This window comes from Drosophila subobscura, chromosome A (assembly GCF_008121235.1).
Source record: "Drosophila subobscura isolate 14011-0131.10 chromosome A, UCBerk_Dsub_1.0, whole genome shotgun sequence".
Classification (NCBI taxonomy): Eukaryota; Metazoa; Arthropoda; class Insecta; order Diptera; family Drosophilidae; genus Drosophila; species Drosophila subobscura.
Window position 1 is genome coordinate 2,066,236 of NC_048530.1, and position 110,591 is coordinate 2,176,826.

General features: G+C 43.3%; 11 protein-coding genes and 1 non-coding gene across 16 annotated transcripts; 4 read left to right on the forward strand and 8 right to left on the reverse strand.

Annotated features, from left to right (window-relative positions):
* Nucleotides 1–6,359: 6,359 nt before the first annotated feature.
* LOC117897219 (TPR-containing protein DDB_G0280363) lies at nt 6,360–15,971 on the reverse strand. Of its 4 annotated transcripts, none has more exons than XM_034805972.1 (4): nt 15,774–15,971; nt 10,703–13,483; nt 9,584–10,623; nt 6,360–9,512 (listed from the first exon to the last, which is right to left on the reverse strand). In XM_034805972.1, exons 2-4 carry the CDS (start codon nt 12,844–12,846, stop codon nt 8,524–8,526), a joined length of 4,173 nt encoding a protein of 1,390 aa, XP_034661863.1. In that variant the 5' UTR covers nt 12,847–13,483; nt 15,774–15,971; the 3' UTR covers nt 6,360–8,523. The 4 variants fall into 4 exon arrangements, with proteins under 4 accessions (XP_034661863.1, XP_034661945.1, XP_034662027.1 ...); XM_034806054.1 differs by lacking the exon at nt 15,774–15,971 and adding an exon at nt 14,233–14,385; XM_034806136.1 differs by lacking the exon at nt 15,774–15,971 and adding an exon at nt 13,920–14,155.
* A 3,117-nt stretch (nt 15,972–19,088) lies between these two features.
* Nucleotides 19,089–27,254, reverse strand: LOC117896423 (innexin inx1). Of its 2 annotated transcripts, none has more exons than XM_034804753.1 (7): nt 27,157–27,254; nt 26,323–26,857; nt 22,582–23,028; nt 21,327–21,434; nt 20,464–20,619; nt 20,040–20,392; nt 19,089–19,971 (listed from the first exon to the last, which is right to left on the reverse strand). In XM_034804753.1, the coding sequence occupies exons 3-7, from the start codon at nt 22,828–22,830 to the stop codon at nt 19,749–19,751; spliced, it is 1,089 nt and encodes a 362-aa protein (XP_034660644.1). In that variant the 5' UTR covers nt 22,831–23,028; nt 26,323–26,857; nt 27,157–27,254; the 3' UTR covers nt 19,089–19,748. The 2 variants fall into 2 exon arrangements, with proteins under 2 accessions (XP_034660644.1, XP_034660635.1); XM_034804744.1 differs by having other exon boundaries at nt 27,114–27,227.
* A 6,061-nt stretch (nt 27,255–33,315) lies between these two features.
* On the forward strand, nt 33,316–34,158 carry LOC117901738. Its single transcript, XM_034812629.1, has one exon. It carries the CDS (start codon nt 33,533–33,535, stop codon nt 33,986–33,988), a length of 456 nt encoding a protein of 151 aa, XP_034668520.1. The 5' UTR covers nt 33,316–33,532; the 3' UTR covers nt 33,989–34,158.
* Nucleotides 34,159–40,264: 6,106 nt separating this feature from the next.
* Nucleotides 40,265–42,000, reverse strand: LOC117895356 (innexin inx7). Its single transcript, XM_034802983.1, is given in 4 exon segments — nt 40,265–40,667; nt 40,728–41,050; nt 41,052–41,441; nt 41,569–42,000. Coding segments are annotated over 4 exon segments (1,299 nt in total). The 5' UTR covers nt 41,803–42,000; the 3' UTR covers nt 40,265–40,315.
* An 8,299-nt stretch (nt 42,001–50,299) lies between these two features.
* LOC117895424 (innexin inx2) lies at nt 50,300–55,626 on the forward strand. Its single transcript, XM_034803109.1, has 2 exons — nt 50,300–51,553; nt 54,496–55,626. The coding sequence occupies exon 1, from the start codon at nt 50,330–50,332 to the stop codon at nt 51,431–51,433; it is 1,104 nt and encodes a 367-aa protein (XP_034659000.1). The 5' UTR covers nt 50,300–50,329; the 3' UTR covers nt 51,434–51,553; nt 54,496–55,626.
* Nucleotides 55,627–62,452: 6,826 nt separating this feature from the next.
* LOC117893958 (AP-3 complex subunit mu-2) lies at nt 62,453–64,407 on the reverse strand. The gene is made up of 6 exons (XM_034800756.1): nt 64,296–64,407; nt 64,146–64,233; nt 63,752–64,077; nt 63,516–63,675; nt 63,004–63,456; nt 62,453–62,938 (listed from the first exon to the last, which is right to left on the reverse strand). Exons 1-6 carry the CDS (start codon nt 64,328–64,330, stop codon nt 62,753–62,755), a joined length of 1,248 nt encoding a protein of 415 aa, XP_034656647.1. The 5' UTR covers nt 64,331–64,407; the 3' UTR covers nt 62,453–62,752.
* Nucleotides 64,408–64,485: 78 nt separating this feature from the next.
* Nucleotides 64,486–65,067, forward strand: LOC117893965 (small integral membrane protein 4). The gene is made up of 2 exons (XM_034800769.1): nt 64,486–64,859; nt 64,927–65,067. The coding sequence occupies exons 1-2, from the start codon at nt 64,706–64,708 to the stop codon at nt 65,019–65,021; spliced, it is 249 nt and encodes an 82-aa protein (XP_034656660.1). The 5' UTR covers nt 64,486–64,705; the 3' UTR covers nt 65,022–65,067.
* LOC117893974 (uncharacterized protein C12orf73 homolog) lies at nt 65,000–65,281 on the forward strand. The gene has a single exon (XM_034800782.1). It carries the CDS (start codon nt 65,031–65,033, stop codon nt 65,199–65,201), a length of 171 nt encoding a protein of 56 aa, XP_034656673.1. The 5' UTR covers nt 65,000–65,030; the 3' UTR covers nt 65,202–65,281.
* LOC117893951 (zinc finger protein 782) lies at nt 65,256–66,675 on the reverse strand. The gene has a single exon (XM_034800744.1). It carries the CDS (start codon nt 66,612–66,614, stop codon nt 65,271–65,273), a length of 1,344 nt encoding a protein of 447 aa, XP_034656635.1. The 5' UTR covers nt 66,615–66,675; the 3' UTR covers nt 65,256–65,270.
* A 998-nt stretch (nt 66,676–67,673) lies between these two features.
* Nucleotides 67,674–70,239, reverse strand: LOC117899032 (protein a6). The gene is made up of 2 exons (XM_034808794.1): nt 69,838–70,239; nt 67,674–69,765 (listed from the first exon to the last, which is right to left on the reverse strand). Exon 2 carries the CDS (start codon nt 69,761–69,763, stop codon nt 68,345–68,347), a length of 1,419 nt encoding a protein of 472 aa, XP_034664685.1. The 5' UTR covers nt 69,764–69,765; nt 69,838–70,239; the 3' UTR covers nt 67,674–68,344.
* Nucleotides 70,240–78,367: 8,128 nt separating this feature from the next.
* On the reverse strand, nt 78,368–78,438 carry Trnag-gcc. The gene has a single exon. It is a non-coding gene; the product is annotated as a tRNA-Gly (tRNA).
* A 17,338-nt stretch (nt 78,439–95,776) lies between these two features.
* LOC117892385 (trypsin-3) lies at nt 95,777–96,911 on the reverse strand. Its single transcript, XM_034798600.1, has 3 exons — nt 96,565–96,911; nt 96,208–96,478; nt 95,777–96,142 (listed from the first exon to the last, which is right to left on the reverse strand). The coding sequence occupies exons 1-3, from the start codon at nt 96,894–96,896 to the stop codon at nt 95,777–95,779; spliced, it is 969 nt and encodes a 322-aa protein (XP_034654491.1). The 5' UTR covers nt 96,897–96,911.
* Nucleotides 96,912–110,591: the final 13,680 nt, after the last annotated feature.

Sequence of the window (110,591 nt, forward strand, 5' to 3'; positions counted from 1 at the left end):
TAGAAAACTTTCACACACACATACATACATTTATACATATATCCGATGAGCACAAACACACACACACATTCAGATATATACATAAATATATCTATTTAGTTTAGTTCAAACAAAATATTTTATTTTTTTATTTCTACGAATTTGTTTATGCCTCACAGAAGAAGGAAAAACGCAAACCTTAAATCGGAATAACTGTATTTATCGTATGCATTACGATATATGATATATATCTTGGAAATTTGATCGATCGAAAAATTTGAATTAGTTGATAAATAAAGAAATGTTTTTTTTTAACAATCATTTATGTATACTATATAAAGATTATGAGAATCGAACTAATTAATAAACATGGAATATTATAATAAAATGCATTTTCCACTCAAGGGAGAGATCAATGTACACAGGATTTGGGTGTTATACAGTTCCTATGTTCCCAATTTATATTCGTCCCAATGTCCTTTTAAAAAGCTGATAAATGCATCTAAACACTTTGTGGTTTTAGATTACTGCACAGAAGGAAACGTTTCCGACCACATAGTGTATGTATATTCTTCATCAGTAGCCAAGTCTATGTCTGCCTGTCTGTCCGTCTTGAGCGCCTGGATATCGGAGATAGAGTCAGCAAATTTTGTGAAGGCTCATGTGATATCACACTGTTACAAGTGTATTTTAAAATTTTGCCCTGCCTCCATCCGACCCCACATATGGGCAAAAATCTCCCACAGCCACAATTTTTAAAAATAAGTTTAAAAACGCTGTTCCGTAGATAATTGCCATATCTATCACCGAATAAGGATCAGATTGGATCATTATTATAGCCAAAATGACGAAATTCATTTGAATTGGCTAGCCCCCACCCCTTCCTCATTCCACAATCTGCCTCATGCAGTGCACTATGGGGCATTTGACCACTTTTCCTGGCCGAAACTCATTTACTAAAAGTAAAAAAAAGGACGAGGCTCAATCGGATTGGCTATTGATGCTGATCAAGAATATATATAATTTGCGGGGTCAGAAACGCTTCCTTCTCTGCATTACATACATCCACTTTTCCCCACAAATACAATATACCCTATTTACTCTTCGAGTACCGGGTATAAAAACAATAAGGTATAAATATGTATACATTGACTGAGTACCGTGTAAAAAAGTTGTGTGAAAAGGGTTCGTGTGGGAGTCCATTTTCCATGTCACAAGTATTAGACATGTTATTCTAGCGTTTTCTCGTTCTTTAGTGTGATCTTCTATCGCTCTTGTAAAAATGTAATCTTATTCAAACTCTTCTCCTCCTCTGTCTGCTGTGGCATATTCGATGAATTCCTTGAGACCTGGTAGAGTAGATGATGGAATAAAGAGATTTCCGCCTGTAAATCCACCGATTGCATATGTGCAGTTTCGTTGTCGCCTGACACCAGAGGCATGAAACCTGCCCGAACACCCCTCTTCTCTGGGCACTAAAATATACAGATCTGGTTTCAGGAGATCTTCACACCTTCAAGCTTAACCTTTGCGCGGTATGGCAGAAACGCAAAGCGGTCGAGGGGAGCTGCTGCATGACGCGTCACTCGCATAACAGAGCCGATTGATGACATGCGGCAATGGCTTTCCATTGATTTCCACAATAGTGGAAACATCAAAGGTCACGATAAAAGCCCATCGAAATGTAATCAAAAACGTATCCACGCTTATCTTTTTTTTCTTGGTTTATTTTCAAATATTTTGTATTTTATTTATTTCGCTAGTTTCTTTATGTTTTGTCCTTCTTCTTTTTGGGTTTTCTTTTGTGTTCTTTTTTTTTGGGTTTTTTTCGTTAGGATTTTTCATTTTTTTTGTAAGGGTTTTTTCCATTTTTTGGTTTTTTGTTGTTGTTGTCGCTCTTTTTATTATTGTAAGACTTTGTTTTTCACATTAATTACTGAAATACACACACAGACACGGAATTACAATAAAAACTAGATTGTTTTTGGGTTCATTTTAGTTGTTCATTTTTTGTTTTCTTTTTGTCATTATCATGAATCTGAATATATGTATTTGTTTAATTAATTTCCATTTAGAAAGTTCTTACGTTTTCTCTTCTTGTTTTTTCATCTTCTTCTACATTGTTTTTTATTTCATTAGTTGAACTAAATTCTTTAAAATTTCCACTATTAAAAAAATAAAAAAAAACGCACATAGTGAACTAAGGAATACAAGGAAAGGAAAATTATTTATTTTTTTGTTTAAGAGAATTAACTTTTTCTTCGATTTAATATGTTTGAGCAAATTGCGCCAATTTTAATTTCCATTCCATTTTTTTATTTTTTGTTTTGTTTGTTTCTTAACAAATACAATTTACATTTATATAGATGATGACACAGATACACACATAGATATATATATAGATATACATATTTTTTAAGTTGATATGAACCTTCACTCTTCAGGGACCGAAACAAGACGAAAAAGAAAAGAAACACAGATTTTATTCTGACAAAAAATATATGTATATTTTTGCTGTTGTTATGGTTAAACTATGAAAGTAAAATAGATTCAAATGAGAAATCATAATGGTAGTGTTAAATATATTTAGATATGTTTAAAAACTAAAGTCGTTTTAGCAAAGTATTAATTTTAATTCACAAAAAAAGTATGCACAAAAATTAAAATTAATAAAGTATATAATTATATATGTAGATATGCATACAGCTCGACTATATACACATATACATTTGTATGCATATAAGAAGATATTCTTTTTTTTTTTTTTTTTCGTTTAAAGCCAACACATCTGTCCCACATTCTCTCCACCTCTCTCTGTTTAAATATATGTTTATATATGTACATATATCTATATATATAGCTACATATATATTCATATATCTCTTATGTATCTGTTTACAAACATTGATTTAGTAGTTTTTAATGATTTTTCTGGATGTATGTATATAATATATATATCTATGTATATATATGATTTGTTTGTTATGTTTTATTGTGGGTTTTTTCTTACATCGAATCTAACACTAAAAACAGACACATTTCGTTTAAATTTTTCTCCTCCCTCTGCCACTTGCATTATATACATATACATATATATAGGTGTATATTTATATATACATATACGTTACTTTCGATATTTTTGTAAACATTTATTTTAGGTTTTGTATGTGTTAAAAATGCTTCTAAAAATTGTTTACCATATTGTTTTTCCTTCCTCCTCCCTTTCACATTTTTCCACCATTCTTTTTATTTTGTTTTTTTTTTCTTTCATTTTTTGTTGTTATATTTTATTGTACACACTACACACATATTTTTTTTTTTAGTTTTTTTATTTTTCATTTCAAAAATTTGTTTTAATGTTTGTTCACATTCATTTAGCTTAGCTTTCTAGATATATTGTTTGTTTTTGTTTTTTATTTTTTAATAGTTTTTACTGTGTGTTTTCCTGGAGTATGGTTTCGTGGGGGACAGGGAGTGGGATCGGGGTAGGTTTACATAATACTGAAAATACGACTAGACATTCATAGTATATAAATACGATTTGTTTAATTTACTTTACCATTTTGTTACACATAATATATTTAAATATATATATATATTTTATTTAATTTTATTTTTATTAATATATATATATAATTTCGTGGGCTTTATGTTGTTGTTCAGATTGAAATTGTTCGGTTTCGGTTTTATTCCTTTACTCCTCAATATTTCTCGAAAATGCTTTAAAAAGTCGTGTTTTTCATTGGGTTTCTTATTTTGTATATCTTGTTTTTGTTTTGAAATTTTTGCTTTTTTTTAACAAATTCGTAAATCAAACAAAAAAATCGGCTCTTCTGCTAAATTTTGTGGCTAACAAATTCATTTCTTCCATTAAAAATAATTCTTTCCTATTATAACATTTTCTTGGGTTAATTCTCATTTGCTGTTTTCCCTTTGTTTTCTAAGAATTTCGAGTTTGCAAAATTACACACAGGGAGGGGGACGACACATAGAAATATATAAATAAATATATGCGGCTATATATTCACATATATTGTATGTGGATATATCTTCGATCTATATAAAGTTGCCAAAAATTTCTATTCCATTTTGAATCGAAAAATCATTTTTTAAATTGGAATTATTCTTGATTTGTTTTCCCAATTCTTTTTAACTATTTTTATCTTTGCTTTTGTTTGCTTTTTAGGTACATTTATGTTTAAAAAAAGAACAAAATCGATGACATTTAATGTGTTTATGTGTGTGGACCAGGACCGCCTCAAGCGACGAGAGGAATAAGTGTTTGGGCCCAGGCCTGGTGCTACTTTTCCCTCCTCCTTTTAGGGCCATAATATATAGACATATCTATTCATGCATTAAAATACATCTATATACTCGTATCTATGTGCAAGTGTGTTTAATTACCAACAATTTTTCGCCTACAAAAAATATAAATTGTTTCACAAAGAAAAAGAATCGTACGTTCTTTGCCAGATCTCTGAGGAAGTTCTGCGAATACGTATACAAATATATATATACGGTTTTATTTGTGTGATTGGACTGTTGAAGCTGTCTCCTCCTCCTCTACTCCTGGCCTAACTTCTACCCAAAACTCTCCATACTTTTTCTGTCCTACAGCTGCTGTTAAACGATACCTCTTCCACCGATGAATAAATCATTTTCATTCTGGCTATTGTTTGTCACAAAACTCGCTCTCACACATGCATTCACACATTCGTGAACATCTTAAAGACCCGCAAATCACAACGGGCCAAAACCGGCCTAAGTGTGTCGGTATTGTGAAATCCCGAAAACCGCCTCAACCTAACCTAAAGACCCATTTTCTATTTCGCAGTTGGAAGTGGAAGGCAGCGATTCTCTAAGAAATCTAGGTTATATTTAATCGGTGAGATGCTCTTGCCAATGCTGTCGGTGGAAAATGTATCATGTAACAGCAGCTTAACAATAAGTTCAGTGTGGCGTATGTTTATTTGTGTTAGTTTGTGTGTTTTGTGTATATATGCCTATAAAGTTTACAATATTTGCCTTTTTTTGTATATTTTCTTTTCATTTTTTGTTTGTTTGTTTTTATTGCAGAAAATTTGGCGCCCAAGCCGTGTAACGGGCCTGGTTTACACTTAAAAAAATATTTCACTTTATTTGCTTTCCCTCTTACCCATCGCCTCTTCTCTTCTGAATTTTCGCCTACGATTTTTCTCTCGTTTTTCTTATTTTTAGGTAAGGTTTTCTCACCTTCACGTTTTCTTTTCAATATAATACAAAAAATTTGTTTTGTTGCTGTGTGCGCAGTCGTTGAGATTTTAAATGTTAAAAGTTTACATCATTTGTTGTTGTTTTCTTGTTTTTTTTTTGTTGTTGTTGTTGTGGTGCAAAGTTTGTTTGCTGTTTCCTTTGTTTAGGTGTTTTTCAAACGTGTTTTTCATTTTGTTGTTTGGTATATAAAATAGTTTTTATTTTGTTTTGTAACTCTATTTCAGTTTTCAAATGTACAAAAATGTATAACTTTTATTTTAATTTAAATTGCTTCTGTTTCATTAGTTCAACTGAGATTTTGTTACGGGTGTTAGGAGGGGGGTTTGGGTCTGGGAGGACTCCCTAACACTTTTTCTTTCTAACTTCTTCTCTGGTTTTCTTCAATTTTCTATTCCGAGACCTGGCGTCAATAAGTTGGTGAAAAGGGGCTTAGGCGGGGGCAGTGGTCACATTTCTTACGCATTTTACTGTCACTTTTTTCATGTCTCGTTCTGCTTTCTGGCTGGCAATCTCTCAGCAAATGCAATGCAATGTAAACGGGGAGGGGGACATGGTTGCGGTTGGGTTTGGCCTTTATCGGTTAATATCGTCAATCGCCTTTCGGATCGATATCATAACGACTGGCAAATTTGTACATACATCGAACAACTGTTTGAACGTGCGTGCGGAAGACAAATCCATAAAGTTAGGTTTAAAAATGTAAAACGTATTAATTTTTGCGCGTGTTTTTCCCCTTTTTTCTTTAAGCTTTTCTCTACACGAAGATGTGTATGTGTGTTTGTGTGTATGTGTGTGTACTTAATGTACTCGTTAATATATTTCTTTTAGTAACAAACAAAATGTCAAGCAACAACAATTACCAATAATAAACATTTTTGCTTATATGATGCGCAAAAAAAAGCAGCAGCTTAAAATGCACGAAATCATCGAATGGGGGGGAGTGGGGAGTTCAATTTGTATCTTCAAATAAAAAAAAAAACCAACTCGAATTTCAAACAAAAATATATATATAATTCTTCAGCTACATTTTAAAATTGTTGGCTAATTTTTTCATTAGATTTGTATACTTTATATATTTGTAATTAATTTATATCGATTTATTATGAATTTTTTGTTTGTTTTCTTTACTTTTTGTTAACATTAAATGCTTTTGACAGAAGTTTATGTTTAATGTACTTCTCTTATTGCATCCTCATCTTCCGATCCGATCCGATCCCATTTACATTGCTCAATATATTTAAATATATGCATGTTTTGCGTCCTGTTTGATCTTCTTTCTATTTTTGCTTAAATTATTTGTAATTGCTTGTCTCTCGGCAAACGAAGGAGGAAGAATACAAAAGAGTACACAAAAAAAATATAAATGTAAATGCAAATTAAAATTGTTAACGCTAAAGTTCTATCTATGTATATTATATGTAGAGTGTGTGGTCTGTTGTGTGTCTGTTTTCTTTTGTTTAAAAGTTTTTACAAGCAGTGTCGTGTGTTAAGGTAAAGCTAGGGCTAAAAGAATGTTCTTCCAGCTTATGAGACTACACACAAATGGGTAGAGGGACAGGGGCAGACGCTTGCGCTTAGCTAAAGTTTATCTGTAAGCATATGTATAATCCAAATCATACATGCAAGATTATAGATCAATTTATGCATATATTTATTTGTGTGAATCTGAAGATCTTAGCAACTAGTTAAGGGTTCGTGTCAGATGGGGGCGTGGGGGTTTTGCGGGTAAGAGGGGGCAAGCGAGAGATTGCACATTAAAACAGTTTTTAAGGTAGCGGCGCTGTTATACAAGCAGCGGCACAAATCGAGCACTGAGTTCTTAAACAAATTATACAACAAAAAAAATACAAAAAAAAGAGTATCTAATTACATTAAAATCTAAAAGTTATATATTAGGATGTGTGTGCGTTTATGTTGTAAAACAAAAAAATATTAATGGATTCTCTAATACAAGGACCAAACAAATACTGCGCTTTAGGTAAGTCAAATAACCAAAAATCGAATCGAAAATGAATTAAAGCATATCAGAGTGCACGCACATTCGATATATGTACATGTATATAGCGACTATATACATCATTTTGCTTTCAGTTTCGATTGTTTTGTTGTTGTTTTTTTTTTTTTTTTTGATCAAAATACTGAACAATCTTTTTCGAAGTGACACAAAGAGAATGAGAGTTATTTCCATATAGAGCAGGCCAGCACAACCCAATTATATATACATATGTATGTACGTACAATCAATATGTTTTATATGTATAATAATAACCATACGATTTCCTCAAGTTTCTTTGCCATTAAACAGGAACTACATTTCTTTCGTTTTGGGTTGCAAATATTGTAGCCAAATTAAAGTGGAAGTTAGAGATCAAATGCAAAAAATTATCAAACTTAGGATTTAATCGTATACAAAATTATATATAGTACATATTACTCCATCTTGCTTTTATCAGAGTGCTGAATGCTGGCAATATATAAAGGTTTCTCAAACAAACAAAAAACGAAGAAAAAAGAAACCTTAAAATAATTAAAATGATTGTTTTATCTTTGTTCTTAGCAGATGTCAGAAGGAGAAGGAAGTTGGTGAAGGGGAAGGATCAGGTCTCGTTTACACTACACATCATTGTAGAAAGAAGAGCAGTGGATTTATTTCATTTGTGGGGTTTCCTGGGTGGAGTAGAGTACTCTATACTCAAAACATCAGATAATGAGACAGCGACAGCAGAGACAGACAGTGACAGACAGAGACGGAAAAATATATCGGGAGCGATTTAGAGTGAGAGGTCAATATGCACAATAAAAACTACAACAGAGAGAGAGAGAAAGAGAGAGAGAGCGAGAGAGTTATTGCAAAAATTACGACACACATAGAATTAGAGCGACACACAATAAAGAGGGTGGTTGGGGCGGTCGAAAATAAAGTTAAAACAGAGAGAAATAGAGAGAGATATAAAAATTCTACACTCTACACATATTTAGACTTAAGATCACGTTAAGATCATCACGAGCGCAACACAGAGATAGCAAATTATCTAGAGGTGTGTGTGGCATGTACTATATATATATATAGATATATATATCTATACATGTATATCTCCTATGTCGTTTGTGTGTGTGTGATTGATTTCGTTTAAAAGGTGTCCAGGGTTAGAGAGAGATATATGTATATATATCCAAGCAATTGTCTTGCCAAAATGTGCGTATGCATTTCCATATCCTGTACCTTTCCTTTCGTTTTCCTTTCCTGTCGCTCCTTCTCTGGCCAGCCGAACAACGTTCGAGACAACGTTCTCAATTGTATATGAAATTAGCGGCATCGCATAGGGCATCGCTGTCATCATCGAATTTGCCATTCATGGCATAGGAACTGGTGCCGGTGCCATAGACCCATTCCTTTTTGATAAAGTCCCCATCGGTTGTCGATGACGATGTATTATGCAGTCCACCCAGCGAGCTGTGGTCCAGCCGAAAGTCATCATCATCATCCGGATAGAGTTGCACGGGTATGCTATCGGGTATTGAGTGCGGCTCAAAGAGGTTCCCATACGGCGGTAGCGAGTGATTCAAATCGACATGATGATCGACCAGATCGCTATCAAAGTTCGAGATGCGAAACTTTGAGCTTGGCGGCGATTGTGGTGAGTGTGGGGCTGCCGAGTCCTCGAACATCACCTCCTCTTTGATGAACATATCGTTGGAGTTGTCGCCGGAGCCGGAGGAGTAGAGATTCGGTTCCACCTTGATGGCCGCTGTGGCCAGGGACGGTGATGATTTCTCATCATCATCATCATCATCGAAATGATGATTGTGATGATGATGATGCAGCTGCGGATGCTGTTGATGATGTGAATGATGATGCTGCTGTTGCTGGTTGTGATGGGGGCTGACGGGGGACATTGACGTATGTTGGCCATGGCGCTGCAACTGCAATTGAGCGGCTGCTGAGGCTGCATCCTCGTCCTCATCGTCATCGTCATCATCATCCATGTCAGCAAGATGACGACGTCGGTGGTGGTTTCGGTGGTTACTGCGCTGCTGCGTGCCAGCTGCTGATCCACGCTGCTGCTGCTGACTCTGGCTGTTGCTATGCTGCTGCTGTTGCTGCTGTATATGGTGATGATTGCGTGTGCTACGTATGATGGTGGAACCGGCCAGTGCAGCCGCCGCCGCTGCCGAAGATGCTATCGAGAGGGGCACACCCGTGGCCTTTGATACCAGCACAGTGGTGGAGGAGCAAGACGTTGACGATGATGACTGTGGCGATTGAGCGGGCGAACCAACTGTGAAAATTTAAATGGAAATTTATTAACGCCCCTTTAAAAGCCTCCACGATGGGGCTAACCCAACTCACCTCCGACTGCTGTATTAAGTTGTTGCTGTACCACGCTGGTCAGAGCAGAGCAGATCGTGCCACTGGCACTCGTTGAGTGATGAATGATGGGCGTCTTGCGTATCAATTGCTGTGCACCATTGCTAACGATGGCGTTCCCGCTGCCATTGCTGCTGCTACTGCTGCTGTTGCTGCTGCTGGTGCCTGCACCGCTCTGGATGACCTGTGTATGGAGTACCGCACCCTGATCGGATGCGTTCTGTTGATGTTGCTGTCCCTGACCCGCTGCAGCATGTTGCTGCTGCATGTAGTTCTTGATGACAATCGTCCGTGAAGGCGTGGACATGAGATACTGCGATGATGCAGCTGGTGTCAGCTGTTGCTGCTGCAGCATAGATGGCGAATGCGAGGAGCTGATGCTGGCTGCGGATGAGGAGGAGTGCGGCTGATTGTGTAGCGAGGCATTCGAGGACTCATTGGATGAGTCCTCACCGGTGGTCAAGCGATTGGTGGTTGAGTTGACAATATGCGAGGAAGAGTTCACATCCTCGTCCCCACTGAGGCCAGAATGGTCGTCCAATTCCATTTGCTGCTGCTGCTGCTGCTGTTGTTGCTGTTGGTGGTGAGAGTGGTGCTGCTGCTGTTGCAGCTGATGGCTATTGCTTGTGCTAGTGCTGGGCATATCCAGATCGCTTGGCGGCTCCAATTTGACAATCGTTGTGGCCGTGGCGGATGTCGCACTGTTGCTGTTGCTCGAGTTGCTGCTGATGCTGGTGGTGGTGTGGGTGGTGCTCGCGGTGGTGGTATTGGTATTGATGATAGTATTGGTGGTGCTTGCCCCGTTCTGGCTGTTGGCACTGGCACTGCTTGCCTTTGCCTGCTGCGTGGCTACGGCCGTCGGCTGATCCCTGAGATGGACCTGCATGTGCGTTTGCAGCGAGGATTGCGTGTGCAGCTTCTTCTTGCATATTTTGCACTCAAAGGGGAAGTCGCCCGTGTGGGTGCGGGCATGGATCTTCAGGTTGTAGCGCTGGCCAAAGCCCTTGCCGCAGACATCGCATCTAAAAGGAAGCGGAGAGGGCACAAAAAGCATGTTAGAAATCGATCAAAATGAGTACACAAAACAAAAAGGATACTCACTTGTGCAGCTTGACACCCGAATGGAGTTTCGAGTGTCCGCGTAGCGAGGCCAGGGCACTGAACACCTTGCCACAGATCTCGCAGGTGAGGTTCACATTCTCGTTGTGGATCTTCTTGTGAACCTTGAAGTACTCGAAGCTCATGAACTCCTTGTGGCACACCTCGCACTTGTACTTGTGCCGCTCCGACTGCTGGCCCGTGTGCACCCGCATATGCTTGATAAAGTTGGGCCGGAAGCGCACCACCCGACCGCAGATTTGGCATTCGTACGGCTTGCAGCGCAGGCAATGCTTCTCATAGTTCTTGAGCGACTTGAGCACCATGTTGCAGATTGCGCACTTCATGTTGTTGGCATGCCCGCTGCGATGGATGTCAAACAGTTCTTTCGATTCGAATTTCTCTACGCATTCCATGCACTGGTAGCTGCTCGATGAGCTGGCGGTGGCCCCCGTACTGCTGGCCCCGCTGCTACCGCTACTGCTACATGGGGAAGAGCTGGATGCTGGCGATGATTGTTGATGTTTCACGGGATGGGATGATAGCTGTAGCTGCTGCTGTTGCTGTTGCGGCTGCTGTGATTGCGATTGTGTCTGTGGCTGCTGCTGCTGTTGGTTCATGGCCATCTGCTGCTGCTGCTGGTGCTCTGGTTGGGGCTGCTGCTGCTGCTGATGTTGTTGCTGTTGCTGAGGCGTTGGGCTCTGGGCCTGCAGTATTAATTGGGTGGCGGGCAGTGACGCCGCCTGTTGCACCACATTCAGCACCGTCATTGGACTCCGGCTGATCACGGCCGATCCCGGCATCCGTACGTAGGTGGCGCCGGCGGACAGGCCGCCCACAGCATTGCTGATATACACGGGACGGCGCTGAAGCTGGACAAGTGCCGCCTCGGTGACGGGCACAGCAGTCATAGTGCGGGTGTTCGAGGTGCTCATTAGACTGCCGGCGGGCAGTTGCACCAATTGCTGTGCACCTGCCCCGCCCGCTTGAGTCGATTGCAGTTGATAATCCAATTGGGCCTGAATCTGGGCCTGTGCCTGCGCCAGTTGCTGCCGCTGGAGATGGGCCACCGACATGTTCTCGTCTTCGTCCTCCTCTTCATCGTCATCGTCTTCGGGCATATCGTCGTCCTCCACCTCGATCTTGACGCGAGTCTGAAGATGCGGATGCTGCTGTGCTGTCGTCTCTGGCTCCTCGTCGGCTTCGGCCGCCTGGGCCTCCTCCTCGATATCCTGCAGATTCTCATCGTTCAGCTCGGGATCCTCTTCCTCCTCGTCCAGCTCCTCCTCCTTGATGTCGCTGGCGTCCAGTACTGTGGCCGTGCTGCTGTTGCCAGTAGACTGGATGATAACGCGCCGGCCATTTAGCAGATGCTGCTGCTGCTGCTGTTGGATTATCAGGTGGTGATGCTCCTCCAGGTGATTGTTGTTGCTGTTGTTGCTATTGTTGCTGGTGCTGCTGCTAGTGGTGTAGGTGGAGACGGAAGCGCTGTTGGTTGCCGTTGCGGTTGCTGCAGTTGTTGTTGTTGTCGGTGGGTGGTTATTCTCGAGCTTGGACGCTGTTCCACCTCCAGATCCAGCTCCTACTACCAGCTGATGATGTGGTTGCAGATGCTGTTGTTGATGCTGCGGCTGGTGGTGCTGCTGCTGCGCCTGCGGCTGATGGTGTTGATGTTGATTGTGTTGGTGGTGATGGTGGTGCCGGTGGTGGTGGTGGTGCTGTTGATGGTCATCATCCTGCTCCATGGGAGCATCTTGTAGTATAAATTCGATTTGTTGCGATAATGCGCTATCATTAATGGCAATCAGTCCGTCCATGTCCTTTGAGGTGGCTGCTGCAGCGGCGGCGGAGGCAGAGGAGAATAGTGATGGCAGAGCAGTGGTTCTGCTGTTTGTGCTTGTGCGGATGCTGCTTGATGCATTTGTTGCACTGCTTGCCATGGTATTGTCCCCCCGTCCTCCTGCTATAAGAGTGGGCGGTGGAGCTGCTGCTGTTGGTTGGGTGCTACGAGTGTGTGTGTGAGATGATGTGGGTGTGGGTGAGGGAGGGAGGGGGCGCAACCTGCCGGTTCTCCTGCTTCTTCTTCCTACCTCCGCTCCTTTTTGCACTGCACCTCGACCTGCACTTTTTCTTATATTCCTATTCATGCACTGCTTTGTTAGTCTCACTCCTTTGGTTGCACTGCTTTATTTCTTCTGCTCCACTGCCGATTCGTATTCTTCTGCTTCTTCTTTAGTTTCTTTCGCTGATTCTTTGTTGTTGTTACTGGTGCGGCGCCTGACTGGTGCTTATTATTTAGTTGCTCTATTTCTGTGATTTACTTTGAATTCTTGTTAATTTTTGATTCTCGTTTTTGGTTCGCTCTTCCAAAGAATTTTCAACAAAATTTTCCATTTCCTTGTCATGCGGTTTTCGGTGCTTCCCATGCGTCGGCGGCATCGGCGGCTGCTACGTCGTCGTCGACGTTGGACGCGGCTGCTGCTGCTTCTGCTGCTTGATTTTGCTCATTTGCTTTCATTATGTTTTCTTGTTGTATGTTGTTGTTGGCCGCCTTTCGTTTTGTTTGTTACAACAATACTACATGCTACATGCAAACACGCACACACATGCACAGATCCGGCCGCTGCGCTACGGCTCCCACTTCTGCTGTTCTTTTTTCTGTTATTTACTGCCTTATTGTTATTATTTTTATTGATTTCCTCTCGTTTTTATTTTTTCTTCTTCTTTGTGCTGCTGCTGCTTCTCCTTTCCTTTCTTTTACACTTGTTTGTGCAATTGAATCTACTGCAATTTTGGATAAAAAGAAAACACAATCAAATTAATTGATAAATTTGGAATAGATAGTAAATGCGTTTTACAAAATATTCCTCACATACTAACACACAAATGCATATCCCTCTGTCTTCACACACACACACACACAAGCGCGAATGTAACAAAAACAAAAAATTAATTTTAGCTTCTCCCCCCACCGCACACACATACGCACACATGCTAGTTTTCCCACTTTTAATCCACATTTTGTTCGGCTCTTTCCGTTGTCTTTCACACATTTTTTGTTTGACCTTTTTGTTCGTTTTTAATAGTTTTCCTTTCGCCTTCACATTCTGCTCTTTCGCTTCGTTTCGGTCTTCCTCTTCTCCTTTGCGCCTTTTAGCGCCTTTCACACAAACCAGCACACACACACACACACACACATGTACGAGAACAGAGAACGAACCCGTGAAAACTTGTGGAAAAAAGTAACTTTTTGATTCTCTTTTCGAATTTTCCTTTGGGGGAAAATGATTCTTTTTTTGCGACGCAGCACACGAACACTGGGAACAGCAACAACAACTACGACAACAGCGGCGCGACAATTAGCGGCGGCTGCGCTGCTTTTGATTCCGCTGCGACTGTGGCTGCTGCGGTGCTACTGCTTCTTTTTGCCTTTTTGCTCCCCCGCGAGAGAATTTTTTGTTCGGTTTTGCCTAGTGGGCCGCTGCCGCTCTTATTGAGAGCAATTTCACAGCAATTTACACTTTTTAACCAACCTCGCGCGTTTGCACCCAGCTTCGGAAGCTGTCTTTTATTACTCTTTTTTTTTTGCGATGTTCTTTCTGTTCAATAATAACAAAAATCGCTCCCCCGTGTTCGGGCGGTCTGTTTGTGTGAGTGTAAGTTTCCGTCACCCTTCTTTCACACTGCGCGTGCAGGGTTGCATGCGGTTAGTGTTGAAAAACGTTCGCCGTTGGGCAACAGACGCGCCAATTTGCGCAATTTAAAAAAATTGTTGAAGTGTTATTCCCGAGAAGCCGACGCCAACAGCCGCCTCAATTATATTCCCCCTTCTCTTTCGTTAATTTCTTTTCTAGCAACAATTCCAGGCACTGACTGTCCCAAAGTCCTCTTTATATTTCGCCTTACTTATGCGCATTCCGACCCTCACTCACACCAACATCATACACCCACACAGAGTCAGGCAGGATTGCGCGAGCTTGAAGCCCAAAAGTTTAATAGGACCCAAAAGGGGGGAAAGCAGTGGTGAGAGCGGGAAGCAGAGCAGAGCTGACCTAACAAGCGGCAGCGGAAATAGGCACAAAAGAAAGAGACCAGAGAGAGCATGAGCGAGAGAGGCAAAGTGGTTGAACAAGCAGGAGAGCACACGAGTGGGCACAGGGGGGGGACGCGAAAGTAGAGAAGGAAGCCGTTTTATTTCGACAGTTTTTGAATTACGGCTCCCTTCTCCCGATGCCTTTTGGCTTCACGGTAATTCCACTGCTTTATCCCGCAGCAGCAACAACAAAGAGCTGGAGCTGATGGCAGCAGAAGCGGCAGAAGCAGAGTCAGAGGGCACATAAGACGAATAAGAAGAGCAGGGAGAGTGAGAGCATCCAGTAAGAAATTTCCAGTGCGAAATGTCGACGCTTGGGGGGAGAGTGGGCGTCTGGCTGAATGGGTGGGTGGTTATTGCTCAGTGATTTGCCTGGACAGTGGGGTGGGGCAATTTTGGGGGTTGAATATTTAACTCCCGGGCAATGGGGACGCTCACACACACACGCGCGCATAGAGCGCAAAAAAGAAAAGGAATAACAAAACAAGGGTTGGGACGGACCGACCAACGGACGGACGGATGGATGGTAAGCTCAAAATTTTGCGGTTAAAATTCTCCTCCAACAACCTGGAAACTGGTCAGAGCGTTTTCTCGTTCACTCCCACACACGCCAGATAGGGATAGGGATAGGGATAGGGATAAGCTGTTTGCAGGGTGTGGGGCTTGGAGCACCCATAGAATCCCAAATTGTTTCTTGTTTCATGCATTTGTTCGCCTTGCAAAACTCCTACGTTTTATTGTCGTGTTCACATTGCGCGAAACTAAAAACTAATTTTGGAAATTGATAGTTGTTTATTTATTTGGCAACTTCATTCTGCGGCATTTGTTCTTTGCTTTGCTGCTTCTTGATTTCGTTTGCACATCACACACATATACACGCATGCAAGCACGAACGAACGAGCGAGCGAGCACGAACGCACACACTCACACCATGGCGTTTTAATGGATTTCCATTCTTATTTTTTTTTGGGAAACACTCACACTTAACATCACATTTGATTTGCTGCTTCTTGACAGGGGGATCGGGCGAGGGTCTGAGTGTACAGAGGTGCAGGAGAAATTATCACGAATATTTGTGTGACGCTGAATGAATTTGCTGGCGTTTTTAATGATTGCAGATGGATTTTTGGTTTTTGTTGGATTATTTATTTTTCTCGCTTGTGTTTGTGCCAGTGTGACCGCGGAGTTATCGATAAAATATATCGTGAGGCCCTCGAAAATATACCAAAATATACTTTTTCATTTTCAAAATATACCGTGAATCTAAAATCATTTTCCTCGATTTTGATGTTCAATTTAATATTACCAGCCGGTTAGGACTCTCAGCTTTAAAATGTAATTTTACTCAAATCATCTTTCAATTCTCCGCAGGATTTTCTGATTTTATGATACATCTTTCCTGAATTGATTGCATAATAAGGTTTAAACTAAAAAGGACAACCAAAAATATATATTTGCCATAGTTAATATTATAAATCCATTTAATCAACTGCTTTTAATAATTAAACATTTCATATGTTTCGTGTGTACTATATACCGATCTTGGATACATTCTCGGTCTCTATAATCTGCAAATTTTTAAAGATATTTATTGAGATTGTGACTGTTTCGAAGGATACCACTCTTCCATCATCAGCGATCTTTCCTTTCTACCGAATTTCTGTCCCTAAGACTATTATTTGCCTGCAACGCTTGATCTCGGATCCTAATCAATTGCACTTGAGAAGAACATAATTCGCTTAGATTATTGCAATCAATATTCTGAGATTTATTTTCAAAGTCTCTATTAATATTTTGCAATCTGTTTCAATATTAATAATAGGTCCCATAGCAGTTGATCATTCTCCAAGATCAATGGGTCAACTACATATACTGTAATTTCGGCAACTTTATGTTTAGGAAATGATACAGAATTTTGTTACCATTTGCTGAACGAAAGATCATGAAATGAAAAGGAAAATACAATTAGTAAATTAAATTTGGAGAATATTTTGGGTCAAAGACCATAAGCTACACTACCCGTCACGATTTTCCCTCAAGGAAACAAGCCAACTTAAGCCTAGTACCACTAAGCAAACAACACATAGAGTGGTCAGAGTGACCTAAAACTGGCTGCCTAATCAGTATAGTGGATCGGCTCCCATTGGCTTCGGCTCTTGGTGAGAGAGCCTTCGGCTGAGAGAATTTGGCGTTGGCTCTCTTGAACATTGAACCCAAAGCGACTCTCGCAAAAACAAAGTTTTGTTTCCTCTTGAAGTCTGCTTCGCAATTTCATGTGTGCGGTGACACATACATATGTACATACATACATGATGGCAATGCGTGTATCCATTCTCGACTTCAATTTTTAGTGCAATTTCATGTGTGCGGTGACACATACATATGTACATACATACATGATGGCAATGCGTGTATCCATTCTCGACTTCAATTTTTAGCGCAATTTCATGTGTGCGGTGACACATACATATGTACATACATACATGATGGCAATGCGTGTATCCATTCTCGACTTCAATTTTTAGCGTTTGAGCAGACGTTTGGCATTTTTCTGTTGTTCTGAGATCACATACCCTTTCTTTCAAACTTGCGACTTTATGAAGCAGCTTGCCCCAAATAAAAATAAATTGATTTTTTTTGTGTATCCCCTCTATGCTCATATATTTCTTAAGTACATTTAGGACGAAAGGGATAAACGGTTATAAACATCTAAAAATGCATACATTGCTAGCAAAATTTGCAATATGTTTTGCTAGCTGCAGAGTGTGACCAGAGGTGAAAACCTCTGAAAACAGTAAATAAGAAATGAATCGAAGCAAGAAAATACTTATAGTAGGATGTGTGGCTCTTTTAATAGCGCAAGAGGAGGAAAATCAACGTAGGAAGCGCCGACAACATTGGGTAAACCCATATCTGAAGGAACGAAATAAGAAGGGTCGATTCTATATGGACGTGAGTCTACTTAATCATATAAATATGTATGAAAACTCATCTATACTCAATACCCTTTAAACATTCCGTAGTTTGAAGGGACTGTTCAAACTTAACACACTGAACGCCCCTGTGCCTTTTAAATAGGTAAACACTTTGTCCAAACAGGGGAAATAAAACTGCTTGTAAATGTTTATTGTAGACACCCATCTCCGTGTTTACGAATAAATTTGAATGGGCTCCGTTTCATTCAGCTAAACTGAGCTAATAATATTTAAGTTTCATTAATTTCTTAGTTTGCACTTAAACACCCATTGGTCAACAGAAGGTTAATCGGTCTCGGTCAATGACATATTTACTCGGTTTTTATATTCTGCTTAATATTGCCATCCAACTAAGACTCTCAGCAGTGGAACTACAATTTTCTACGATTGTAAAATACATTCGCCACAAGGTTGACCTACTCTTTTGGACATATTTTATTGAATTGTTTACAAAATTAACGATTTAAAAACGAGCAAAATAAACGGTACGTTTTTGAATGTTTTGTTACGTTATTTGACAATTTGTTGCCGTCCACCCAGTAGTATGTTCCTTTGTGTACCCTGTTTCCATTATTTAAGATAAACATTTCGTTTTCAAAGCTGCTCTTGAACATAATAATGGATTAATATTTCTACATTGTGCTTTAAACCCTTAATATGTAATTAAATCAGATAGATGAATCAATTTCCTACAAGAAGGGCTAATTTTCAAGACTCTTTTATCTGATTTTGGTTAAAGGGAATGATATGTTGAATCATTTCACCTCTTGTTGGTACGATGAACATTGTAATTTGGGAATCGGAAAAAATAATTTTACGAATGCATGGATTTTGAGACAATAAATAATGGTGCAGCTGAGTTGCAATTGTTGAGCTTTTTGAATGAATTATTTTTCTCGCCTATCTTGGTGCGTTTTTGGACATAGGAGCTGCCAACGCTGAGAAAGATGGTTAGGAAACATCGATAAATTGTCAGGGCTGGCAAATCTAATAGCAGCAAAAATCTTTTGTCAGCGATGTTTTGTTTATGTTACTGTCGCCAGAGGACGCCAGGATATTCAGCTGGTCGCGCGCCCCTAACGAAATTTTAATTTCACATTTTGTTTTTTTTTGTTTTTTTTTCGCCAGTTATAAAAAGTGTTTTATTTCATATTATATCTGCATATATGTATGTATATAAGACCTTTGCAATTTTCGCCTAAAACTACACAATAAACTTAACATAGCGCATTGTATTCTTCCTCACAAAAGAATTTGTAAAAAAAAGAAACAGCAAAAATATAATAATTTCTGTTTGCTGTACTTTTTTTGTTTGCTTTTAATTGTTAAAACGCTTCCGTGAAAACTAAAATCTATTATTATGAAAGACTCAAAAGCAATATTTATGTATTGGCTGCGAAGCGTTTGAACAATTTCACAAATTTCATGCAAAAATATCGAATTTTTGACTGATTTTGTTCATTTTTTGTTTTGTATGATTTCTATTTATAAATAAAAGCTAGTTATTAAATACGTTTCTTTTAAACATTAGGAAAAAAAAATTGATTTTTCATGCACATTTCCGTGGGAAAATCTCTTTTTTTTGTTGTTGTGGAAATTGCAAAAAAAATAATAATGAAGCAAAACAAAAAAAAAGATTTTTCTTCTTGTTTTGTTTTCTGCCAAGCGATTCGATTCGAGTTGTGATCATTGATTATAAGACGTAATATGATAGTTCCCCTCAGTGGGGCGGAAAGTAGGGCGGGGGCGTGAGGAGCCTGGGTCGGGGGATCACAGAACTAGAGAGAATTGTGTGGTGGATAGGTTTTTCCGTTCGGTTCGGTTCGTTTAGGTTCTCTTGGGTTTCAACTAATTAAAATGATTTGCGCTAAATAAAATTAATAGTCCAAAGGGGGTAGTCGGAGGCGGATTCTGCTGGATGATTCCGCGGATAGGGTGTCCAGGCGTAAGAGAAGAGGCGGCTGCTGTTGCTGCTGTTTATTTACTTGGCACGATCGTGCTTGGCCGGCTCCACCTGCTTGGCAAACTCGCTCATCACATCCTTGTAGATGACGGGATCCAGATTGCGGCCCAGCATGTAGATGAGCCACCAGTCGCCAATGTCCAGCTTGCGGGACAGCGAACGACAAATCTCCATGGGTATCATCCGGTTGCGGGCATTCAGCAGGCGCGGCCTGAACTTGGGCATAAAGATGATGCAGGCGCTGTTGCAATTCAAAACGGAAATGTAAGAAAACGAATTCGAAAATCAGTTTCTGGCCCGAGTACATACCGGAATACCATCAGGCCGAGCAGCAGGACGAGCAGAATCCAGAACCAGAACCAAATAAACACATATGTCTTCTCGTTGACAATATTCAGGGGAAGGATGCAGAGGGAGTCGTGCTTCTGCAGCGATCCGGAGGCACCATATTTGTGGAATGTGCACTTGGTCACACGGGGGAACACATAGACCATCGGATCGATGCGCTGCTCCTGCGGCACATCTGACAGCTGCATAATGTTCGTGCCGTACGAGAGGAATTCGCCATCAAAGAAGCGATTCATCAGATACATCTGCACTATGATGTTCACGCAGCAAAGCACCTCGCAGGCCCAATATCTGATTGCATACAGCTTGTGGCGCTACAAAAGAAAACAGAGATCTGTGTGATACGAGCCGTACGAGAGGGGAGACGAGCATTCAATTCACTTACCTTCACATGCTTAATCAGATAATCGAGCAGGGCATCCCGCTTGGCCTCCTTCTCCTCCCGGGTGCAGATCGTTATGTTCAGGCCCATGACAATCATGCGCATCAGGCCGCCCTCGAATTTATTCCACAGAAATTTGGGCGTATAACAGGCCATGGCCTACAAAACGATACAAATTGTACATGAATCAAAGTTAAATGTTCTCCACTTTGGAGAGTTTTAATGGCTGATTGATTAGCTTCTAAACTTCATTAACTTGTTTGGAGATGTTTGAAGACTTTTTCTATCCCAGTAATTTAATTTTTGCATTGCTTTTAATAATAATTCATTTGAATACAAATAACTGACAACTATTGCAAGTATTTTCATACCAATTTACATATTTGCTAATTTGCAAGAGCTTCTCCCTACAGCTGTGGAATTTGTGTGTTTTTTTTACAAACACATTTTATTGAAATCTGTCGAAGCAATTGACACATTGATGCTACTGTCGTTGTGGCTGTTCTGTTGCTATTTAGCAAGTCATTAATTACATTCGGTATTTCACAAGTTGGAATACTTTTGCTGCTCTGCCCTGAACATGGCACAACGCGCGCTCAAACATCTCTCCGCGTTTTGTGCAATACTTTGACCCAAGAGCCCCAGTCCCAGCTCCAACCCCAGCATAAAGCCCAGCACTCCTCTATATCTTTTTTTCACGCATGGCACGCATTCAATTGAACTTAATTGGAGCGATTGCTCGCTCGAGTTGTGTTGAGTTTGGAGAAACGAGACCACGACGACACACACACAAACGCGTTCGACGACGCGTCGGCCATTGATGATGATTACGAGTACGTCTGGCTTTGACTTGCAACTTTACTCACCTGAAAGAAGAGCACAAAGCACACCCACTGGTAGTAGGTGTAGTATTTCTTGGCATCCTCATCTCCAAAATCATTGGCCACACCGGGATGGGCCACCTCGCGACCAACCTGTAGCAAAAAAAAAACAAAACAAAAAATTGCATATTTATTTAAAAGTAAAAAAGGAAAAGGAAATCTGCACTATAAATCACTCATAGAGCTTGGGATCGATCTGATATTATTTCTGCTTACAACTTTCCCCCCAGATCGTTAGAGAATTCTGCACTTCAACTGATCTGAAAGGGACTTCGTGGTCTTAGCTTGAACTGCAACTGATTTAATTAGACAACACTCAGGACTATCACTTAGTTTTGTTAAACTTTTTCGGGTAATTTGAGTCGCCGCCTTAATTTAAGGCACTCGAATGAGAGTCGAGTCTGTGCAATGTTTTCCACGAAATTCGACAAAATTTTGTTTTGCACGAGTTGAAGCCGCTTCCTGCCCTGACATGAAATATGAGCCAAGTCTCCAAATGAGAGGCAAGAGCCGGAGAGCTCCCTGCGGGAATTCAATTTTGGTTTTTGTTTTTGTTCCCCCCCGATCGAATGTAGAAATCGGTGCGTGGCCCAAGGCATCCGAAGACGGCGAGACTACGCCCAGTTTATAATTGCTTTATAGGCTGGGCATAAATTATGTGTGTGAGTATGTCCATTTCATATTCGTACCTCCAGCCAAGGGTCGGGTCGAACGTGTCCCGCGTACAGAAAATACAACGGGAAGATCGACAGACAAACAGACAGACGGACCACAGCCAAGGCAAGCTCACTTCCATGACAGTTAGAGACGGATACTAGAGGTAAAGACTGAACAGAACTTTTGTCAGCCATCGAGGAAGACTTCCAGCCTCCCATCTATTGTGCTGAAAGCGCAAAGTGCCACTAGGGATTCAAATCAGGGATGAAGCGGCACTTGAGAACCTTCTGAAGCTTTCCAAAATTTGAAGCTACTCTTTTTATTCAGATTTAACCAACGAAGTTTTAAGGCAGCAATTAAAAAAAACGAGTATGAACGTTTGTGAGACGCTTCGTACGCGTCACCACTTTTATGCTTCCGACCTTTTATGCTTTAAGAGTTTACATACATAACTGTGACGCTTTATCCCTGTGCTTCAGGAACAATTGGAATTTTAAAAGTACGCATCGGGGTGTTAAGTGTGGGGTGTAGACTTATTTTGGAGAGTTCTAGGATATTTTTGAGTTCATGTTTGAACACCTACCTGTCTGCGAAACGCATCCGGCATGGTGAACGTGCTGTGGATCCAGCAGAACGTGTTCACCACATGCGGGGGCACACCGTTCACGATGCAGCTGATCGGCTGTCCCACATACTGGGTGGCGGTGATTATCAGGCTGCAGGTGAGCAGGAGCACCGTGGTGAATGAGTTGTGCAGCCGGAAGACGGCGTTGTCTGTCTGAATGTCCTGCCATTTGAGGTAGCTCTTCAGGCTACCCAATAGCTTATACATCTTGGCACAGTTTTTAGCTCAAAATATGTAGAGGGAGTAGGTGGTAATGTCCTTGTTGCTTATGTTTGCTGTATTCCCCGTTTTGGGGCTAGGGGCAGTGTTGGCAAGTGCGCAAAATAAAAGAGTGTTACGCAAGTGCTTCTTTCAATCGGTTCTTGTTTCTTTTCTTGTAAGTGCTCAACGTTCGATGCATATCAACTGAAAGTAGATAAACAAACAGAGTAAATATTTGTTAGTGTACGGTACGTGTGAATGTGACGGTATCTGTGAAGTACATTCCCCTGATTGAAAAAAAAAAACAGTTGCAATCTCCGATTGAAGTTTTGCCGAAATACGAGTACTCCTACTTCGAGGCAAAGCCCACGAATGTGTTCCCATGTGTACTCGTATTTTGGCATAAATCAACATCAACTAATAGAATCTTCAGACAGTTTCAATTTCAATTAAAGACATCTCCCTCACTCTCTCTTTGTTTGTCTTCGTTTCTCTGGAAATTGATGCGCCATTTAAGTAACAACAATTGCCATATGCTCCACTTGCCACTTGCCACTGGGACCGCTCCGCTCTGCTCCACTGTGGTCCGCTTCGGTCTGGTACTGTTGGGTTTCTACACTCGGGTCCTACTCTATCACGGGGGCATTGCACCTCGAGGCATGTTGGAGATTCCACCCATGTGATCTTTGTGCAACGCATTTGACCCAGGCGCCACTTCGAGACCCTCAATTATGCTAAATCGTTTCAAATTCTGTCACTTTGGCCATCGATTCTTTTGCTCCAATAAGAAACCGATCAATTTGAATGGTAAATACATATGTATATCCATATGTTCTCATCAATTTTCTGCATTTTTCCATTTATTCCTTAGTATTTACTGTGACAGGATTGCTCAGAGCTAAGAAAAGCTTTCAACAGTGTTGATGAGCCCGCAGGAGTGTTGAGCAATGGCGGAATTCTGCTGTCAGCCAGTGTAGCAGTGTTGCTCTTCAAAACGCTGCAATTTATGGTATTTCACTCGTATTTGCATTATAAAACATTCTTTATGAATCTCGAATGCATGTCGTTGCACCACCCCGTTACCCTCTCCAGCTCTTGACCACTTCCACGTTTATCGCACTTACATACTTCCCACATAAATTGCCTCATTCCCAGCCCCTGACATCCTCTCTCTCTGTTGCACCACGCTTCGCTGGCTATGGAAGCCCGCCTACAACCCCCCGTTGCCCGCTGGTAATTTTGCCTATATAATATTTCTATGCACACTACAAAATTTTCATTGCCAAGGCCATGGGGAGACCATCAACCGTTGATCGCTGCAGATTTTCTCCCTAAATTCCCTAATTTTTCGGGTTGGTCAGGCTCGGCAATTGTTTATGTGAATATTATTTACGTGCCTCAAATGAGTTTCATTTGCTTACCACTCGGTATTAATAGAGTGTACAGGGGTATATCAAACTAGGATAAATTAATACTGTATGACTGGCACAGGCACGGGTAAAACATTTGGACTGGTTCCAGAGTTTCGAAACAATATCCAAGTCGTTTCTTGATGTATTTAAGTAGCTAATTTTCCGTGTGATTTTTTTTGTAGCGGGTATTCTATAGTCGTAATACCTAACCCCACACATTCTTCTCAATTGTAGTTGCTGCTTTTTTCGGTTTTGCCAATAAAGTTTTCTGTGTGCCGCAGTCGCAGTTGCAGTCACTGTTTGAGTGTTTGAAAGCCATAACATGCTTAACCTTAACATGAATTCTCGTCAGAAAACAAATAACAGCGAACAAAAAAAAACAAAGCAAACAAGTACAGAAACACTGCAATAGTAATTGCAATTGCAATCAGAATCCAACTCTCAGTGGGAGAGTGTTTCGGACTCCGGCTTTCGGAGCAGCAGAGGCAGAAGCAGGCAGAGGCCATAATTGCATCTGACTGTACACTCGTTTTTGGTTTTTGGCTTGATTCAGTTCTGTTCGGTTGGGTTTTGGTTAGCCAAAGAGCAGCTGTTGGGCCGCAGAAAGCGGAAGTTGCCCTCTGAATGTGTGTGGTGCGCCTGTGCGACATGCTAGAGATGACAATGTGATGACCACCATCAAGAGGGGCACATGCATGTCTCGATGCACTCTAAAAAGAAGTTGATTCGCTGTTCAAACTTCGCATAAGCAAACATACACGTGTTTCTTTTTGTGATTCATCAGGTAAAACTGAATCATCGGATTCTGGTGTAGTTTAATTCAAGAATTTAAAGTTCATTGGGGTCATAATTTCATAGACAACTTTTTCTATTTTGCAGAATGATTGATAGAAGTTATAAAATCTTCTGATTTATGCCACTTACTTTAAATACTTCAGTCCCTAGTTTCTTTCAATTTTAATCTTTTTTGTTGAGTCTAGAACTACGTTAAATATTTCTGGATTCCGTCTCACGGTTCCATCTCTAGCTGTCTAGCCACAAACGTGGCAGCTGGCCAACTACGATTTCCTCTGCTGCTTTCGGCCACCAACTTTGCATGCAGGTTGAACAGGAGGAGGCCTTGTTGGTGGAGGATCGTTTGAATTGGAAAACCAAAGAATAGCGTGCACATAATAGGGTATACCATAGAGAGATATGTTTGCAGGGAGAGAGGCTTGGGTTCGGGTTCGGGTTCGGGTCTCTTCTGATTGGAGACACATGCTCAAACAATGAGCCGCCTCTGTGCCACATAAATTGACCATTTCCGTTGCAGGGGATGGGGCAGTAAGGAGGATGAGGATGATGGAGAGGGGATCAACGTGCCATAGATGTCGCCGAACCCGTTCAGGTGAAGACTTCCAACAAGACATCTAAAGGCAGGCCGATAGACGACCGGAATAAAGGCTTGAAACTGAACGAAATGATGGCATGACAAAGACGAATAAACGCATTTGAGGAGATGAACGAATGAAGGTGGAAAACTGATTAGCAGAAGGAGAAGAATAGGAGATGAGAGAAATGGGAAAATAATTACTGGAAAACAATAACGAAATATTTGACTGAAGGGAGACACTAGTAAGGAAAAAACATGGGAAAATAATGCGAGAAGGAAAGAACGAAAGAACAATTTGAGAAAAACGACAAGAAAAATATCGTATGATGAATCTATTTTGAAGAAACCTCGATAGAAAGCTTTAAGTGCACAGAACTAACACAGATATTAGTGATAGAAATCCCCGATAGAAGGTCAGGCGACCGATGGATCCGATTGAATGGCTTAATCTGGTAACCCCCTGTACACCTGAGTACCACCCCACCCCTGCTCTTGGTAGATCGCTGTTCGAGTGCAGATTACACAACAGCTTGGAGAGCTAGTAAGCTAGCTATCTCTTTCAAGCGCGTGTGTGTCGTACCGCCTAATATCTTTGGGCTTAATCGAGCTTAAGCTTTAGCTCAGCTCGAAAGCTTTGGCGAAATAATCAAGAGAACATTGTATTAAGTTGCTCTCTGGTTGCCTTGGTGTATGTGTGAAAGTGACGAAACTTACACAGAATTCCGTTGATTAATTGTGAGTGTCTCTCCACGCTCCTTCTTCTGTTGTTGCTCCTCCTTCGGCTGCTCTCGATCTCATCTATTGATTCAGTGATGCTTTGCCAACTGGTTTCTGGGTTGTATTATCTCACTGCTTGCTGTTTTTGTCACCAGCAGCTGTACTTGCATGAATGGGCTCTGTACTTTGTGTGTGTATGTGTTGTGTTGCGTTGCGTTGGATTCCTTATGGCAAAGGCAAAATCAGCTGCCAGGTGGCAGCGGCGTCGACGTCGGCGTGTCAGAAATTTGCATACGGACCAACACACACAGGCTCAATCACAGTGATGACACACACACACAAACGTATGCACGCACGCACAGTGGGCAACTTAGAACAGGTTTTGGCAGAGCAGCATCACAAAATAAAAACTTTGCAGCTCTCCTTCTTTCTCCTTGGTGTGGTTTTTGTTGTTGTTGTTGTTGTTGGCGGTGTAGTTTGGTGGTGCGTTTTGGGGCGGTTTAAAGCGCGCGTCACGTTGCAGCCGCTGCAACTAAAAAATCAGAAAGAAACGAAACTTGAAAATGCCGCGCACATAAAAACTAAAACAAAAAACTGCAGCAGCAGCGGCGGCAGAACGAACAGCAGCTGCCGCAGAGGAGTTGCAGCAGAAAGTTCTTGCTCTCGCTCTATCCTCTCTCTCTCTGTCTTTTACACTGTCACCCAAAAAACTGGAGACAGTCTAGGCCAAACAAACGCAAAATCAAACAAAATATTCAGCAACAAAAGAACAAAAAATAAAAACGTACGTAGAACAAAAAATATATGGGAAACAACGTCTCAAACACAGACCAGAATGGCAGGGCGGACGAAACAGATGCGATGCAAACGCCGCAGAAGTGAAAATGATTTTGAGTGGTGTTGTTTGGGCCGCTGCTCGGGAATGGCTTTTGTAGCAGCTGCTCGCTCTCCGTGCTGTCGAAGCGCGTGCACTTAGGGTATCAAGAGAGGGTATCAAGGTTTCCTCTATGAATTCAACCGAAATCTGTTGAGCGAGAGAGCCGAGAGAGATATGATATAAAACGAGCTGGACTCAAAATCGCGCGCGAACCGCTCAGCGCTCTCGCTCAACGCTCGAGCGCTCTCAGCAGCTCAAAAGTATAAAGCCGCGCTCTCTCGAGTGCGCTTTCACTCGCTCATCTCATCAGTTTGAGCGTGGTGCGTGTGGATTTTGAGAGAGAGAGAGAGAGCGAGTGAGCGTGAGGAGTGCGTGTACATAAACATATTGGTTTATTTAAACGAATTAAGCCTTAAATTAAAGTGATCGCTTGGAATGGGCTAAAATTGGAGCAGCAATTGACGAGGAGATACTGTATTCATCCCGCTACACCAGTGTTTGAGTTCGTACCAAAGATGTGTTTTGTCCGCTTACATTATCTTCTTCTTTTGTTTCTTTGGCTTCTTTTTCTTTTTCGTTTTCGATTACTTGACTTTTTTTCTTGCTTGGCAGCTTTTAAAAGGGCTGGCGGCATGCAGCGTTGGGAGGGGATCGTGTGGGGTTTCTTCTTTTTTGAATGCTTCGAATTTCATTTTGTTCATTTACTCATTCTTCTTGCTTTTTACTTCTCGCTTTTCTTCTGTTTTCTTTATTGTTCCAAAATTAAAACACACATTTCCTACATACATATGTAAATATGTATGTGTGTGTGTGTACGTTTTTTGTTTTTTAAGGTAAGGTTTTCGCCTTACCTCTTTCTCCCATGCTTCTACCTTGATTATTCCCATATAAGAATGCGGTAAGAGGCGGAAAAAACATGAAATTATTCTTGGGTTCTTTTGGTTAGGGGGGGGAGTCGCTCAAGAAATGCTCTCTCTCACTCTACTATGCGGGTTCTTGTAGGAGTGATCTCGTTTTGTACATATGTATGTATATGAAATAGGACCACATTATAGAAAGTCAATCAAGTTTTACCAAAATTATGATTTGGGGGAAAAAAATAAACCCACTTCAATTTCTCATGACCTTTCGGTTGCTAAATAAGTCATTGAAATATTCAAAAACTTTGTTGAAAAGAATTGTAAGATTTGAGTAAATTTTGAAATTTTTAGTAAATATCAAAAAAACTTTGAAAATGAAAAAAACACAATCGTTTGAGTCTTATCATAATTATATTTACATAAGTATTTATATTTTTTTATACATACGAAAAATTGAAAGATGAATAGAGGCACAAGATTGTCTGATATCTGATAAATGCTTGCTGTTGCAATATTCAAGATCATCCCATTGGATAAATGCCCCAGAAACGTGATTTGTCAAACCGTCCGACTGATATCGGATATGTTGCTTCTTGGCTCGTGGAGCGTGTCAGTTAGCCAGTCTGCCAGTTAGCCACTGAGTCAGTTCGTCAATCGAGTGCCAGAATTGCCACCCAATATGGCCAGGCTCTCGAATTACAATGACAGTGTCAGATGTGAGCGCTGCGCTGTCTTGCTTATTTTTTTGTTGTTTATCTTTTTACCAGTGCAACCGCATTTGAGCGGCAGCAAGCTTTGTCTTACGATTCGGGGCCCTTGTGAAATTATTCGTGGACTCCCCTCCCCACCATTTCAATAGCCATTCCCAAAATATCATGTGGTGACTTCGTGCTGCTTTTTAATGTACACACAAAAAAACGTCTTGAATTTTTCTGGATTTCGGTCTCGACTTGGCCATAAGCGAACAGCGCACTTTCGGACTTTAATCAAAAAGGCACCGAAAAAAAAGAAACAAAAATAATGTGAAAGAAGTAAGAGGAAAAAATGTTAAGTGCGTTGTCACTGCCGACATGAGAAACGCGTAAATGGGGTCCGGTCCCCGATCCAGAGCTCTGCTCGAAACCAGACTTGGCTTCTTTTGGATGGTATCGAATATGGGCCTCAAACATATGTACACAAACACGGCTTCGAGTGCGCACAAAACATGCGCATAGATACAGATAGATACAGATAGAGATACATAAACTCATGTATCACGCTTACGATCGTACAGTGAATGATCTAGGAGACAAACGAAGAAATACATACATACATATGTACATATGTATGTTCATACATAAAGGTTGATGGGCGTGATCGGAGTGAAGTCAAGAATTCTCCACAAGTGACCGCGTATCTTCGTTGTACATACATTAAATATTTAATAAATTCAATAACATATTTCGTGGTATTCTAGTATTTTGAATTTGTTCCTAAATTTCTGCCAAAAACTGGTACTGGGGTTGAGTGCATTTTTTTAGTTGTTCAGATTATGGACAGACCACTGTAGGAAATATTTTGTGTGTATGTACATATGTACATATGTATGTATCCAAAGGCATGTACATACATACAGTACGTATCTTACACACCTTTCACTCGTTAAATGTCACGTCTGTCAGATACAGTCCGTTCCCATTCTACATCATTGCCAAGACAGCCCGGTATCGGTCGGCGGTATCGATAGCCTCTCCTCTCCTCCTACCCCGTGTGGATGGGGTACGTGAGCAGTTGCACGAACTCCAGGCGTGCATTTATCTGCATTTGTGTGTGCGTGTATCTTCACCTTTTGCCATGAGCATCGCATCCTCTCATCCGCCATCTGCAGTTCAGAGAAGATTCCACTCAAAACGGCACACTCAAGGCTCGCTCTCGCTCTCTTTAACTCGCTCCTCTCACTCTCTGCAGCAGCAGCAGCTGCTCCTGTTTTGCAACTTCCTTTTTTGTCTGCTTCCTTGTTGGGTGAGGAGCAGCGAGTCGGGGGTGGGAAGTAGTACACAGCAGAGAGTGGGGGAAGTTGGTTGCAGCTTCCTTTTATGTACATAAATATGTATGTACATATGTATGTATGTACATACATATGCTTTTTGCCACCGTCAAAAAATATGGAAGCGCTTTAGAAAGAATCGAGATCAAAAGGAGACGAATATGGGGTGTACTTGAACCATAGGACCCCATCCATTGCCCCGTACAGCATCCGCCAAGTGCTAAATATAGACGATATTCACATTTGAGAGAGTTCCAACATCTGTTCTGTACGTTGAGGATCGTCAATGTCCGTCCGCAGTACTCGTCACGTAGGCAGAAGGGGCACCGATCTTGATGCTCGTTTCTAAAAATAATGCTCCCTTTCAGTGGCTCAACGGCAATTAGATCTTCAGGGATATACTATCTACATATGTACATATGGAGGGCAATTTTGAAATAATCCAAACGGATTTCTTCTTATGGACTAAAATTTAGTAAAGAACGTATTGCTGTATAGGTGAGAGAATTCGTTTATGAATCCTTCACGAAATATGCAAACACATTGTACATACATACATAAACACATATTTATGTACATACATACATACATATGTACATATGTACAATGTATCTTCATAGCTCACTTTCAACGAAAATAATCTTAATCCAGCCGCCATCACCTTCATCGGTGGTTTTGCGGTTGTAAGACGACTGGACCTTCGTCTAGAGTACATACATATGTACATAGGTTATTTAACCGATGCTCATTACACTCGAATGTGATCATTTACTACTAATTGTAAAAAATGTCTTGCCTTTGTCAAAACAGTGTTGGTAAACAGTAACGTGCCTACCCAGAAGCAAGAAACTATTGACGTTGATGAAGTCGACGATCTTCTGGACAACAAAATGCTGCAGAAACCATTGAAAACAGAAACAGGTCTGTGGTCCTGTGCATAAACTGGGACTTTGGCTTTATGCATGCTGGGGGTGTCTCTCTCAGCTTCTGCAGCTCAGCATTCTTCTGGCTTTGCTCGATTGGAATCTGGAACTATAGTCGTATAAATCAGTGGGTTAGACTGAATAATACTCCGCTTTAAATCAACCTTCATTTATTCATGTTTGGAAATTTGTTTTTTACAATATTAAAAGTCAGGAAAGTAGGCGATTCTTAATATTTTTGTTCTACTTTATACGGGCATCCATTATAGAGCTCAGTTCCAGCTAGTCTATCGGTAAGATCGGTAATCGGTAAGATTGTAACAATTTTTATTATTATTTGTATTCTATTTTTTTTTTTTTGAAAGTTACCAAAAATGGGTGTCATCAGCCAAATTGTCGATTATTTTAGTCCCCCGCCAGAACCGGAGCTCACCTATTACGAATTAATTCTGGAAATGGTAAAACAGCCATGGGACTATCTACAAACTTTATCAGCAGCATATCCGTATGGCTCGATGGCAATGCTGTGCGCTTGCACAGGTCTTATATTGTACGCTAAGGATGTAATGTGTGCCACAACTGGTGCAGAACGAGGAGGAGCACAGGGAGGAGGAGCACGGTGAGGAGGGGCACGGGGAGGAGGACGGTCAGGAGGACGAGGAGTTCGAGGATTATCAGGAGGAGTTCGAAGAGTCTGACGAGGAGTTCGAGGATTAGGAGGCGGAAGGAACCTCAGAAGATGAAGCAGATCATATTAATGAACTGGCGAATGTGTTCAACGAACTCGCTCCAATCCTTTAAATATTTATATTTTTTAGTTGTATTTTGTTCGAATTTAACAGTCGTCCAATTTTGGCAATTATATATTTACGAGAATCTTTTTGGCCAATCGAAGAATACTTTGTTCCTTTTAAACCGCTTATTTCTAGCTGATCTTTGGTTAAATTTTTAAGTGGTCGATGCTCCTTCAGATTTTTTTAAAAACTATCTTGAGAGGTCCCGCACGTACTCGACTTACCCCCTGCCTTCACTCTGCCACTTTATGGGTATTTATGGGGTGAAAACGAGCGGTTTTCTGATCACTAATCGATCCGTTACGATCACGTTCAGAGAAATATCTATGGGGTGGAAACACGGATGCACAAGTGGCCATTGCATAGCTATGACTCCACTTGAGATGGTCATAGCAGACGCTGGCATTGTGCATTCGCATTGGAATTGTGAAATGTAGTGACCAGTCCCCTGGTCACTTTGATCCAATCCCCAAGGGTCCCAGTAGCAACCTGGCTTTTAAAAGGCGTGGGCTGTCCTTTGGGTCCGATCGGTTGACAATGGCAGTGGCACTCGCTGTCGAAGAAGTTAATGGGGAACCGCGGCTATACATACATATGTATAGTAAGTTGAATGCCCTCGTTTGGGGGGCTCCATCAAAACAAGTAACGAAGAATACCGAAATTCCAATAAAGAACAAGTATGGCATGGCACAGGCTATGGCTCACATTCCGACTAGAAGATACCACGCTACCATAATGCGTCTCGAATGTCATGCCGCAGTGGCACTCGGTCCATTGCGTTACAGTTTATGGGTTTTGCCTGGGATTAAAGAATGTGACGGTGATTTAATTCTGATTATATGAATGTATTTATTTCTTCTACAATATACTCTTGTACTCCTCGAGTGCTGGGTATACAGAAAAACAGCAGCAGTGGAAAACAAAGAACCAAAAATGTTGGTCTCCCCAATGGTTCGCCTTCTCTCCTCTCTTTTTATGTGTTTTCTTCTTTTTATTCGTTTTCATTGTGTGGCATTGGATTTATTATACCTGTTGCTGGCTGCACAACAAGTTTCTGTGGGGCTGGTCACACCGATAACCAGGGGGCCAGGAAAGGACACAAGAATGAATGCCCTAGCCTTAACCCTTCATAGCCCCAACCCTAGGACTGCTTTTTCGAGCTGGATTTGGTTGTTGCTGCTTGGCAACCGGTTTTGCCCTCAAAACAAAAACCAAACAAACAAAGCAGCTCAAGCAGTGGGAGAGAGGCAGCACTGGGAGAGAGCGGCCAACCCACCATAATCCCACGGTGTGCTGACACAAGGTGCGGCACTTCCAGAGTGCCCTGCTCTGGATAGTTTCCCATATTTTGGCTAACACTAAGACCTGGAGAGAGGGAATGATGGAGTGCGGCTGGAATATATGCAAGTCCGTGCAGGTAATGCCTCACCTTGTGTGCAATACACCTTGCCAAAGCCAGCTCTCTCGCTCATTCTCTTTCAGAGCTGAGGTAGGCACGTGAAACGAACGGAAATGAAGTTGAAACAGCGCTTCAGTACACAGTTCAAACCTGGCATTTGCTGACGACGCTGACTACATTTGATTCTCCAAAAAAACGAGCGCTGCCGACTTTGTTGTTGTTGTCTCCGTCACGTCACGCCAAGCAACCCAGCGCAGCGCAGCGCACTCCCCCACCCTGCCCTGCTCAGCCACTGCCCATAGTATTGTGAAATCGAAGGCAATCGAGAATGTCATCGCTGTCCCAGTGGTGGATCGCATCGCTGCTCTGTCTCTGTCTGTGCCTGTGCCTGGTGCCCTTTGGCGAGGCCATCGAGTGTTATGTGTGCGACACGAGCGACACGGAGCATCCCTTCCAGTGCGGCGAGTGGTTCGAGCGGTACGATCAGCCGGACATCCAGCCGCAAAACTGCTCCAGCGTCCATGGGGCCCAGTTCTGTGTGAAGCATGTCGGCCGCTTCGAGGGCGGCATTGGTGCGAAGCGCTTCTGCAGCTCCAAGGATCTGGGCAACTACTGTGACTACGTGCGGAACAAGGGTGACCGCATGGACTATCGTAGCTGCATTTATACCTGCGACTCTGATGGGTGTAATGGCGCCGTTTCACAGCTGACGAGGCCCTTTGGCAACGGTAAATGGGGTGTGGCCGGCCTGATGCTTGCGCTCTGGCTCATCTGGCAACGCTGAAGCTGCGGAGAGGCGAGAGAGAGTCTCTACCAAACTGAAAGAAACAGAGAGCTAGAGAGAGAGGAGATCGCGAACAAAGAAGCTACTCTGTTTCCGCTTCTTCTACACGTTGTGCATCGTTTAGTTTTTTTTTTTTCGTAGTAGTTAAGCATGTAAATTGTAAGTTGTAATGAAGTAAAGTCGAGAGACAAACACACACAAAACATATACATAGAGAAACCCCCACAAATGTGTATTTAATTGGTTTTGGGGAACGTTTCGGCAGTGGAACACACACTTTGAGCGCAACTCAAACTTGACCAAAGCGAGAGAGAGAGAGCGAGGAACGCCTGAACTGAAAAACAACAATCGATCGATCGATGGATGAGCTCGCTTTCTATGTATGTATGTATTTATTTTCTCTTTCTCTTTTGATGCCAGCTTTAGGGACACGCTTGCGCAACTCAAAAATCACAAAATTCTGTAAGCCTTCCGCTGTTCATACCCTACTCCATACCCTCTTAAATCCATTGCCTTGGATCAAGAAGCTTCCTTTTCTTATTAAATTCTTGAAGTAAATGCACCATCAAGTGCAATTCTTTAATTTTTTTTGCAAGATACGCACAAATTCAGCATCAATTTGAAACCTTAGGTTAATCCCCTCTCAGAGGTATGTACATACATATAGAGAAGATTACCTTGGCTATTGTGACACATTTCACAAAGACTTATCGGCTTGTCTTTGAGAGATTCTGTCTGTCAATCGATTGACTGACCTCGGCAATCATCAATCGGAATTGGATTTGACATTCTTCCATTCGGCAATTGAGCTAGAGATCATTTAAGCCAGCGCAATTTGTGGCCGGTCGATTAAAAGCACAAAGAATGCAACCTGAGGCACCGTTCTGCTCCGCCCACACATACATAATCCCCATAGGCTCCATAAGGCCCCATAATTTGGATGAAAACTGCCGTGCCGGACAAACAGCCGAGCCGGACTGTTGCGTAATTGTATAAATTGAAAGCGCCTTGAGGCGCTATCATTGAGCACGCGGCATGGCCACCGATCTCTGTGACATCCACACCCAACCAACACCAGAGAAGAGAGGCAGCGAACACACAGAAAGAGGTCCAAAGATCTAGGCGATCGACAACGTAAATACTCGCATTCTAATCGCTACGCTAAGTCGATTATTTATCAGCATTTCCACTGACACAAATGCCCTCTCTCCCGCCCTCTCCTCTCCCACTGCTTCCTTATCTCGATCTGCCGTTCCCAAAGGTTTGAAAATGTGTAATGGAAACATCGGAAAAATAGTATGTGTTTATTGTTTAGCAAATATTTAAATCAATTCGAAGGTTAGTACGTACAAATTATTGAAAAGTGACATGACATATCGCTGGCAGAGTGGATAATGATAGAATTTCATGTTAAGTTTTGTCAGGGAAGTGCCTTCCACTTTTCCTATCACATGATGCAGCACTGATTTGAATACTCCAACAGATTGATCGAAATCAATGGATTAAAATTAATCAAATATATCAAAAAAATCACTGATTTAATCTATCTAATACATACATTCTGAGTTTAAAATAATATATTAAATATCGGCTTATTACATTATTACGTATTCAATTTTTTGTAGTCCAAAAAGTACATTCTCCCGATTGTGATTGTGCAATATGTGTCCATACATCGGTATATAAAAATCTATGAAGCGAAAGGTTAACAACATTTTAGCTGATGGACACAAGATGTGTAAACATCATTTTGTTGGATCGGTTTAGAGGGCATTGAGATGAGATTTGCTGATGCTGGAAACCTAGGGGGTGGAAGAGACAGACATTCATCTGTGTAATGAAATTGAAGACAGCAGAGATCTGTCAGCAGGCGGCAACTCAGGCGATGCTGAATGCTCAAGGTCACTGCCAAGCGCAACCAAAATAGCCATAAACAAAATGCAGACGAGACACAAACTCCAGACGTATGTGTACATAGACAACAGACACAGACAAGAAGCATTTGGAAAATTCTCGTAAATTTCCAACATTCGAAACGTGCCACACAGAACACACACACACACACACACACACCAGGGGAGAGTCCCATGTGAGAGAGAGAGACCCGTGCTCGTGTGGTACAACCAACCCCCGAGAAGGGACAACGACAACCCCGAAGCATAAACATTTGAACCTGAACCTGAATCTGAATTTGAATCTGAGTATTTGGAATTTCGGATGATGGGATGATGTTGGGTGTTTGTGGGTTCAGTTTTTATGAGGCTGCTGCGTCATTAGTCCGGGGGTTGATCTACTCTCAGTGCACAGAGAGCCAGAGAGACATAAACAGAGAGAGAGAGAGAGAGAGAGGGAAAATGAGAGTTTATCCTTTGTTCATGCTTCCTACTTCCTGTTCCTGCTTCCAACTTTCACTCAACTGAGTCCACGTCCAAATTCCACTCGACTCGCACTGACCTATGCTTTTTGTGGATGAAAGTTGTTGGCGTCATTTGCGGAAGCAAGGACACAAAAGTGTGACGACACAAAGGACACAAAGAACCAAAATGAAAACGACGCAGTGAAGGTTATTCACACGCAATTGTTTTTGGGGGAGTGTTGAGGGCGCTGGTAAATCCCCAAAAAAACTTGTCCAAAGGTTTGTGTCGGGGGCCGTAGCCACGGCGATCAAAGGCAACGCAATCAGAAGGATTTATTTGCCATTAACCACAGAAACATAATCGTCTCATACATCTCTGGAGAGCATAAAGAGTTTCAAAACTGGGGGCATCTTTCATCCTATCCCATTCCCTGAAACGCCATAAACCCTCTCCGCCAGAGCAATTAGTATCTGTAATTCGTCGAATCACGTGGAAGGAAGCTGCAACAAAAAAAATGTGTCAAAATTCGAATAGCAAATGAGGCGGGCCCCAGTTGAATGTTTCTAAATTGCTAATAAATCGTTATAAATTGTTACTCGTAATTGGGATGCTGTAGAGCCAGTCTGGAGGCACCTCCCACCTCCCACATACCTCCACTGCCCCGCACCTTGTGCCTTGGTGGTGTCTGCTAATCCGCACAAATTAAATGCAATTGAAATAAATTTGCATGCCAAGATTGGGATGGCTAAATGTATGCAACAAGTGTCCCAATTGCATGCAATTTATTGGCAACAAATTCCCAATCTCCCAACCCCTCCCACAGGTCAGACTCCCTCCAATATTACTCGACGTGAGGCAGCCAGCCAAAAGATCAAAAGTGTTAATTGTCGCATCAATTTGTATAATTGAAGGTAGTCCCGCTGTCTTCGCCGCTTTAATTAAATTGCCTTGGGGAATCGATCTCTATCTTTCCCTCTCCCCCTAGTGCAGATACACCCTAATCCAATCGAAAAGAGCTCAAAGTCTGCTACAAAAGACAACTTAATAGAACAAAAGACAGAACGCAATCTTGACCGATGCCCAAAAACGAGAAATCGAGGAAAAAGAACCACTTCGATCTCCAGATTCGATCTCATAAATGTGAACGGTCATTCACCAGCAGCAACAACAATCGAAAAAGCAGAAAAGAAAAAGAAAACAACTAACAAAAACAGTTTGAAGAATGCCATAGGTGAATACTCTATCCCAGAAAGAAAACTCCAGAAAACTTTGGTTCTTAAATTGTTCTAAATAAGCGATAATTATTGCATTTATATTGTAAAAACCCAGAAGTATCCTGGTTCTTGTGGAAACTTAAAAAAAAGCTATTCCATAAAACAAATTAAATTAAATCTTCAATCGAAATTTTTAAGTCGAAAATATATCCTTGTCATAGAAAAAACACACAAAAATATATTTAAATTAAAAATTCGATTTAATACGAAGCAGGGTGAAAGCAAATAAAACGAGAAGGGACGTGTGAGACGCTTCTTACGCGTCACAACTTTTATACCCGGCACTCAGTACTACAACTGCACTTTAGCGGTTATTTGTCAAATTTTACATTTTGTCTTCATCTGTCATCTACATCAACAACACTGCTCACGCCAACACGCTCCTTTAGCTCGCCACCCTCCCCTAGAAACACACACTGCAGAGTCAGGGCAGAGGCAGCGGCAGAGACGTGTCAGGGGCAGAGGCCATAAACTGCGCGAAGCAGAGTGTGCTGCTATAAGCTGCGGGACGGGGTGGGTTTGGCCACTGCAAATTAATTTCTTCATTGTGGCTATAATAATGATCCAATCGGATCCCAATTTGGTGATCTGATAGATATGGTCATTCCCTACAGAATGGCCATCTTTAGTTTTCTGCTATCTTCAAAATTGTAGATTTGGGAGGTTTTCGCCCTTTTTCGGAGACGGAAGGGGGCGTGGCTCATTTTTGAAATACACTTGTAACAGTGTGAGCATACAGAAGTATGGATGCAAAATTTGGTGGCTCTAGCTTTTATAGTCTCTGAGATCCAGGCGCTCAACAAGACGGACGGACGGACAGACTGACGGACGGACGGACGGACGGACGGACGGACAGACGGACAGACAGAAATGGCTCTATCGACTCGGCTATTGATGCTGATCAAGAATATATATACTTTATGGGGTCGGAAACGTTTCCTTCTGTGCGTTACATACAACCGTTATCCGCACAAATACAATATACCCTATTTACTCTTCGAGTACCGGGTATAATTAGATATGATTTAATTTGTAATTTATTTTAAAAGTTTTTGCATTATTACCTGATTACCTCTGGAAGATGGCGGAATACGATCTCTTTATAGATTCACAGTTTCTCTTTACAATTTCCACTATGTAATCTATTGGTCCATTGATTACAATCTACAAAATTGTTAATATACATAAGTATCAGTCATCTCTGGATAGCAAAGCGACTTCATGCTTTGCAGCAAGCTGAACACATTATTTATTATTTGATATACATATATACATATAATATGTACATATGTACATGTACATATGTATGTGGAATTCGTGGAGCTGTCTTTCTGCATTGTTGGGCATTTAAAAGCAAACGAAAGAAAGAAGTCACTTGATATGCACACAACGTTCGATTCGATTTCGATTCGATACGTACAGAGAACCCAAAAAGGAGACAGAGACTGTCTGAAGAGACAAAAGATACGATCGTAAACCTGATCGGCACTCCGTTTCCAACTCTTTTTTTGTGTTTGTTCTCATTCTTGATGGTCGATCTGTTGGCCCGCATTGGACTTGGACAGTTTCGAAAGTTGAACTTTTGCATGACCAAATGAATGAACCCAAACCCAATCCAATCCAATCCAATGCGAACCCATTCCAATTCCAATACCAATCCCAATCGAAGCCATTCCAATCCGGTTAACATTGACCGCAAACTATCAAAGCGAAATCTTGTCATCAAATCAACTTCTCAAGAGTTTCGAATCGAATGTCGAAATGTCTCGTCGACATCTCGACTTGGTGCTAAGCAGGTGTCATAACTAGCCTGCCATTACACCTCGACGCGTATGGCGCAAGAGACGTCATCGTATTTGGAAATACTTGCCAAAAGTCTGTGCAAAAATGTGCCAGACCAGAGGCTTCTCATACTAATTGGTTGTTTCACACAGCACAACAGCGATTTGTGGCTTAGGATATTTACTGGATGTACTGTACACATATTATGATTTTAAAAGGACTTCAAAAAAGGGATAGGTCTGCTTTTGGGCTTCGCATATCTTCAGGGAATATCGTAGACATAGGAAATGTTCTCTTATCTGAGTGTACAATTATCTTTTGAGCTGAGCATCGGACACCGAAGAGAAGGCCCATCCTATGTGTATTTATTTAGGCTTACACTCTATGAGAAATGATTGAGTTTCCCAGAGGCTATGATATCTCGATATGCAGCTCTTATCAGTGTAGAAAACCACAACGAATACATGGTAAAATATCTCTGAATCTTTTCATTGAAATTTCCAAAGCACACACAATCCATCCAAACAAAAAACTTCACTGGGCTGGGCACCAGCTTTTGGGGGGTAGACACTTTCAAACCGCATTGGAACAGGCCATAAAGTGGGTCACCACAAACCACAAAACTGTCAGCCGCCACGCCCACGTTTCACAGAGCTCCGCCCAAAGTGGAGGTGTCTGGTTTGTTTTCTTTCATTTTAAATTCCGAAATTGAAATTACCGTTTTGCTGTCCAGATCCAAAACCTGTTAAGCTCCCACGAAAAGAAAAAAAATAAAGAAAAATGAATACATATTTACACTTAAAAATAAATATATTTAAAATAATTACAAAAAAAAAAACAGCATTTGAAATAATTAATTGCCTAGCTTTAATCGAAATGAATAAATTATTTTGGTTTCGGATTCGGTTTCGGGTTTAGACGGGCTGTTTGGTGTTTATCCCTGACGTCGATGGCTGCTGATGGGGAGCCGTGGATGGATGACGCAAATGCAGCAGGGGAGAGTCCGTTGTGTCCAGGCCACTGATGTCGGGATAGTGGGGCACTCGATCGCGATAGGCATTGATGTCATTGTCGCGATCGGGATCGGGGAACTCGCTGGCCAGATGATAGATGATCTTCTTGAACAGGAACTCGGACAGGTTGGTGCGCAGAAAGAAGAGGAACATCCAGTTGGAGAAGTTGCACTTGTCGATCACCGCTGAGATCTCGTTCTCGTCCACTCTACCCGGCTTGGCCCAATACAGGGACCAGCGGGTGAAGGTCAAGCTATTGAAAAAATGGGATTATCAAAAGTTTGGTTTGGGTTTGACTCTTTTCCATACTCACTTTTTGTAAAAGAACAGCGTTAGCAGGCGCCAGATGAGACCCAGAACGGTGACAATCAGCAGGAAGGCATACCAGAACCACAATATCACATAGATCTTCTCATTCATGATGTTCAGGGCCATCACACAGAGGGTATCGTGCTCCTGCAATGATCCGGAGGCGCCAAACTTGAAGAACTTGCACTTGGTCACCTTGGGGAAAACTATATCCAGAGCATTCATCTCGTCCACCCATCGCGAATGGAGTGCCTTTGGGCCGAGTGTGAGAAACTCTCCGGCCAGAAAGCGATTCGTCCAGGTGATCTGCAGCAGCAGATTCACCAAGATTGAGCACCTCGGCAAATACCAAATGTGCACCCCACGACTGATTCAAGCGCATGCGATCGATCATTGTGCGACGAATATCCTTTATCCGCTCATCCGCCTCCGCCATCGAGGGTATATTCAGTTTGCCAATCCGCAAACTATCGTTCTTGAGGTACTTGGTGAGACCCACCATACGCAGGCCAAAGACCAAGGCCTTGACCCGTCCACCCTCCCACTTCTTCCACAGAAAGTGCGGCACATAGAAGCAGAGAGCCTGGAAAAACAACACAAACGGCACCCACTGATAGTAGCCATGCCGCTTGATTTTATCCTCGTTTTGATTGAATGGTCCGATGCCAGGCGAGAAGATTTCACCATTCTTCAGGGCTGTGTTGTTGTAGTGCTTCACCTGGTTAGAGATTTAAGTTTATTAATATTAAAAAGCATAAATACCATTTGCAGATCCCCAATTAATCCGAGATGCAGTCAGATGGTCACCAATTGGTGACCCCAATTAGGACTTCTGATTGACTTACCACAGTAAAAGTGGGCGTAAAGAAACAAAATGTATTGATCACTGGTGCAATCACAGCATCGGATATACACTGAATATGCTCGCCAATGTACTGGCGGGATGTGATCAGCAGTGTGGCCACCAGCAGGATCACAAAGGTCCAGCGATAGTGCAGCTTGAAGACAATATTGTCTATGATCACACGCGTAATATCGAACTTGAGGTACTGCCTCACCGAGCTGAATGTGTTCAGCATTGTTATCTAGTTCTAGTTTCACCTTTTAGCTCTGATTACGATTACACTACACTACGGGAGGGGGGCTTTCTCTCGGAGAAGAATTGTCGGAGGGTTGTGTGTGCCAGTGGCCTAGCTCCTCATAACGTTGCTGTTGTCCGCACACTGTCGGGGAATTGCTAACTGTTTCGACTACGGTAACGGGCTGGACTGCCCGCCTGGGAGAGTAGGCGTCAGATTGGCGTTATCAGGAAGGGAGCCTCAAGTGGTGCTCTCTTGGTGCTAAGACCCACCCAAAAGAGCTTCCCCCATTCGATAAGACTGCGGCCCAACGAGCCAACTCGGCTGCTTAATTGAGTTTTTGGGTAAAGAGCGTTCCACTCACTGATTATCTTATCGAATGTTACTCGCTCAAGGAGAACCTACAGCTGGCAGGTGGAATTCCTGATCAAAATGTCTTCGCCGCGAGAGAAAATCGAAGGCGAATGAGCCAAGAGTGTAATCCCAACAGTGAGTAGAGGAAGTAACAAAAGAATATGATGCTCTTTCCTTTCATAAAGATTCCATCCCATGGATGTACTTTATCGACTGGCAGACCTTTCATCAATTTTCAGATACCCTTTTCCAAATGAAAAATTCCTAAAGAAAAACGACTAAATTTTATCCACATTGTATGATTGAATCATGAACGAAAATAGCTGAACCGAAAATTTGGAACCCGCAATGACGTGGTGGCAGAAATAAATAAACTAATCTTGTTTCAATCAACATTTCATTCACACACGTAAAAAGATATTACCCACAAAAAAAGGAACTTGGAATGGGGTTTTCCGATTACTATGACTAAAATGATTTAGCCAACAAGATCCCATTTTTTGTAGAGTAACAGACGGAAAGGAAATGTTCATTAGTGCATGCTCCGCTTGTAATTTTTTTGATTGCTGTGCAAATATCACATAAGCGAATGGATACATTCCCTACGAATGCACACGACACACAAACATTTGCCACGAACATTTCGAGACGATGATGAAAGTCTAAGATATGAAAGTGGAATCGAATGACGGAGTGAAAATGAATTTTTTCCCTTTGAATAGCTCATGAATCAGCTGCGATTCGTGCCAGCTGTGAAGCTCCGTTTCCGCCGTAAACTAGAGCTCTCCGCATCAGAGGGCCGCCGCTATCAATCGCAATTGCGATTCAATGTTGTCTATGCTAATGGATCGACGGACGAACGACAGTGGATAAATGTGGCCCAGTGGTTATGGGGGAATGTATGTAGCTGTTGACCCAGATCAGTGACGAACACACACAGAACACAGCCCATAGACCGTTGTTGTTCTTAAACTTAAGATGGAAATTACGCGTTTGTTTGCGCTGGAAAAAAGATTTCATATCGGAGTTCGTCATAACTGCGTGACTCTTGGGTGGGACAGGTGGAGGTCTTGTCTCTACATACGTCTGTTCTCTTTAATCTTCTATGAAATGACAATCTTATCGCTAGACAGACAACCAGTTAATTTTTATTTTATGAGTTTGTGCTTTCTTTTTCGTTTTGTTTTATTATACTTTTTTTTTTAGATTTTTTTTTGGGTGGAATGTCGCCTAAGATCCCCACACTATCAGTGTCAGCATACTTTATATGTATCTCTATCTGTATCTTAACTGACGCTTATCTAAGTGGCTCAGCGACTACGACGAATTCGTATTTTGTGCTTATTACTTAAGCGCTTAAAAGTCAAACGTTGCCGGATAAGATACCCGTACAGCCGTACAGATAGAGACGGGAATGGGAATGGGAGTGCGTAACCATGAACAGTGACTCCCTTCCCCCACTCCCACTCTTACCGCCTCTCTCTGAAATCGTGTTAGTAATTGCCACATTTTTAGACGCTTGACTGGCTATGATTTTGCCTTTTCCCGTTCTCGGCTTTCGTTGGAAAATTGTTTTCGTTTTGCGCGAAAGTTCATTGAATCATATTCAAATATCAATCGAATTGCTTCATTAACACATTTGCCAAAAACTCGTAGGTTTATTTATTTATCTGTGGCATTTTCGCATTGAAATTTAAATAAAGCAAACCGCAATGATGTTGAAATTTAAACCATTCAAGCAAGGCGATCAACACACATTACCCTCAGCCACAGATACAATTACACCTCATAAGCAATGCCCGTCTATCCACAGAAACGATTCCACGGAGTGCTCGTACTCGAACTCGCATTCGTTGCAACAAAATTCTGCTGAAAAAGTGAAAGTACGAGCTTTTGTTTCATACAAATTGCACAACGCTCTGCCGACGAAGAATGCCATTGATCAAGTGGGTAGTAGAAATGATCTTGATTCCGCACCAGAATATATATGTATAGGGAGTATGTGGAGCCACGGGTGCCTCCTTAGAAATCATTCCGATTGCTTTGATCTGTGATCTGTACACACGTAAGAATCTCGTATCCTTAGTTCAGAATGTTCTTTGTGGTATTTTCATTGGAAAAATATTTGAAATGTCCTGTAATTAGGTAAGGTCATAAGCTTGGTATCTAAAATGTCTCAGCTTTGTGGTGCGTTTATTTTTGTGAGTGTGTTTTCTATTCAAAGACCTCGAAGACATTTTTGGGGTAATCGCCACCTGTTGCCAATTATTCATAGAGAACTTAATGGACAGTCGTATGCGAAATGAACTTGATTCGTTGGCTTTAATGGTGGTGCGGCACACAAAAGCGACGCCGACATGAGAAATTGATTAGGCAAACACAGCCCAAAGTACGAGTGTTTCCAAGTATCTATGTATGTACATATAAGACAGTCAAATGGAGAGCGGGAGAGAGAGGATCATTTGTAGTCTGTCTCTCTTGAGAGCTTCTTTAGGGCTTGCAAAAACCAAGACGGATGGATAGAGGGGCAGAGCGAGAGGGAGACGAGTATGCGCAGGCGTAGCTTGATATTTATAGTGACTCAGAGCATTTTCGGGGAATTTTCTTGGATGATTGTCTGGCATTTGTTTGGGCTCTTCATCCTCCTCATGGATGACTAAGATGACCCGGCAATTCAATAATTAATAAACAAATCGCAGGCTGAAAGAGAGACGGCTATAAACCATCTCAAATAACTTCGTTCCGATTAACATTTTTGGAAGTTTTTTTTTTGCAATCTCACGAGTTTTATGCGAAACTATTTTCACACTTGTGCGAAACTTGAGAATGGGGGATAGGGACTACCCCATTCCATCTGATTTATACACGGGCGTTAGACAATTAAGGCTTCGGTCTCGGGTTTGCTTTTCGATTCGATTCGGTTCGTTGCGGTTTTTCTGGTGCTATTTATAGCCCGGACAGTAGCCGTCTCGGCAATGTATCTTCTATTCACTCATATGCCCGCATGTGTATCGACTTAATGGTTTTATAACTGATTTTTATTGGCTCGGCTCTCAGGTTGTTGACGGCAATCATTATTAATTGGCAACCGCCTAATGGGAGGACTCATTTCTCATGTTTTACCCCCGTTCTTCCAGCACTACGCACGCGGTATATCAAACATCTGTTTGGGGGCGTACTGAAACGAATTCAATCCAAAAAGTTGGCTAATGAAGTTGTTTGAGGAGTTTAGGCTGAACAGAGCCTTACTTTAGTCTCAATAAGTTGTAAGTTTAAGATTAAGTAAACTTTCATGAAATTTCAAACTGTGTAAATTTTGGTATATTGTACATATATTCGATGTTGAAAATACAAAGAAATAAGTGGAATGATTTTCTTCTATGTACATTTTTCCAAATTTCTTATAAAGTTAAGCTATGCTTACAAAATTCAGTGTTAAGAAGTAACTAAAAAAAAATAATATTTTCTATAGATAAATTATTTACTATACATATGTACATTAGTATGTATATATACCATCATATATATCATGAGCAGCAGAAACCGGTGCACCTCTTTCAGAATGCTCTTTCATTAGCGAATATTTTAAAACGCAATACATTAAAATGTGGTTCCATGATCTTAGAACGTTTCCGAATTAGATTAGTAGAGGCCTTGATATAATAGTTGTTTTTTTGCACGAAAACATTATTTATTTATTTATTTCAATTAACAATTATTTGCTAATAATGGAATAGGAATAATAATAAACTAATTATATATGTACAAGAGAGAAAGGAAAGATACAATTTACACATTTTCTAAACCAAGGTAATGATAAATGTTAAATATAATTTTTTCAAGGGATAATTCGGGGGATATTAGATGGTACAAGTAATTATAATTATTGCATAAAACCCGGAAAGGTTCATGCTGGGAGTAGTTAGATCTACATATGGATAATCGGATGGGGCGGAAAGTGCGGGTTGGTCTGGAGGGAACCGAAAAATAGATTCGTTCCAAAAGCGTTTGGGCGTCCGATATCCCGAGAATGAGCTTATTCATGAATACCACCCCATTGCAAATGGGGTAAAGAGGGTAGGTTCAGTAGTTTTAGCCTAGATAGGTATGGTGGAAGGAGTCTGTTAGAGTCCCAGTTTAGATGTCTAAGGGCGAATATTAAAAATTGTTTTTGAACGGATTCAATAATAATTTGTTGCTCCTTAATTTGTTGTTGCGAACCAACGAGACGTACAGTGCTTTAGTTATATACGGATCGTCAAACTCTTTTGACCAACGCTTAATAAAGGCTAGAACTCCCTTAGCTTTGTTAACGGTTGAAGCAATATGGCTATTAAAACATAGCTTGTGATCGAAAAGGACTCCTAAGTCATTTGATGTGGAGATTCGGTCCAGAACATGGTGTCCTAGAGAATAGGAGACAAAGTGTGGTGCACGGCGGTGAAAAGTCATAAGTTTGCACTTAGAATGGTTCAAGAAAAGTAGGTTATTTGAACACCAAATGATTAATTCATCAAAGGTCCTAAATGACTTCCTTGAGGTCTGGAGTTCCTCCAGACATTCGACAAGACATTGTTAAACAAAACACGCTGTGTGCGATTCAGCAGGTACGATGATATCCAGTTTACAAGATTTTTGGGAAAACCTAATAAAGAGAGCTTATGGATCAGCAGAGTATGATTAACAGAATCAAAAGCTTTATTGAAATCTGTAAAAATGACGTCAGTCTGCAAGCCACTTTGAAATCATCGGTTGTTTAGAGACGAGAATTCTAAAAGGTTAGTAGATTTTGATCGATGTCTAAAAAAACCATGTTGCGTCGGGGATAAAATGCTAGAACATGCATGTTGCAATTGACGAGTGACAAGGTGCTCGAGCAACTTCGGAATGGCAGATAGTTTAGCAATACCACGATAGTTTTCGATATTAGATCTGGACCCTTTCTTGTGAAGAGGAATAAGGTAGGATTCATTCCAGATCATGGGGAGGCGAGAACGCTTCAGGGCTAAATTGAATAAGAAGGTCAAGGGATGAGATAGGGCTTGAGCCCAATATTTTAAAATACAGCTCGGAACTTTATCTGGACCCGCAGAAATTTTTGCCACAGATATACGTTATAACATTTCTTATTGACCGTAAGAAATTGAGAGCGAACCGACGAATATTGGGCAAAGACAGACAAAGAGCCAGTTATCTGGTACTTTTTGTAGAGCCGAGATTTTGTATTTTTTAAGTAAGACAGATACTTGGAAAACCACGGAGGTTTAGAGGAAACAAATACGGTGACTTCAGGGACGTAGGTATCGAAGGCAGAGTATAATGTTTCGTAAAACAGATTGACAGTAGGCTCTATATGTGATGAGTACTGAAGAAAGGACCAATCCACTTGCGAGAGATGTAGACAAAGATCGATAAAATTAGTTTTGCGAAAACATTTTATACGACTTTTTGAAGGTAAAATGGTGTTAGTAATAGAGACTTCGAAAAATATAGAAAAAGTAGGATGATGCGGATCTTCGGGAAAATACACAGAGTATACACAAGTTTTATTAAAATATGAAGATGTGTGTAACTCCGGTACTTAAGACCAAATTGAATTAATTACAGTTTATAAGCTTCTTTCCTTTTCTTGATTAGGCGAAAAATGCGAGAGCGATGCAGAAACACGACCGGCTTGCTTGAGGCGTTAGGGCACGAGCTACCTTGTTTAAAATGTCTAAATAAGTAAAATTATTCTAAACTGTTTCTCTCTCTTTAGTTGCCTCTCCATAAAAGATTTGTCGAGATCTTGAAGTTCTGTGATGTCACGAAAGAGCACCCTTATCATTCCTTATCAGCATTCTAGCAGATACTGGTAGTGCATAGCAGTGTCTACGACTATCGTCAGCTATTACGACATCAAGAATACGTTTTAATTATTTTGTACAATCGAATGAACGCTCTTGAGGGTAATGTATGGTACATATTATTTGCATACATACAACATGTACACATTATGTACCACATCTGTATGTATGTACATATGTACATAAGTATGTAAACATGATATATAACACTATTTATGGTATAGATAAGCCATTGGATTTCTTAATTTAAAACTCAAGATAGTTTTTTTAGTGTCGCGGACCGGGGACCCTAACGATGGGTCGTCTGGTTCTGGGTTTTGGAATTTATGGATGGTGTCGGACTTGAAAGAAAACAGGTAAACAGGCAAACGAAACAACACAAAGAAGAAGGTGAAAATACCAACAATGAGAAGGAGAGCAACATCAACGAGAACGAGTGTAACAGGTAGTCGTCGAGGCTCTGCCTTGCTCGCTCTCTCTCTCACTGTCTGACTGTCTCTATGTTTCAGGGGAAAATCCCGCTAAATGTATGTACATATGTACATACATATGTATGTATGTAGCATATCATAGGAGAGTCACTTTAATCACGTTTCCTTCCATTCTCAATGCATGGGACGCACAGGTAAATAAATCGTTGGAAATAATCAGCGTGAGTCTGTATGGGAGTGTGTGTTTTTAGGTACTATAGAAATGCAGTGAAAGCCGGGTTCCATCCTCTCTTAGCCTTTGTCTCAACTTTGCTCTCTCGCTCCATCCGTTTCGCTCCCTGTGCATCTCCGTATGTATGTACGTATACTTACATACGTACATATGTATGTATCTCCTGGTTACTTGTTTCTTTGTTGACTCCAACTGCAACTGCAACCCCAACTCCAACTTCAAACAACTCCAGCATCCACACACAACCAACTCCATTGTACTGCACGACGGGTTCCAAGAACTTGTCGCCCTGCAACGCAAACACAAACACATCAAAACACAAAAGAGTTTGAATATGGGAAATGGGATGCTGTTGCTGAGTGGAGACGAAGCGCGACAGAGATGCTCAACTCAACTGCAGTTGCAACATCAAGAGCGGTGGCGTTGCCAGACTTTTACACATGTAACATTCCTAGCTGCCATCACATCACTCAAGTGATGTGTCTGAGGGATAATTAGCTGCAGCTGCTGTAATTTCTTTTAGCTTAACTTCCCAGGACCATCATGTGGTGCCATCACTAGTGAGTCACCCTTCCCCACATCCCCTCGCCACACTGAAAAGAATTGTCACCCTTTTTGAGAGCACAGCTTCCATGTCGATGTTTAGCACGAGCTCTCTCTCTCTGTCCCTCTCCTTTCATAAATGAGAGCAAATACAAGTCTGGCCTGAGCGGGAGAGAGATTGAGTGGCGACTCAAACAAGATCCACCCCATAGCACAGCACAATTTACCTGCCCGACGACTCTCACGCGCCGCGCTCTTGCTCTCTCTTACTCTCTATCTGTACAGCATAACTGGGTGTTTGGTGGTCGCTCCCCCAGCCACGATAATGCAGCGCATGAGAGAGCATCTGAAATGACTCAAGCGGAGCGGGCTCGCGCTCTCGCTCTGCCCTCTCTCTCCGTGACAAAACGGAACGCGGGCAGAGAAAACACTGCCCTCCAGTTTGGGCTCAGAGCTCAGACGAAAACCGATATCCGAAGTGTACGCTTTAGTGCCCGCTGCTGTGTCGGCGTTTTATACTACCTGGGTAACACCGCGCCAGCCGTCGCCGTTGTCGTCGTTCGTCGTCGCCGCTACGCCACCGCCAACACCAGCACCAGTACCACCACCACCACCACCACCACCACCACCACCCGACCGCCCGCGCTTTTCGTTTGAGTTTGAGTTCGAGTTAACGAGTACGATTGTGTCGCGTCGTCCGTCGTGTGTTTGAGAGCGTGCGCACCCGAAGACACTCCGCCGAAGCCGAAAGCTCGCTGGGGGATCGATCTAACCAGAGCGCGCCTGTGTGACCAAATCCAAGACCAATTGTTGATCGTGCCCAGACCCAGACGCAGGCGCACACCACCAAATAAACAAACACACACACACACAGCCACACGAATTAAGAATATTTTTTTTTTTACTGTTTTCGCTTGATGTGCATTATTCTTGGGCCGGAGACTGAAGAGTTATGTTGGACAAGTGAGCAGCAGGCCATAAGCAAGAGCAGCAGCAGCAACAAAAAGCCGTAAACGAAAAACAACACGGCAATCAATCAAAGCAAGAACGAACGGTAAAATAATTCGAATTAACAACAACAAGAGCATCAACGCAGACAACGAGACAAGAGAAACTCCACAATGTTTGATGTATTCGGCTCCGTTAAGGGGCTGCTGAAGATCGACCAGGTGTGCATCGACAACAATGTATTCCGGATGCACTACAAAGCCACCGTGATTATACTGATCGCCTTTTCGCTGCTGGTGACATCCCGCCAGTATATCGGTGATCCGATCGACTGCATCGTCGACGAGATACCGCTGGGTGTGATGGACACCTACTGCTGGATCTATTCGACATTCACGGTGCCGGAACGCCTCACCGGTGTGACCGGCCGAGATGTGGTCCAGCCTGGCGTTGGGTCCCATGTGGAGGGGAAGGACGCGGTGAAGTACCACAAGTACTACCAGTGGGTGTGCTTTGTGCTCTTCTTCCAGGCGATACTTTTCTACGTGCCGCGTTACCTCTGGAAGTCGTGGGAGGGTGGACGCCTCAAGATGCTCGTCATGGACCTGAACAGCCCGATCGTGAACGATGAGTGCAAGAACGATCGCAAGAAGATCCTCGTCGACTACTTCATGGGAAATCTGAATCGGCACAACTTCTACGCCTTCCGCTTCTTCGTCTGCGAGGCCCTCAATTTTGTGAATGTGATTGGCCAGATCTACTTTGTGGACTTCTTCCTCGACGGAGAGTTCAGCACGTACGGCAGCGATGTGCTCAAGTTCACCGAAATGGAGCCCGATGAGCGCATCGATCCGATGGCGAGGGTCTTTCCAAAAGTCACCAAATGTACGTTCCACAAATATGGTCCCTCCGGCGATGTGCAGAAGTTCGACGGACTGTGCGTGCTGCCGTTGAACATTGTCAATGAAAAGATCTACGTGTTCCTGTGGTTCTGGTTTATCATCCTCAGCATTCTGTCGGGCATCTCGCTTATCTATCGCATCGCCGTCGTTGTCGGCCCCAAGCTCCGTCACCTGCTCCTCCGCGCCCGTTCCCGACTGGCCGAGAGCGAGGAGGTCGAGCTGGTGGCCAACAAGTGCAACATCGGTGACTGGTTCCTGCTCTACCAGCTGGGAAAGAACATCGATCCACTCATCTACAAGGAGGTGATATCCGATCTCTCGCGCGAAATGGTGGACGATGAGCATAGTGCTCATAAGCGACCATTCGATGCCTAAAATCTAAGCGAAGATCAACACGAAGATGAAGATGTAAGACCAGGACGAGGACGAGAACGAGAATAAGAACGGGGTGCTCATCCATTCAAGGAGTGGGCGTGGCAGTGTGCCAGAGTGCCAGTAAGTGTCTCCCCCCCACACACACACACACACACACACACACACACACACCCACCCACCTCTACACACATACTCTCAAAAGAAAGCTCCATCCCTAACGTTTACATATATTTCCATTCCAATTCCCAAAAACCCAAAAAAACCGAACCCTCCATCGATCTTAAGACAAAAGAAAGACATTAGTTCGTAGTGATTTAGTTGATAAACCTTTCAATTGATTGTAAACATGGATTATGACAACGATTATGCATCCAAGCATGCGTAGTTTGTAGTTTTTCAAACAACCGAAAGACACAACCAATACCCACCATTTTTTTTTTAACCATTATCTTTAGTCTTAACAAGCGAACGAACTAAGCGAGATCTTCATAACGACAATAAAAAACTATGTTTTCCAATACAGCAAAGAATCACTTTTACACCGAGTGGCATAAAGAGAGCGAGGGAGAGAAAGAGAGAGATAGAGAGAGAGAGTGAGAGAGAGAGAAGTTCTTCTGGTCTTACGCGCTCATTTAAGCGTAACCCAAGCAGCCCAACAACCGGCTCTGTCTCTGACTCCTGCTCTGGCTTGGCTCTCCACTTGATTTCCCTTCCAGCCAAAGCGAGACGGCAACTGCGCATGCGCAACAGCCATTTCTAGCTCTGTCCCACTACCAAACACACACACAGAAAGACACACAAGAGGGACAGGGAAAACCAGTTTGACCAGCAGATAGTAGCTGGAAAGATCATTGCCAGCAAGGCAAAAGATTCTTACCAACTTCGACTTCGGCTTCATCTGGCATTTCTGTGACGGCTACCCTGTGGATGGTCGAACCTGTCCAAACCGGTGGGCTGTATGCGTACTGTGAGAGCTCGTTTTGTTCGTTACGAAACTTTAACTGCAGTCCAATCAATAAATATTTAGCCAAGCATCACTTTCGTGTATCATTCGGCTTCAACTCACATAGATTTGTGATAGTTATACTTAGAGAATTAATCATCCCCGACCATCCATCACTTATCTAACTCTATCTAACTCTTGTCTCCTCCCTATGCATCTCGTTACCATCTTTACCGTTTTTTTTCTCGCTCCTCACTACCGCTCTCGCTACCATCTCTAATGTGTGTTTTTTTTTGTTGGAGCTGCCACACACATTGCCCTTCAACTCAACTCAAATGTCTCCCTGTCAGCTCCGTAATCAGCATTTAGTTGCTCAATGTCTGCGCACATTTCGTTCTCGGTTCTCCGTTCTCTGAGACGACATGCAATGCCAATTAGAAGTTGGGCAATATGTGTGGTCGCGTACGTGATTGCTTCAACTAAGTATTGTACTTATCTAATCGAAAGAAGCGAGGTTCTCAGCAGAGAGAGAGAGAGAAAGAGAACGAGGCAGCAAACCCAAAAAAGGAACAAAGTTGATAAGATACCAGATACAGACACAGGGAACACAGCAACAGAGATATACGTACGTACAATAGCCATACATACATTCGGGCAGAAAAGAGGCTGCTGAGACAGTTTAGACTGTTGAGTGCTGATGTTGCTGTTGATTGGCGACAAAGTGCTGCAATTAGCACACATTTTCATTCGCTCGGAGATCAGAAAAGATCACAAGATCACAAGATCTCAGATCCAGACTAGGTCCGTGTCCGCATCCGTGCCGGACTGTAGTTTCATTAATGATAGCAAAAACACAAACACACAATTCGTCTCGGGGTCTCTCTGTCGCTGTTTAGCCTCAACAGCTTTTGATGATCATCATAATCAACAAATAAGCGAATGAATTTTTTGTTCTTGCCCTCTCCATATGTATGTATGTATGTGTATCGTATGTGTGGCCGTCAATTTGGGATATCAATGAATGAATGGATGGACCTGCCTCGGACCGTACCGGACCGCACCGTATATGGCTGGTTCTATCACACCCGGTACACCTACACATTCAATCACCGCCCTCCCCCCCAAACGAACCACATGGCCCTACACAGCCTTTGCCTGAACGAGTCACCATGAATGAAATGAGAAACAGACACGCGAAAAGCTGTTGCTCTCCATTAAATGTTTTCTGTTTTGTAGTACATCAAAATACCTCGCAATCATTGAAGATCTTGATAACCCTGAGATATGATGCATAAAATAGGACTGTCATTTGATCTTGTTAACTATATACATAGCTATTAAAATATATGCACATACATACCTTCAGTATTTCTAAATTTCAACCTGGCTTCGCTTCAACCTTTTCGCACAAGTGAATTTAAACTAAAGATCCAGGTATCCAATAGTCGGAAAACTTGACTAGTTTTCTATTATGTTAGTTTAATTTTTGCGTTCATATTAAATTTACTACTCACGCACAAAATTGGTTTATCTCTCTCATTTCTATGAGACTTTAATTGCATTAATTGGTTCCAATTAGCAAAGAGCATGAGAACGAGTGGAAGAACGCCCCTTACTCGTCGCCAATGAAAATCCATACATATTCCATACATATCTGAGAACAATGGAGCATGTTCCGAGTATGATTTATAGATTTATTGCTTCCCTTTAGATGCAGGTTTGTTTTGTTTTTTTTTTTGAATGGACTGTAATGATAGTAAAACAGTTGTGGGATTCTTATTCATGGCAGATGTATTGAAAAATAGGGATTAGAAACAGATCCAGATACAGATGCACAGATGATGTTTTTGCACACTCTCTTTATTTTTAGATGTTTTCAAATATCAAGATTGGAAATAGAAAAACTCGTTTAATGCATTAATGTCCATGGATGTTAAATGGGAGATTGCTCAGACAAATGTTGCAAAAAGGAAAGATACTTACATATGTACAGACATACATACATTAATCTTATCTAAAAACGTTTCATCTGTAATTGATCTTAAAAATTATATAAATATTTGTTCCTACAAGAAAATGATTTAACTCCATTATTTGTATTTCTTTTTCTTTTATATAGTTTCACGCAGCCGAAATTGGGTTAAGATGAGGACACTCCAAGTCGCTGGTTGTCAATGTAGATGAGGCCTTTCGAGCTAATGACGAGCTAATTGAACACATATCAACGAATTCCATGCTTAAAATGGGATAGATGCAAAACGGGGCGTTAGCCAGAGATGCAGTTTGGAGTGGTGGAGAACGTATACTGCTATAAACAAGAGAAAATATGAAATATGAAAAATAATAGTACACAAATGAATGTAACAAATACTAGCCGAGTCCCAGGGGCTGGGGGCTACTCCCCCCCGAAGACGCACGACAATCAGAATTTATTTATGTATGTATGTTCCGAAAGCCCCCATAAGCCCCCTGGGCGAAATCCATAAAAGACAGGACAAAAGACATTTTCCAACTATACTTTATTCTACATTGTACGAGTATGTATATGTCGAGGAGCAGCTGCTAACGAATTAAGTAATGGGATAGAGATATAAACCTATACATCCAGACATATATAATATATTTTTTAATAAGCAATTACACAGATATTTATACATACGAAGAGACATACAATATATATTTACGAATGCCACATGCGAGTAATATTTATGCTAAGAGTTGTGATCATTGATTAAGACATCTAAAACAAAAACAAAACGAAAAAAAAACCATTTGGATATACGATATATCCATGAAAAAACATAACAATAATTTACAAATAGTAAAGAAACGCCAGCATAATGAGAACCCTAATGATAACACTTATAATATACAATTCACATACACGCATACATATATTAAATATTCTATTTCAATTTTTACACATATAATTTAGCAATTTTCGCCAGCAATTAGTAATAGTAATTTTTCATAATTTTAATAATATTTTCTTTTTTTTTTTGCATATTTTTGGTAGCATTTATATAGTTTAGCGCAATTTTTTTACACTCACGAGAAATCATCCATAAACGAGCGAAGGGCAAGGGAGAAAAATCTATATATTTATACAAGAGAAAAAAAAATATATATTTATACATTAAAAACTAAATGTAAGTTCATGGAAAAGACAAGCAACAAATGAAAGACTCAAAGGCAATATTTAGAAGACAGTTAAAATCGAAAAGCAATCAAAAAATAAATATATAAAAAATCAATGTTTGTCATTTTAGGCTAAGTTTCAATTTCAATTCCATATTCTTATGCCTAATTATAATTGTACGAAATTACTTGAGAACATGATGATTTGTTTCTAAGATTTATCGTTTGTATTCATTCAAGAACAACTCCATTTCATGCGGAAATAAATGACAGATTAAAACAAGAGAAATTAAATACCATTTTCTAATCGGGGTGCGCCAAAAGCAATTACAAAACCAAACAACAGAATACAAAACACCCAAATAACAAAAAAAAAAACAATTGTCGACACTTCAAAGGTTCTATGAAAGGTGGACGCAGGTTTCACATTTTAACTAACGAGAACCTGCCGAAACTTGTTGACTTTCAGCAAACATCGGAACGGGTCTCGGCACGATCTCTGGGTGCTAATGGTCTTTGACCCTGCCTGCTTCACCAGAAATATCATCAGAACTTTGTTCTCTATGTTTGTAGATGCACCTGACGTGAGATTTCCCTGGGACTACCCCATCTTTAATTCTACAGAGAATCAAGAAACTTTCAAAGCTTATCAGAGAGGAATGTGGACAAAAAGGAGAATCCAAGCAAAGCTGATGATTTCTTGCAACAGGTGGCGAAATATCAGGGGAATAAAAATCCAATCTTTAAATTGTGCCACCTGGTCAGAGTTCTGGGCTTATTCTCACACCTATGGCCACAAACAAATGTGAATAGCTTCCCATTAAATTCCGTGATTTAACGCTTACATTACGTTAATCGATCCAAGTCACATTTATCGGGGCTAATTTGGTAAACTTTTACTTTTTATTCTGCATAAACTTTAAATTTTTCAACTGTTCTAAAATTGAACTTTAAGCTGTGAAGTGAGTCTTTTATTTGTAAAGGTAACGAGAAACTTTAGCTGGAACACAAAATTATATTTACTTTCTCATCAGAAATGTAAAATAGGCTACTTTGCAGCTACATACATACGTAAGAAACACAATCTGTATGGATATAGCATTAATAAATATGGATAGCCTGATTAATTTTGTATCAATTAAAACTCAATCTACGTTTTGTTCCGGAGACTGATTGCAGTTGTTTTCCCTTTCCGGATTGCGACGCATTCCGGACAAACACCTCAACGGAATGCTGTAATAACGATGCGGGGCCAGGTCGCGACTTGTGAGTATTCCAGCAATTTCACAATTACACAAACATTGCAAATTTATGCTGAAAGTAAGGCAATGCCATAGCCCCATGCAGGGGGTGGTGGTGGTTCTGGGCTGTGGTGGCTGGGTCTGGGCCTGGAACTGGGGCTATGCGGAGTGCTGCGAAGATGTTGAGCAAATTACGGGTACGGGTATCATATCAAATTGAATTAAGCGCTGCAATTGCCCTCAATAAATAAATACATATGTATGTATGTACATAGATACATACATTCGTATAAATATTACGGCATGGCAGTGCCAAGAAAAGGAGAAACCCAAGTGTGGAATATAAATGGGTATATTCATATACATATGTATTAATGAAAACTACTGAGCTCCCTCGCTCTCTCTGTCTCTATCTAAGCGACAAATGTCAAAGTTCTAAATTGATTGAATTGAATTTTTATTTATATTCCCTTAAACATTCCGCAGAACAAAACGTACACACAAACGTGGGAATGGCACGTCTCAGGGTAAGCTTTAGATATATCAAATATAGAACATTTTTGACTGGATAATGGAATCCAATTTGCATTAGTATCTCCAAGTCGTTAGGCTTCCTGGCATTTACTCGTACAGCTATTAGGTACTAATAAATTCGTAGTTACCATAAGTGCCAACGTCGACTGAGGGGCGCTGCTGCATGACGTGCGACACGTGTTTTGGCTCAACCACAGCGTACTCATTTCCAGACGAGCAGCTCTACTTGGATGAATAAAAATACCTGCCCCATGGGAAAATACGTGGGGTTGTATGTACATATGCACCCCATACCGATAGCCGAGTATTTCTAGTTGACCTTGCACTTGGGTGGGGGGTTGGTCACCCTTTTGTTGTCGTTGCTTATGTGCTTTCTTTCCGGACAATTGTCAAATTAGTTTCCCGCAATTTGCACAAAAGCGCTGCGAAACAACACCCACTGAGGCGATCAATTTCAAACACAAATTTGAAATCCGTGCCAGCCCACAGCCCCAGCGGTGGCGACCTCTGGCGGTGGCCAACACCTTACGTAATACCGTCACGTAAGCGGTTTGCGCCGTGATCTTTGTGGCGTTGCTACGGCCACTCGTCTAAATTTCATTTTAAACACAATTAATGTATCTTAAATGTTGTTTTCGATGTATTTTTACTCTGGCTGTTTTATTCTGACATTACCCGTGAATCGTTGTCGGGTTTGCCTCCTTTTGTTGCTGCCTTACAGATTTATTGTTATTGCCGTTTTGTTTTTTCATGCTATTGTCGCAATTGTTTTTTTTTTCGGTTTTTGTACCTTATTTCATTGTACACTCTGGCTCAATGCTGCGAATTAGCTTTGAGCGAGAGGGAGGAGCAGCAGATCAGTTTATTTATCACCTTGCTAAGTAAATATTCTCGACCCAAATCGGGCAAACGTTTAGCTTGCTTCTCCTCAACCAGTCCTTACTTATACTTACTTATGTACATAATTCTCCAAGCATTCACCTACAACTATGTATACAAATATGTAGTTATTGGGCGGACATCTTCCTTGCTTGAGCAGGGGGACCATTAATAATAATAATAATAGTCATACTCTCTCTTTTAGTCAGGCGGCAATTCATCAGTGCTGACCTTTAACCTCTTATAAATCGATTTGTTATATGCCATTTGCTGAGTATTTTCCACTAATTACAATGTGACTGACACAGAAGTTCCCAAACCCAAACAGAGACAAGTCGATGCCTGTTTATCAGCTAAAACTCCTGCATTAGCATAGCACAGATACGAGCCCTCGCACCCGATGAGACTGTGAGTATACATATCGTATGCGTAAGCAATTAATATCTTTTTGTTTATCAAAAAACACAGCGACTTTGTATGCAAATCCTCGTGGACAGAGGGTCCGATATGTGTATACATATGTCAGGTTTATTTTTTTGGTTCGGCGTTCAGCTTTTTCGGGGTTTTTGTTTATGGAGGAACACAATGAGTAATCCCCGTACCGTAAGACAAAGGGTAGGCAACGGGAACGGGAACTGCTTTACCGATACCAACTCTCTGTGTGTGTGTGTGTGTGTGTGCCACAAACACACTTTCAGCTTTGTGATTGTTATTGTGATATGTTCGGTTCATTTCGGTCGGGATCATACTCAGACTCGTGTACAGTGAGTAGTTTTTGGCTTTTGGATTGGATGCAGTTGTTCTGTTTTCTTCTTTCATTCCTCCATCGAAACTTGCGGAAGTTTCAATCGTTTTTAATGAGCTCCACAGCAGTGACACACAAAGTCCACTTAGATGAGACATGGGCAGGGTCCAATGTACATACAAATCTACCCATACCCTTCTGTAACTTTTGTTTATTTCAGCTAAATGGGGAAGGGTATTAAAAACAAAGAATAAATGAACTGAAATTGTAATGCGTGTTGTCTACGCGTAGATTTTGAAATTGATTTAAAGTTGTTTTTGATCAATAAATTGTCTACTCGAAAATTTAGAAATCAATTAAAAATTTAGAATTGAAAGAACAGGGTATGCCCTTATGAGCTACAAGCGATACCATTTCCGATGGATTGTCATTTGGATATGTTTTCTGGCAGTCAAATCCCCCACTGCACCCCTTCAGCAGAGCAGCAGTGTACCGCGTGGACACAATCAGCGTTTCTAATTAGATGGCCAGACGTGGCAGGCGAATGCTTATTAGACATTCTATGCCCCAGACACCAGAGCAGGAGGAGGAGCATGTAGAGTAGGAGGAGGTGACACCGGTTGCTGCTCTGGTTTATAGTTTACGAAACGATGTGGGCCGTTCCAATTGACGCTGGCCAGTGCATTCGACACCTTTCGCAAAGTTGGGCAAACAGCAATCAAAATCAACAAATATGCAACAAAGCACAGCAGAGCAAACAAGAAAAGCAAACCCAAAAGCAAAGGCAAGGCAAGACATGAGTTTAAACATTTGCTTAGTGCGGCGACAACAGGTTGCATAAATTATTATCGACCAGCGAATGCAATTGCACGACTTATGTACGAGCATTACAATGCCACCAAGCTGCCCATCCTCCATGGCGTGGAGTTGAGGGGCCTTGCAACTTGCAACCTTGTTGCTGCTAATGACAAATGCATGTCGCTCGAATTTGCTCTGTTTGCTTGTCTTTCACTTCAAATGTTAGTGCTTGTGCCGCCCAAAAGGCTCCATTAGCTAACGCAGCGCAAGCAACAAAATTCTCAATAAAGTCTTAGGTCTTGATGCTGTTTTATTTTCATCAAAATTCCATTGCAAAAATAATTCAATTTATCTTTCTACGCGATCCTTAGGGTCTACGGGAGTGTGTTAAATGTTTGCAAGTTTTGGTAACATTTGAAAGTCGTTTCAAAATGATTTTCGCTTTATCTTAACAATTATTGATAATTTTGCTCCAATTGAATTTTAAGTTATGTCTCACATGGTTCATAAGAGTCTAATAAATACATATATCCACATATAGTCGAGATTAAATCATTTTTACGGATCCTTAAACTTCTTTCTCATAGGAGATACCTACAAAATAGACAGAAAATCCTAAAAGCATGTTCGCACCTCAAATTAAAATTAGTTACATATATTTCAAGAGTTTTAATAAATTTCGAAAATAATATGGGTACAAAATGCATTAGGAAATAGGTTTTTACTGGCTGTTGTCTCAATGCAAATTCCCATATATGCAAAGAAACTGACTACCAGATATGTTGATTGATATGTTGACCAAAATATTGATTAAAATAGATACCAGTGTGTACCTATCCTCGTCCTTCTTCTCCTAACAAATTAACAATATTCCGTGATTTATTTGTTTAAAAGCGCATCGAAAATGAGTGTTTAAGAGTATTTCAGTTGTGTGTTAGCTTGGATGTTGTCTGGCTCAAGCATTGCAAATGTAAAGTAGATCAAATGCAAAGCATCCATGGTGATGGTTGGTGGCTGATGGGTGGAGAGTATTGCAGGCAGTCTGTGGAAATCACTTAGCAGGGCGTTACAAATAGAGCTTCTTGTCTGGGATAAACAGAAACAGCCGACAGTATGCGATAGCAAGACGCAGATCTTGCCTCTGAACTCAATGAGCTCCAGTTGAAGCTAATTTCCGTTATTTTTCTAAGGTGAAACTACTGTCTAAAGGTTACATTTGTCAGCCCAGAAGTTCAGCTGTGAGGTTTACCAGAGAGAAAAGGCAGCCCCAAGTAGAAGGAAACCCCTTTAAGGCTTCTATGAGAGACATTTCAGACTGTGTGGCTTATGTGAGAGAGGTTGAGCAAGTGAGATCTCTAAGGTTTCTCAGCGAGTAAGAAGAATTTGTAATGAGGCTTGCTCTACAGTAAATTAAATTGCTACAAGCAACTAAAAAATGTTTTCCACTAGAATTACCATAAAATTACGAGGGTCTATTATGCCGCTGGCTGTGGAAAATGCAAATCAGATGGAAACAATTTATAATCGATCCGTATGAAATGTGCTATCAATTACAGCAAACTAAATGCCAGAAATGCTTATGGATGGAAACGTATTACTGGGGAGTGGGAAAAGGACTGCGGCTGGCAGAGTGAATGGAGGAGGTGGAGAATGGAAGCCATAGGAGGGCCCTAACGAAAGACTTAGACAACGAACCGACAGAATCGATGAGCATTTCGGGGCATGCTCTGCTCCATGCTGTGCAGCAAATTGTGCCCCTCTCAATCCACCAATCGCTCCACAAAGAACTTCATGGCATAGCATTTCCCACGCTTGAAAAATGGCCTCTTGAATGCAGTCAAAGCAAAACGGAGCTGGAACGACCAGTCAACTTGGGCCTGGTCTGGTCAAGATCTCTCTCTCTCTCTCTCTCTCTCTGTGCGGATCTGTGTGTGTATAACATGTCTAGCCATAGCCATGGTCCTCGCCTTGGCTTGCTCGACGTTTTTGGTGGCGCTTGTTGGCTACCGTTGCACGCCGCACCCAAAAGAGTTGAAGCTAGAAGCTGCAACGGCTGAAACGGTGGGGAAACCGGTTCCCGGCTCAACTCCATCGGGACACAAAAAAATGCAAGCTATATGAGGAGATAACAAGAGAAAGACAGACCGCGAGAGTGAGAGAAACGAGACAGTGGTGTCTCTAGAGGATGGATTCTCATCAGGCAATATTCTTAATCTCGCAAACCTAGATGAGCTAAGAAGTTAAAAAGAAGGTTAAAAGTATCAAGAAGATTAGTTGCTTGGAAACTAATTAAGAAATTTGGTTAATACGTTCTCTATTTCGGTGTTGCTTAGCAGTTAAGGCTGAGCTTTTTACGCGCATCATCTCTTTTCCAGTGCGAAATTTGCCGAGCTAATGGGAGAGCATGCTCATGGAAACTGAGAAGCTCACAAATTTGCAGCATTTTCATCTTTAGCTGTGCCCTTTGGGCCTATCCGTCTTACCAGTGGCTCCACTGTGGGCTCATTGCATACAAGTATATAATGCACTTATATACATCACATATAGCGTTGTACGTATGTATATAAATTGTATGTATGCGGCATGCGTTGCTAGCTGACTGGCAAAATCAAGTTTTGCATTTTCATTTATATTTATTGGTTTTCTGCGTTGTCTGTTGCCATGGCATGCCTTGCCTTGCCCCGACACCGTACCGCGAGACGCCGAACCACGTCGAAGACCCGGCCCGACTTGCAACTACGTTTCCAGTCAAGTATCGAGATTCGATTCTCGCTTCTTTTATTCCCCATTCTTTTTTTGGTTGCGCTCTCAAACATGGCGACGCGCCAAACACCACACAACAAGAAGCTACCGACGTTGAAGGCCTGGCTGTTGGCTGTAGCTCTTTTATGGACAGAGAAAGGAATGGTTAAAGCTGGATGGATAGATGGATAGTTAGAGATAGTGGGGTGACAGCCAGAACAAGGTATTTGGAATACGCTTAACATTTACGCTTAATTAAGGCTGCTTGCCGTTGCAGGGCAGGATGGACGCCATTCGTTTTACATTCGCACTTGAAACTTGCCCGCCTTTGTCAGGTATTTGACGCCCTTGAAGGGCTTGTACTTCTCCCCGTACATATCCAGGCGATTCACCTTCAGCCCAGAGACGGCCAGCTGTGAGATTTGGAATTGCACATTCACCGATGGATTGGCATCGATGTTGGTCGTGCCCGGTGTAATGGAAACCTTTGGGAGAGACACAAAATGGTTGATATTTTGAGGGTATATTCCGACAGTGAATCCAATCTTACCGATCCCCGTATATTGGGCAGCTTGGAGACATCGATGCGGCCCACATCCCAGGACAGTGTCTTGCTGACCGAATCGAATGTATATTTGCCCTGATTCGGTGTCAGCAGGCAGTTGAGCACGCATCGGGGCATCGTTAGCTCGAGCCTCACTTTGTCCACGGTGCGTCCCAGTGTGTTGCGCGGCCCGATGGTCAGGTCCAGGCGTCCCTGTTCGCCCGTTTTGATTGAAAAGTTGTGGCGAATGTAAATGGGTATGGCCACCACCGACTGCGAACTGATGTGGTAGGACATCAGGCGGAAATTGCCATCGGGCGGTATGAAGGAGAGCAGTCTCTCGGCCTCCCAGCGCTTGAACCGCACGCACGGATGGAACGATACGTCGTCGAAGAGTCGTGGATTCATAAAGGACAAGGTAAGATCCGGCATGCCCGACAACTTGATGCAGCAATCGATCTGAGAATGCGAATTTCAAACTGTTAGATTATTTTCAGCTTTTAAGTTACAGAACTTACATGTCCCTGGATTTCGGCAAAGACAGTGGATCCCGATTTGTCAATGATGGCATCCACCTCTTCGATGACATCGAAGTATGCCTCGTTGTTGGTGTACCGCACACCGCTCCGACGCCAGGGTATGGCCGATAGCTGCCCCGATGGCAGTATGGTGCTGACACTGCAATGCAAAAAGGAGGAGAAGGGAAAATCAAATCCATGGGAAGGCGTTCGTTTCGGCGTTGGCTTGGACGGACTTGCTCTTGCCGGTAACGGTGTTGGCAATGGTGCGGAGTATATTCGGTGGTTTGATCAGCTCCTTCAGGATATTGCTCTCCGTGGCCAGGGGGAAACCATTGTCCAGCATCTCGTCGAGCAGCTCATAGACGACCACATAGTTATCCTTGATCACCGTCTCCGAGCAGTCGCCGAAATAGTCCTGGAATGTATCCACCACACGGTGCAAGAATTCGATCACAAAAAGCGGCGGCACCTCCTGCTTACAGGCGGCCACCAGGGAAACAGCCTCTCGCTGGACAGTGATGAGGTAGTAGTGGGGCGTGGCTATCACCGGCGGCACATCCTGCATTGATAATAAATTAGGTTCGGTACGTGGCAGAATCACTGTACGCGGGGGGTTGAGTGCCTTACATATGGTGCAGCACGCTGAGCATCGAGAAAATATTCGCAAACGGATCGCGAGACGACAGACCGCCAGTGCTTCTCTAGAAACACCTCGCTAGGTTAGGTGGAATGTTTGAGAATGGTTTGCTGTTCATTCCAGGCTAAGACAGTACTTACCCCCCGCTGTTAACGATAAACAGACTGTGTATCATATTTCTGCCAAAGTTGTTTACAAATTTTCTTAATTTGCTATTTCGGACAGTGTTGGCAAGCGCACAGAATACCCACACGCTGGTATTTTTATGTTTTAAAATACCACATTCCTACCAATAAAATACTCAATGGCGCTACCAGACCGTTAACCTTACAGCTGTTGTAGCACAAAAATATATTTAAAGCAGTGGGGCTTGTTTTGTAATTTTTAAATTCTCAGCTAACTTGCTGAACTTCCACTAGTTACTCTGAAAGCAGACGACAGGGGTTTGATGCTTGAATCCGCAGAGGCTACAGCAAACAGACCCACACACCAATAGCTGCCGGAAGACAGCCACGAAATTATATAATTCCCCCACGCTGCGGCCATACACATGAATCTGTATAGCGGCTCCGTGCGACGTCTGCTCGACAGTTGGCCCGGCAAGCGACGCTTCGGCATCTATCGCTTCCTGCCACTCTTCTTTGTGCTGGGCGCTGCCCTTGAGTTCTCCATGATCAACTGGACGGTGGGCGAAACGAATTTCTGTATGTACCCCCCGTCGGGCTACCTGTGCATCTATCCCTGTATAATCTGGGTACTTTCCGCTTGCAGATAGCACTTTTAAGCGACGCCAGGCGAAGAACTACGTGGAGGAGCAGCAGCACCACCAACACCTTCAGCAGGAGCAGCAGCAATCGCATAACTGAGGGGGAATCATGCCAGCTGGCGTGTCGTGGGGTCAGTATAGCAAGTTCCTGGCCAGCGCAATGCTGGCCATGATGGCCGGCTCCCAGGCGGTCCATCTGTACTACAAGCCGCTCGAAGACCTGCCCGTCTACATAGAGCGAGAGCAGCATCCACCCGCCAATCAGCAGCCTAAGCGATAATCATAAACCACAACAAAATATTCTGTAAGAATTATTGTTTATTGACTTAATCTAATTAAATTTGATTTGTTAGACAGATACTCCAGCATCCTGTTTATCGTGCACCATGCGGTGTTTCTTGCGGCACGACTGCTGCCGGAATCCCTGGCCACACACATCGCACATATAGGGCTTCTCGCCCGTGTGGATGTACTCGTGGTGGCGCAGGGTTTTGCGCGAGGCAAAGCACTCGGAGCAGTACTTGCAGGCGAAGGGTTTCAGCTTGAGGTGCACCGCTCGGATGTGCGCCTCCAGCTCGAACTTGCGGGCGAACAGCTTGCCGCAGTGCTCGCAGGGCATCTTGACGGTGGAGTGCGTCAGCATGTGCTGCAGCAGCATGAATTTCTTGGCCATGCGCCGGCCGCACACCTGGCACTCGTGCGGCAGCAGGCGCTCCTGGTCTCCGTGCTGCTGCATGGTGTGGTAGCGCAGGGTGTAGCGCGAGTGGAAGTGCTTTCGGCAGAGCTCGCAAAAGTGTTGCTCACTGCCGCTGTCCCGGGCAGCCACCTCATCTTCGGTGGGGTGCTTCGTGCGTCGGTGGTAGTTCAGGTTGGCCGACTGGTTGAATGTGGCGCCGCACTGCTCGCAGATGAACTTTCGCGCCGGCTCCTTCTGGCTGTGCTTCAGCCGCTTGTGCTTCTGCATGGCAATGGAGCTGGTGTAGACGCGATCACAGCCGGGCTGGTCGCAGGGATAGCGACGCTCGCGCGTCGCATGAATCTCCTTGATGTGCGTGTAGAGGCCGCCCATGAAGCTGTAGCATTTGTCGCACTGGTCGCACTGGAACGGCCGCTTGCTGCCCTCGTGCACCTTGCGGATGTGGGCGGACAGGGTGAGCTTATGGGCGAAGCTGTGCTGGCACAGGCTGCATTTCAGGCTGTTTCTAACGCCCCGTGAGGTGCGCTTCTCCACCTTGTTCTCGTTCTCTTTCTGTCCCTGGCCCCCTTCTGACCGTGTTTCTGCATCAGGCTCGTCGATAGGATCTGGATCTGGATCCGGCTCCGGTGGTCCCAGACTGTGCAGCGACTCTTCATCTTGGCACCCAGTCGCTGGCTCCTCGTACACAACCTCAAACGAGGGCTCCGTGCACTCTTTCTCCTTCAGCAGATCCAGTAGCTCGAGCCGGCACTCGATCGCCCGCTGACGGAACTGCTCGAAACGCTGAAGTTCTTGACGACAGGGCGGGCACAGCTGCTGTGGCAGCCACTTCTCCCCCTGGAGCTCTTCTTCCAGCGGCCAGTCCAGGTGTTGATGGAGCAGTCGCTGCATCTCCTGGCTGATGGCTGACTCATCCGGCTCCTGTCCGCTGTCCAGCTTCAACAGGCAGGTGAGACAGTGCTGCTGGACCGTCTCCCTGGTCAGTTTCCGGCTCATCCTGGCCTCTTATATGGCCCTTTCCGCAATATAAACAAACAAATTCTAAGCAGATTTCGAAGCAGATTAGGAATATACCGAAATATATACCGTAAATATACCGATAAAGAAACGAAATTAACCCTATCAAAACCCATCTTTTTAAATACATGGGTAAAACTTGAAAAAAAAACAGCGGAGCATAATACTGTTTTTTAAATGTTTCTTGTAGCTCCAACAGTTCGCTTTACTCAGCAAGAATTATTAGCACAATATCCTTCATCTTAACCGCGCTAATTGACTTCCAGTTTAATTATATTAGCGTGTGTATATAAAACGCCTATGGCCGACGACTGAGCTCAGTTTCGCCTAAAATTAGCAGCTGGCTAAGACTTTCAGCACTCTACTTATTATTTTATCAGATTTATGTATGAAGATGGGCTAAAGGCTTTTAGCTCGCCCCCTTCCCTAGAGCCGCAATCTGCACGAAGCAGTGTGTGGAATGAGAGAATGTGCAAAAAAAAAAAAAAAAACTGCTGGACGGGGTTGACACTGCAAAGTAATTTCCTCATTAATAATGATCCAATTTGATCCCAAATTCGGTGATCTGAAAGATATAGTCCTTCCCTACGGAATGACGTTTTTAGTTTTCTTTTATCTTTAAAATTGTGGCTACAGCAGGTTTTCGCCCCTTGCGCCCTAAGATTTTATAGTCTCTGAGCTCCAGGCGCTCAACACGTCTGACGGACAGACGGAAGGAAAGCCAGACGTGGCTATATGCGCTATTTACTCTTCGAGTACCGGGTATAAAAACCACACAGCCTTGGACGTTGAGGTTGGGTCCTGCCATGTGGTGCACTTCCGGAAACGGTAAATATTCGCAAATTAATTAAATCATTTGCATGCTACCAATTACATTGCTTAGGGGAGAAACTAGAACACGCTGCTCGAACTGCTGGTGAAAGCATATCAAAATTTCATAATTTGGAGGTTACTTTCCTTGAAATCTAGGGGCGGGGCCGTGGATCAATCGGTAAATTATAATACAAGTTTCTCTTCATCTTCGACACCTACATATGTAAGTATATATTCTTATTCGGGTGTGTGTTTGTGTGTGGATCATTCATGATTGATGCACACAAATTACGGCTTAATCAAAATACTTTTATAGCTTAAAAACTAATTGTGTGTGTGTGTTTTTCTGTTTTTTTTATACATATATATATAAATATTGGGTTAATTTTTCCAATTGTTTTCTTTCCTTGCTAATTTCTGCTATTTTCTCTTCTCCTATTAATTTACACAACATTTTCTTTACCTTTCTTTTTCTTCCAACAAACAAATCTCTGGTTTCTGGATCTGCCTTATCTTTTTCTTTCTTTTCTTTCCGCTACTTTTGTACGTTTGTTTTTGTTCTTCGTCTTTCATTCCGTTAAAGCTTAAACTTAAATTTATGAGAAAGACAGAGATAGCAGGAGCGAAGGAAAAAGAGAGAGAGAGAAACAAAAAATTATTCAATGGGTTTGGCCGAGGGGTTGAGTGTACACTGGGAAAATTATGAGGGCGCGCGAAAATACTAAAAACTAACTTTATATTTGCACTACTAGCAAATGCTAGGAAAAGTCTGAGCCAGCGACTACATCGTGACGCGAGTCCGGCTGTGGGGGAATGATATTATGGCTGCTTGGCTTTTGGGGGGTTGTGGATCGGATCGGATCGGATCAGCTCTGTCCGTCTGTCTGGCCCGCTCCTCAGCCCAGTTTACGGCGACGCGGTAATGGAGCCGTGGATGTGGTCGCCGTGTGGGCCATCACTGGCAGTGCCAGGGCCACAGGCGGTGCAAAGCCACCGCCAGCATACTGCAGATGCTGCACCACCGACAGCTGGGGCTGCTGCTGTTTAAGCAGCTTGGCGGCCGCGTGCGCCTCGGCAGCTACCACTGGGTAGACCAGCTCGGCTCCGAGTCCTCCGGCTGCGTTGTTGGGGTTGCTGCTCTCGCAATCGTCGTCGTCTGAGATCAGTGATATGCTGAGGTCGCTGGACAGCTTTAGGGATATGGGTGTGGGGGGTGACGGCGCCACCAGAGGCGCCACTTTGGCACGCAGCGCTGGCGAGAGCTTCTGCAGCTGCTCCGGCAGCAAATCGTGCGTGTACTCAGGTACTCCGCTGGACGCTAGTCCCTCACGCAGCTTGCTCAACGAGAGCTCATAGATGCGATTCGCAATGACCGTGTGCACGGTGGTTTCGTCCGGCAGTGTGGCCGTAATCCCGCTCCCGACATCTACCTCCAGATATCCATCGTTGCCGCTGCTGCTGCAGCTTGCTCTGCCTTTGCCCATGCCTATGCCATTGGTGGTTGCTGTGTGGGGTGGTGCTGACGGTATGTTGCAGCCTTTGTAGTTGCCGGAGTGTGGCGGGTGGGAGTGTCGCAGGCGTGCCTGGCAATTGGCAGTGGTGGTATTGCGCGGCACCAGCGACACGGTGACCTCCTCGACGGTCTCCGAGAGCGTCAGCGGTGCCAGCGGCGGGGGCGAGCGCATCGAGTGCTGCCTGCGCACATACTTGGCGATGTCATTGTCGTTGTTCTCGTCGTCACTGGTTATCAGTATGCTCTCAGTCAGAGATTGTGAGTGCATGGATGTGGCGGTAGCAGTGGCGGTGGCAGTGGATTTTCCCCTCCCCAGCACGCATGTCGTTGTTGCTGCATTTCCCTGCCGCATGACGCCGTGTTTTGGGGGCCTGCGCTGTGTGTGGTGTCCCCTGCCGCCGCCGCTGCCGTCGTGGTGATGCATGCTGAGTGTGGTTGCCGGTATAAGCAGCAAGTTCGGCTGATGCATAAACAGGCTGTTGCACGTTGATGACGCACCTGCCGGCACCGGCCATGGCCTCGGCTCCACAATCGCGTTGACGTTGCCATTTTCGTCGTCGTCGTCGTCTGACAGCAAATCGATAGTTACATCTGCAGGCAGTGTGGCGGTGGCTAAATGATGATGCCTTTGCCGCCTGCCACGTTCAGTCTTAGAGGCGAACGCCTGGGCGCGCATTTCGGCGTTGCATATCTGTTGGTGCTCACGCAGGCGCTCCATCCACTTGGCGCGCCGTCGCTTGAGGCGCCTGTTGTCGAATAGCCTGGGCGATATGTAAAATGGTTCGGAATGTCTTTGAGTCATATCTGTAAGTGGCAGAGAGAACACAATATTTTTAAAGCTGTGGGCGATGGCAAAAAAAGCGGCTCGTGGCCAACCGTTCAATTGCGTTCCGTTTGTTGTTCTCCTTCCTTTTGCCGGTCCTTTTCCAGCCCTTGTAGGCCGATGGGGCGCCGTGCGAATTGTCCAGCAACTGTTGCACCTCCTCCAACACCACCGCCAACCACTAGCAGCAACGCGAGTACAGTTAGATCTGCTGGCGCTGTTGTTACGGCTGCTGCAACTTGCATAATTGCGTCTCAATGGAAAAGGGCGCTTTCCTATAGCGGCTGCGCTGGCTTATGCGCTCTCCCACCTTTTGCACAACATTTTGATTTGTAAAGTTTGCCGCGTTCGTTAGTTTTTCGTTCGCAAATGCAGCTAAATGTTGCGCCTTTTGTTTTATTTTTGTGATTTATTTTGTGTTTATTTTGTGGTCAGTGTGACCGCGGACTTATCGATAAAATATACCGCCTCACCCCAAAAACCACGCGAAATATTACTTTGTGTATTAAAAATATACCGTAAATATACCGAACTGAAGGCAAGCTTAGCCCACTGAGCCCCGCTGTATAAAAGCAGTTGAACACGTCGATTTAAGATACTGTTTGTAAACACCCCTCGAAGCTCCATCTTCATCTTTACTACAAAAAACAAAATCCATAATGATATCTTTAATCTGAAATCGTTATTAAGTTGTCATGTTTCATTATATTCGTGAGTAAACGGAAATACCCAATGCTCGACAATGGGTTAAACCTTTTCTGTCCATGATCGGAAATCAAATTCTCCGATATTCATGTTTTCATATAGGAATTTCTATACCCGAAACAGAATAGAATTAATGCTTTTAGAAGGGTATTTTCTTGCTCCCAATGACTCACCATCAGCTGGTATCCACCCCGACTTCAGATGGTAACAAATTGTGTAAGGACCTGAGTATGGCGTTTCGATAAAAGCTAAAATATTACTTGGTAAGAAAGTTTGTGGTAGAGAATTATCATTTAATATACCATATTGGGATTACATAAATTCTAGAATAATAAATAGAAGTAACTACCCTATCGGCATTTTTGTGCGATATGTGAGTGAAATTTGTCGGTCACATCCCTGAACGCGTTAGTGCATAACGCCGACAAGCTTGGCGGAAAATTTGAAATTGAATACCCATTTTACCGCCCTTCTGACAGGCATTGAAAAGAATTGCTGGCCACCCGCAGCCAACTCCGAAAGTGCCAAAATAGAAATATAAATAGTCCTTAAATCCACAAAATCCACTCAAAGTCCACTCGTATCTAGCAGCATTTGGCGCCACCCACAATTTTGAGATAAACTCAAACTGCCAGACGCAGGCGCTTTGATATCTCCGCTCAGGTGAAAGCTTTCACTCGAATCGAGCTGCAGAGCTGCAGAGCTTTCACTCCAGCGATTAGATATTAGATTCAATTTGTTCAAATGAATCGTTTTTGTTATTTTTATTTCGAATTTGTCTTGACAGACTGACATTTGGTTATCTGCTGTGAGGGATGCCTGAATTCGCGCAGCTTCCGAGCAGATTCTGAAGAGCTCCAAGGAGATCCTCGAAGATCTCTCGCTCCATGGGGATGTCAAAGGGTTTAGAGACCTCATTCTGCTGGCTCTATTGATCATCTACCATCGAGAACTTTCAATACAAAGGAGAAATCTATGCAGATCGCAGCTCAGACCCTTGTCAGACCCTTGTGTGGGGGTATGGGACGTGAACACCTCTGGCCTTATGTAGATACCCTTACATACATAAGCTTCAAATAAATTGCTCAAGTTGTTGTTCGCAGCATTGTTGCAACCGCAAGGGCCTGCAGCGCAGCTAAGCTGCAACTCCGACTGATGCCACATGCCACCATTGTACCTGGCATTCAAGCTCCACAAAAGAAAAGTGCGGGACAGCTTAAAGAACTGCGAGAATTGTAGGGAATGCCTAAAAGTCAAATGAGCTCCACCAAGGAGGGGTGGCAGTCACGAAAGGGACTGGGATTGGGATCCTCTTTAAGTAATTCACGCGAATGGCTCATTTCCCTGGCAGGGGCGGATACTGGGCTGCCCTTGGCGAAGGATACCGCTGGTGGATAGGGCCACTAAGGGAAGGAGGTGCAGTGGTAAGACAATAGACAGGAACCACAACAGAAATTATAGACTCTGGCCTGGGCCAGAGTCGGGCGCTAGCTGTGCGCTTGAATGCCGGCGTTGCACCTTCTTCTGTCTTCTGTCTCGTGTCTGTTGTCCTCTGGCCCTGTGTGTGTTTGTTGGTTGTGTTTGTGGATTGCACTTTGGCCGTTTAAATCCGTATCCGTAGAGGCAAACAGCACAGACACCGGCACCGGCACAGGCACAGGCACAGGCACAGCCGCATCTTGGCGCGCCACACGCAGACGTAATCGACTCGCTCTGACTTTGACTCCGTCTCCGGCTACGTCCAGGACCCTCTGCCAGCCAAGCGCTTCCTGCCATAGCCAAGTCCCGTACCCTCCGTCCCTTCCTCAACATTAAAATGAATTCCCTTTGTAAAGACAACAGTGGAGGAAAAAAAGGGAGCACCAAGGACTGAGCACTAAGAGTCGAGAGCTGCAAGTCGATTTGAATGAATCCACGTCGTCCTGGCTGTCCCTTAGACACGATGCTGAGGATGAGGTTGAGCCTGATGCCAGGCTTGACGACTCCAAGGAGATGGTGGGTTGCGGGCCCAGAGCATCCTCGTCATGGTGCACCCTCGCACTCACGCCAGCTCTGGAGTCGATGGGGCGCCTGCCGCCGCCGCCGTCGCCGTCGCCGCGTCTTTAAGTGTTTGCCATCCTCAGGTGTTGAGTTTGCATTGTCTTTTTGTGTGTTTTCGCCGTCTGCCGCAGTTGTTTTGCTTTCCCAGCCAGCCGCTGCCCCTGCACCTTGCTATATTTTCTTTTATTTTTTTTATTTATTGTGTTTTGGCATTACGCCAAATGTGCAAAGCCAACAAAATACCAAAAGATTGCACATTGCACCTGTCCTTGGAAGCGGCACTTCCAGGGCCTGACAGGGGGGGACTGGGTGGGTGGCGCATATCCAACCTTTGGCTGCAGCCAGTTTCGGGGGAAACCTTGCTGCACATGGGCAGCGGTTCATTGATGCTGATGCCGCCGACCTCGGGCTCCCAGGGCCCTCTCTTTGCTGATCATTTAAATGGAACTCATGGGAGTCTCGAAAGTGCAGCCAGCTAGGAGATCGTTTCACTTTCATTCAGGAAATCAATTTGTCCATGGTGGGGAATTTTACTTTGAGCCTCAGAGACGTAGAGCCTCAGATTCAGCAGCCCAAGCAAGATAATTGGAGTCCAGCAGCGATGGCAATTAGATGGCCATTGTCCATTTGTCTGTCTGCCTCCTCAGCCTCCGTTTCGCTGTGCATTGACATTATTATAATTATCAAGCAATGGCAATGCTTGGTCAGGGGGGCGTGGGGGGGAATGGCCATATGCTCGAGTACTTCACTGACTGAACAGATGGTCCGTCTAAGTGGACTCTTAGGTGGACGGCAATCAAAAGCGGAGGCGGAGGCGGCGCACCTGAAGCGGCGGCGGAGTTTGGCAATGGCCCCTGGCTACAGGAATATCAGTATCGGTGGCATGAGGAGCCAGCCTGTGGCACTGTGGCAGCGGTAAGTAGAAATTTGCGTCAATAGGATTGTTAAAGAGGCTTAAGTTAAATGGGAAAACTTCCGAATCAATGAACTGCAAATTGCATGCGAAATGCCAAAACGAAAATGTCACCGGCCCCCGGTCTGGTCACGGCATGGCCCGTACAACTGAGCAGCAGCAGCGTGTGTCCTTGTGTGTGTTGCACGCATGTATGTGCGAGCGTGAGTGGGTGAGTCCTCGAGCCGGACTAAAGTCGCGGAACAAAAATGTATTTATGTATACACAGATCCGTACACACAAAGAGATGTACATAAAGATGTACATACATACACATATGAATGACAAACCGTGAATGTATCATCCTCTTGCCTCAAAGTACCGTGTGTGTGTGTGTGTGTGTGTGTGTTTGGCTCGTGACCACCGCCCGGACCTATTGCAAATGGCAATAAATATCCCTTTTTGGGCCACTTGCGAGTGCGCTTGTAGATGCAGCCTTCCGTGCGGCAATCGCCAGAGAAAACAGAGTTTATTTCATAAATTTCAGATTGTTTTTGTGATGATGATGATGATGCTCCTCCTGCTCGACTGCAAATAGTCTGGAGTCTGAGTCTGAGTCTGAGTCTGAGTCGCAATCCCAGACTAAGTCCCTGTCGTCAGTCTCCCACCACCAGCTACATACATACATACATATGTACGTACATATGTGAATGTACATATGTATGTATGTATATGTATACTGACTCAGTTAATGGCAATTTCATTTTCTTGGGCAACTTACTATACATACGACAAATACGATAGAGACAGAGAGAGAAAGAGAGACAGAGAGCGGCGATGACAGGAGGAGATTCAATTTCGCGCATTGTCTTTTCGCTCAATCCTTTTTGTGTGGCACAAACACCGGGGTCCTCTTTTGGGTAAAGATTCTCGCTCGTAAACTTCCAAAATATGTTCAACGGAGGAGGGTAACGGGAAGGGAGGGAGTCCGGGCCTATACTACAGGCAGGAACTGAGGCAGAGACTGGGAACTGGGAGCTGGGAGTTCGTTTTGTACTCCACTGCATGTGTGTCTACTAATCTGGACGAAGGATACGTGCTGGTGTGTATGTGAGAGAGAGAGAGAGACAGGGAGCAGAAGGAGGACGGTTGAGAGTGTTCTATGGGTGTCCTGTGACGTTTGTCTGTGTATTATCCCCTCGGTAATGCATGCAAAGATGCTGCAAAGTAGCTTAATACTTTATGCTCGCAATGAAAAGCCTTTTTACGATCGCATTATGCTTGTACCTACTTATATTTCTGTAGTTATAGTATATCGTGCGTCTTCTAGTCGATACACATGTCCCCCTCCCACGAGGGTGCCTGGTGTGGAGTGCTTGTGCGACGACTATAAGTGTGTGCCGCAGTAACTTGCACGAGTCTCTGTCCCCATCCTTTGCAACTTCCGCTCGCCGTATCGCATTTTATGCCAGGCTGGATGCTGGATGCTGGATGCTGGATGGTGGATGCATGTTAAATGTGCGACACCCATGTCGCTTGAGTGATATCTTCAGTGCATAAACTATGCAATAAATAAGTTTATTATCACTCCTGGTTCTGGTTCTGTCTCTCATATTTCCTCCACGTTTGCTGCAACCTTGGTTCGTATTCAATCAGAGGAACTTTTATGCACCTCGGACTTGCTGCTGCTGGTTCCTGGCTATCTGTCGGCTCTTCTTCTGCATTGCTGACTGCTCGTGTTTCGTCTGCCCAACGCTACCTAATTGGCCTTGGCTTCTCCTGTGGCGGCCAGGTATTCATTCCTCTTCCACTCTGTCCACTGTGCTCTTTCCACTTTGGCGACAGTTTGCGTTCCACAATCGGCCTGCAAAGGTCGACTGCCCCCCACACACACACATATTTATTTACATGCCCAGTGGCAGTTGGCCCATCGCGCAGTGAAATATTTTTTGCTGCAGCACGGACTACTAGTAGTCCGTGGCAATTGTTTTGCTGTTGTCCGTGCCGTCGTGCCGTCGTCCCACCGTGCCACCGTGCCCCCTCTCACGCCCCATTTGTTGGTCGTCGTTTTTCGGTTTGGTTTCCTTTTGCATTGTTGTAATTATTTTGCTGCCGCTGCCGCTTCTAATTAATACAAATGGTTTGATACACAATAAAGATTTTTCAACTTGCCTCGTTACTGGCATTTTTCCCCCCGTCCCCGCCACAGTGCCCAGCATCAGGCAGGTCCGATGGCCGTAGCTGCTGGTTGTCCTGCGTTGTCCTCGTTGAAGAAAAAAGTTTTCCCATTTCGGAAAGTTTTTATTTTGTGCTGCCTCCTCTCACGCCTCCACCAAGTCCACCCATTCCCTTCTTCTGCAGCTCCTTTTGGCCTGCAGTTGCACTGATACACACTCACACGTACACACGCGCACATAGTCTACACCTCCCCCATGCCAGCCCCGTTATCTCTCTTTTGTTTTGGAGCTTTTGCTTTTGGTTTTGCCATTGCCTTTGCCTTTGCCTCTTCGACATCATCGTCGGGCTGCTTGCTGCCTGCTGCCTCTCGCAGTTGCGTCTGCTGCCGTCGTCGTCTTCATCAACGTGCATTGTTTTTGTGTAATTTTGCAATAAACAGCAAAACAATTTTCAAAAAAAAAATTGCACAAGGAAAAGAAAAGAAAATAAAAAGAGCCAAACAGCAGGAACAGCGACAAAGCAAAGGATGTAACGTTTTGGCCAAGTGGAGCAAACACTGAGCCAACCGCCCGGTGCAAAACGGGGCCAGGGCAGAGTGTCGTGGGCAATGCTAAGAACCCAGTTAAAAAGTTGCCCCTTTTCCACCCCTTTTTTCCGCCCAGCGGCCATGCACTTTTAAGTGCGACCAACCAACTGTTCATCCGCCATTTTCGTAATGTTCTCTTCCAGCAGGAGCAGGAGGAGGCAGGAGGCAGGAGGCAGAGAGTGTGGCTGTGTGGCAGAAATACTTTTGGTTGCGTTTTGTGGAGGGCAAAAATGTTATGCCTTCGTTTAATATGTGAACTGCTGGACGCAGTAGTGGCCATGGCAGCAAATGGAAACTCTGAATGGGGAATGCCCATGCAAGGGGGGAGGTGCCTCGTTTGCATGTGGAGCAGTTAATTTGTTATTGTTAGTGGATTGCTCCTTCTGCTGCTGCTCTGTCTAATTGAAATATATTTAGCAAAGTTTGCGTTCAATTTGCATTAAATTCTGTTTAAATATTTGCCTTCACATGTCCCTTGGGTCTGCTTGAACCAAAAAACTTGTAAAGAATCGACTCAACGCACTTCACGTCCAAAGTCTAAAGCGGATGGAGTTCCGCATTAGCATTGGCCAAGTGCCACAAAAAGGAAATGAACTGACGCCGTGGCTGTGTCTGGGCAAGGGCTGAGGACGGGGTGGGGGCGATGAGCACTAAGCCAGCTTAATGACCACTCATTACCGCTAATTGATTTCAATTAAATCACGCTCGAAAACGGCAGCCAAGCGCGCACCCGCACAAAGCAAAGCGGAAGGAAGTGCGCCAATGTAGCCGCAACAACTTAAACAACAATTACAGAAATAATCAGGAAACGAAACAAGCAGCAACAACATTTCTCCAAGGAGCAGAAACCAGTAGCCCAAGCCAACGCCAAGTCAAGCCAATCCGGAGCAGAAAGTAAAACAAATAAAAGCATACACAGACGGGGAAGGTAGGAGGCAGCAGGCTGGAGGTGTCGTTGGAGGAGACTTCGAGTGTGTCTGCCGCGTGGCAACCGACCACGCACTGTCGCCCTGGCAATGGCAAATGGAAGACACTTGGAATGTGGTCCATATCGTGGCTTATCCCACAGACCAACCAACTCGCACTCGCATCCACACAAACCAGCGGTCATAAATTAGGGCATCTTTGCATAACTTCGGCTTCTTAACTCAATAAAAACGCCAACACTTGGACAGTGCGAAGAGACAGAGACAGAGACGAGATGAGACGGGACTCGACTCTACTCGCCTTGATTCGGATCCGGCCTAACGAGCCATCAGATGCCTCAGCCTCATCCGTAGTCAAGTTCCTTCCCCCAGCCACGAACAGCACTCGACCGTTGCGGCGGCAAAGATTTTCGGATAAAGTTAATTACAACTCATTGGGCATGCGGCATGAGAGAGAGAAAGAGAATTCCCGAAGTAGAGGAATGAGAAGAGGATGGTGGAAGGAGACGAAGGGTAAAGTAAAGTTCCTACGATGAAGTGTGTTTCCCCATTCCACCGAACCCCTCCACAGATGCTCTGATGGAGCAATTAACAATGAAACTACACTTTCTAATTGGATGAAAAGCTTTGCAAGTTTTCCTTCCGTTTTCCATTCTTTCTTGGCGGGGCTATCCGATGTGCTTCGCTTAACAGCCATCGCCGCCGCCGCCGCACTGCGAAAGGCGGAGACAGGATGATGGACACTCAAAAGAGGCCACTGGATGAACTGAATGGATATGGATCCGACACTACGACAGCAGGTAGAAAAAGTAGTGCTTTCAAATCTTTAGCCTTCCATTGCAGCACTTTCGTTGCAAAATGTGAAACTATTTTTTAAATCGCAATAATTTAATTATGTTGCGTAGGTGCATGCAACATGATTTTCTTTTTAGGGCAACCTTAACCTTTTCTTAATGCATGATATGCTGCTGTTGGCCCTTAACGGGAGCTCACAAGTTGATAAGAAAAAGCAGAGTAAATCGAGCAAAGAAGAATACTTCAACCCAAAGTAAAACGAGGAGGCACATTTATTTACTCTTCGAGTACCGGGTATAAAAATAAAACATATAATATTATACAAGAATCTTAGAAGCCTTAGGGTAGTGGACGCATTCCTTTTTATTTTATTCCTTTTTATTGTAAAGCTTAATTAGTTAATTAAAGGTAAAAGAGGGTAAACGAAAAAATATTAAGTTGGGAAGAAAAAACAATTGGTTTGCATCGGCCGGGAATCGAACCCGGGCCGCCCGCGTGGCAGGCGAGCATTCTACCACTGAACCACCGATGCTATGCGTGTTTGCATCGACAGATCACTAGTCTGTTTCGCCTCTGGCTACTCATAGGCTGCATAAGGCCCCCGGTTCGATCCCGGGCAGAAACATTTTTGCCCACTTTCACCGTCGTTTGATTCGTTATCTTGCTCTCAAAAGTTCCATAATTTTTGGTTGACCGCGAACATAAAGTAATGGAAGGTTTCTTTGTGTACATAAAACGCTTACTGGTAGACAAAAACGTTCCAATTTGTTTGTTAATTCCAAGCGATTAAGCTCGGCATGAAGTTTGGCTTGGACCCCAGCGAAACTCTATCGATCTTGGACGCAGGCGGAGCACCAATAGGAAGAAGCAGGTATGGGTGGAGTGAGATGTACCACTAAGAAAAGGATACCCAGGAGCCAGCTGCTTCCCAACAGGCTCTTTTCAGGAACTTTCTCGGCATCTTATATTTGGAGTGCTGCAAAGGCAACAGCAGCAGCAGCAGAGACAAATTCCTAGGAATTTTTCGATGCTGCAGCTTCGTGGACGCTTCATATTCAATAGCAGCGAGGGCGCCGCCGACAACAAAGTCGCCAACAACAAATTAATACAAATAGCCTGCAGTGGTCTGTGCCATAGATTACACTTTCGCAGACAGATTTGCCCTTTGCCTGGGCTGTCTCGGCCGTTGGGTACTGTCAGCAGGGTGGATCCAACCGACTAGCCGCCAAGACAAACACCCAGGCGGCATCTTTCGATATGTATGCGGTAATCTTGTGTAAAGGGTATGCCAAAGTCTTGTCCGGTGACCGATGCTCTACCGAGTCCCATTCTCCTTCACCCACTTGGCCTAAGCATTCTCTCATCGGCGGCTATCATCTCCAGTGCAGCCGCTGCCTTGAACATAAGGCGAACAAGAGATTTCTTTATATTCTCCTGCTTGGCTCTCGTACTCGGACACCGTGAAGGCTAATGCGCTTTAAGTATGCGGGAAAGAGACGCTGTGTGGCACTATGTATGTATGTATGTAATATGTATGTACTGTAAGTGTATATAGTAAATTATTTATTGGCATATTTGGCTTTTGAATCAAACACTTACGGATAGAACAGGGACAGGGACAGGAAGACAGCGACGAGAGGACATTGAGAACGAAAAGTGAAAAAGTTTTAATAGAATTTCTTGTTTGATATCCTTTTTTTCGCATTGTGTTTGCTTTGAGCTTTGTGGGAGAACCTCCCCCATCAACAACCACAACCACAACAACTACAAATAAAACCACAAGGCCAGCATCATCTCCATTTTCAAGTCCATTTCCGTCTTCAATACCAATACCAATCCCAATCAAACTGAATCCCGCCATTTCGAGGCGTTAGTTACATTGTATCCTCTGCTTTGTTCGACCTCCTGGCATGTTTGTCTATTTGCTAGCTCGTTTTGTTCGCACCTAATGTTTTGTTATTATTGCCCTTCGGAAGTGCTTTGTTGTGTTGTGTAGTGAGCTCTTGGCTTGCTCCTCCACTTTCTTTACATTCTTGCAGCTCATGCAACTTTTGCTCCTGTCCCTGCGACTGATTTTGCTACTCCTCTTGCTCCTTCAGTCTGTCACTTTTTATACCCGGTACTCGAAAAGTTGAGGAGTATATTAGATTTGTAGTCGAGGTAATGTGCGAAGCAAACGTTTCCGACCCCATAAAGTGTACGTATGTACATACATATGTACATATGTATGTATGTATGGATTCTTGACCAGCGTTAATAGCCGAATCCATGCCTGTATGTTCCTAGTTATGTTTGTCGCCTAGTTTTCACAGACCGTCGGATTTGAGAAACAACATTTTTTTACTTGTATCACAGTGTTACTGTATTTCAAAATTTGGCACCGCACCTATCGCCACCAAAATGAAGAAAATCTGTGGCAACCATAGAACAAAACAAAAAGATACGAGAAAACCAAAATCGCAGTTCCGTAGAGACCTCTGTCGGAGAAGAGCGAGGTAGAACGACGTGTTGGTCTGAGAAGTGGTGAAGATGTACATACATATCTAGACATATGTAGATAGACATAGTACATAGATGACAAATCTCGCAAAAAAAAAGATAATGGTCACACCAAACTGGTGTTGGATTTAAGATTCAATTCAATTGCCACGACCAGAAATTGGATGGGCAAAGGATGTAGAAGAAGAAGCACAATGTCATTGAGAGCTAAAAGGGCACTATGTATGTCCATACATATGTACATATGTATGTATGTTCACTGCGTCGCCCCGGTCTGGCTTTAATTCATATGCTAAGTCATATAAAAAACGCGTAAAGGCGCTAAAAAATCTCACGAAAATTTGCTGAATCCACAATTTTGAAGATAAAAGAAAAATGCCATTCCATAGGGAATGACCATATCTATCAGATAAGCGAATTAGAATCAGATTGGATGACTATTATAGCCAGATTAATCTATTATATGCAGCGTGCAGAGAACATGATATTCTATATTCACAATTCAAAGACTTGAAAAATCGCCTTCACGTCGATGATATATTAGCTGAAAAAGCGTGGGAACGTGTTTAAGGAAAGTGTAGTGACTTTTAAGAACGTTCTGCTGCTTGGTTTGTGACAAAAGCAATGAAAACAAAAGTTAAATTCGGACCAGGTAGGAAGAAGAAGAAGAACAAATTTCAACACCGACGTAAGAGGAGAACAGATCGTCCTCGTCCTCATCGTTGTCGTCGTCGTCGTTAAAAAGAAATCATTTGCAAGCATTGTGAGTCAAACAAAGCGAATTTTAAAACGAACCTACCATTGATACCAATTTTGACAGCGACTTGGTGGTCTTGCAAGTGGTGGAGCAGCTGTTAAAAATGGAAAAGAACAATTATCTGAGGCGACGCGACATAACCGATACATGGAATCAATTGCTATGGGGAAGGGACTTTTCTTGAAGCCATATAAGAAAGGCTATGGACTATTTTATAAGTCATATTCAAAAACTATTAGATATGCAATGAAAACAGAAGTTAATTTCGGATTAGGTAGGAAGAAGAAGATATTGATTTAATTGATTTTGGGAAACAACATTTTAAACACTTTCGCGGTGTTTTTTTATGCGTGACCGTTTACCCAGGAAACCATGGGTAAACGAATGTGGAATAATAAATTTAGATGTTCAAAGCGGTAGTGGTAGCATATTTTAAAAATAGTAATTATAAGGAATACTTTAATAGTTTTGGAGATTTGCAACCACATGCAACCAATTGCGAATTATCTAAAACCACCTATTGAATACCCGGTACTCGAAGAGTAAATAGGGTATATTGTATTTGTGCGAATAACGGTTGCATGTAACGCACAGAAGGAAACGTTTCCGACCCCATAAAGTATATATATTCTTGATCAGCATCAATAGCCGAGTCGATTGAGCCATGTCTGTCTGTCCGTCCGTCCGTCTGTCCGTCTTGTTTGTCGGCTAGTTCTCAGAGACCATAAGAGCTAGAGCCACCAAATTTTGGCACCAGACTGCTGTATGCTCACACTGAAACCAGCGTATTTAAAAAATGAGCCACGCCCCTTCCGCCTCCGCAAAAGAGCGAAAACATCCCAAACATCCCAATTTTCAAGATAGCAGAAAACCAAAAACGCCATTCCATAGGCACCACCAAATTGGGATCCGATTGGATCATTATTATGGCCACATTGAAGAAATTAATTTGCAGTGGCCAAACCCACCCCGTCCCGCAGCTTATAGCAGCACACTCTGCTTCGCGCAGTTTATGGCCTCTGCCCCTGACACGTCTCTGCCGCTGCATCTGCCCTGACTCTGCAGTGTGTGTCTATAGGGGAGGGTGGCGAGCTAAAGGAGCGTGTTGGCGTGAGCAGTGTTGTTGATGTAGATGACAGATGAAGAAAAAATGTAAAATTTGACAAATAGCCGCTAAAGTGCAGATGTAGTACTAAGTGCCGGGTATAGAAAGTTTTGACGCGTAAGAAGCGTCTCACACGTCCCTTCTCGTTTTTATCTCTGTTATCGTATTAACATTGTTATTATTTAAATTATAGATTTGTATTGAATACATTTTTGCCCTTAGTCCAATAAATTCTATAATTATATTCCCTTTACATTCATCTTTCTTCATACCTAATTTTTTTTTGTTTAACAATGGTAAATTAAAAACATTATCTTCATCATATGCCGATGTATCGAAATGTTGATCAATTTCACAACGAAAGTCATCATAAAAATCTATAGTCTTAATATCATAGATAAATGAATCAGTATCCATATACATTAAGTTGATGTTTTCACGATATTTTGGTTTCATATAGTCATAGTGAAAACTATAAATTTTATATTTCGACAATTCTAGTACGGTGAAACCGATGTAAACAGGTTTATCATAAACAACATGCAACTTTTTCATTTGTATTGCAAACATTTCATCAGTAAATTGTAATGCATTACTGAAATTAAATTTTGAGATAAGTGCTCTAGCTCCTAATTTTCTACCTCTACTCTCCCAACTACATATCAATTTAATTGATTTTCTCTTATCCACATTTTCCATAGTTTTACCATACACTGCATTGTTTAAAAGTTAGAAAAAATTGTTTTCAAATTCATTAACAGCCAATGTTCGATGATAATTATTACAGTCGATATATTTTTTAAGCCAATCAGATTGATCAAATTGTAATATTCGATGAATCTTCTTTAAAATCATTCCATTTTTAATACATTGCTGTAAGTTTTTATACTGAATTATATATTTATACTTGTGCGTTAAATCGGCAACTAATTTAGATTGTTTCATATTTTCATTCTTTTTATTTTGCGGACAAAATGGTAAATCATTATGATTGTTGTGTAAATTTCTTATTGTATTCTAAGTCAACTTCTAAGATATAACCAATTGATGAATCATTCGCACATGTGCTTATATCAAAATTTTTAAAACTTTGTTTTTCTACATCTGGTTCTAACCATTTAAAATTTGTATATGGAATAGGCTGTGACATAGCATATCCATATAAATTGTTAACATCTAAATATACAATTTAATTTGTCTCTTTCTCACAATCATAATCTTGTAAATATTTATTATTTGCAATTGAATGACGCTTACTGCATTGAACAAGACCGCCTCTAACCCCTTTCATTATAAAATTATGCATATCAATGTCGGTGAGCAGTTCTAATTCTATTTTAGTTGTTTTTAAAATTGCATCCCATTGCAGACCAGGTGTTGTATAATATTGACATGGATCCAAATTATATATTTTCTTACATACTTTTCTAAAATTCTTAAAAATGTCGCATAACAAAAGCACATCTATCTTTAAATATAATAATAAATTATCTAATAAATTTTTACATTTAAAGACATTCCATACTTTTTGTGCATGCTCATAACTCTCTTGAGAACAATTTGTGTCAGTCAATTGATTATAGAACTTTTCACGTGCTGGTAATTGTATATCTTTTAATCGTTCAACCGAATTTAAATAGCTATAAGGAAAGGATTTTATTGTACATAAATTTATATCTTTTAAATAACTTGCTAAGCTATCCAGACTTGAAACATAAATCTAAATGAATCCAAAAATCTAAGCTCAAAAATTTCATTTCTTTTAATATAAATTTTCTTTGATATGGATACATAGAACTCTTTGTTTAATGGTATTATTGAAATCTCACCTTCAATTTTTGATAATTCTTTCACAAATAAATGACAATCGTATGCTGATAGATTATGAAAAAATATTGGAAAAAATCTTGGTAATTTAAAATTTAGGTTACATTTGTTATGAGCTGCACCTCTATATTCACCTGTTAAATGACAATGATCTCAAACTTTATCATTTTTATCAGCTAATAAATGTTCACATATACTACACTTTTGTTCTAAATTAAATGAGTTTAATTGTTCTGTTGTTAATTGAATTAATGATATAATTGGTTTTAAGTGATTCTCATACAACATTAAACAATCGCTATATATGTTCTCTATAAAATGTGATGCACAGTCTTCACCATGATATACTCGATATATATTCAAGTTATTATCGAATGAACATTTTATGTAATAACTATATGCATATGGTAAATGTTTTTGAATTAGATTTATATTATCTGAACTTTTAGTGTGTATCTTTCTAATATACTTTCAAAATCAGCATATACGACAAAAGGAACATCTAATCGTTTTTTATAATTTTTAAATCTTAATATCGAATCCTTAATTTCTGGCATCTTAGTTATAATTCTATTACACTCTAGACTATGTTGTTCCAGTTTGTTCATATCCTCAAAATGTTGTTGACATGTATTACATAAGTACACTTTTTCCTCTCTTTTCGTTAATTGGTTACGGATTAATCTAATATGGAGAGAAAACACAAAAGGAAAACATGTAATAATAATTATTTTATTGTTTTAGAATATTTCATTTTTGCTATAGATACATTGAAATATTTTTAATCCAAACATAGTGACATCTATCATCCTTTTCGAGAAGTAACAGGTACATATACATATGTTGTGTAATAGGTTACCACTCTTATTATTGGTGAAATAATATGGTCCGCTTATTGTACTATCATCCGCATCTAATCCAAACACAGTTATACTAATTTCAGGATGATTTTCTTCAAATATTTTAATGTCCTCAACCGGTGTTGGAAACTTTCATCCAGTAAAATTCAATGTTTTATTGTTTATAATAATTATATACGATTTTATGTTGTGAACTCCTTTACGTTTATATTCCATAGGTCGAGCATAATTGAATTTTTTTGTATCGTTATCATCAATTTTAACGAAGGCTGAAATTAATGCCCATTTACCCTCCCCTAGAGCCACACACTGCAGAGTCAGGGCAGAAACGCTGCAGAGGCAGAGGCAGACATGGCTCTATCGACTCCGCTATTGATGCTGATCAAGAATACATGTACTTTAAGGGGTCGGAAACGTTTCCTTCTGTGGCTCTACAATACAACCGTTACATACAACCGTTATTCGCACAAATACAATATACCCTATTTACTGTTCGAGTACCGGTTATAAAAACGTTGTTTACATGAATCTTACAGCTTATCACCTTCACCCCGTCTCTCTCTCTCTCTCTCTCTCTCTAAGGCTGAAAGCTTGCGCTCGCGCCCGGTCTCTGGCTATCGTTAACGCTCGCGCCCGGTCTCGACTTTTAGCAAGCATATAATCTCTTTTATCCCTCAATTTAAATTTTTTATTAGTATTATTAGATAATGATGATGGTGAAGGTGAATTTTTCATGTTAGCCTTACGTTTTTGTTATGTTGATTTTTGTTGGTGTTTTTATGTATACATATATGTATATATATATATAATATATATGTATATATATTATCTTTTATATCTTTATATTCATCCTTTAATTTCTTATTTGACGAAGGTGGATTTTCTGTGAAAACATTGCGTTTGAGATTCATAAAATGAAATTTTAAAATTTTAAAATCTTTTGATCGAAATTATTTTTATGATCAGCATCACCATCATTATCATCATCATCTTCATCTTCTTCATCTTCAAATAATAACATCATTATTATTATTATTTTGTATAGTTTGCATAGTTTTATTGTTAGCTGAGGTAGCTAATAAAGCAGGATATTTTGCTCTTTGATCGTCTAAAAGTAAAAGCTTGCTAAGACTTCATCGGAAAAATCTGAGAAGTTAGGAAGATCAGGTGTACTATCTAATTCAATTTCATCATCATCATAATCATTGTCACCCTCATAGTCTATTTCACGTTTTATATCAACGTTTTGTTTTACTTTTCATGAGAAAATGATAAAGTATTCAATCTGCTGTTATCCCTATCTTTATCAGTGTTTCTTCGCTTCATTGGATAGTATTTTAAAGTTTGTTTAAGTGGTTTATAATATTGTTTCTCTTGATGTTTTTGCGGTTGTTTTTGTTGTTGTTGTTGTTGTTTTTGTTGATGATTCTCATGATTCTCATAATTATATTTTAGATACAATTTTGAAATATGTTGTTTTTGTTGTTGTTGTAGCTGACTTTCATTATTTTTATTATCTGGACATTTGCCGTATCTGAAAACGTAAAAAAGTGTATTTCCTTAATTGGTTTAATCAATTTCATCGAATATTCATAATTCGGTTGATACAAGGATTTTGAATAGATGTACATAAATATTTTGTAATTTCAGTCCATTAGGACTTTCGGTTAAACTTATCATAACATTTGTCTTTCCACAATTAGATGGTCCGACAATTAGAGCACGTATCGAATTAGGCAACAACGTGATATGCGTCATTTTTTCTTTTCTATCCAGAACATTCCGACACTTCGAACTTTTACTTGCTTATTTTTTTAATGAATGGAATTTTTTTGTTTTTGTTTTAATTTGATTTTTCTATGTTATTTGTTTGTTGTTGTTTTATCATATACTAGCAAATTTTATAAACATTTATTTATCTACTACTAGTATGAAAATACTATAAATATTTGTGTATATATTTTGTTTTATTTAATATGAGTTTGTCAGCGAAACAGAATAGACATATGTACATATAAACGTGCGTGTGTGTGTGTGTATTCATTCGTTTATTCCTCCTATTCAAGTCTTTTCTTGCTTTAAAACTACATTCTTACACTAGTGTGGTCTAAACGACTAAAAACTGGCTGCTTAATCAGTACTGGGGACAGGCTCCCAGTGCCTTCGGTTCTTGGTGCCAATGCCATCGGCTGAGAGAGTTTGGCGTTTGGCTTTCTTGAGCATTGAACGCAAAGCGACTCGCAAAAGCAAAGTTTTGTTTTTATACCCGGTACTCGAGGAGTAAATAGGGTATATTGTATTTGTGCGAATAACGGTTGTATGTAACGCAGGAGGAAACGTTTCCGACCCCTTAAAGTACATATGTTCTTGATCAGCATCAATAGCGGAGTCGATAGAGCCATGTCTGTCTGTCCGTCTGTCCGTCCGTCCGTATGTCCGTCTTGTTTGTCGTCTAGTTCTCAGAGACTATAAGAGCTAGAGCCACCAAATTTTGGCTCCAGACTGCTGTATGCTCACACTGAAGTCTATTTCAAAAATTAGCCCCGCCCCCTTCCGCCTCCGCAAGAGGGCGAAAACCTGCCAAACCTACAACTTTGAATAACCATATCTATCAGATCACCAAATTGGGATCCGATTGGATCATTATTATGGCCACAATGAAGAAATTAATTTGCAGTGGCCAAACCCACCCCGTCCCGCAGCTTATATTTGTTTTTTAAACATTCTCTCATTCACACTCTACTTCGCGCAGTGGCAGAGTCCTCTACCTCTCCCAACAGTAATGTTGTTGATGTAGATGACAGATGAAGAAAAAATGTAAAATTTGATAAATAACGGCTAAGGTGCAGATGTAGTAATGAGTGCCTGGTATAAAAGTTGTGACGCGTAAGAAGCGTCTCACACGTCCCTTCTCTTTCCTTTTCAAGCCTGATTCGTAATTTCATGAGTGCGGTGACACATATGTATGTACATACATGATGGCAATGCGTGTATCTATTCACGACTTCATATGTGTTTACGCTAAATGAGCGCAAAGGGCTTATGGCCGGGAGCAACTAGTAAGTTGTATAAGTAAAATGAATTTGTACCATTAAGATATCGAGTTGTAGCATTAAGACAGACAGAAGATTGTTTCTATAGAACATATATGTAATATGTAAATATCGATAGAGAAAGAGGAAGAACCTGCATGTAATAGGTGAATATCGAAATTGAAAGAAGAAGATTATTAAATTGATTGAATTCCGACTCGGTCGAACCAGCATGGTCGAATAAATAAAACGAGTTCAAAAAGCTATCGTATCGCCTGATAAAAGAGTCCGACAAACGGCGACTGTCCCACAGCCAGGGGACTGACCACCGATGCTGCCCATTCGGAGCAGAAGAAAAACAAAACGATTGTAGAAGAAAAGGAACAAAAAGTTAGCGTACCGACCGTTAAAAGAGTCCGACAAACGGCGACTGTCCCGGCGCACTGTGGAGACCGGCTGCAAAGAGTTTTAAGCGGAACCTACTCTTTCGTCGTTTACTTCATCCCATGTTGAAATTACTAGTAAGGTGACGGATTAAAGTGCAAAAATTGCTAAAGTTACCAATTTAAGTGCATTTTTTACAATATTCTCGATTCAGACAGGTATTAAAAAGATGTTTGTGAGTTTGAAATTAAAAAATTTACCTCATAATATGTTTAATGGCTAGTTTTTTAACAAGTCCATATTTGTGACGAAAATTTGTCTTTGAATAGACTTACAAAGTGTTCGGTTCCCGCCGGAAACATTAAACTGCATAGATATTGTAGAGTATTCAATTCTTAATCCTATTTAAGGTTTTTTTTCTTGCGCTTTTCTGCATCTTCGTAGATGTATAAGTTTTCGTAATATATCTTAAAGTTTGGAGATTCTGAGTTGTTTGCAATGTTAAACTGAGTGAAGAAGAAAATTGCAGAAGAAGATGCCGATTTGCATTGCATTTTAGTGGTTATACCTATCACTAGCTTTGAGAATGATAAGGGTTATTTGTAGACCCTTTGAAGAACTTTCTTTTACACTTCTTTTACACTTTGTCGATTAAATTTAAAAATTTCACGGAAAACTTGAAATAAATCGAAAAAAAACTGTGCAGATTGGCAAAATTCGTGCTCAATTATAATAACATTTCCAGCAGTTGCTATGTGTCCAACATTCAACAATTCAAAGAAAAGAAGCTGCTTGCAGTATACAAGGAAGTCAATATAAAAATCCGATTATCTTTTACATTTCCATTTTTAAAAATCCGGGCAACAATTTTTTAGTCTAATATGGCATTGATTTACATATTCCCATACTTTTTTGTTTGATTCAATTTGAAAATTAAAATAAAAATTCGATTTTACCCTGAAGAAAAGGTGGAGCTACGCCCATTTTTCAACCAACCTTCCTTTCACTATTATAAACTCTAATCAAAAAACTAAATCAAAAAATATTGTTTCGTTTGGAAGTTATTAGTGCAGTGTGAGCATACAGCATGCTGGAGGCAATTTGGTGGCTATAGCTTTTATAGTCTCTGAGATCCAGACGCTCAACAAGAAGGACGGACAAACGGACGGACAGACAGATATAGACTCGGCTATTGATGCTGTTCAAGAATATATATACTTTATGGGGTCGGAAACGTTTCCTTCTGTGCGTTACACAATTCCACTGCTTGCATATTCGAAGTCGACCTCTTCCGACCGCACGAATGACAACTGTACATATTCATGTACATACATACATTTGTTTGTACATATGTATGTACATAGATACATATGTAAATATGTATGTGGCACCCACACTGCCTTGCGCCGCCTCTTCCGCCACAAAAAGGAAGAAAATCTGTGGCAACCACAAATTTAAAGATGGCCATATCTATCAGAGTGGCAAATCTGGAGAAGATCGGATCAATATTATAGCCGGAATGAAGTAATTAATTTTTGGTGGATATCACTCACCCCCTCCAGCGTGGCATCTAACTCTTCTAACAAGCAGTGACACGTCTTAAAGCGTCTTATAGCGTTCCTCATAGTTAAAGCTGAAAGCAAGGCAAAAGTCTGAGGGAACCACTGGTTATGGTGTGGTCTGATTTTGTCCTTGCACCAAATTCTACTGTGCATACGTGATGAGGATGAGCCATCCTTCGGCATTCCCCGCCTCTCCTACAGGGCGACTAGTGCTTAATCCAATTACATAATTAGTGCAACTATGCGGCCAATAAAGTCGAGAGTCCGTGCTCATCCGTGTCCGTGTCTGTGCCCGTACCCGGATGACTGCTAAACAAATGCAATTGGTGGCTGAATCCATGGCAATCAGATTTTTGTTACGATTCTTGTTTGTCAAACATATGATTTGATTTGGCCAAAAGCGCGTCAGAGCTGGGGAAATATGGCCAAAATATGGCGCTATAATAATTTTCAATGCAAAATTTACACATGCATAATTAATTAGTATCAAAAATTTAATACTCACACTTTGTATCTGCTTAAATATTTACACTTCGTGCCAAATTTGTATGCAAATCGCTTTGCTACAGACTGACAATAACGGGAATATTCACACACACACACACAATACGTAGAGAGAGAGAAAGAGACAGACAAACGTACACACACTAGCACCCACACAGCCGCACGCGAAATGTCAGACAATTAAAAAAGTATACACCACAGGGCACTTGTCTAGAGCCGAGACCAGATGCCTTTGGCCTCCTGCTCCTGACGGTTCTGTGCCGATGGCCACTGCTGTGGCCCCCGCCAGTGTGTTGGGCAAACAGAATCGAAACGGGTTGCCTGCCGTTGGCGTTCCTATGACTGTCCCCCTGGCTCCCCCGTCGTTCTAGCCTGAGGCCAAAGGTATGGGTGGGTGTTGGTCGGTGGGTTGCTCGGTCGGTCGGTTGGTCGGTCGGTTGCTGCTGGCGTTGATTGTTGTTTTTGAAAACCCTTTTGGTGTTTGCATTTAACGAACAGCGCCACAACGACACAGCAACAGAAACAACAATAGAGCCAATATAACAGGGCACACGGATGAAGGGGGAATGGGATTGGGATGGCTGGGATGGATGTGGGATGTGGAATGGAATGGGAGAATGAAAGCATGGGTGGGGACATGGTAAAAGTAAAGGATAGACGCTGATGGGTCTGGGTAGGCACTGGGGCTAATAAAAGGCTTGTTACAATGAAAACAAATCAAATCGCAGGCCAAGCCATCATCCGTCAGACCAAAAGCAAATCCAAACGAAAATGAAACACGGCCTAACGAATGCTACCGACAAACAGGAAGTAGTTTGAATTTCCTGTGTCATTCGGATCTGCCTATGCCGAGGCATAACACGAACTTCAATCACCCACCAGATCCACACACTCGCACATCCACATCCTCTACAGTGACCCTGCTGCTTTTGCTCTTACTCTTTTCCGAATCAACGCTTAACACACGACCGCGACTATTGCGCCTAAATTTCCAAATTGATTACCGCCGCAGAACGGTTTGGGCCGTGCTGGGACTGGGACTGTGACTGGCGCTGTGGCTGGTACTGGTCCGGGGTCAACTCGGCTTCACTTTGAAATGCCATTAAAATGTATTTACAAACGCAAATTGATAGTGATTTTGGTTTGGTCGGTACCAGCTCCGGGCATGGCCATGTCGATGGCGCTGGCTGGCGTTGGGTCCTATGGTCGGCTTGTGGTTCAGAGTCTCTGCTTGAGCTTTGGATTGGTTTGACTTTGGTCGTGTTGACGTTTCGGCTTAGCCGTCGGTTTGTCAGCACGCATCGCGAGTAAACCACTCGTACGGTTCCAGGTTCCAGGTTTCACGTTGCAGGTTCCATGGTTGAGGTCCCAAGTACTGGTCCACCTCCTGCTCCTGCTGAGTGAGTGTGTGTGCTTGGGCTTCACATAAACCAATGCAGGCTCATCTCATCCTCATCGTTTGGATGCCCGCCTGCCCTTTTGCGGCTTTTGCAGCGATTGTTTCATCCTCTTTGTCCAGCGTGTTGATGGGGTGCGCCCGGATGTGGGGTTGGTTGCCCTGTGGAATATAAAGAGTAGGTTTTGCCACTTAGCACGTCGACAGGTTGGCGATTAACCATACGCATTGTGTTGTGGAATGCGAGGGATATGTGTGTTCATTTGGCTACAGGATTGGGGTGCCCAATGGGGCTAATGTTAAGCAGGTGATGGAGATAAAGTGGGAATAGACAGGTAGTCTGTCTATCTGTTTTGTGCCTTCTGGGGTCATCCACATACCACATGGACACACGAACTGGATCAGACAACAAATGACAAGCGACGACGGCGACAACGACAACTCTAACTGCAATTATTTTCAAATGAAGTTCATTTGGAAATGCAATTTCTGGCATGTGTCTAATATATGCAAACAATTTTCTTTGCTTCGAAGGGCAAAAAGGGACTCTGGATCAGTCTGTGTGTGTGTGTCCGTGTCTGCAGCCTGAGAACCAGTGTGTCCCAGTACAATGGCAACAACAATGATAAATCAATAAGCAAAAGAAGGGGACCGCTCCACGAGCCAACTTGGTAAACAAGAAGCGTGACAAAATGATAAAGTGTCGACTACACCATGGGCGATGGAGATGGCACCCGACTTGGAGAGTGTTTTGCGTGTGAGTGTGTTTGACATTCAGTGACAGAGGAGCAGGCAGCAGTGAGGGCAAGGCAGAGACTGGGCTGTGAAGAGTCTACCATTGCAAAGTGAGCAATAAACATACGCGATTAAATTCATTATGAACACTTGAACAACACACAATACGAATGCGAAATGACAGACCTGATTGCAAGGCATCTGTGTGTGTGTTTGCTTTTGCGTTGGCCGACACACACAAGTTCATATGCACACGTACATACACACGGGGGTTGAGTCGGAGTCAGTCCCACATCAATTTAACATTGTTTTGCCGCCTGCCATCGTCTTGCGTTTGCTCCTGGCTCTGGCCACCCACATTGGGGCCCTGTTCGTGACTTGTGTGCTTGAGGGGCTAAGGTCTGAGGACTAAGGCTGTGGCTGGGCATCGCACTTGTTATTCTTTGGTTTTTCTAATTGTATATGTAAGTGATTGGAGTGTGCGTGTGCGATTACTAATTGCATTGCTGATATTAAATCAACATGCTTCCGCACTGATTTCTTACTGACATCCAGATGAGAGTCATCGTTCTCACCCCTAACACATTCCTTAACTGCCAGGAACTGTTGCATTTGTCACGCTCCAGCTGGGACTCTGAGAGTCGCCCTTGAAGTACCTCCGATTGGAGAAGTGGATCGGGGGATAATGCTATAACATTTTAAAGAAAATGTATTTATATTTACAAAGTCATCATATTAAGTTTCTATATATTTTGCAAGTTAGTAAACATACAAAATATTTTATAGTCCCTTTTATCCCCGGTACTCGAAGAGTAAATAGGGTATATTGTATTTGTGCACAAAGTGAATGTATGTAACGCACATAAGGAAACGTTTCCTACCCCATAAAGTAAATATATTCTTGATCAGCATCAATAGCCGAGTCGATTGAGCCATGTCTGTCTGTCCGTCCGTCTGTCCGTCCGTCTTGTTGAGCGCATGGATCTTAGAGACCATAAAAGCTAGAGCCACCAAATTTTGCATCCAGACTTCTGTATGCTCACACTGTTACAAGTGTATTTAAAAAATGAGCCCCGCCACCTTCCGCCCCCGCAAAAGGGCGAAAACCTCCCAAAACAATTTTGAAGATAAAAGAAAACTAAAAACGCCATTGCGTAGGGAAGGACCATATCTATCAGATCACCGAATTGGCATCCGATTGGATCATAATTATATCCAAAATGAAGAAATTAATTTTCAGTGGCTAAACCCACCCCGTCCCGCAGCTTTTATTTGATGTACAGATGCTCACACGTCCCTTCTCGTTTTGTTTAAATAATTCCACGGTGGCATCTGACGTACGTTACGGGCCTAACATTGCCAAAATTGCATAGTAATAAGATTACAACAAAACGAGAAGGGACGTGTGAGACGCTTCTTACGCGTTACAACTTTTATACCCGGCACTCAGTACTACATCTGCAACTTAGCGGTTAGTTGTCAAATTTTACATTTTTTCTTCATCTGTCATCTACATCTACAACACCAACACGCTCCCTTAGCTCGCCGCCCTTCCTTAAACCCACACACAGCAGACTCGCGGCAGAGGCAGAGGCCGCGCGAAGCAGAGTGTGAATGAGAGAATGTGAAAAAAGCAACAAAAGCTGCGGGACGGGGTGGGTTTGGCCACTGCAAATAAATTTCTTCATTGTGGCTATAATAATGATCCAATCCGATCCCAATTTGGTGATCTGATAGATATGGTCCTTCCCTACGGAATGGCGTTTTTAGTTTTCTTTTATCTTCAAAATTATTTTGGGAGGTTTTCGCCCTTTTGCGGGGCGGAAGGGGGCGGGGCTCATTTTTTAAATACACTTGTAACAGTGTGAGCATACCGAAGTCTGGATGCAAAATTTGGTGGCTCTAGCTTTTATGGTCTCTAAGATCCATGCGCTCAACAAGACGGACGGACAGACGGACGGACAGGCAGACATGGCTCAATCGACTCGGCTATTGATGCTGATCAAGAATATATTTACTTTATGGGGTCGGAAACGTTTCCTTCTGTGCGTTACATACAACCGTTATCCGCACAAATACAATATACCCTATTTACTCTTCGAGTACCGGGTATAAAAATAATTATGCAGAGATTGGGCCATTTTTTTCAAATTTGTTTTAGGATAGTCAAAATGTTCTAGTGACACTGGGGTAAAACTTTTATGAAGAATTTGTTTCCTTCGTTTCTTAGCAAAAATAAGAAAAGAAATTGAATTTAGCAAAATTGAACAGGTTTTCACGTCGAAGCTAAGGAAATTGTACGTTTATTGGTTAAATGAAATGTCTTTTAATTAATGTACATTTATTTCGAAATTAAATAGGTTTTTAATTCTCAAACAAAATGTTTTTATTGACATTCAAAAGTAAGTTTTTTAACGGATGCTTATGGTTTCACTTCAACGCCGTTTGTGACACAAAAAGCTATGCACTAGAAGCTGCATCTGCATCTTCATTTGGATTATAATTATAAGGAAAGCTCCCCTATCCGGCTGGCTTGGGGCCCACCTGTATTGCCCACTTGGGCCACTTCACTCGAACGCAAGTCTGCGATGCTCGAGGACGTGGATGAGGAGGAGGCTACTGTTGCCACCTAATTGGTCTAATCAACAGTTGGTGAGTGCGCGAAACTAACAATTGCCATTTGTTGCATAATGCTCTAGCTTGAACCTTGGGCATGGGGCGAGTGGCATATGGCAGGTGTGTTTGCCCCTGATGCGATAATTGCTGTCACAAACAGTGCAGCTGTGTGTATGCGCCTGCAGCGAAACCATAAACCGTCGTCCCACGATCCACACACACACACACACACACACACACACACACACACACACACACACATTCACACGCACACAGATGAGCATAGAGTGCACCACATTTTGCAATTGGCCACCTCCTGCCTCCACCTCACACGGACACGGACACTGACACCATCCACGTCCAGCATGTCCGCGGGAACCTGACAGGCCGTGCCCGTTGGTTTTAGTCAATTTTGGTTTGTCCCTTGCAGGTTGCAAGCTGGCTGGTTGCCTGGCTTGTAGGTTGCAGGTTCACGGGTACACCGCGATGAGAAGCAAACGGTGATTACTTAGCAACTGCCGTCACTCCACTGCCTGTTGAATGCAAAGAACAGCCCAAAAGGCCAGAACGCCATGCAATGTGGAACGTGGAATCTAATAAACATTTATTGATACATGAATCAGCAGCAAAAGCAGCTGGCTTAGGAGTAGTTGCACGGTGACGGCTACCTCATATCGAGTGCTGCTGTTTGTCTTTATCCAATCACGAAAGTAGTGAACGTTTGAGTAGACGCCGGCCGAATTGGGTTCACCGCAGCCGGCGCCGAATGAGACGACGCCAACAACAATGTTGTCGCACATGAGGGGGCCACCGGAGTCGCCCTGACAGCTGTCCACCTCGTGATCGGTGGCGTCCGAGGCACAAATCATGCCCTTGCCAAAGCCCTCCAGTGAGCCGCAGAAGGAATTGTCATTGACGGACACATCACCATTGACGGCCTCGTCGGGCGTGGGACCAAACTGCGAGAGGAAAAACAAACAAATGAAGAGAGGGGGACAAGTGAGGCAAGTGGGGTATGTCCTGCCTGTATGACCGTACCCCAGCCAACGACGGTGCACTTCAAGCCGGGCTGTGGCGTGGCGGTGGATAGAGGAATTATTTGCACAAACTGCCCGTTGGGATTGAGGGGTTTCTTGAGCAGCAGCAGCCCAATGTCGTTCTTGAGTCGCTTTGGTGTGTACTTGGGATGAGGCTTCACCGCATAGACATCTCTCACCTGCGTTTGCCCTGTGCGCTGCAGCCGTCGCGGTGTACCGGCCACAACCTTGATCCTGCTGGCCCTTATCCGCGTGGTGCTGCAAGACACCAAGACACCAAAGCATGAGACACGAGGATAAACGACGAACAGAGCGGGGTGGAAAATCAGATACCCGGTACACACCCCGAGTAGAGGCAATGGCCAGCTGTCAATATAACCGTCGAGGATATGACTGCTCCGCCGCAAAAGTGATTATCGCCAAAGAATTTGCGCTCCCTGTTGGTCCGCACCGACACCACATACTTGACCAGATTATTCGTCTCTGGCCGATATCCGCCAGTGATTAGAAAGTGAAACTCTGACATGTTCCCATAGTCGCGATTCGTAAGCAACATTTTCCGCATTTCCGCGTCGGGCAGACCAGTAGCAGCCGTCGTTGCGGGCTCTCGTTTGCCAAGATCATCACTCCCAATGGATGATGGTGGCCAGTGGGCTGCCATGCCCAGCACGGACATCACGATGCAAACAACAAATTTAGACGGTCTCATCGTACATACATACATATGTACGAGTATATGTTGTTTGTTAGGAATAACTGACTGGAAACGCCCTACTGTACCCCAACTGATCCCAGGGTGTCAGTCGTCTCGATCTGGATAGGCACATGAAAAATGTTCGCCCGTAAATACTCTCTCTATATGTGGAGTGTGTGTGTGTGTGTGTGTGTGTGTGTGTGTGTGTGTGTGTGTGTGTGTGTGTGTGTGTGTGTGTGTGGAGCAACAGGAAGCATTACTTAGTTGGGTCTACTGCGCTCTGCAGGTTAGACAAATTCCTGGGTGCACTTTGTCAAGTCAAAGACGGCATTCGCACACCTCCCCGTCTGCCAACCAACCAACTGGCGACATGGGTTGCAGCTCCTCTTGTCAAGTTTCACTCCTGCCCCTGCCCCTGCCCCCGCCCACGCCAGGCACAAGACAATTCTGGAGTAAGTAGTTGGTTGGTTGGTTGTTTCATGTCACTTACGAGTAAGTCGTTGCCTTTTGCCTTCGGCTGGGTGTCTGCCGAGATGTATGTAGGTGTTGGTCGGGGGCCGTTATCATTAATTTGCAGGCTGCTTTTTTACAATATTTTACCAGATATGCCCCATGACGATGACAGGCCACCCCCAGTCTACGACCAGTGCCTTTACCTCGCACAAGTTTTTAAGTTGACTTGTCATTTTGTACGCTTACTAAAGACAAATTTGTGCGGTGCGAACACAAAAAATGGTGTCCATATTTTACCAAGTGACTACCCACTACCCAATACCCATATTCATATGCAGAGACACAAATTCAGAGTCAGAGACAAATTCAAACTAGGACTGAGACTGTGAGACTGAGAGACTGAGACTGAGACTCCCTCCCAGTAATCATGTGAACCAGAGCCAGTCCTATCTGTGCTGCTGTGGCCACACAACCTTTTAATTGTCCTTCAACAATTAACAACTTTGATCAGCCCCTATGGGTTTTCGCAGAGAAAGAGAAACTGAGTGGAAGCGAGCAAATGCCGAAACACAATCGAAATTTATGTGATGTTAGTAGTAAAATCAGTAGAGGAGCAGCTGTAAAGGTTCCCATTGGAATTCCCCCAGCATCCCACAGTTATGGCACCTGACTGGCAACAGATAGCAGACAGTGGACAGTGGGGACAGTGGGGACAGTGGGGACTGCCATACATATTACTTATCGGTCGATGTAGGACGACGATTCCAAGCATTGATTATTGTTGCCTTTTGCAGTTTTAACCAAAACCCATTCAGTGCCCCAAAATCCAAGTACCAGCCAAAAACCCATTGTGATGGAGGAAGGGAACTGGCTGCTGCTGCTTCCAAAATGCCAGAGATAGAGACAGAGACAGAGCCAGAGACAGAGTCGTACATGCCACATCTACATAGCTATAGCTATAGCTGTGACCCCTGTTCCGGCTACGCTTCTGCCTCTCTGTTGTTTGTTTGCATACATTGATTGAATTTGTTCACGCCATTAAATTTGCAAATTGCTATCGGCAATTTTGCATAAACTGCAGTGTAAGATTTTACAGCTTTCAAGTTCCAGCCGGTAGTGGATAGACATTGCCCTGCAACCTGCACACTGCACCCTGCACCCTGCACCGTGCACCACGCCATTGCTAATGCCCCTGCCTCTGTGTGAGTGTGGTGGTTTCTGGCAAGGACAAGGGCAGCAGGTCCGGCACAGACTCTCATACGAGTCATTAACTATTCATACGGCAAACCAAGCAAAAGCCTTGCAACTCCAGAGTGCTGGCACTCGATGACACATTTGACTCCCTCCCGTCATCGCAACGGCCAAGTGCAAGGCCGAGCCGGTGTGGTAATTGCCTCCCCGCTGGGGAGCTGGCAGCTGTCATCAGTGCAGGATATGCTCGAAAAGGGACTGGGCTGCTCGGGATCTGTTTGTAAGAACACCGATTCAGCTGACCTTTCTCTGATTCGCATATAAGAGGTGCATAAGCGCTGAAAAATTACAATTATCTGTCCCGTTGGGTTGCTGTGGGAAAGTAAAGATTTTCCGCTATCACACGGGGGATTGGCCTAAAGGTTGCACACAGAATCGCGGATCCCGGCAAGTACGAGTAGCAAGAAAATATTTACAATAAGCTTTAAGACGACCGACTGTATGTTGCTGGCATTCCATTGTCGTTGGGTGCTCCCAGGCGGGCTCGGTGGCTGGGCCACTGGTAATATATTCACATTACTCCCCTCCCACACTCTCCACTCGCAGCATTGCCCCCGTTTTTGTCTGTTGCGGGCCTCCTCCACTCAAATTTATGATAAAAGTTGGGCCCGCGCACCGTGAAACAAATGTAGGAGTGGATAGTGGATGGGGGAATCCACTTCCACTGCCACTGCCACTTCCGCCATTTCGTTCGGCAACAATTCTCATTTCGCCACAGCTCAGCCTTGGTGAAGGTCAATAGTAGCTGGGTCAGCCTGGGTCATTTTCCCGATAACCGATGATGAAAAATTCCGCAAGGAAAATGCACGTACATGTGAGGGAAGTGTGTCTGACTCTTCCGCTACAGAGTAGCTTAGCAATTGCTGATTGCAGATAGTGTGAGCAAAGGCAGAACGGATTGTTTTCGGGGACCATCTCCCAGTTCTGCTGCTGCAAATTACTTTTCCGCTCGGCGAGAGTTACCAGGGTAATGAGCATAATCCTAATTATCTCTGCCAGTTGTCGTGCTGTCTGCTGCCTGTCCATGGCAATGTCCATCTCTAGAACTATTCGAGTGACCGCATTCGGTGTGGCCAACATCCATTGGTGCCGCTCCTTTGAAGCTCCAAGCTGCGAGCTTAATTGCATTTCTTTTTTGTTTCTTTTTTTTTGTGCGCAGCCACAAGGCAGGTGGAGGAGGAGACAGAACAGAATGCACTCTGAGGCCTTTTTGCACGGTTGATTGAATTTGGAAATGCTGTCGGCTGCATTGCGCAAGTTGTCCTCTCTGTCCTGGTCTCTGTCCTTACAAATTACATTAGTTGCACCGTGGCCGCGGCGGCTTATCTTATTAAGTGCAGTCATAGATATGCCCCCCAGTGCCCACACGATGTCCTGCGTTGAGAACTCCCCCATGTGCCTTCTACCGACTTCTGGCTGCTGGCTGCTGGCTGCTGCTAGCTGTGCCTGTACAGAAGACCATCGACATCCTGAAGAGTGCCTGCCTTCCTTCCTGCCTTATGTGTCGGAACGGGACACATGCATAGAGCAGTCGTCGTAGACGGCACGTTCAATCTGGTATAACTTTTGGCAAACATACACACCCACACACCCAAACACCCAAACAGCCATACACGCACCACTCATCCCGCCTACTCCATGACACCGCTGGATGAGAGGCGGCGTTGGCGGCGTTGGCGGCGCCACAAAGTGGCTTATTATAATTTCCAAAATAAACTAACTGTATGCTTTGGGTTACCCTCTCCTCTCTCTCTCCCACGTCCACGTTCACGTCTGTCTAAAAGTGAAAATAATATTGTAGTTGAAATATCAGCATTGACGCCCGCCCATCCATCCAATGTGCTGCGTGTGGCTGTTGCGGCTCTGGCTGGCTGCTGCTGCTGCTGCTATTTGGCATGGCGCGTGGTGCCTGTTTTTGGGGCACTTTAAAATGGTAAGCGAGAAAGGGTTCAATTCGACCGACTGTCTGTCTGCCACACACAAACACAGGCAACCATCCAGCCAGCCAGCCAGCTAGCCAGCCATTCAACATAAGCATATTAGGCATCGCCTCTGCCACATCGGGAGTGTGGGAGGAGGATGAGGCTGCTGGCACTGGCACTGGCACTGATGTGGGTGTCAGTGTGGATGTTGGGGTGTTGGGGTGTTGGGTGAGTGGCGTGGCAGGGGGGACGACACTAAAACGTGACGTTGAATCCAATGTGATGCTCAAGCGTGTGAAAATACCAGAAAGACGTGTTGCTATTAAATGGTCTGAATGCCGGTCGCTGCCATCGCTGAATCGCTTGGCGCGTGTGCTCTTGGCCGCCGAGCGTATTTATGGCCATACTCGTAACTTAACAGACAGCGGAAGTGATACATCAAGGACACACATACACGCAGGAGAGAGACAGAACGAGAAGAAAAGAGGGAGAGGGAGAGGGAGAGAGTGAGTGGGGTGCAAACATTTCCATGTGTGATTCATCTTTACACACGTTTGAAATGAATCCCTTCCCAGCAGTTACTTAACCAACAGTTTTTACCCAAACATTTTATTTAGTTTTTACTTCATGAATACTGGGCCAAATCAGTTTGTTGGCCAATGCCTTTTGGCCTGACACTGCACTTGACCGCTTTTGCAGGACGTGCATTTGACACTCTCCAAAAGTGAGTGTGGGAGATGCCAGGCCTGGCATGGGCCATGAATATGGGGCCCATCAATGTCAGTGTGCCGGTGCTGGTGCAGACTTTGGCCACAGCCGTAGGCTGACTGACTGGCTGGCTGTGGCACTGTTCCAGCTAATGCTGACTCATCGAATCAGTCGCAATGTTTGCAGCCTCGTTGGGTGAGGGTTTTATGATGCCCTGCTCAATTAAATTTCTCGCTGGCATGGATACTACCCACAAGATACAAACACAAACAACAAAATACTAAATAGCTCCCGTTGGAAGAAGCTGCCTGCCTGTCATGTGTGTGTGTGTGGCTGTGGGGCGTGGCAGTGTTTTTTGCTCTTGCTTTTGTTGTTTTTTCAAATGCTTAACCTTGGGGTGGTGCTTCTTGTCACTGCCAGATGACACGGGACGCTGCGTTGCGTTGTGATGCCCTTTTTTTGGTGCCTGTCCGCCTCATGGAAAATCAAGATTAGCGCCTAATATAGGACCTTCTCTTCTCGTGCGTCTGTGCTTGGGTGTGTGCTTGGTCGTGTGGGTGGTGACATGCAATTCGACAAGTCCTGTAGCTCTTGGCTCTGAGCTCTGTACCAGCACCTTGGACATACACATACACACACACACACATGCCTTGCCGCTGTGTCCTTTGTCCTGGAATGTTGTTGCTGCTGCTGTCTGCTGGTGTTGCTGTTGCTGCTGCTTCTGCTGCTACTGGCAAAAGGCAAAATAAATTACCACTCATGGTGTCAGGGGTGTGGGCTTGGGCTAGGGACTTTGGTTGGGAGGGGGGCGGGGGCGGTCATTGTCGTCAACAAACATTTTGACACTTGCTCCGTAACCATAAAAGTCAGTCAGAGTTGGGGCTTAGCCAACTTTAAATACCTTTGGACAGATTAAAAGTCTCGTTAACCAAAATGTTTGCAGCTTTTGCTTGAATCTCTCTCTCTCTCTCTCTCTCTCTCTCTGTGTGTGTGTGTGTGTGGGTGTGGTCTGGCTAGCTTGTGTGTGTCTTTGTCATGGGTCACACCGTGTGCGAAACTATCGCCATGCATAAATTGCTTATGGAAATGGGCTTAGCCCTCGGGATGGTATGGGTTGGCACTGCTCGAATTTGTAGCCACTTTTGCAATACTTTCTCTGGCAGAGTCTGTTCTGTGTTTTGTGTTCTCTCTGTTCTGCACATTGAAAAATTACTGAGCATTATACTTGAGGGTCACTTTTAATTACTTTCAAGAAGGTCAACATTAATGAGTGTCAATGAGTGGATGCAAGAGGCATATGCCTGAAGCCTCTTTCTGGTTAAATTTAGAGCCTGTGTAGTAGAAGAGAGTGTTGCCCATATTGATCGGGCTGCCATTTCGAGTTGGCAGTGGTGGAAATTAAAGCAAAAAACTTTTCACATTTGTCGCCCATTTTGCGGCTAGCCATTTGCAACTTTTGCCTCGGAGACCCAAGCCCCGGACTAGGCTCAGGCTCAGGCCTTTAGTTTTTGCTTTTGTTTGTTTGCTGCTCTCCTTGTTGCTGTTGTTGCTGCCTGTCAGCATGTGTTGTTTTAAAATTTGCATGCGTTTCTTTCCGGCTGACTGCGTACAAACAAGCAGCTAGCCAGCCGGCCAGTCAGTCAGCCCCGTAGGTAAGCCAATAAGTATGCTACACTTTTGAAGTTTGTCCAACGCTCCTTCTGAGTGCCGCCCCAACACCCCAACAAGCAACACCAACAACTCAAACTAGACATAATGCGTGAGTAATTGGCAACGTGGCTGTGTGTGTGTTCCCATTGCCTGTCCAGGTTAAACCGTTCACGTCATTAAATCGCATTTGCTGGCACACGCACTCAGGGAGGGATAAAGGCATGGATGGAGGGAGGAATGAAGGGATGGGGACATGGTGGCAATAATTTATGCGCGTTATATTCTAAGCGATTGACTTGTCCACAGGCAGCTGTTAGCCGCATCAGTGGGCGTGTGGACAACGGACAGCGGACGAACGGACAAACGGACAAACGGACAACGGACATTATGGGGCATGGTAATGGAGCTGCAGCTGCAGTCTGGAGTGTTGCATGTTGTGGCATTTGGTAGGAGGAGCTGCACTCGTTTTGTGTGGCATGTTGCGAGTTTTGCACGAATTGCCTTAATTGCAATTGGCTTCTTGTTGTTGTTGTTGTTGTTTTGCTTGTTGTTATTGTAATTTAATAAGCGGCTAATTGTTGTTAATCAATTGTTTAACAGTTTACAACGTGTTGTTGCTGTTGCTATTGGCGTGAATTATTTGCATTATTTTTTATTGGCTGAGTGCTAAATGTTGATATTGTTGCTGTTGCCTCTGCTGCTGCTGCTGTTCTGCTGCTGTTGCTGCTGTTGCTGCTGTTGTTTTTGCACACGAATTTTAATTGCAATTGTTATTGCTGTGGCAGTGGCAGTTGCTTCTCTGTGTGTGTGTGTGTGTGGTGTGTGTGTGTGTGTTTGAATTGTTATTGCAATTCATTGTTGCTGCTGCTGCCGCTGTTTGTCGAGTGTCTGTCTGTCCGTTTGTCTGGCGTATTTTGTGGTTATTGTTGCAAAGCCTACCCCTCAGAAGAAGGGACATCCCGTTGTGGAAGGCAGCATCAATGACAGAGAGAGCAGAGCAGAGCCCTTCCAACTGCAGTTACTGGCCGCAATTATTCTGTTGCTTTATTGTCTGTTATAATTAAATCATTTGATTTCATTGTTTGGATTTAACATTTGCACGAGTATGTGTCACACGCACACACGCATTAATATATGTATGTGTATATGTACATATATGTATTTGTAAGCCCTTGCTGTCATATGGCATATGTGTGCAACTTTCACTATCTGGCTTTGCAGCACACTAATTGAATTTTTTAGTATGTAACTGCCTAGGCATGCGGCATACCACCCATTCCCGCTACCATTTAGCTTGTCGAGCTTTGCTATAATTACTTATTAAAGAACTCATAAATGTTAATATCGATATGCACAAATTATGTTTACCCACCAGTTCACTGGCCACAAACACGTAAACTTGCCACTTCAGAGATTGATTCCGAATGGCAGCAGCATGGGATACCATTCCGCATGGACACCCAGCAGCAATCGCACCCCACGGCTCTTCCACTGATAGGAAGTGCCTCATGGTACATGGAAATTATCTTCTTTCACCTTGCTTTGGTTTTCGTGGCCCACGCGGGACGGGGGCAGCGTCTCGACGTATTCTTAATTTGCTGATGAAAAATTCGCACGTACTTAGAGCAAATGGCAAAGTTTTTGGCCCCCCAGCATTACGCTGCCCCACCTTGACTTAGACACTAATGAAATAACGTTTTCGGGGTAGGAGTGTGGGGTGGATCCGGCAAAAGGTGTGATGTGGGCAAGGATATGGCTATGCTGTGTGTGTGCTCTCTCTGTTATCTTGAGCGATAACAATCCATCTTTTGTCTAGCAGCTAGCTACGTGTCGTTGTCGTTTCATTCCGGCGCTGGGTGGAGGATAAAGCAAATTTATTTATGTACCCAAATGAAGCAGTCGGCAAAGGAACACCAGCGCAGAGTCTGTGTGTGTGTGTGTGTGTGTGTGTGTGTAGGGAGGGGGCCTAAGTCCAAGCAGACATGAGTTACCGTTGCCAAATTAAACATCACCGACACAAAATTTATGAAGCCAGACATTAAGTTGGGGCGCCACAAACACAAGGAACACTCAAAACATATTTCTTGGGTCCTTGGGGCTTGGTCTTGGGCAGCCATCTCCATCTCCATCTCCCCATCACTGGTATGTTTAAAGCGAACTAAGGACATTTCATTTTTACCGGCACTAATTCCAGCCAGGCAGGCAGCCAGGCAGGCAGGCAGGACCTGCTGATGTTTATCCTTGCCTACAAATTACATTTCCGCAGTAGAGTACGTAAGTGTGTGTGTGTGTGTTGTGTTGTGTGTGTGTGTGTGTGTGTGTGTGTGTGTGGGTTAGCCCCTTGTTGATCTTCACTTTGGGTTAGCAGCCCCACGAGCATCGGGATCATCGCTTAACCCCCCACAATGACAGTGCGCCTGGAAGACTGGATTCCCTTCGAGTTTTCCCGCTGTGACTTGTCGGTGTCAATGGGTTAAGTGGTCGTTTTTTGGGCCAACAAATTTGACACGGGCAATCCCAGGCAGCCCCCAAACGAACACAACCCAAGGGGGAGGGCAAAAGGGAAAGGGCCAGGGACACACACATGAAGCGACGGTGTAAGGGGACGAGTGGAAGCCACAATGCTTAACGTAATTACAAGTAGTTTTACGGTTGAGCTCGGCACAAGAGCACAAGAGGCTGCTGGTCGGAGCGAGTGAAATTTTGGCCACAGCCTGCTGTCAGCCAGCCAGCCAGACAGCCAGCCAGTCACATGTACAACAGCAATGACGAGGACGACAAGGGACACGAAGGAAGACAATGGCGCTGGCAGAGGAGCAGCACCGAAGGAGCAGCAGCAGCAGCAGCAGCAGCAGCAGCGCGAGAACAATGGAAATTACGAGTTTCAATTTGTAGAAAAATTTATTACATCCATTAAGTAAATGGGTTTCGAACAATCTAGCTCTCGGGTTGGGGATGCCTCGAGACCAAGATGCCAACCTGTGACTCATTTGCCCATGCCCATGCCCATGCCCATGCCCATGCCCTTGCACTTGTTTTTGTGTGTGAAACACACACATACACATCTCCTACGCACACCCAAACAGACGCAAGCAGGGCAATGGTAAAATATCAAAAATTTTCGAATGGTTTCCACTGCAGCTGTGACGGTGACGGTGACTGTGACTGTGCGGTGTGGCATCCAGCCGGCGCGCCGCTTGTCCCTGTCCGAGGTCGAACCAAAGCCAACCGCAAAGGCCCTTGTCGCTGTGCGAGAGCCACCTCACCCCTCGGGGAACATCCAGGGCAGGGGGGCGCTTAGAGCGAGTGAATCATAGACCGCAATATAAACTTTTATGCTTGCCTTATTTGTTTTTGTCTGTTTGCTCCCGATGTTTCCCAGTGTGTCGGTCTCTCTGCATGTATTCTATGCTCTGTTTTCTTTTCCATGACTTTGTCATTGTACCTTGCCCTCAGTTTGGCTGCCGACAGTCGCCTGTCGCATTGCTGACTGTCGACTGTCGACTGTCGACCGTTGACTGCTGGGCTGTCATCACTGCCAAATTGTGTGCTTCTGTAGCCGACATGTTAATACGTTTTGTGGCCAACATTTTAATCAGTTATTGTTGTGCCACCGCATGGCCGTGTCTCTTCCCAGTGTCTCTTGGACACGGTAACAACTTAGCTGCAAACACTGCAAGCGATCAATTTCTGACTGCTGGTTTGCCTTTCTAATTGCAATCGGAAGCTGTTACGCCCATCTCCCATCCTGCTCAATACAATCCAAGGCCCAAGCCCAACAAAAACTGAAACCCCAATCTGTTGGGGTGGAATGCACGGGGCCACTAGAGGGGGTGCCATCGTAAAGCTTTATCGATACATCTGCACAATTTAATTTAACCGCAACTTTATTACTTTTCGCTGTGATGGCACTGGCACGGCGACGGCTTTGGCGATGGCGCCTCGGTGCACTCGTGCCAGGTCCTGCTACTCCCCCAGCTGCTGCTCCTCTCCTACTCCTGCTCCTGCTCCTGCTCCTGCTACAGCCGTTTGATCTCGCTCTTCTCATTAATATGCACGGCACCAGAATCAGTTTCGACTTTCGACACAATTTTGACTTTATCTGTGTGCCGTAGGAGTGGAGTTCTGGCACTGGGATGGATGCCACTGGCAGGCAAGAGTCGAAGGCAACAACCATCAACGACCACAAAAAGCCAAAGACAAAGACAATCGCAATGGCAATGCCGGCAACATCTTTGCCAGGGTACAGACACAAAACAAAACAAAACAAAACTGAAACAAAACAAAACATTGACAGTTGACTTAAATGAAAGGAGAGCAGAGCAGAGCAGAGCAAAGTGGTGCAGAATGGAGGAGCACACGTGGCTCATAGTCTAAACAGCTGCTGGAGATAAAGTTTGGGCTCATTCTGATTGCTATTGGGTTGGGCTATAGGCTATGGGCTTGGGGGCTGCCCGTGTATTTGCTGGATGAAGTGAAGTGAAGTGAAGTGGTTTGCTCCTTGGCCCTGCCTCTGTCCTCGTGCCTATGGCATACGCCCCAGTCCCAGTCCCAGTCCCAGTCCCAGTCCTAGCCATGACCCGATTACCGTTTTCAATATGCCAGCAGAGCTTAAGATTTTCAATTTTCGTTTTGTAATCAGCAGTTTGTGTATTTGTTGTAGTCGCCTCCGTCCCCGTCCCCGTTCCCGTTCCCGTCCCCGTTGCCGTCTCAGCCACGTCTCACGAACACACCGCAGCTGTGGCAAAAGTCAATGCAAAGGTGAGAACAAGAACAACATGGTGGAAGGGGGAGGGGAATAAGTGTGGGTAGAGTGCGGGAATAAGATGACGGCGGGGCGATGCAAATGCAAATGCAAATGCAAATTTTACCCATACGCCACGTTGTCGCTGCTTGAATTTTAATTTGCATTTGCCAGCCAAACTTACGTTGCAACATTGTGAGAATGCGATTGGGTGTGGGTGCCAGCCAGAGTCAGATGGAGCGGAAGGATGACATCCATTTCGCATCTTGCCACCACCATGCTGCCCCTCTCTCTGCCCCATCGTTGCACGTTCAAAGACATGTTCGGTGGCTGCTCATTGCGAAATAATTTGCATAAGCTTCGCACCGCCTATCCGCTCGCTCGCTCTCAGCGCTTTGAGAAGTTTTATTTGTTATCCAAGGCCCGCTGCAGCTTCGGTCAGTGATGGGCACGTGACACGTTCGTGAGTGGAGAGCACAGGCGCAACTCCCATCAATTCCCATCATTAGATGGTCGGAAGTCTTGCTGTCTTGCTGTCTTGTTTCCCTGTTCCCTATTCCCTATTCATTCGTTATTCGTTATTCGTTTATTCGTTTGTTTGCAACCAGACAATTGAAGTGCAATTTGCGCATTTCACAGCTGCCTGTCCTGCTCTGTCCCGTCGATTTCCGTCCGCAATTAACAAAACTGAGGCCACAGTGGGCGGAACGTAGGCAGGGGAGCAGTGGCCGCTGTATCCGGACGAGCTTTGATGCTAATTTGAGTGGTGCTGCTGCTCCGCCTTTTGCTCTGGGTTGGGCCACTTCATTTAGCACGAGAGCTTAAATATTTATCGAATGTAGTCTGCAGACGCAGACTGAGGCACACACACACACATAATCATGGCCCAATCGAGAGGACAAACAATACGTGCCGAATGCGCCTTCAACTTTTTATTTCAAGAGTATTTCTGCTGGACCATGGCTTTGGATTTGAAGCAACAGATGGAAGATGAAGGCAGAGATATGTATGGCTGGTGCCATCAGTAAATGGCTACAAATTGCTGCAGACCTGGACCTGGCTTAGACAACTGTTGCGGGTAGGTAGGTGCACACAAATGAACCTTGAAAAGTCACCCAAAGATGCCGAATGAGAGTCGGGTCGGCAGAGACACAATGTTTGTGTATGTTTGTGTGTGTTTTAGTTGCAATGTATACATATCACGTACGCGCTCACACCACAAGCCATTACACATTTCACGAGGCAGACCCGTTGTCGTTTCAGTTTCCTTATGATTCTGTTGCCACTCCTTCTGCGTCCTGCTTCAGGTTTACTTTTACTGTTTACTTTCCGCCGTCTGCTGTTTTGACTCCACAGTCAGCTCAGGGCCTTATTGGGTTTTACCCCAAAAACCCATTTAATAATCTCATTCTGCCACAATAACAGAAAATATGATTTCCTCTCCAGCAAGCCGCAGTTCGCTGGCCACACACCAAGACAGGCAGGACAGGACAGCACGGGAAAGACAGGACTTACAGACAGACAGACGTATGATGCCTCTGAGTGTGGTGTGTGGTTGGGTGTCGTCTCTCTCTGGGTTTGGTTGGTGGTTCAACAAGTAATTGAATACAGACGTGAGGGGCATTTCCAATAATAAATATTCCAATGTCATTATTTATTGCGTGGTTATCCCTTTGCCCTTTTTATGATTCCTATTAGTGGAATTAGTTTTCCTATTGTGTGTCCCCTCCCCCTCTGGCTGTCTCTCATCAGCTGACGATTGTCTAGCTTGCCGGTGGCTGGACTCACGTAATCATCTGCCTGCGTATGGCGCGTATCATGGCGTGGCAAGGTGTGATTGATGCCTCTTTGGTTACGGCTCAGGTGTGTGTCCCGAAAAATGTGAGGCCTTCAAAATGTGTTAGCTAATTATGCGAAAATTAATGTTACTCCAGGCACTTAAAGGCCCAGCCCCCAGCCTCCAGCCTCCTGCATCCTGCGTAAGGACGGGATGGAATGGACCATTTAGCTGCCAGCAGCTCGCAGCACAATTCCATGAGGGATTTAATTAATTTGTTTTTAATTCAATTTAACTTATTGCCTACCCCCAGTCCTTTGCTTCCCAGCAGCTATCGTTGCTGCTTCAGCTCTGACTCTGACTCTGGGATGCTGGACCCTGCCCCATGGACAAGACGTTACCCTACTTTCTGCAGCGGGTTGCAGGGGGAGCATTTTTGGTTTCGTTTTTCGCTTCTCTTATTACGTATAAATTTTCGTTTTTTCGTATTTTCGCTTTTATTAAATGGCACATTTACTCTCTGTTTATTGGCCTTAATGCCGGCTTGCTAGCGAAAATTTACATTTTATAACAGTTTTTCCACCTCGCCCCCTCCCTCCGGCCGCTGCCGTCCCGCACTCAGTCAGTAACTCTTGTCGCTGACTGCCTGCCACTTGGCCAGGGCATTGTTTCAACATTTTCATTGGACTTAAGTGGAAATTCATGTGTACAATAATTTGTTTTTGCGGCAGTACGTAAAAGTAAACCGTATAACGGTCAATGAGCTCTCTCTCTCTCTCTTTTTCTACCTCTCTCTCTCTCTCTCTCTCACCCTCTCTGCCCCCAAAATATTTCTCGACAATCGTAAAAGCCGCGTTCTGGTCTTAGCCATTTCCATCTGTTCTTTTTTTTGTCTGTTTTTTTCCTTTTCTCTTCCTCTTCTCTCTGTCTGGGAAGCGGAGACCACTTATTGATTTTTGTCGGCCACAGAAACACACACACACACACACACACACACAGAGTTGGTGTCGTCTTTCAATGTCGTCGCGCCACTTGCAAAATTGATAGCTGTCGCCGCCAGATTTGACCTACGCCCTACTGCACATGCCCCGCCCACCTGCTCCATGCCACCCACCCACTCACAGGAAAGGCCCCCCACGCATACTCCTCACTCCAGGGCAGTGGCAGTGGCA

Bases quoted from the DNA above. Each gene is read 5' to 3' on its own strand.
- LOC117897219 (XM_034805972.1), bottom strand. From the start codon at position 12,846: ATGAATAGGAATATAAGAAAAAGTGCAGGTCGAGGTGCAGTGCAAAAA. The intron at 10,624-10,702 runs GTGAGTATCCTT...GCTTCCTTTTAG, and splicing joins TCGGGTGTCAAGCTGCACAA to ATGCGATGTCTGCGGCAAGG. The intron at 9,513-9,583 runs GTGAGTTGGGTT...AAATTTTCACAG, and splicing joins ACTTAATACAGCAGTCGGAG to TTGGTTCGCCCGCTCAATCG.
- LOC117896423 (XM_034804753.1), bottom strand. From the start codon at position 22,830: ATGTATAAGCTATTGGGTAGCCTGAAGAGCTACCTCAAATGGCAGGAC. The intron at 21,435-22,581 runs GTAGGTGTTCAA...TTTTTGCTACAG, and splicing joins CGGATGCGTTTCGCAGACAG to GTTGGTCGCGAGGTGGCCCA. The intron at 20,393-20,463 runs GTAAGTGAATTG...TTTCTTTTGTAG, and splicing joins ATCTGATTAAGCATGTGAAG to CGCCACAAGCTGTATGCAAT.
- LOC117901738 (XM_034812629.1), top strand. From the start codon at position 33,533: ATGTCATCGCTGTCCCAGTGGTGGATCGCATCGCTGCTCTGTCTCTGT.
- LOC117895424 (XM_034803109.1), top strand. From the start codon at position 50,330: ATGTTTGATGTATTCGGCTCCGTTAAGGGGCTGCTGAAGATCGACCAG.
- LOC117893958 (XM_034800756.1), bottom strand. From the start codon at position 64,330: ATGATACACAGTCTGTTTATCGTTAACAGCGGGGG. The intron at 63,457-63,515 runs GTAAGTTCTGTA...TCGCATTCTCAG, and splicing joins TTGCCGAAATCCAGGGACAT to ATCGATTGCTGCATCAAGTT. The intron at 62,939-63,003 runs GTAAGATTGGAT...TCTCTCCCAAAG, and splicing joins TGCCCAATATACGGGGATCG to GTTTCCATTACACCGGGCAC.
- LOC117893965 (XM_034800769.1), top strand. From the start codon at position 64,706: ATGAATCTGTATAGCGGCTCCGTGCGACGTCTGCTCGACAGTTGGCCC. The intron at 64,860-64,926 runs GTATGTACCCCC...TTCCGCTTGCAG, and splicing joins GGTGGGCGAAACGAATTTCT to ATAGCACTTTTAAGCGACGC.
- LOC117893974 (XM_034800782.1), top strand. From the start codon at position 65,031: ATGCCAGCTGGCGTGTCGTGGGGTCAGTATAGCAAGTTCCTGGCCAGC.
- LOC117893951 (XM_034800744.1), bottom strand. From the start codon at position 66,614: ATGAGCCGGAAACTGACCAGGGAGACGGTCCAGCAGCACTGTCTCACC.
- LOC117899032 (XM_034808794.1), bottom strand. From the start codon at position 69,763: ATGACTCAAAGACATTCCGAACCATTTTACATATCGCCCAGGCTATTC.
- LOC117892385 (XM_034798600.1), bottom strand. From the start codon at position 96,896: ATGTCCGTGCTGGGCATGGCAGCCCACTGGCCACCATCATCCATTGGG. The intron at 96,479-96,564 runs GTGTGTACCGGG...GGTGTCTTGCAG, and splicing joins GGCCATTGCCTCTACTCGGG to CACCACGCGGATAAGGGCCA. The intron at 96,143-96,207 runs GCAGGACATACC...TTCCTCTCGCAG, and splicing joins GCTGGGGTACGGTCATACAG to TTTGGTCCCACGCCCGACGA.